The sequence below is a fragment of the Trematomus bernacchii genome, unplaced genomic scaffold (assembly GCF_902827165.1).
Source record: "Trematomus bernacchii unplaced genomic scaffold, fTreBer1.1, whole genome shotgun sequence".
Lineage (NCBI taxonomy): Eukaryota > Metazoa > Chordata > Actinopteri > Perciformes > Nototheniidae > Trematomus > Trematomus bernacchii.
Genome location: NW_022988097.1, coordinates 8165521 through 8300832, shown reverse-complemented (window position 1 = coordinate 8300832; position 135312 = coordinate 8165521). Strand labels below are relative to the sequence as shown.

General features: G+C 40.3%; 5 protein-coding genes across 6 annotated transcripts; 1 reads left to right on the top strand and 4 right to left on the bottom strand.

Annotated features, from left to right (window-relative positions):
- Positions 1–7857: 7857 nt before the first annotated feature.
- mtnr1c (melatonin receptor 1C) lies at positions 7858–15844 on the bottom strand. The gene is made up of 2 exons (XM_034121344.1): positions 15649–15844; positions 7858–8723 (listed from the first exon to the last, which is right to left on the bottom strand). Exons 1-2 carry the CDS (start codon positions 15842–15844, stop codon positions 7858–7860), a joined length of 1062 nt encoding a protein of 353 aa, XP_033977235.1.
- A 6400-nt stretch (positions 15845–22244) lies between these two features.
- Positions 22245–32120, bottom strand: neurl1b (neuralized E3 ubiquitin protein ligase 1B). Its single transcript, XM_034121042.1, has 6 exons — positions 31867–32120; positions 27594–27838; positions 27178–27511; positions 24751–25491; positions 23827–23952; positions 22245–23124 (listed from the first exon to the last, which is right to left on the bottom strand). Exons 1-6 carry the CDS (start codon positions 31895–31897, stop codon positions 22877–22879), a joined length of 1725 nt encoding a protein of 574 aa, XP_033976933.1. The 5' UTR covers positions 31898–32120; the 3' UTR covers positions 22245–22876.
- A 30828-nt stretch (positions 32121–62948) lies between these two features.
- Positions 62949–66466, bottom strand: dusp1 (dual specificity phosphatase 1). The gene is made up of 4 exons (XM_034121366.1): positions 65830–66466; positions 65192–65337; positions 64854–65073; positions 62949–64163 (listed from the first exon to the last, which is right to left on the bottom strand). The coding sequence occupies exons 1-4, from the start codon at positions 66236–66238 to the stop codon at positions 63808–63810; spliced, it is 1131 nt and encodes a 376-aa protein (XP_033977257.1). The 5' UTR covers positions 66239–66466; the 3' UTR covers positions 62949–63807.
- A 3723-nt stretch (positions 66467–70189) lies between these two features.
- ergic1 (endoplasmic reticulum-golgi intermediate compartment 1) lies at positions 70190–87106 on the top strand. The gene is made up of 10 exons (XM_034121234.1): positions 70190–70349; positions 75701–75762; positions 79595–79667; positions 80109–80203; positions 82358–82482; positions 83022–83126; positions 83213–83273; positions 83491–83591; positions 84271–84393; positions 85818–87106. Exons 1-10 carry the CDS (start codon positions 70330–70332, stop codon positions 85923–85925), a joined length of 873 nt encoding a protein of 290 aa, XP_033977125.1. The 5' UTR covers positions 70190–70329; the 3' UTR covers positions 85926–87106.
- Positions 87107–88197: 1091 nt separating this feature from the next.
- flt4 (fms related receptor tyrosine kinase 4) lies at positions 88198–130463 on the bottom strand. 2 transcript variants are annotated; one of them, XM_034121232.1, is made up of 30 exons: positions 130138–130463; positions 116054–116150; positions 113898–114172; positions 111921–112051; positions 111672–111828; positions 110510–110649; positions 110266–110434; positions 106337–106454; positions 105998–106182; positions 105006–105171; positions 102716–102851; positions 102087–102195; positions 101159–101518; positions 100508–100654; positions 99672–99803; positions 99071–99177; positions 96997–97132; positions 96400–96501; positions 96139–96252; positions 95216–95304; positions 94875–95034; positions 93942–94036; positions 92441–92563; positions 92146–92257; positions 91798–91897; positions 91483–91588; positions 90744–90868; positions 89801–89924; positions 89552–89637; positions 88198–88780 (listed from the first exon to the last, which is right to left on the bottom strand). In XM_034121232.1, the coding sequence occupies exons 1-30, from the start codon at positions 130193–130195 to the stop codon at positions 88561–88563; spliced, it is 4179 nt and encodes a 1392-aa protein (XP_033977123.1). In that variant the 5' UTR covers positions 130196–130463; the 3' UTR covers positions 88198–88560. The 2 variants fall into 2 exon arrangements, with proteins under 2 accessions (XP_033977123.1, XP_033977124.1); XM_034121233.1 differs by having other exon boundaries at positions 89801–89921.
- Between the last annotated feature and the right edge of the window lie 4849 nt (positions 130464–135312).

Here is a 135312-nt window from a genome sequence, read left to right as displayed (position 1 = left end):
TTGCATGATAGGTCCCCTTTAAGATATTCATTGCTATCGGGATGTTAAGAGCATTCCATGGAATATAACAAAAAGTGTATCTCGAGCCGGTTTCTCAAACTTACCTACCCCACCTTTAATTGTCCTTCCTCTTAGCACTTGACCTCTGAACTTCTGGAAGTGTTTCCCATGCCTCCCTCTGTCTGGACTCCCCCTAGCTATGCTTTTTGCACCAGGCAGCGCACACTGCACACCTGTTGTTTTGACCAGGCAACAGTGTCTAGGTGTAAAGTGTAAACTATAACTGGAGTTTCCATTACAATTCAAAGTAAGAATACATTTTATTTTTTAAATAGTTCAATGCTATTCATGGCTCGTTTACTGTTTTTGCAACTGCTGCTTAGTGTTGGAGGATTGCTATCAGTAGTAATTAATGTTCAAGTATTTTCCATTTGTGTTTTTAGTGTTGAAAATTTGCCACGTACAATTCCCCAAGTACTGTACTTTATTTTCCAAATTGAATATTTCCCTTTTTAGCTACTTTTACTTCAACTGCACTCAGAGACAAATATAGCACAATTCATTCATTTATCCTTTGCATGTATTTAACAATTAGACGGCAACTACTTCAGATTATGATTTTCCAATTCCAATTTCATCTGTATTCCCCTGTGTTGGATACCACTCTCTTTAAATATAAAAGTCAAGAAATCTGACATAAATAAACCCCATCATCCCCATTTCCTGTTTTCATTGGCTACTTGGAACCACAATACCTAAAAGCTCCTGGTAGTTTTGTGACCCATTGCCCATCAGACATGTAGAGACGCATCATATGCATGAGAACACAAGCAGCGCTAAACCATGATGCACAAATCCATTAGGAGACTTGCTTTTGGGGCAACAGGCCTACTGTTGTGAGACCCCACCACTGTAAAATGCAATGATGTGCGAAGCTGTAGAAATTCTTCTGTGCAAAGATGGGAATTAGGGCTTCATCCAGCGGAGCGAAAAACCATCATGTCATGCAAGCCTCCGTCCACACATTGCCTCACTTCTCATCCATTGTGTGTTGGGGAATTAATCTATATCTCCCACAAATGATCACTTGTTTCTTCGAGGCCTCTCCTCACACATCACTGAGGACACGAGGAAAATAAGTAAGTAAAAAGACCCCTGTGGCGGATGTGAAGTATCATATTTACAGACACATTCAAGTTTATGCCTCATTGCTCCTTGTGTGCTTGGTCCCGTTTGGGCAATACATTCTTAGTGACACTCTGTGGACGCTGGAAAGAGCTCTAAAGATCTTTCATTTACTGTGGCCTACAAAATATATATGAAAAATAATAAAAGATATCAGTTTTTTGACAAAAGAGTATTTGATTATATGAAATTCTGACAAATCCCTTTATGACAGCAGATGGGGATTTATGATAGGAACAACCAAAGTAAAAGCAATCAGATCGGATGTTACAGAGAAACCAGCGAGACATGGTCACATACATTCTCGTATGTGAAATTTGTTGAATATTTTCACGAGTTATGATGGATCTTCTGGCATACGTCGGCATAGATAGATGATGCTGACCTTGAACATGAACATGAAAGGAAATTGGTCTCTGCAAGCTACTTCATATTGACTCGCAGGCAAAATGACAGACAGTGTTGGTGGTTAGCAGTCATGCCAGCTTTTCCTCCTGGACTTGAATGTTTGTATTTTTGATTTATCCACTAAGAGATATGTGTTGTTTGTCTTTCGTCATTCATCATTGACTAAAACCATCAATCTTATCTTAAGAAATCTCATCTCTTTGCAAATCAAAGAGATGAGACATCACAACATTTAATCTATTGATTCGTGTTCACCAACACGATTTTCCCCTTTTTTTCGTGTCACACACAGAACGATTTTAAAAGCAATGTATTTCTATTGGTAGTATGTTTCGTGCCTGCGCCACGTCTTTTTGTCCGGTTGGGTCTTGGAAGACCGGAAGCTGTGTGGTTCATAAAAACATGTTCTTACTCAATATCAAGCCACGATTACTGTTTTTATTTTAAATCGTATAATGTCGGACTTTCATTGACGTCCGCGAGGAAAATAAACGGGGCTCAGAGCCTCAGAATACTGAAATCTGTATTTTTTTAAATCTTTTTTTCCTTCTAATTTGTTATTCTTTTCTAAATAACACACTGTTATTTACTCAACAATAACACACAATTATCCTTGTTTTTATTTATTTGTTTAATTCTATAATCTCTGGCTTTTTTGGCGTCCGTCAGGAACTGAATAATCGTGGCTTGATATTGAGTAAGAACATGTTTTTATGAACCCCACAGCTTCCGGTCTTCCAAGACCCGACCGGACAAAAAGACGTGTTGCAGGCACGAAACATACTACCAATAGAAATGCATTGCTTTTTAAATCGTTCTGTGTGACACGAAAAAAAGAGGAAAATCGTGTTGGTGAACACGAATCAATAGATTAAATGTCGTGACTATACCACGAAATGCTGTGAGACTGGGTTGAACATTAGCATGATTATTACTTCCATCTCCTCTAATGCTCAGTGAGTACAACTATAAAGTGTTGAAACGAAAAACTGTGTTTTAGGTAGAATTAAAATGCTCCTGATGGCCAGCGGTGTGTGAATCTGTCTGAAAGTTAGCTTTCAATGGGGTGTATAGCCTATGGGTGAATGATAAATTGTAAATGCAAAGCACTTTCAGGAGTTGTAAACCAGGGGTTCCCAACCCCCGGTCCGCGGACCTGCACAGGAGGCAGCGGGACACACACACACCTCTACACACATCTCTACACACATCAAACTGCCAGATTACTCCCCCTTTTATTAGTTTTATGAAGGAGATGTCCAGTCAGTCACCAAGGCGCATGATGTGTGTGTGTATGTGCTCTGCTCAGCTCTGAGTGTTCGGTGTGTTTGTGTCTGTCCGACACCGGCATTTGTTTTCAAAACACACACACACACACACACACACACACACACACACACACACACACACACACACACACACACACACACACACACACACACACACACACACACAACACACACACCCTGGCGACCGGACATCTCCTTCATAATGCGCCTTCTCCTCGTTTTCCCAGCATTCACTGGATTATCCGTAAATCATACAAACAAAGCCAAAACGTTGATTTATCTGTTTTCCCGTTTTGGTTTAAAAACGGAATAACGTCGTTTTTTTGGTTTTCCGAAAAACCAAAAAACAACACCGGTTCTTTTTTAAACTTTGTTAATATGTTTTGGATGCATATTGTTCTAGTATTTGTTCAGGCTGTTACATACAATTATGGCGCATTTCCACTACACGGTCGGCCTCGGCCACACTCGGTACGGCTCGGTACGGCTTGGCCGCGTTGGGCCTTAACAGGGCCGACTCACTTCAAGCTGCGCTTCCATTACAGTTTAGGAACTGGGGTAGTTACTATAGTAACGCAGTGTAGGCGGAGCCGTGACGTCATCTTCAATGAGAACTCCAGAAACACAACACAGCCGTTAGCTGTTAGCACTCAGAGCTCACAGCTCCTTATATATGTTCAGAAACTCGACAAAAGTTAAACAAGTACAAACCACAGACTGCCTGTGTCATGGTGAATACAGTCGCTGCTTTATTTATGTCTGTATAGGCCGTTGTTGTGAGTGTGGACGGTCGGAGCATATACTGCGTTAGCTTAGCCAATCTCCATCTAGAAAAACACGCATTTTAAAAGGTTTTTCGCCTGCCGTCTGTCTGCAGACTTGACAAAGCATTAATTCATGGTTTTTACTAACCGGTATCAGTATGTTGTTACTTCGGCATCATTTTGAAACGTGTATTACAATTAAATCACGGTCAAATATGTCCATCTTGTTGTAGTTGTAGCCCCCATGCCAGCGCTCCTCTCTCTAGTTTAGCATACTCAGCCCGACTCAGCCCTGTTTGTTGGCCCCGATAGAACCACAATTTTGTCGGGCCAGAAAAGAGGTGAAAAAGTGGCCCCGGGCCGGGCCGGGCCGTAACTAGGCCTAGTGGAAGCGCAACCAAAAACGGGCACGGCACGACACGGCACGCTTAAAGCGAGCTCCGCGCTGTAGTGGAAATGCGCCATTAGCCTCTGTTGCTACCTGCTGGTGGTGAGTAAATATTAAAATCAGTTAAAATTGACAACCGGTCCGCGATTTTTTTTTAATGTATCTGCCGGTCCTTGGCACAATAAAGGTTGGGAACCCCTGTTGTAAACAATGGATAAAGCTCTAAATACAGTCCATTTACCATTCAAGAGAAAATGTAGCTGGTAGTTCAATCCTGCTCATAGCTGTGGCTAGTGTTGTGAGCTACAGTTAGCCTCATGGTTAAGTTACAGTTTTCTCAAGCAACATTTTCTCCACATTTCTTGCTGAAATTCCAGCAAGCCTTAAATCACAGTATTTCTTCTCAATTTCTTCTCAAGTATTTCTTCTCAATTTCTTCTCAAAATGCCCACAAGTTTGCCAAAAAACTTAGTTAAAAGAAGCAGTCTAGCTCTTTTCCCCTGCCTTCCGTCTTCAGCTAAATTAAAAGCTAAGCCCAGATAGCTGATTTCTGACAGTAGCTTCATATTTCACGGACAAAACAGCAATATATGGATCCTCACATGAAAGCGAAAAAGAAAAGGTTTAATATTGTCACACTTATCCTTACAGCAGGATCATTCAATAGGGCTACATCTAAAATGAGCAGGAAAGGACAGAATGAAGAGAGGTAGGTGAGAGGGGGAGGAAGATGGATGACCCTGCCATTAGTCTGTGACTCGTTGATGTAGAGCCGACTGTGTCATCTTCCCTCGAGCCCCTTTAGCCACTCATCTGTAGCTGACCTTGCACTGGCATGTGGGCCGCTTCTTTCTTCCACATCAGAGACGCTGTTTCGGGAGGTTGCAAACAGCACTGAACATTTTTGGGCCATTTTGCAGCTCTGCAACATGATATCACCTGAAACAAGATCCGTTAGGGTTTTCAATTCCTTTTCATATATCTATAATTAATTACTTAGGGTTTAATTTACATCAGGCAGCAAGTCTAAGCTTATTAAGTACAGAAAAAATTGAATTAGGCAATATGAATGCATGGTCTCTTTAACATTCCAGTAAGGATGCATCATTTCAAAAATGTGTCACATTGATTTCTCGGATTCTTCCTGTGAGGTGAACCGCTCACAGTTTGTGTGCTGGACTGGAGTTATGCTGGGAGGCTGTCAGAGCTCATATCTGCCAGGGTGACATGTGCCCAGGCACACTCGCACTAACACATAGTAACATCTCTGGCTCCTGATGTGTGTCATGTCCCCCATGCATTAAATAAACAAGGATGCTATCTTTGTCTATCATCTGCTCTTCCCCTTTTCAAAACAGATCTGATTCCTAAATCATACAGGGATCTTTTTGCCCGATAAATTGACCCATGCGATAGTTTAGAGTAGACAGTTCAAAGACTGTAATAATTACCAGAAAAATGTACTGAAACTTTGAGAGAATAAATCAAGGCACATCTTTCTCTATTAACACACACAGCCTGGTTATATATTTCTTCTCTTTTTTTATTAAAACCGGACCAAAATCTTCCACAATCTTTCCAATATGTTGTGTGAGGACATCGTTGCTCAGAAGACTGAGGGTGGATCAGCATCATGGTGAACTAATACAGGCTACATTCTAGAGAGAAAGAGCCTCGGTATTCATATGCATCCAGAAGGATATAAGTAATGCACACTTCACTATAACTTCTACACAAGCTAAAATATGTTTTTGCGTTAAAGGTGGGGTAGGTAAGTTTGAGAAACCGGCTCGAGATACACTTTTTGTTATATTCCATGGAATGCTCTTAACCAGAGTTGGGTGTAATAATATTACTTTTGTCGGTAACGGAGTAGTGTAACGCGTTACTTTTATAATTCAGTAATCACACTACAGTTACTAACATTGCCCCGACACGCGTTACTTCGTTACTTTTATAAAATCAGTCATAATCACACTGACAGACAAGAGGGGTTTCCGCCGCAGGTTTATATGTACGTAATCTGCGCGACTTGCACGTCCACATCTCCGTGTGCAGTTCAGCATAAACATGGCAGAGTCAGCGATAACTTTCGAGGGGTGGAGGTATGCCCATTATTTTGAGTTCGTCCGAAGAATAGACAGGAATGTGACGGTGAGGTGCAAACTGTGTCCAGGCCAGAAGCTGTTATCCACTGCTGTAAACACCACGTCAAACCTCAACAAACACCTGCAAAGAACACATGCTAAGGTGAAGCTAATAGCTAAGGACCCCCGAACCCAGAGTGAGGATGTTGTGAGTGCGCCGCCGCAAGAATTTGGAGGACCGGTAACCAAAGCAGAGATGGACAGGCTTGTAGCATCCTTCATAGTAGAGGTAATGTTGCCCATTTGCACAGTGGAATCACCATCGCATCGTTCAGAGATATACTGCGCAAAATACAGATAGCAGGAGACAGAGGACAGCCATGGTCAGAGCTATCTGAATCAGTCTTATGCGACAATGGAAACTGAACTAAAGAGAACATTTGAAACTTTAGCAGTCTGCGTGATCTGCCTGCAGGGAGGGGCTGGCCGGCCCTGTGAGTAAAGTAATGAGTAAAGTAACGAGTAAAGTAACGAGTTACTTTATGTAGAGAGTAACGAAGTAGTGTAATATATTACTTTTTTTTAAAGTAATATGTAATATGTAATATATTACTTTTTTTTAGTAACGACCCCATCTCTGCTCTTAACATCCCGATAGCAATGAATATCTTAAGTGCTTTGACAAAAAATCCATAAAAAAATGTCATCTGTGGAAGCTGTAGTACTGTAAAAAGTACGACCAATCATTTTAGCCGGCCCGGCTAAAATGATTGGATGGCCTACCTGCCTGTCAGCCTTCCATCTGTACACAAACTTATCTCGTGCCCTCATTGGTCATGTGCGCGTTCGTGTGTGTTGGAGGAGGGGCTCTGTAAGGAAGTGGCAGATTTTTTCCGGCTGTGTATTTTCAAATTCTAGCGATCTCGAGCTGGTTTCTCCAAAATTACCGACCCCACCTTTAATATTTTCGGCCACTAAAAAGCTTATAAATGATAGCGTCAAATCCTTTATAATTGAGCCTAGCTTTGAATAAAAAGGCTGCGGCCTAATATAAAAGTATATTAAAGGCATTTACATACTGGTGGCGCAACAAGCATATGACAAGTTGTATTATCCTCATCTACATTGTGTTTTTAATGTGTCCATTCTGCTCAAAAAGACTGGAAGATGCTTTTTCCAGCTCTGCAATAGCTTGGAAAAATCAATCTGTTCTGAAAAAAAAAATAGGTGGCGGTTTTGCTGCATAATATTACATTCTGCATGGAAGTATTTATGATGTAACAACCGTTCTTATAAATATATTCATATGTGAATTAATTGCACAGGTGTGTAAAGGCCTAGAGGAATTCATTTAAGGAAAAACAACCCATTTTCCCTCATAAATCCTCCTTTTCAGTGTGCAGAAACAGTGGAAAGTGAAAGCTCCCATCCATAAGATATACAGTGTCAGTATCGTAAAACTCACTGAATAAAAGATTACCCTATAGGGTCCAAATGTTTTTAGGTGGACACTGACACTGCTTGTTTACCAGTTGTTCTGTATTTAAAAGAGTAAAGGGGTCACAAAGGAATGCAACGTAACGGTGATACAATTGATTATTATGGACCAGTGGCAGTAGGAATACGATGGCAGTAGTGTTCTCTCCAAAACACATCTTGTGAGAAGGCACTGGGTGAGGTCACACATCCACAATGAGGCTCCACAGAAACTTCAACAAAGTTTCCCCCGGAAAACATTATACATTTAATTCTGCCACATTGTTGTTCGTTACAGCTGGCGAATGCTTACTCTTCATTCCCTCGGTGGCGCCCCTGGACGTCTCCATGAGGAGCAAACGTGGGATGCAAATAGCAAGAAGGATCGTCTTGTATTCTTTACGGAAGTTCTGGTTTAGCAGTCCATATATGACCGCGTTGAGGCAGCTGTTGAAGTACGCCATAAAGTAGCTTGTGACAAAGAGCCACTCGGGTATGTTGGGCGCAACTTTCACAGGATTTATAGCTACAGCCAGGCCAATGAGGTTCAGTGGAGCCCAGCAGAAGGCAAACAACACAAACACCATAAACATAGTCAGGAAGTTCCTCACATCACTAGGCTGCAGTTTGGCCCTTTGCTCCGGTTTAACTCGATGTTTCACTTGAATTACCAGCACCCATATCCTCATGTAGCAGTAGGACACAACCAGCAGCGGGATCAGAAAGTGAATAACGACCACAGAGATGGTGTAGTATGAGCTAACTGTCTGGGCGAAGGTGCAGGAGTAGATACGGGGGTCGTACTGCAGCGAGCCAACAAAGAAGTTTGGCACGGTGGCGAGTGCGGTGAGCAGCCAGGTGAGGCCCAGGTAGCAGCAGGTGTTCCTCAGGCTGTACAGGCGGTCGTAGTGCAGGCTGTGGCAGATGTAGCAGTACCGGTTGATGGCGATGGCCGTGATGTTGAAGATGGAGCCGATGACGCTGAGGCCCATGATGAAGCCGCTGGCCTGGCAGTGCAGGTCGCCCATGGTCCAGTCATCGTGGAAGATGGCTGTCAGGACCAGAGGGTACGGGTACAACGCCACCACCAGGTCTGCCACGGACAAGCTCACAACGAAGATGTTACCTGGGGAAACAGAAGATACGATAAGATAAGATAGTACTTTATTGATCCCAATTTTGGAAATGTTTGTGTTGCAGCAGCATAAAAAGACATGGCATAGAAGCTGTTTTAAGACTAAAAGAGGACCCAAACTTGTGTATGATTAAACTTACAGCACAACCTTTCCACTCCATGCTCCAGAGGAACATCAACTGGGTCAATAAAAGTACACTTACAGTTTATCATCACCATCAAAATCATAAAAGAGCAGCTTTATTGTGACCTCTCTGGATCCTCTGGCTTTTACCAAGACTTTTCCAGGACTCTAATTTCAGTACTGCAATTTCTATATTTACCCTCCTGTGGGGTTTGTTTCTCCACCCCCTAGTGTTCCAAGTAAAATGTGACCAGTCTGTTTAAGTTGCTCTTACATTAACACAAAAACTATTATTCCTCACCAAATTTGCATCTGCATTTCATGTGTTAGAATTGTGAGGAAGCCAGAGCAAATCAGTTGACTTCTTGTTTGTAAAAATGTGTTTCCCAAGACACAACCCACTAACACAATTAGTCACAGGAACAACAGAGTTGTTGTATTGACAGTGTTTTATGTGGCAGGTCTATTCCCACAAAATGTTCAAATGTGGCTGTGCTTGTTTTAACGGTTCCTTGCCCCCGGGACCTCCGAACACTGAGTTTAAGCACATCAAAAAAACAGGACATGGGAGGTTTGAGCTTCCAATTACATCCAAACAAGTTCCTGTCCTCCTGAGCTTAGTGCAACACTGGACCTCCTCAAAAGACACGAATCATAGAATATGACGTCTGATATTGATATGGGTGGAGGAGAATAGAATAATAAATCAAATTGTATTGTTGTGTCAGATAAGACGATAGATAACAGAAAACAGTTTAGTGGAGCCACAAAATTGAATTGCTGTTTCACAGAAGACGCATTAGCTTCCCATAAGTTCTGAGTAGATGTTGTGCAATAAAGGGTCTTTTGTGTGGCAGCTACACATTTTAGGAGTCAAAATGTGTAATGAAGTGAAGAAAGTGCCCAAATAAACTCATAATTTCCCTCCATTAACCAGCTTTTTAGATTGAAAACTCTTCATCATACTCTACGAGTAGAATAAAGCTGATGGAAATAAACCAGTCCAAAAACATGATTACATTCTGCTTGTCATCACCAACTTTTACCCAGCTTCTCATAAACCATTACATCACTGGTCAGAATATAAACATGTATGCTTTACGTAAATAATCTGTAAAGGATTATACATAATATGCCTCACTTCGTGTCAGATATTGGGGTAATTCCAGGGTTGATATAACATAGACTTCCTTCTGAAGTTGAAAAGTCAGGGCCGAGAGCCATCACACTTTCACCAAGCAGCTGAAACAACAGCAGTGATTGGCAGATGTGATGGGAGTGGATTCAAAACATATGTCGGCTATCAATCTCACCCAAAGCCCGTTCAATCCCTGCACTTTAGGGATAACACAGCTACAGTATGTCTATTTTAATTCCATTGCCTGAATTTGATTAATCTAAAAAGAGAGTAATGAGAAAAAAAAACATATATTATTATCATCATCATTTAATTCCAACCTAAGTAAAGGGTTGTATAAGAAAAACAAATGTCAGTCACAGACCTAGCACAGGTATAACATTTCTACGTTGCTAAAAAAGCACAATCCCTCTCTCAGGCCTACTGAGATACAAATATGAGCATTTGTTCTTCATCCTGGAGTCAGCTCAGTGGGCAAATCTGTCAGTTTGTATTTGTGACCCTCACAGTGCTAGCTGTGTGCATTTGTCATTGTGCAGCAGTTTGATTCCTCGCTGGCATCATGCGGCTCGGTGTTATCATATGGCTGGACAGGGCATGCTGCAGCATTAGAGCCCTCTCTGGCTGAACCCTCTCTCCCCCTTATCGTCAAGAGAATGAGGTAAGTGCTAAAACACCACTGAGAGGATTGCTGTGAAGCGGCCAGATGACTGTCTTTGTTTTGTTGGCATCCATTATTAAAACATTGGACGAAGCAGTACCTCTCGCTGTTTAATTAACCAACTTGGCCAGCTTGACGCTTATCACGCCCAAACTGATAGCAATCAAATGATTGTTTAAGTGTTTAACAGCCGACCAACAGAGATGTGTTCACGCCTGGATACCAGAATAGAGTCCGCTGACATCTTTGGGAGCTATTATTAACAATGAGTGTAACTTGAATAGAGCATAACCTGCATGCTGATTGGTTAAAGGCAGTCAGAGACAGCTGACTCGCAGACCTTAACTTCTGTGACACCGTTTGATCTTTAATTATCTGATCTTACGGTGCACTCACACAAAACCGTTATCCAAGTATAATGTGGCATCAAATCAACTGATTCTTTAGAGTGCCTTCCTCCCGGGAGTTAACCACCCCATGAATCCCCCCAGTGTCTCCTTCTTTTTGTCTGTGAAATACTACTTTTCAAGCCAATGAAACATAAATCAAATCCGTGCAGCAGGTAGATATTCAGCTCTGCGTGAGTGGAATAAGATATTTGTTTCCAGAATCATCCAGTGCACACGATGCTGCAGCACATTCAAAATCATATCAGATAGAAACTGCCTCCCACCCAGCATATAAATCGGTATATGTATCAAAATAGACTTGGCATATAACATATGTATGGCACTGCTGCATTGCAGCTTAATAGCTCTGAATAACAAAAGGAACATTATACATATAGAGCAAGAATAGTCACATAACAAACATGTTAGGGCAAGAGATAAACAAACCAAAACACAACTTGATGAATTGCATTGCTGCGGATCTGAAAATGTTCCTTTGTCAAACCCACCGTCACATCACTTTCACAGCTTGTACAAGAAAACAGATACACTGTTTTCTTCACATTTCTTTATACTGTTTACACCTGTACATCTTTAAAATGTGTAGGAGGCTCGGCATCTTTAGATATTTTATTTATTTTTATTTAACCTTTATTTAACCAGATAAAAAAGCATTGAGATAAAATCTAATTTACAATGCTGACCTGGCCAAGAAAGCTGCAACGTTACACATAACACATAACACATAACACATAACACAAACATATAAAATACAGAGGACATAACTAAGAAAACAAAAGACGAAAAAGCAGTCACTACATTGTGCACATTAGGACAGTAGGTACACTACTTATTACTGCAAGAGCAGCTGGTGGTAAGGACCTCAGACAACTTCAATTTAAAAGAGGCTATTGAGACAAGTGCCCTCAGTTTTAGGCATGATTACATTCGACTTAATCGGTCATGTTATCAAAAACAAGCAAACATAACCTCTCGGCAAGGGCAATAACAAGGCTGACAAATTATTAGTGACTACTTCAGTGCTCGTGTTCAAGGGGCCAGAGAATTTTTTGGGAGAAGTTTAACATTCAAGTGACACAAGCTGCCTTTAGGTGATGACGCCTGCTATGAGCCTGGCTAAAACCATCATCATCATCATCATTCTGAAAAGCGATCAACACATCAGATCTTTTAAGCCTGAGAAAAAAAGCCTCACTGGCCCTGAGAGAATTCAGACCATCAGGACACAGGCGGCCTCTGACAGTTTACAGCATTTACCTTATCTAGGTGTGCTTTAGTCAAATAATCAAAATACAATATCCCATCTCCACGCTAACCATACAGAGAGCTAACTAAATAAAACATGTTTAATGTAGTGTGCTAAATAATATTCCTTATGGATATGGGCTTTCAATTTATATTGTCCTCTGGTTTAAAGCAATAAGTCCACTGACTCAATTATCCTGCCTCTGGACGATCTGTTTTTAGGTTTTGGTCGTGACTTTAGAGCGACTGAGGGGATGCAGCACATGGTTGGACAGAATTGATTCTCCTATCTGCACACAGAACACACAGTTACTGCAAGCTGCAAACACACACACACAAACACACATAAACACACACACGGTCAAGCTAATTTGTTTGTAATTTCCTTCATCTGCTCCCCATCACCGTTTTATTTCTCTGTCCGTCTCCCTCCCTCTCTCATGAGTGCATATTCTGAGTATAACTCCAGTTTGAACACTGCAGTCGTACAGAGCCATTCCCTTCCCTATGAAGATTCACTGGATAGACCTTATGACATGTGTACAGAGAACCTTCAAACGTTGTGCATCAAACGTATGGTACCAGTTCTCCCCCAGAACATAAAGATATCGGGGATGAATATATATAATTTAAGTCAAGGTGACCCTGAATAGAAGAGGTGTCTCATCTCTATTTATCAACATCACCTGATGGATGTTTGAATGTAAAGAATAATTTAAGAAATGTTATGTAATGCAAAACTAATGTATTTTGTATCTAGGTTTTTTCCATGAACAGAAACCTTTGTTTGATTGTGTATCTTTTGTGAAAAACAAGTAAATTATCCTAATTGAACCATGATCAGTGAGTGAGGTCAACACCATTGCACTAAATATTGATTGAAATGATAGTAATAACAGGTACAATAAACAAAAAAATCTCGATTTTGGGGTTTCTGACCATTTTTGGATAATCAAATCCAGGAATATTTTGGCTGTTACAGAAACGAATATAACAGGAGGGTTAAAAGATGTACCGGTGTCTACTAAATGAGCACACATGCATGTGTTTTGGGGGGGTTGTGTGGTGGAGAGTGGAGGGATATATGGAGGCAATGCAAGTGTGTTGAAGTGTAGCAGAGCGGAAGGTCCTGCTGCTGTATGTGAGGGAGACAACCAGCTGTCTGAGTACTGTGCTATGGAGAGAGGTGGGAGGTTTTGAGAAATCTGCCTGACACACATTTCAAAAATAAATATGTATTTACCTGTAAATCCTACAGTATACACCTCAGTATATCACTCATGATGGCCGTTCTTCAGCATGCTTTCTCTCGGAAACTCTGTGTACAATTAAACATTCATACAAATTGAACCACACCTATGAATAGCATGTTAAGAACAGAGCAGAAATTGATGAACAGCAGTAACAGTTTCAGTCACTTAAGGACACACTTGGGAGAGAAAATAAATTCTGCTGCTTCAGGTTTTCTGCTCACACATGCAGATCAAAAGTCCACCATGACACTGGCGGGGTCTCTCGTGCAACTGGACCTGTATGTCAGTCCAATTAGAGTCGGGGGAACACTGACATGAGGTCACCACAGTGTGCATAATCCACCAGCATGAAGAAGACTTTTGAACGAGCCATTTACTCCTGCCCTCTTGTTTGAGACCGGTCGACTGTGACATTTTTGCAAACCAGATAATCTAAATATTCATCGGGCTACTTGCCAAACTGCTTCTGGCTGGTGGGATTCATTGGATGTGTTATGTAATGTATTTAAAATTGTAATTGAAAGCTCATTATTCTAAACATCGGTTAAGGGGTTCAGATGTCCAACATACAAGTTTTCGATCTCTCTGCTTGGTTTTCAAAACATTGATTTTTCTCGGTTATAATTGGAAAGCAAAATCATGAGGTTTCATTATTTAATTAAGATGTGTTCCTCACAGTTCTTGTGACTGCAGAATAACATTATGCATCATGGGTTTTACGACTGCTTCGTGTACCCTGCAGGGTGTAGATACATGTTTTTGGGGAGACTGCCCTGTGAATGTTGTCTTTGACCATTTTTAAGATATTAAGATATTATTATTTTCTAAAGGGGCACACAATTTGCAACCCAAGATTTTACTGATGATTACATTTGTATAGGAATTGGACAAAAGTTACGCTCTGCCCAGATGTCTCTAAAACCAATAAAAACATAAGTAAAATTCAAACTATGGAATTTTGCATTGCTGTCAGGGACGATTAGAGAACATATGAAATGTACTGAATTTGTATTTTAAGTGCAAATATTTGCCAACGTTAGTCAACAAAAGCCAATGATAACCCCATCAAAAAATAAGATTGTAGCAGAAAAAGATCTGAGTTCACTGAATTGAGCAAGGGAGCATTTCACTACTTGTGAATTAAGCTTTTTCTTTTGTGAAAGGAACCTTTTATAATTTCTTTCAATGTATTTGTCATACTTCAGTAATGGTCTTTTTTTCTTTTAGCCACTACAGTGTATGTAAAAGTAACAGCAAAATAAATAACACTTTTTATATAACTATTTTGATGTTCACTGTATCTGTAAAGGAAGGCTGGAATGAAATATACATCAAGAGTGAGAATAAAGAAAAAACGTCAAACCTATCTGACTCTGCACCCTTTATAATGTATATAGCATCCCGTAGTCCATGCAGTTCATAGAGCCAACAGACTAATTACTAGCGGGTATTATATAATAATATAGGGGCACATTTTCCAAGGAAGAGAAATGACAATCAAGTGACTACGATGAATACCTTCTTCAGCTTCACACTGCTGTCTGCTTGAAATCTAACAAATAGTACACAATAGTGCTTTTAACATTACAGCTAAGGCTTTGAAACACCAGCATGTCTCACCTAGCTGCTCATGGGCCACTACACTTCATGATATAAGGAGGCATGATGGGATTTGTCTGCAATGGAGAACCAAGGATAAAGCCAGATAAGGGGAAGAGGATATTAGTATTATTCATGAAGAAATATGAAGGCAGACTGCTGTGGAAAAATCCAGCACACTGACACTGTACACTAACTTTAAATAGAAGCCTTACTGTGAGGCACAGAGGTCACACACTTATATTACATAATTACAGATATGACTAAAGAGAGGAAACAAGCCATGCCACATACTGTCATTGAGAAGGGTTGTTTCCCTCTTTTGGCTTCAGAGTAGGTGTTAAACAGATGGGTTCTTCACATCATTTTGTTGTTCTTTTTTTGTTCAAATGTCTGGCTGATTGTCCCTAACTTGGACACATTGTGTATATACCAGCTGTTGGTCTACTCCCAAATCAACACGTTATTGGTTTGTTTATCTCTCACCTGCATTCCTGAGCTTTTTGTTCCTGTATACAGAGAGAATGACGAGGACATTGCCCAGTATGTCCACCACTATGGTGAAGATCAGCACGCTGGCCAGCGCAGTGGACACTCCGGCGGAGGAAGCGCTCAGTCCGCGGTCGCTCTCGTTCCGGGACAAACAGATAGATCCATTGTTGTCCATCACCTCTAAAACCATGTCCCCTCAGGGTGCATCGGTCACGGTGGGAATGCTCCAATGCTTAGCTGGAAACCCATAATATAGACCAAACATTAAAAACGACTTTACTGGAAGGAGTCTTTAACTTTTGGATACTCCTGCACCGCCTGTGGAGTAGTGGCAGGAAATACAGGAACCACATGATAATGAGAATATAAATAGACTTTGTGCACGCATGGACATCTATGCAGTCAATCTGAAGGGTGATAAAGATGCCATGAGCTCGTGTTTCACTGATGTGCTCAGTGTGGTCCTTTCTGCGCGCAGCTCCATTCTGACAGGACTCAGGAGTATAGTCCAGCAGGCATGAGAGCGCTTTCTTGTGCGGAATGGAAATGCTCCGGATGCGAGACTCAGATACAGAGAAACGGATAGTCTTGTGCTGGCTGGCCGTTAATAAAGATGATATGTGTGTTCCATTCTGTCTGAAGGGCTGGCTTGAAGCGCTTGTAAGATTGAGAGCTTTTTCCAAACTAAAAATGGTGAGCAATCTTTACATCGAAGACCTCTTGAAGGCAGCTTCTCTCATTCAATAACAACAATAGACTGAATGTGTTGTTAGGAAAAGTCGTGCAAAGGTTACTGAAGCTTATATGCAGTATATATATCAACAGCCATTAACAACGTGTCAGGTTTCCTACTGACCTTAATTTAAACAGAGCCTCTCTTGCATGGAAATGGCGCCTTCCAATGGAGACTCTTGCAAACACAAAAATAAATGTTTTACAATTTATGTTATTTTACTATATATTCTGTACCATTCGGTTATTTTATTACACATTCTGTATTTATGTAATACAGAAGGTTAATGTTAAAATATGGACAGTTTCGAACAATAACCCATATTGCTTTAAACTAACCTATACATTTATGTGGAACCTGTTGACATAACACATTTCATTAAAGGTCACTCACTGTTTTATTTATTCAGTGTTCCTGTATTGTTCAAAAATACTATATACCATAGAACAGAATATTTTCCTCTAATGGATAAGAACACCATTTGAAATTGTAATTAGATACTGTATTTCTGGGTGCCTTTAGCTGAAGGTGTGAATACATGTAGAACATTCAGAAGGTCATGGGTTCGATCCCGAGCATGAAAAGGAGGCCATTGATGTTTGAAAGGATTTTGGTTGCACTATGTACAAGAAAAGTTTTCCAAAATGATGCAAAAGGAACATTTTCCTAAGCTTTGGTGTATAACCACGAGGATACCCTGAATGTGTAAGGTAACTTTGGTTGCAATACACGGCACAACAGTGATTCAATATATCTCCAAACGTATTGGGATTTTACTCTTATACCATTAATATGTGCATTAATTTGTAGCACTACACTGTGATAACAGTGAGAATTGGCAAGAAAAATTCAGAACAAATATGCAAAAACAAATTGTCTAACCTTTTGGTGTAGCATGAGCTGCCCTGCGATGGGCCGGCCCAGCTGACCAGCGGAGTGCGAGGGCTCCATCACCATTTTAGCATTTGTGGTCTGAAATGTTCCTAAATAAATTGTGTATTGTGTTTTTCACAATGTACTGTGTTTTTAGCACTTCTTAACACATGGATTGTGTGGTCATTTAAATCTTTTATGATTCGTATGACGTTTTAATGCTTTGTCAAGCACTTTTTGACTATGTCTGGGAAAAGCACTTTATAAATAAATGTTACTTACTTACTTACTTAAAGCATGTTCATGAACCCCTTGGAAAGATGCTGTGCCATTTCCAATAGCTAAAGTTTTTTTAATGTTTCAGTTTGGCTTCTCATTTAATATACACGGCTACTTACTCAGAATTATAATGCAGTGCTATAACTTCAGTGCTCGTGTTCAAGAGGCCATAGAATTTTTTGGGAGAAGTTTAACATTCAAGTGACACAAGCTGCCTTTAGGTGATGACGCCTGCTATGAGCCTGGCTAAAACCATCATCATCATCATCATTCTGAAAAGCGATCAACACATCAGATCTTTTAAGCCTGAGAAAAAAAGCCTCACTGGCCCTGAGAGAATTCAGACCATCAGGACACAGGCGGCCTCTGACAGTTTACAGCATTTACCTTATCTAGGTGTGCTTTAGTCAAATAATCAAAATATAATATCCCATCTCCACGCTAACCATACAGAGAGCTAACTAAATAAAACATGTTTAATGTAGTGTGCTAAATAATATTCCTTATGGATATGGGCTTTCAATTTATATTGGCCTCTGGTTTGAAGCAATAAGTCCACTGACTCAATTATCCTGCCTCTGGACGATCTGTTTTTAGGTTTTGGTCGTGACTTTAGAGCGACTGAGGGGATGCAGCACATGGTTGGACAGAATTGATTTCCCTATCTGTACACAACACACAGTTACTGCAAGCTGCAAACACACACACACAAACACACATAAACACACACACGGTCAAGCTAATTTGTTTGTAATTTCCTTCATCTGCTCCCCATCACCGTTTTATTTCTCTGTCCGTCTCCCTCCCTCTCTCATGAGTGCATATTCTGAGTATAACTCCAGTTTGAACACTGCAGTCGTACAGAGCCATTCCCTTCCCTATGAAGATTCACTGGATAGACCTTATGACATGTGTACAGAGAACCTTCAAACGTTGTGCATCAAACGTATGGTACCAGTTCTCCCCCAGAACATAAAGATATCGGGGATGAATATATATAATTTAAGTCAATGTGACCCTGAATAGAAGAGGTGTCTCATCTCTATTTATCAACATCACCTGATGGAAAAAAAATGTTTGAAAATGTAAAGAATAATTTAAGAAATGTTATGTAATGCAAAACTAATGTATTTTTTATCTAGGTTTTTTCCATGAACAGAAACATTTGTTTGATTGTGTATTTTTTGTGAAAAACAAGTGAATGATCCTAATTGAACCATGATCAGTGAGTGGTGGTCAACACCATTGCACTAAATATTGATTGAAATCATAGTAATAACAGGTACAATAAACAAACAAATCTGGATTTTGGGGTTTGGTGCGCAGCTCCATTCTGACAGGACTCAGGAGTATAGTCCAGCAGGCATGAGAGCGCTTTCTTGTGCGGAATGGAAATGCTCCGGATGCGAGACTCAGATACAGAGAAACGGATAGTCTTGTGCTGGCTGGCCGTTAATAAAGATGATATGTGTGTTCCATTCTGTCTGAAGGGCTGGCTTGAAGCGCTTGTAAGATTGAGAGCTTTTTCCAAACTAAAAATGGTGAGCAATCTTTACATCGAAGACCTCTTGAAGGCAGCTTCTCTCATTCAATAACAACAATAGACTGAATGTGTTGTTAGGAAAAGTTGTGCAAAGGTTACTGAAGCTTATATGCAGTATATATATCAACAGCCATTAACAACGTGTCAGGTTTCCTACTGACCTTGCCTCTCTTGCATGGAAATAGTGCCTTCCAATGGAGACTCTTGCAAACACAAAAATAAATGTTTTACAATTTATGTTATTTTACTATATATTCTGTACCATTCGGTTATTTTATTACACATTCTGTATTTATGTAATACAGAAGGTTAATGTTAAAATATGGACAGTTTCTAACAATAACCCATATTGCTTTAAACTAACCTATACATTTATGTGGAACCTGTTGACATAACACATTTCATTAAAGGTCACTCACTGTTTTATTTATTCAGTGTTCCTGTATTGTTCAAAAATACTATATACCATAGAACAGAATATTTTCCTCTAATGGATAAGAACACCATTTGAAATTGTAATTAGATACTGTATTTCTGGGTGCCTTTAGCTGAAGGTGTGAATACATGTAGAACATTCAGAAGGTCATGGGTTCGATCCCGAGCATGAAAAGGAGGCCATTGATGTTTGAAAGGATTTTGGTTGCACTATGTACAAGAAAAGTTTTCCAAAATGATGCAAAAGGAACATTTTCCTAAGCTTTGGTGTATAACCACGAGGATACCCTGAATGTGTAAGGTAACTTTGGTTGCAATACACGGCACAACAGTGATTCAATATATCTCCAAACTTATTGGGATCTTACAAGCATACCATTAATATGTGCATTAATTTGTAGCACTACACTGTGATAACAGTGAGAATTGGCAAGAAAAATTCAGAACAAATATGCAAAAACAAATTGTCTAACCTTTTGGTGTAGCATGAGCTGCCCTGCGATGGGCCGGCCCAGCTGACCAGCGGAGTGCGAGGGCTCCATCACCATTTTAGCATTTGTGGTCTGAAATGTTCCTAAATAAATTGTGTATTGTGTTTTTCACAATGTACTGTGTTTTTAGCACTTCTTAACATGTGGATTGTGTGGTCATTTAAATCTTTTATGATTCGTATGACGTTTTAATGCTTTGTCAAGCACTTTTTGACTATGTCTGGGAAAAGCACTTTATAAATAATAAATGTTACTTACTTACTTACTTAAAGCATGTTCATGAACCCCTTGGAAAGATGCTGTGCCATTTCCAATAGCTAAAGTTTTTTTAATGTTTCAGTTTGGCTTCTCATTTAATATACACGGCTACTTACTCAGAATTATAATGCAGTCACTTCCCCACATTATGACATTTGAATTCACTCCTGACACAACACACTGTCTAATCACTTTAGCGTGGGGAAAATGTGCAAACCTGTCAGTCAGTGGGAATGAGTCTTCAATTAACTGTGGCGTTTTTCAGTTCACACAAGCACTGTGGCTGTGATAAGTAGCTGAACTCAACTTGTGTAAAAACTTTAGAGCCCTGGGGATAGATTTTTGCATCACTCAACAGAAAGTGACAGGCCTTTCAGAAACGTAGACATAAACACTCTCATGTTTACAACAGAGGCCCCTAAACTGTCAAAACAGTGGGGCCATGTTTGTAGTTCTGTTCCTGAAAAATATGGTCACACTGCAGATTTTAATGTTGCTGCAGGCTAACATGTTCTCATCCCATGGTGTCAGTGAACACAATGTGCAATCAGGAAAAAGTACCTGTGCTGATGGATTACATTTGTATTTAAGGTTTGCACTGAGAAGCCTGTGTGTCATTAAAAAGTGTTGAGATCACATTAATCAAGCTTGATTGATATTAATAACGAATCAAATGTATTGCACTTGGCATTCTCAACTTCTTTGTAAGTTGATAGCTTGTGGATTCAAGTTTAAAATTATGAGTGGATAAAAGGGAAAATTGCCTTACCTCCACTTGACTTGACTGTATGAAATGAAACACCCAATGATTATTTTTTCTGCCTATTCTGTACATGCCAGCTGAGTGTAATGCAGGAGGTAATAATAACAAATTGCCAATAAACTGGGAAGTTAGCTTCACTGCCAGCACAATAGTGTTAATAGGTCAAAATGGTCCACTCCCCCCTTTAAAATACACAGAGAAACTTCTGACGGTCAGCGTTACTGACTGAGACAGTATTGGTTAACCGCAAACATTTAAACCTCTCAGCACTTCAGCATAGTGTTACAAAACCTCAGAAATAGTGTTGGCTGTCTTTCACAATTGACCCTTCTTTATTATTATTTATGTTAGTAGAACTAGCAGTAAATTAACCTAGTTAACCTTAGTGCCCTTAACAGTTAACACAAGAGCAAACACATGCGGCTCTGTGGTTTTTTATGTAAATCAACTGTTAATTACAACATTTTAAGAAGAAACCTCCCCCTGATGTGGGAAGCTTATGGCTAACACCTTATTAAAAATTACTACTTACACAGCCACTAAACATTAGCACCCCATCTAGTCATCTGATACATGTTAAGTCCAATATGCACTTACCTTTTCATTTCCTAAATATGTTTTGCCTGTGCATTTCCTGCGATGAAAAGTCAAAATGGTTGCTATATGAAAAAGCTTTCAAGCCTAACTCAGTGTGTATATTGTTTATGCCGATAAGAAAAGTCTATAACTGTTGACTAACACAAATCAAATGGAGAATATCTATTAAAAACTCTCTCACCTCAAGGTCAATTTAGTATCTGTGCTAAAGCTTTTATCTTCTAATATGGAATTATGCCATGACTTCCATGACTCTTTTATCTTGACCGTGGAAACAACCAAGGTCAGTAAAGTTCCATCAGAGTTTGTCATCAGACTTGTTTTAGCAAGGATTATTGTTTCAGATATTCTATCAGAATGTAATCAAGAAAAATATATGATTCAAAATGTATTCAAAAAAAAAACTCAAGTAGTATCATTAATGCTTTCTTTTACCAAAAAGGTCACTGTACTAAAAGGAGCCCCTATACCCAGAGCTATAAAGATCTCACACAAAAAAAACCTTCAATTCACACACTGTTGACCTGTTTGATCAGCAGTGTATCTATAGGAACCACATAATAGTGATTGCGATGTAGAAAACTTTACATGAAAAAAAAAGTCTTATTATTGAAACTATTAATAATTGGAATCACACCAAGTCCACTTTATTGACTCTCAAAGTGCAAAACCAGATTCTTCATTTTGTATACCAAACATACCTTTCCGAAAGCACTGAACACACTTACCATCCAGTTCCATCTGTCCATTTACTTTTACACTGCTTATTGCATAAACCTTCTTTTACCACATCACTGAACATTAAAACTATGGCTACGATTGTTAGCGTATATACTCGGGCACAAAATGTGACAAACATCTAAGGCACTAGAAGTCCACATATTCTGCTGAAGCACGCTATTCTGAAAGTATGACGAGGGTAAGGACAAAATATTCACAGCAGGCTTTTCTGCTCAGCAAATAACGCAAGAGACATCACATTGAAAATACAAAACCAAAGCACATCTCTTGTTTCTGAGTCAAAACATAGGAGCTCACGAAGCAGTCTTTGTATTAAGATGAGCTCCATTACAGTTTTGAGAATGAAGATGAAAGTATATCTCCAAAAACGATTCACCCATATAAAATGGAAATATAGGCACGGTTATGTCCTGGCTTTTCTCCGATTGCGGTCAAGATTCATGTCCAACAAAGCCTGAGAACACAGGTGGCATCCATCAGTCACAGCCCCTGTTTACACATCTGGAACATCATGGCCGATATGTTTTGATTACGTCTTTGATGGGCCTCCTGCATATCGGGCAGCACGCATTGATCTGTCTCTTCAGCTTCATCCCACAGTCGCTGCACAGACACATGTGTCCGCAGGTGTAGATGACCGTGTCCACATCCTGGTCGAAGCAAACGGTGCACTCTCCGCTCTTCCCAGCAGGGGGCAGTTCAAAGGCGCTGAGAGTGGGAGAGACCGGAGGGCTGAGAGGAGAGCTGGGAGCAGTCACTAGATAAGAAGAAAGAAAACATGTGTGAGACCGGAAGAGGAGCAGACGAGGATGCATGCACACATTAGAGTATGCCAGGTTCTGATCTTTAATAGTGTTGCTTTTATACTGTGCTTTGGATTGTGTGTGTGTTTTGGAGAGTGTTTTTACAACCCATGACAAATACAAATGTTACAATCTAATCTTTGCTAAATTATTAACACATAAAAAGGAGTATGTAATAGGGTTGCAACTAAGAGATATTTCCATAATTGATTTATCTGTTATCTATTTCCAAGTTAATCTATGTAACATCAGGACATAATTCAAAATGCTCATCTAATTTCCGAGAACCAATGATAATACATGTTTTGTTGAACTCACAACAAATGCAACAAGAATACACATGTGTTATTCTATTCTATTTAAACTTATGAACACACTGATTGAACTAGTGGGATTTAATTTCACTGGAATGATTTCCTTCATGAATGAATGGTTGTCAGCTTTGCATGTAAATAACTGCCACGTGATTGTCTTATCAGTTACTTGACATAATGTTGCAGCTTTGTATGCACCATAACATTGAGGTTTATCTGTTACAAATGTTACATAGAATTCAATAAAACGTCTTTCTCATAACTCATGATGAATAAGAGCCTTCATGCGGTGACTTTCATACATTGTAGCATCAGGTATGCTGTCAACATGTGGTGACCTACCCAGAGAGGATTCAGAGGCGGAGGAGGATCTGTTGACGCTGAACGCCAAGTCTGAGTCACTGTCGTCTGGACTGCTGCTCTGAGAACTGCCGGTGGATGTGGAGGGAGGACTGGACTGCAGAGTTCCTGTGCCACAAAGATAAATACGCATGACCCAGATAATTAGACTCATGTAAGACCTTTAAAGGTGCCATTCAGACAAAGCGTATTTAAAACTATGGATGGCATTACAATACAGTGACCTTGAACAGTTTGAATGTCACTCTACACAAACCATCCCTAAGCAGCCATATTAGATTACTTGAAGTCTCAAAGAGAGATTTTCTTTTGCTTTCTGTTTGACGATAATATTGTTGGGTCTGTGCCGATGGGAGTTTATGTGGGAGTAGTGGGACTAGATCAGATAGGTCACCGCTCTAAACTGAACAGACACATGCAGACATAAACTGCTAAACTGCATTCCTTTAGTCTGGGAAAAATACATTACAAGGGCTGCCGAGTCTCAAAAATAGACTGATTGAAGAGCATGTCCTTTTCAGGGATGGTAACATTTAGACATATTTTGAAATTTGTTCACGTGCTTTCTTGCAGAGAGTTGGATTCCGAGTGTGTTATCGCTGCAGTTTCTGTTTATTAAATGTGAAGTTACAAACAGGAGTATTAAGCTTAGTTTAGCACAAAGACAGGAAACAGGGTGAAACAACTAGGCTGGCTCAGTCCATAGGGAACAAAACCAGCACCTTACTGGAAAACACATTACAGAACAGAAGACTGATGCAAAATGCCAAGTTTTTTATAACATTTGGTGTATGCTTTTAAAGATGGCATCTCGACAATTGCTTTTGACAATTCCACCAAAATTGTAAAACTACAGGAATATTTGAGGTTTTGGTTCACATCTCTGTGTTTCTGTAAGTAGCTTACCTAGTATCCTGAGTCTGTTGACGGCCCCATGCAAGGTGAAAAAGGCCCACAGGACCTGAGAGGAGTCCACACAGAGCAGCCTGCCACGTGCCACTCCATTTACCCCATGATGCACCTCTCCACTGGGCAGCAGACTGAAGCTGAGCACGTCTCCAGAGCAAGGCATGGGGAAGCCCCGGTGCACCACCCAATACTCTTTACGGTCCAGGAGAACCTCTGGGTCCGCTGGTAGGTCCCCTGCGTGCAGACTGGCGGGGTCACATGATGTTACGCCAAACAACAGCGCCCCAAAGTAGGGCAGGCCCAGGTGGCCCACTTCCACGAACAAAGTCTCCCCCATATGCAGCGGCCGGTCACTGAACACCAGAGTCCGACTGCTGTCCAGAAAGTGGATGCAGGCTGCCGAGCGGTCTGCGGAGAGAATCACATCGGGGCCACGGACTGGGTGAAAGTGCAAGTCATTGTCCAGCGGGGAGGGAAGGCCCCGGGCCAACCTCGGGGTGCTGAACCCAGTGGAGGCCGAGGAAGATGGTGTGGAGGAGGAAATGGTGGAGGAACAGCAGGGGATGAGCTGGTTGTAGTTATTGAGCTGGAGGGTGGCCATCTTGGCAGCAGCAGCCTGGTTGTTCTCCAGTTGGTTGTTGTTGTAATTTGCCGAGTCGTGGCTACTCTGGGGCAGATAGGCACTCAGACGGGCCGCACTCAGGCAGCTGGACGCCACACTCTCAGCAAACGCGCTTTCTGTGATGGAGAATATCAACAAACAAGTTTCGTGACTGATGTATGATACGATCTAGCCCAATTTAAGCACAGGTCATTTTTTTTCGCCTCTTTTTTTTGGGAGGACTTTTTTTATGATACCTGAGGAAAAGCTTGTTCCTAAGATTAAATCTGCATGAGTTACTGCAGCCTCCTTGATGTTGGTTTTTTGCTCTATGAGCGCTTTTGTTTATATAGGGCATATTAAAGTGCTGCAAATTCTAGTGATTTTACAGATTAATCTGCTGATTGTTTTCTGATTAATTTATTAATTCTCTATAAAGTATGCCTGCAAAACATATGACAAATGAGGAAAATGGAAGCTTAATGTCACACAAGACAAAAACATGCAGAAAATATTTACATAAAGATTGACATTCTTTCGTCTCATAGATTAATTGAGTAATCGTTGGGATACTATACGGATTTGTAACAGGACGTTTAAAAAAATGTATTATTAACACATATCATGTATTTCTAATACTGTTTCATCTTGTTTTCCACTGAGACTAACAGAAGGCAATGATTAATGCATGAGAAATGCAAGATTAAACACGTCTTTTAGGCAGTAATCCAAGGTAATGCATGTTAATGGCCACCAGTAAAAAGGTATTTAGCTCTTGTGTTCATTCCCTTTTCTATCCTAAAAGGGACATCATATGAATAAATGACTTTGTTTACTGCCTGTGTATGTACATACTTTTGGGTATATCTGGAGTGCCTACCAACCCACGCAAGTCAGTTTTTTGTGAACGGCCTCAGTCAGAAAACATGGCATGCACCCCGCCTCTCAGAGACTGGCCTTCCCTTCCTGTAGGTCTCATGCAGGCTCATTTGAATTTACAACACCCCATCTGAGTATCTACATCAACAGCTGGGTGAATGAGAGTACGCAGGAGTGTTCTTTTTAGACATTTAAGTATGTAAACATGCTCTAGTAGTAACCCAAATATACAAGTATGAACCTGAAAATGAGCAGGTTCCTTAAATATAAGCTCTCTAAACTGCAAATAGTTCATAGCTGAATCTCTCTATACACAGGGGGCTGATATAAAGAAGTTGTCCCCCTTTGACTTATGATACATTCCTCTATTACTATTTCTAGTGATGCTGGAGCAGTTGAGAGCCCTGGCCCCTCCAAAGCTCATCTGCCGCCTTGACCAAACATGGCCATAGCTCTTGTCAGACTGAAGATAAACACACCCAGTGAGCACGAGAGGGAACCACAGGGGTGATGGAAATGAAGGAAGAGAGAGAAAGTGACAATGCGCAGGAAACTGATAGTAAGACAGTAGAGAGCAAGAGTGGGAAGTTCAGCGTGGATGAGATTGGTCCACCTCCTGTTTATCTCAGAGAGATATGGTTTTGGTTCTCTTGACAAACATTTGTTGTCTCACAGATAGTGGATAATTGAGCCACTTTACTAGCTACTATATCGGCCTTCGCTGCTGCAGAGCTTCTTGGCACAGCTGCTTTCTGAACTCTGGAGAAGCTGCTTAAATTAGCTGTGAATGTGTTGACACTGTATAAATAAGTTCATGAGGTTTCGTGGTTGTCAAAGCCATGGTCAAAAAATACATCTAGCTTACTCTGACTTAGACTTGGCTGCAAAAACTATTTTACAGGAGTGATTTCTGGAGCAGGTAAATAACATAATGAAGTGCTTACCAAGCAGTGTGACCTCCTGGGTGAGGCCATAGATATCTATGATGGCCCAGAGGGGACAGCCGATGCTGAGCCCACAGTGGAAGAGGATGGGCTCTCCATCGTTGATGCTGTAGAAAACTCTCCCGTGGCGATCGGCCCAGAATGACAACACGTTGTCCTTCAGGGCCAGCCTCTCAGGCAGAGCTTTGGCCCAGTATCCGGGCCTAGTCACCAGATCTGGGCAAGCGTACTTGGGGATGTCTGTAGTGACCAATTCACTAGGGTCCAAACTGGTGAAACCAAAGCGTAAAGCCCCACTCCATCCGGTGTGCACGCCACTCAGGCGAAGACGCACCTGAATAAAGAGAATGAATTAAGATTCAACTCTATTTAAATCTTTATCTTTTAAAAGCACAATGATTGAGTTGAAAACAAACCTTCTCATAGAGGTGGACCGGCCTGTGGATGAAAGTGATGCCATTACAGAAGCTGTTCTTGCGTGTGGCGCGGCGAAGCTGCCCATCCAGCCTGATGTTCTTGCCCTTAGCGTGGGGGTGAAAGCGGGGGGACTCCACGCTGATGCTGACCGGAGCAGCGGACGTTCTCCTCTCCACACCTGCCCCATTGTTAGGCAGAGTGTAGTACTGCCTGTTGGCCACCGGGCGGGGTTGCAGAGTCGCATCTGTGGGTAGCAAAATAGTCAGGGGTACAGTGAGAACAGAGAATGATTGCACCTGATCACCCAAGTTAGAGAGCAACGTGATGATGTGAACAGCAGGTCTGCCTTTGTGTGACTCAGACAAGGTCAACACAGGAATGTTAGAGACACCAGCTGTTGGAAAAAGAGGCAAACATATCAGCACACAATAACTCGCTTGCAAGTGGTCCATGGCAGTCGGTTTAGAGGGCAGAGGCCAGTTATGTAAAGGAGCCCACAGTCTCATACACTTCCTTTCCCACACTGACACTAATAAATCTCTGTGCTATTCTCAACAAGTACATTAAACAGTCTCTTTTAGCATGTAATCCACATTTACAGTATATAAAAAGCTGTCCCAAATCAATCTTCTGACCACATCCGTATCGGAAATGTATATTGCAGAAATGAAACAGGGTAAATATAGACAAGGTCCATGTGCAAATATGACTGGGACATTTGGTTTATGTAAAATCAACATATTTTAGAGCAATGTAAATATTAATAGCATCAAAGTAGAGAAAATATAACAAAAGATTTCGACAAGAGACTTGATAAGTTTTCCTGTTATTTATGGGCTACACACAACCTTGGCCTCCAGCATAAACAAACCCTGAATAGCCCCTTTCATTCCTCTAGTTATCTTCAGAAGTGGAATGATTCACATAGTGCGCAGTCTGTGAAGAAATATCAAAATGAAAGGCTTAATCTTCGATCTCATCTTCACAGGAGTCAGTGTCCTACTTATGAGAAGATTTTGTGATGCTCATGAAAATGAGCATCACAAAATAAATTAACATGGATCGGAAATCAAACAAGAAAGCAAGACATTGGCTTAAAAGAGACTGAACGCTGTAGATGTGTGTTTATGGTATAGACTGGCTGAAATCCAAAATGTGAATGGAGGCTGCGTTAGTATTCGCCTGCAAGGCCACAGAGTGATTACATTTCTGTTTAAAATTCACTGTGATCTGGTGCAAAGACAATAACTCAGTGAAATGTTCCACAGTACATTTACTAAATTAGACATTATCACTGATTATATTCTAAACTATGAAGCAGCAGGAAGAACATCTGTAACATCTCAAATGATGTGCGGGTGCCCATTCCTTTTTAACTCCGGGGAATTCGGCTTTTGAGGAATTAAAATATACTTTGGATAAAGAGTATGGAGAAAAACATGTTGAGGATTGGCTTTATAAGCTCAACTGGCTCGCTAGCGGGGGGACGCCCTGGGATTCTGCAGTTAAAGGACCTACAGTGAAGGCAGATGCTCGCTTGACATTATTCGATGAAAGGCATCGCCCATCAGGTCATCCACTGACGCCTGAGTCTTTGCCTTTCGTCGTTTATGAACATTATATTCAAGGCAATATTTGAAAAGCAGGTTACTTTTTAACACAAATCACTGTTCTAACTTTATTTCCAATCCCCTTAATAAAATGTGATGATTTGTTTGGTATATTCAACGTCCCAGATGAGAAAAGTCAAGATCCCTGACTTTGTAATGTTATTAGCACGCAGGCTTTTTATCGTAAATTGAAACAACTCGCAAAATCCAGTTACACTTTATGGTTAAGACATATATATCTTTATAGCACGTTAACCAAAGAAAGCCAGGTTTATACTTAGTGGTTAAGATGAAAACAATTGAGAAGGTGTGGCGTACCTTTGTGGACTTGACAGACACTTTAAATCATTTCATACAGTCATTGCCATTCCTTTTAGAACAAAGAGCAAGGAAACTCTACATTTTAAATTAAAGGCAATTTAAAAAACCTTGAGAAGAAAATGGATGATAAAAACATTGTCTTTGCTGGTTGGTTCAATGTGAATCAAACTTAAAGATACTTTGCAGTGTTTCTCACCCCTAGGAGCACTAAAGGGCATTATTTTAAATAATTATGTTTGCCCTGTAAAAGAGTTTGTGATGCAATACACAGCTCAGCCAATGGTTTCTCAGCATAATGGCAGTAAGGCACTAGGAAATTCAGCAATGGGCCATAAAAGACTGGGAAGAAGAAAACAGCTGGCAAGTAAACCCAGATAATTGGCTACCAAATGTGGCTTAGCAAATGTTTCTTGAGGATAGAAATGAATTTTACCCTTTTATTAGGCTTCAATTATGCACCCAAAATGTTTTCCTGAATCAAACCGATTGTAAATGTTGCTCAAGCTTAAAACTCACTTGATGATTCATTTTTGGAAAATCCGTCCCTTTGCTCCATGACTTCAGTGTAATGGTGACATGAGCTGGGGCTGGGTCAATGTCAGCGTACTATAACTACTCAGTTCTTCTACTAGGATTCCTCATAATTATTCTTAATATGTGATATACGCATGATGGAGCATCAAAATCACGATAACAACAAAAGATACGAAAGAGTGGGAAATGTGTCTTTGAATTTAGAACTGGAAAGTGATAAGACACACTGAAATCACAGTGACAGAGATGTGTTCAGTATCCAAAATGTGATCAGCATGCAAAGCTCGGTTATTTCTGCTCCCACATAAGGTTCAATTGTGAGTATAGTGTCTTGACGTCTTTCTCCGGATGAAAGAAAATCACAAATAAATGCAATCATAAGACTGCACAAGACACACACTGCAGGCAAGGTTTTTTTAAATGTAAAAGTGATTATGCGCATTCGTCAGGGTTATGTTCGGCCACAAGATGATCAGGCTCTTTATTCCCTCATATCTCTAGGCTGCATGTGTTCATCAGTCATTCACTGCGAGCAGGGCATGAGCCTCTGTGGATTTGAGGGGCTGTTTTGTCACGTTTTGCCTCCAGAAGTTGTGAACATGAATTTCTTGGTAAAAACACCTCAATGGTATCAATTGATTCTGTTTCACAGCTGGTCCAATGACTTATTCATCACATAGGCGTGAAAAATGACTTTATACTGAGTAAGATAAATCTACTTTCAAAAATGTTTTGCACATATACAGTAAACACAGATATTCTTTGAATACAGTGTTAATGTAAACCACAAAGTGCAAGCAAGGATCCACGCTGCTGCTTCTCTGTGAACAACTGTTCTCAGTCAAAGCCCTACGTCTCTGGTGGCAGTAACCACATCATTCAGCCACAGTGTGCATGGGGGTGTGGGAGTGTGATGGACATTAAATCAAAGTGATTTGGAGAACAGATGATCAAATGTGCTGTAGGTATCATGTCAAAGCGATCTACTGAGAGCTAATGATGACAGCTTTTTGACAAAAACTGGGGGAATAATTCATGAGATTCTGCTTTATATAAAACAGCTTTGATACTTAAGATAAGAGCAGAGTATTACAGATATATTGTGTGCAGAGAATGGTCCTATTATGTATTGTTTGTTCAGATTGTAGTTAGTTATTGAGGTTATTATTGGACTCTATATGTGTCCTCGTATTGTTTGTTTTGTGAATCCTATGTGACTTAGCCACAGTGCTTGGATGTCCCATTGGGATTCATTAGTAGTTTATCTATTCATCTGTGAAAGAACGTATGGCAAAAAAAGAAAAAATCCTGACTGAGATTAAAGCCAGATAACAGAAACAAGGGAAAACAATCGGATTGTACACAAATCATGACCACAAGTGCTATTTAATGCACAGGCTGCAGGGTTTTCTAAATAATTTTTCTGTAGAAATCAGGGATGGATTTAGTTAATTCAAAAATAGTAAATATAAATTCCAAAAGGTACACTAATATGTTTATTGTGATAGGATATTTGCTAGTTTCAAATAACCTTTCTTGAAAATGTGTTGATGATAATCCTGCTGCTTATTATTCTCCAAGTGATGAGTAAAAAGTGAATTTTGGAAGCGCTTGTTTGTTGTCGCTCCCTGGGAATCACGCTCAGCTCCCCCGTGATGGGAAGCGCGTCTCCACGCAGAGCGAGCACAAGTAGAGAAATCAGAACTAACCATGTGTATCTCAACATATCAACCTCTAACACGTGAACAGCTTCGTGTAAGTGCATCGCAAGCCTCCTGTATGACACATTAATATGAACAAGTCTCACCTATTAAAGGCTTGGGTGTCGTATTCCCCATTATATCCAGAAATTCCTCGCACTGGCTGACAAGTTAATTCCGATTGCACTACTTCTCTGTCCATCCATGTATCCTCGGTGTGATGAGTATCTGCCTGGAACCAGTTCAATGTGAGTATCAGTGGCTTCAAATCGCGCCGTATCTCCGCGCTGAAGCATGGACGCGCTCTTCTTAATGTCAACCCCGAGCCGCAGCGACAGGCGGACACCTCCAACTGGCGCACAGCAGCCCCCTCCTTTCTGTAGTAGGCTCCCCTCTGCACGACTTTAAAGACACAGTGAGCAGAGACCCCCCCTCAAGAGCATCACAGAGCCTCTGAATAATATTGAATTATTCACTCAAAGGCTCTGATGAAGACTAATAACTGACAAACATCCTTCTTGTTGGGGATGCTAATCTCAAGGAAATGTGCTTTGTCAATACATTTGCATACAGAAGGGTATGCAGACATCATAGGGGAAATGTTGATGGCAATACAAAATGATAACACGATCATTGATCATGGGTGTTTCCAAAATCATTTGCTTTTGAGTATCCTGAAGATGTGAAACTGATAGAGTAAAGAGATTTACGAGATTAAAGGATTCACTCTAATCCCAGAGACATGAAAACATGTGTTTTTAAACTATTAATATGCTGGACACACAGATACGCATACTTTAATAAAAGTCCCAGCACCACATGAGGAAATCCCCCTGATTTCCCACCCTATCCTCTGCCCTCCCACAGCCTTGACTGCTGGGCCTCTCTCAAGCTGTTTCCTGTCTTCTGGACCACGCCACTCTCTGAGGAGCCATGGCCTGCAGGGTTTATAGACTGAGACCATCAGTGAGGGAGTGGAGGGAGTGCCGGGACAGCGTATCTAACCGTGGTGGACAATTAGAGAGGCCGGGGGCGCTACTGCAGCTGTGTGTCAAACATTCCTGCTGGTTGAGGAATTACATTGTGTGAAAATGTAGATATGCAAGTTAATATTCCTTAATGCCTATATATGCTCAAATCATGACTAATGGGGAAACAGCATAACCTTCTGCCCCATGTTTGCAGGATGACGATACAGACATCATCCATTTCACATAGAGAGAACAAATGCTTCCCCAGATGCCAACATGGTCAAATATGATCTAACTCTGTTTGAGGGCAAACAAATCTCGTGAGAGACGGCGTTTGGGTGAAGCCAGGCAGGAACTAAATATAACTCAAAGACAAAAGCATTTGTTTCTACCTCCTCAATGCTGTTTGTTTAAGCAGGATATGGTGGCTCTCTATAAGTGCCTTTGGTGAATAGTGTTTGGGGTGAAGCATAGCAGAAGTGAAATTCCCCTCACGCCCTGGCTGCTGCCTCAGAAAGAAAGATCTGCTCTGGCAAAGGATTAACACAGGAAGTGAATATGAGGCTGCAATGGAGTCTGCAATCAAGCTTTCCCTGTAAACACAGCAGAGTGCATTAACAAGTGCTGCTTCTCCTAATGCTCGCTGTGCTGCCTGAGTGCAGACTATGGGCTGCTTATGAATGCACAATGATTGCTGGGCTGAATATATTTAAAAGGAAAGGTGCTTTCTGGTTAATTTTTAGCACAATCATGCAAGACATTGCTGATTGTCTGCAGAAATAGCAGAGAGCTCAAGGTTTAGGGGAAATCATTATAGATACAATAACAGTTGGTAAATGGACAACAGATAATTTAATGATGACTTCAACACATTTAAAAAATAACATATTAATTGCTCAATTCCTTTCACAAGCCAACATTAACTAAAACCCTGGTGCACTTCAGCCCCTGGTGCAATTTGCTTGATCACTAGTGAACCAGCTATTGTTAAGCATTGAAAAACAAGAGAGAGAGGCCAGACCAGGACCAGGAGGATTCAAGCAGACCCGAGGTCAGCTTGATTGGAGTGAGAAACTAATCTGACCCAACAAACATCTAAACACAGGGATTTTGGCTGCCTTCACAGGCATTTGTTAAGATAGACAAAGGTTCAGTGGGAAAGGATTGAATTATTTAGAAGTCTGATATTGTTTGACATCTGGGCTGAAGAGAACATAAGGAATATGCTGAATAAAATCCAAAAAATAGTGATCTTCAAGTCAATAGAGACTAACTGCGGCGTTTTCCGCCATGATGCTCGGTTAGCATTTTGTTTGTTGATTTTCATGTTTACTTTTTCCAACACCAAATCTCTCCCCAATAGGAATGACTTCAGGGAGTATGTTTCTGGCCCTGTTCCTTCACACATGCCCTTAAGGAAATGCTTTTTTTTTTCAATTTGGTATGCTTTAAATGGTGCACTGTGGCACTGAACCCCATTTGAATTAAAACCAACAAAAAGCATACATTTCACTCTGATCGGACAAGCCAAACAGAATATGTCCAAAGTCACCTTTGGACAGAACCAGGCTAGCTGTTTCCCCCTGTTTCCAGTCATTGTGCTAAGCTAAGCTATCTGGCTGACAAACCTTTAAAGTTACATTACATGACGTTTGTTTTTGCATTTAGTTGTCCAATGTGTGGCATTTACCAGGATTAATTAGCAGAAATAGAAAATGTTTTTACATAAGATTTGATGGTGTATAATCGCCAGAAACTGAGAAACTTTGTCTTTTACAGGGTTCTTACACCTTTTCCAAAGTCAAATTCAAGCACTTTTCAAGCATTTTCAAGGTGCATTTTCAAGCTTTTCAAGCATCTTACAGCTGTTGTAAATTACATATTTATATACACATACTTATACTCAAATGATTATTTCCCTACCTCACATTAAATCAGATGTTCTTTATGCTATAAACAACCAAATGTGTGTTTCATAATAGCATTCTACATGAGGATGAAAAATTAAAAATGTTAGAAAAGAAAACTAAGTTTAATATTTCAAAATGTGTGACCCATCTGTACGTGGACTGGGCATCCCATATAACCTGGCTGAGCCAATATAAAACAATCAGCCAAATAACTTTTCAATATATTATTGATTACTATTTTTGAGGTACTTTTAGGTTGGCAGTAAACACAAGTCAGAGGTAAATGGTGTGACTCCACTACATGTATTTAATACCTTTAGTTACTTTACAGATGTGGATGAATGATGTGAAATATAATCAAGTGTTAAATCAGACTTTAGTTCCACCTGGAGTAAATTCACAAGCTACTCTGTAGTATACAAAGTCATTCAAACTAGCTGCAACTTTACCAGCTTTGAGAACACTTTCATGATCAATCATTATAAAACATATCATATACAATTATTAGGGATGCTCCGATCGCCAATTTTGGGGCCGATCGCCGGAATCAGTATCGGCCGATACCGATACTCTCCCCCTCTCTCTCTCTCTCCTGACAGCCCGTCAGTATCTCCTGCAGCTCACTGATCCAGTAATGAGCGACCCAACAGTGAAGAATAAATATATTTATAACTAGTTTAGCTTGTTACTTTATTTCTATAGGTAAATACACATCTGAGTTGACAAATATGACATGTGGGGTACCTCAAGGCTCCATCTTGGGGCCTCTTCTCTTTAACATCTACATGCTACCACTGGCTCAGATAATGAAAAACAACAAAATAAGTTACCATAGCTATGCGGATGACACACAAATTTACGTAACAATTTCACCAGGAGATTATGCTCCAATTCAAACACTGAGTAAGTGCATTGAACAAATCAATGACTGGATGTGTCAGAACTTTCTCCAATTAAACAAAGATAAAACTGAGGTAATGGTTTTTGGAGCCAAGGCAGAACGTATAAAAGTTAGCGCTGAGCTTCAGTCTGCAATGTTCAAAACAACAGATAAAGCCAGAAATCTAGGTGTAGTCATGGACTCTGACCTGAGTTTCAACAGTCACATTAAAACAGTTACTAAATCAGCCTACTATCACCTAAAGAACATATCTAGGATTAAAGGACTAATGTCACAGCAGGATTTGGAAAAACTTGTCCATGCTTTTATCTTCAGTAGACTCGACTACTGCAATGGTGTCTTTACAGGCCTCACTAAAAAATCTATTAGAAAGCTGCAGCTAATTCAGAACGCCGCTGCTCGAGTCCTCACTAACACTAAGAAAGTGGATCACATCACTCCTGTTCTGAAGTCTTTACACTGGCTTCCTGTGTGTCAAAGAATAGATTTCAAAATATTGTTGCTGGTTTATAAAGCTTTGAATGGTTTAGGCCCAAAATACATGTCTGACCTACTGCTAAATTATGAACCATCCAGAACCCTCAGGTCTTCAGGGACTGGTCAACTTTCTGTCCCCAGAGTCAGAACTAAACATGGTAAAGCAGCATTCAGTTATTATGCTCCGAATATCTGGAACAAACTCCCAGAAACCTGCAGGTCCGCTGCAACTCTTACTACTTTTAAATCCAGGCTGAAGACTTTTCTTTTTGCCGCTGCTTTTAATTGAACTATTCACATCTTAAACTGCACTGTAACTTTTAACTTTTATCCATGTATTTTTTCTTTTAATGTTTATTTTATTATCTTTCCTTTTTAATGACTGATTTTAAATGCCATTTTTAAAATGTCTTCCATTTTTGTAAAGCACTTTGAATTACCTTGTGTTGAAAAGTGCTATATAAATAAACTTGCCTTGCCTTGCCTTGCCTTGCCTTGCCTTGCCTTGTTCCAGAGGTAGATAAAATAGCTAAGTGTGTTAGGCAGGGGCGTCGCCTGGACCTGAAAACATTCGGGGCTTAGCCCACAGTGGCGGCGGCACTACAGTGGCATTTTTTACTGCAACACTCTCCACACACACACACACAATACACCCGCGACTGTTACAATGAAGGCTCGATAATCAGCTCACGGCATATAGGCAGGGGTAAAGTGGTATTTTTTATGAGTGGGGGGCTCACCTCCTCTAGCGGGGTCCGGGGGGATGCTCCCCCGGGAAGATTATTTTTTAAATATTGAAGTTAAATGCATCAATCTGGTGCACTTTGAGAGCAAAATGAAGAGATCTATGGATACCTCTCTCATCACCCATATGAAGCAGAACTGTAAACAGATGTACTTTTTCTTTATGGATATTTTACAAATCACTCCCCTTTTAAACTATATTCTTGTTTTACTGCCATATAGTATTTCATAACTGTTTTTCCTTTATTCTCTTATTTTTTTTATAACTATAATGATCATATGAAGGTGTGCCGCGGAAATAATCTTTTGAATAATTTGTGACCAAACCGTTTGAGACCCACTGAGATAACTTAGACTAAAGTTAAGTATCTAAACACTCAGAGAGTCCTTTAGCTCACCTGAGTCTCTCAGTCTGAGAGTAGAGGACTCTCCTCCAGCTTCTTGTGGAACAAACAGCTCCTTATGTCCGTTAGTGCAGCTAGCTAACCAGATGCTAACCACACGGTCCCTGCTGGCACTGGTCCCTCCCTCCCCCTCTCTCCCTCTCTCTCTCTCTATCACACTAAATAAATAAATGCACACGTTTATTTCCATGCAACTCTCTGATTGGTCTGGTGTCATGCCTCTGTTGCATTCACTGAACACGGGAAATTACAGTGCTGCCGTCCTCTCGTGTCATGGTGAGGTTCACGTAAAGCACGGTTAATGTATTATATTATTGAGGGAGAATTGTCCGGGGCTACAGAAAAAACATTCGGGGCTAAAGCCCCGGATGCCCAGGCCAGGCGACGCCACTGGTGTTAGGTCTAACTCTTAATGTGTGTTCTGCTCCGCTCACCGGTCCGTCACAGCGGGTGGAGCTGCAGGATTTCTGCTTCACACACACGTTGCATACCGCTATTTTATTGTCATTTTCGGACACTTAAAATACTGCCAGACTAGTGAAGCCATTTTGGCGAGCTTGTTTTGCCGCGCACAGAGAAAAGTGTCATGTATTTTACATGCAACGATAGCCTAATCTAAAATGCTCTCCTATGGCGTACCTTTTGTGTGGTGTGTGGCTCGTCAGCGCAGACTCTCGCATCGTTATTGTTGCACACTTTGCATGAGGCTACTCTTGGGCTTCGCTTGACCCTCGTCTTAGCCATGGCTTGTATTTGTCTTCTGCTAGCCAACGCTCGTTGAAACGGCAACCTCCTGGCATACTGTCATCTATCACTCTCATCAGAATGCCCAGGTCACACACGTAACAAAAACACTTGCCGGTCACACGCATTGCGCGGGAAGGCCGGAGCGGAGCTGTTTTATGTAAAAGCGAGGCAATTAAGCGCGCTCCGACTTCTTTATTTTCTTTTAATCTAAAAAGCGAAGTAAAGCATTTACAATTTCAAGCACTTTATCCCAAATTCAAGCACCATTCCCAAAATTCAAGCACTTTTCAAACCTTGAAAACACCTCGTACAATTTCAAGCATTTTCAAGGATTTCTAGCACGCGTACGCACCCTGCTTTTAGTTACACTTCAATACGCCCTTGATATAATGTATAGTATAGTCTATAAAGCTAACAAAAACACAGCAATCATTGGTTTCAGTTGATTATCCACAAATGTAAAACAAATTCAAAATATTATACTTCATTTCTCCCGATTAATCCAAACATACTGGACCATAAAAGTGTACTTGATATTAAAGGTCCCATGTCATGGCCATTTCTACTGATCATATTTCCATTGTTGAGGTCTACTAGAATAGATTTAAATTGTGCAATTTTCCAAAATCACATTGGTTTCTCATACAGCATCTCTGTATAGTATGTGTATTCACCAGGTACTGTCATTTCATTTCATTTCAAACCTTTATTTATTCAGGTTGTATCCCATTGAGGTCATTGACCTCTTTTTCAAGGGAGACCTGCTCAAGTAGGTTCCACATGAAACATTAAAAACATAAACAGAACAACAAAAGGACATCATACAGTAGCATTACAGGGATTACAAATTACATACTATCCACATGCACAGGTACCAACAGCTTCCGATTCAGTAGCATCCAACCGAGCTTTAAAAACATTTAGTGGCAACAGATTGCTCAGTTTCCATTTTAATTGCAGACTATTCCAGGACAGTGGAGCTGCGCATCTAAATGCTATTTTCCCTAAGACAGTCCTAGCAGTTGGCACATTTAATAAAACCACAGCATGCGATCTCAGGCAGTAGCCACTTACAATTCGCCGTGAGATCAGGGAGCAGATGTAGGATGGAAGTTTCCCTAACATGGCTTTATATATAAAAATGTACCAGTGACTGAGCCTCCGTACAGTTAGTGAAGGCAGACCAGCCCTTGCATACAGGGTACAGTGATGGGTTAATGCTTTACAGTTTGTCACAAATCTCAGTGCACTGTGATACGCAGCATCTAACTTGACCAGGCAATTGGCAGGTGCATTCATATAAATCAGATCACCATAGTCACAGCACAGGTAAAAAGGTCACAGTGACTAGCCTTTTTCTGGCCTCGAGCGAGAAACAGGACTTGTTCCTGTAGAAGAAACCTAGTCTAACCCTCAGTTTTTTAAGCAGGTTATTGACATGACGTTTAAAAGTGAGACAATCATCAAGCCAGATACCAAGGTATTTGTAACAGGCAACCACTTCAAGTTTTATTCCTTGCGTAGTTAAAATATCTAAAATAGGCTCTGGTGTCTTTTTGGCTTTTGAAAAGAGCATTACCTTGGTTTTATCCACATTTAAAAGAAGCTTTAGTTCAGAGAGCTGAGTCTGAATAATGTTAAAAGCAGTTTGCAATTCAACAACAGCCTCCTTAATGGAGGGACATGCACAGTACATCACGGTATCGTCCGCATAAAAATGTAAGGTTGCTCCATCGACATTTTCACCTAAACTATTGATGTAGATGGAGAATAAAAGTGGACCTAAAACAGAACCTTGAGGAACACCATTAGTAATGTTTAACCACTCAGAAGACAGCCCATCAAAGTGAACACATTGGGACCTTTCAGAGAGGTAGTTCACAAACCACCCCACTGCATGGCTGGATAAGCCAATACTGAGTAGCCTCTGCTTTAAGATGCGATGATCGACGGTATCAAACGCTTTGGAAAGGTCAATAAATAGAGCTGCACAGCTCTGCTTATTATCTAAAATACTCGCCACATCATTCACCACTTTCATTGTGGCAGTGATGGTGCTATGTTGTTTTCTGAAGCCTGACTGATGTTTAGACAGGATGTCATTTGTACATAAAAACACCTTTACCTGTTCACTCACTAGGCGTTCAAGAACCTTAGCCAGAACTGACAATTTAGAGATGGGCCTATAATTATTTAAAACAGTTGCCTCCCCTCCTTTCAGCAAAGGCAGGACATACGCTGACTTCCACAGTTTTGGAATTGTGTTTGTGCTGAGGGAAAGGTTAAAAAGAGTAGTGAGAGGTGGAGCAATAAAATCTGCAGCTATCTTTAAAAAGAAAGGTTCCACGTTGTCCGGGCCGGCCGGTTTCTTAGGATCTAACTTGGTTAAAGCTTCACGAACAACATCAACAGTAAAAGGAGTAAAACTGAAAGGGTTTTCCAGACCACATTGTTCAGAGTCACCGACTGTGGTGTTCACAGAAGCAGAGTTAGTCACAGAATCAAACATAGAACCGCAGGACACAAAATGCTCATTAAAACAATTTAACATAGTAGCCCTGTCCGATATAGGGCCAGATGCTGTGGTAATGCACGGAGGTAGCTCATTTCGGATCTCACCGGTGGATAGCGATTTTAGCAATTTTTACTGTATTCACTCTCTGTCCTAAACGGCTTGTTGGAGCTCCTGCCCCCCCCCCCCTCCCTGTGAGCCCAGTGTGCTCTGATTGGTCGGGACGTTGCGAGGCTCGCTGCTGCGAGGAGCGGACAGGTTTCCGGGTCGGCGATACAGCGAGACACAGCGAAACTCATCCTGAGCACACACAAACACTCACAGCTGAAGTAAAAACAATAAGTGTGGCTTGATATTGAGTAAGAAAAAGGTTTATAACGCTATGAGAATGGGTCTGCTGAGAGCATTTCTCCGCGATCCCAACTCGTTCAGGGAGCTCTATGCAAGTCAATGGGGACTCCCTGTTAGTTAGCCAAGGGATCCTGGTGTGTGAGGTGCTCCGCGGATTGGTCCATTTGGGCCAATCCGGTCATTTGTTGTTGATTTGGGTGTTCACACGTCACAGAACCCAGGAAGTAAACAATGGAAAATGAGAAATCTCCAACGAGGAGTTCTGGGGCAGCATAGACAGGTCTTTTCTGTGTTAGAGTTTTACTCGCTACAGGGTGTACTTTGAGGGTTTTTGACTCTGCAGACGGTTTACATGCATAAAAACATTCGTAACACACAAGGGGACGGGTAATAACTGGAAAAGCATGGCATAGGCCCTTTAAAGCAAAAAATAGAAGACACACCCAAAGAATACTGCAAAGATAAACTGAACCGTAATTCAATGCATATCATACCATTCTGATAAAAGCAGTCAGAATTCTCTCATTACATTGTTGTGCCGACAGTGGAATGCTGAATAAAACAAATGAGTTTAGTTAGCGTGTCTGTGGTCTGCTTCAAACTCAGCCACAGTCTAAATTACAACCCGGCACCCCCCGCAGCCCTGACCCCAGGACGCTGTTAACACAGATATGTCAGACTGATTGCTCCGACAGCATGACAGGAGCAAAGACGCCTCAGTTGGTATGAAGATCAACTGAGAAATAGCCCACACTGCTGGCTCTACCACCCATGTACAAGAAAGATATTAGGACATCTTCTCACTGCAGCATGAGCCTTACATTCGGGCAAGCGTGTGTGTGATGGGTTAGTCTGACAATGACTGACTGTGATGTACACCAGCAAACTAGGCAGAGAACAACCAGTACAACACACTGCAAGAAAGCTATACTTCTATTTAAAGGTCACCTATTATGCAAAATCCACTTTTTCATGTATTTTATACATAGATATGTGTAAAGAGATTCGGAAAGTTTCAGGAAAAAAGATTCGCTCTCTTTTTGTCCTGATCCATTTATTTAAAACCTGAAAATGAACTGATCCGATTTTGGCCACTTTGTGATGTCATAATGTTTTTTGGGGTTGTGTAACCATTAGCCAATAACCAACCAAGGTAACACCCCCCACCTTATCACCTGAATCTCCTCCTAGAGCACCATTGTTTTCTTTTAACCAAATATCTCTCAGAGGGGCGTGGGGAGTGGAAGCTCATTTGCATTTAAAACTATAAACACAGAATCAGCACTTTTGAAACAGGGCTGAAACAGAGGGGTTTATGGGATGCTACAATGCATGATCTGTTTGGTACTTCGAGCCAAACACTTCATAGACATGTTTTGTATATAACTGAGAACTATAATATATTGATGAAAAAGAGTATAATAGGGGACCTTTAAATCGATGGCAAGAGGAATGATTTGCTCTCAAATGAACCAAAATGCATACTGTCCCCCTTTGGGGGTATGAAGCGTCTCCAAATGGCTCCTACAGCGAGAAAAGTTATTTCCACAGAAGGAGGGCAGACATGCCTCGTTTGCTCAAGGAAACTTGGCACACAACAGGGTGACTGCTGCCATGCAGAGAGGCGCAGTGACTGGTCCTTGGACAATAAAGTGTTACATTTGCAGTATTTTAATTCTCTTTAAAGATTTACACAGTGTAGAAATCCTAAGCAGATGGCTGTTTGGGAGGGTTTGAGTGCGGTGGTCTCAGTATCAAGGAAGGGCTGCAGTCCAAACCCCAGCCACTGATCTAATGGATGATGTGAGTCATACCCACCTTCAATGTGAACACAACCGTCTCCATCAAACACACGTGGACCAGCACAATGAGCCACATTCATACTACACTGTTTTTTTGGGTCACCTCTTTGTTCCAGCCCTGTTTTCTGCTACAGTGCGCTCACATCTGTTTTGGATATACGCTTCTGTCTTTGCATTAGGCCGACTCTTAGCAGGCTATCAGAGTCAAGCACCTGCTTTTCAAAAACACAGTAAGAGTTCAACTATATTGCCTGTGCCGTTGTATCAGTAGAAAGACCCTCAGGGAGATGATGAAACATTGAGTTGAAAACGTTAACAGTGCAACAGTGCAGCATTTGCCTTTAATTGGAGCCATTTTAGGGGGAGTTCTTGCCATGTGGTGCCTCACAGATTGTTCTAATTTCCAAAATCCTCAGATCATGAGACTGAATGCTGTGGCAAGCCTGAGCTGACAAAATGCATGCATGCTTGGTTTCACTTCTGCAATTTCAGATTTCACTAAATTAAAAACACCACCATGAAGTGAACCTCTGAAGAGTGGGAAAACAAAGCCTAACACATTGACAATCTGTGTACTCATGTTCACTTAAAAATGTATTTAAGTGTTTACAGTGAAGAGAAACAACAATACTAACAATATTACTGATTAGGAAAAGCAAGCAGAAAATTGCCCAGAAGATCATGCAATACTACGCTAATGACAAAGAAACAACCTTGTGATTTTTCTAAATAGATAATATAATTTTAAATATAAAACTCAATGTCCCTTTTCTTGCTTTTATTTGACCTTTTAACTGCAAATCATGTTCTACCATGGTCAATGGATTTCTTTTAAGTACATCTGAAGTGGAAAATTAATTTAAAAAATATTAAAAATCACAAGTTAGGATCAAAGATGTTAATTCTTTATCTGATCATCCTTCAAAGATCAGTTTCCTTAATAAATCTCCAGTTTGACGATTTATCGCTACTCCTCCCTGACACTGATTCACCTCTTCCTGTTGGCAGGCAGGTTTTTATTCATGGTAAATGATAATGGACAGGATTTTGCCTGTGATGTGTGGAATTTCCTGATTCATTTTCCATTCAAGGAGTCTAAATCATGACATTACATAACATGTCAGCTCCTGACATTAAATGACCCCTGCTACGCTAACACAATGGAAACAGTCAGGGGGCGGCACTGAATTATTATTTTATTATCTGATTGCCTTTTAGCTGTCACTGAGCCTTCTAAGGGATAATAAAATGTCAGTAAATCAATGTTGAACTTTGCTATTAAGAACATCATTTTTGGTTTGCGCTTTTGGAAGATGAAATAGTGGCACGGCTCCACTAAAGTGTTGTTTTAGGCCTCTCTGTCAGTGGGAGAGATGCTAAAAATGGCCTTTGAATGCATTTAACCAGATGCACGGACGGTGCTCTTCCTCCATCTGTTCTATTGTCTCGGTGTTCTCTGGGATGAAGAGCGGATGCACCACCGAAGGAGATGCAGGAAATGCTCTTGGCCCAGAACAACATAGCCAACTTCTTCAGGCCTTTTACACAGTGCCTTCTGAAACAAGCATAAAATGAGGATATTCACTATCCCTAAAACACATAAAAAAATGTCTGGTCTTGTAGATAAAGCCACCAATCGTCATAATTGTGATCGAATCATGTGGCACATAATGGATTCCTCACTTCACCATTCAAATGCACAACGTTTCACTATGATATCTTGTTTCAACAGTTACTTTATCACTTTATTTTTGTATTGTTATTTTAATTTGTATTCTATTTTATCTTCATGTTTGACCTTGTGTGAATCCTGTTTTTCACTCTGACCCTGTTGCTGCTATAAACGACTGAATTTCCCCAAGGGGATAAATAAAGTTCCATCTTATCTTATCTTGTTCCTTTTTCTCTCATCTTTGTCAGCAGTGACTAGACAGTAGAATGCTTGATGCAGTGGAAAATTCATGTTCACAGTTGTCAGAGGGTTAAACTCAGCTCTGAGTGGTGTCCAGTCTCCAGCCAAAAGAGGAAGAGAAAGGTCTTACTGGTGTCAATGTCAAGGTCTTTGTCATTTTGAACACAACTTCACACAAACAGCAGCAGCCCTGCTCAGGACGGCCTGTCAGACACACTCCACATATAGACATTATGGTCGAGCATTAACATTGACCTGGTGAAGCTGTATATTTTTAAACACTCTTCAAAAACGGATACAAATAAAAGTGAGTCTTGTAAAGAGGAGAGGTTTACAGTTCTAAATAGAGAGAGGTCTGTGTACATGTGGAATGAGTTTAATGTGAGTGTGTGCATAACTATATAAATGTGTGTTTTTGTGGGATAATATTTTAGAAAGGGATGGATGTTGTTGACCCAAAGAGTTTCACTGCTGCACCGCAGTTGTAAAACAAAGTCTAGTGCCATATCGACATTAATTCTGTCAGGCGTTCGGGGGGAAAGCAGTGAATTCTTGTGGTATATATTAAACAACAACCTATAGTTAAGAATATCCAAATTAAACCTGTTAACATCATTAGAATTTATGACACAGTTCAAACGAAAATCGCTTCCCAGGCAATTTACGTCTTGTCAGAATTTGCCTTCAGGGTCCCAAATTCTAACCTCTAAATTGCTTCACTCTCAAATATTCGGAAGAAAGGAATCCAAAATCTCATTAGCAACCCGGGAGTGGTTTTGGGGAACTGCTGAGCCGCCCAGTTTGGCTCTTTTGAGCTCCAACCATTTTAACGTTTTAATCAGTTTCTTTTCATGTGTTGGTGTAATGTTATTTCTCACTGGAGCTAAGGCAGCAGTTTATTAAAGATAATAATACAGAAAATAGTAGAACGTTTTCAGTCCTTACTCAACTGTGGACTGTATTATAGTGTGAGGCTGAAAAGTCCTTTTTAAAAATACCCTCACCACGAGACACACAGAAGCAATTAAGAAGCAGTAAACACTCAACCAGCCTACACAATCATTTTAGTTAAGTATTTCCTCTGTTAACCTCAAATTACATAATTGAAAAACACAAACTAAAACATTTGAACAAGATGCAAAGCCTAATTTGACACTTTTCCAAAAATGAAATATTAACAAATGTAAGTATTTGCTTCATTCTGCTAGAGATAACAACATGTTTACACACAGCCCTGTGGATGAAGACCTTGACCGCAAAGGGGCTCAGTGACTCAATGGAGGCCCTGGGGTTGTGACACAAAATACTTCTGCTATTATTACCCCGTGGAGTCACTCAGTACGCTTAAAAAGACATCCAAGCCCACTTTCAACAACAAGCTTGGACAAACTCGACAGCAAAGATTTCAATGTTTCAATGAAGTGAATGAATTAAGCAGCTGTCATATTAAATACTGACCATTAGCGTGTGCCCGTTTTGTCTCACAGTCCCAGAGGAAAGGGCATAGGGATAACAGAGAGCTCCAGGTACTACATTACATAATAGCATTTCCCTTCCAAACCTCTTTCCAGCTAGTAGCCTAACACAGGGAGACAGACCTGCGCTGAATGGGGTAACATTCTGCTGCTCTAGCTTTCCTTGAATGTTTTTCTAAAAGTTGCCCCTTCTCTGCCCCTCTCTAGAGATTATGAGGCTGTCAAGCTACACATTTCCCATAAAAGGCAGAAAGATTAGACTGGACATGCATTGCTGGTCTTCACATGTCAAAGGTCCTGGAAGTTACGTTGTTTGTCCTCTCAAAACAGAATTTATTGGAGCCTGTGTTCAGAGTTATCAAAATAATGTATCTCCCTTTGGTTTCACCATATGGCTGTTGATGCTTATTATTTCCACGATAACATCTCAGTCTCTGCACTCCAACCATGGCTGGCCTCCAAAAACAGATCCCCAAATCAAAAACAAATGAACTTATGTGCAAACGAACTAGACTGTAACACAAAGCACGTTTTGTTCTCCACTGGACAGAGAACTGCTATGAAGGACATATAATTGACACTCTGGGGGACCTAAGTTAGAGCCTCTCCCTCCAGAGCTCTGGGTGCATGAGTCACGTCAACTGTCATAAAACATTCAATCCACTAGCAGCTGTATATCAGGTCCGGTATTAACGTGCTGCTCTTCTGGTGTCAAGGACGATTTCAGGGCCTTCAACTATCTTTGCATTGGCTTTAACGAAGAAGGACAGCATTCTGATTCTGATTTATGTAGCATGCCAATAGAGTGGTGCAGGAACGAGTCCTAAAACCCGGAAGTGAGTTAGCATTTTACCACTTCGGGTTCCCTCGTCTCAGAGTCGATGGGATTTTTCCATAGGATTTTGGAAAATAGCTGGAAATAAGGTCTGTGGTTGACACAAATTGAAGAGACAGATCACGTTTTGTTCTACGACATTAAATACATCAGCAGTGACCCCACTGGTGATTTCTGAAGAGTTTACGTGTCTGAAAAACGATGGTTGTTAACATGTGGCTGAATAGGACTACAGAAGTTGTCGAGGCCGTTGTACGTCATTACACCGAACACGTAAACACTCCCGCTAAATTTGTTTGCCCGTGTTCTGCTTGAAAACAAGTACCTGCCTCTTGCAAACTGTTCAAACAAACGCTTCAACTTGTACCATTTAGAATCTGTATTCTTGAATATCGATCTTAAGTTGGCGTGACGTTGAAGTCGCTGCTTTTTGCTTCTGGCGATTAGATTTATGATTCGAAAATGACAAAAGTAGGGTAGACATGTGGAGATTATCCGGCTGAACAAAACGTGCATTTATCTAACCGGTTCGTTTTCCACAGATCTTCTTTTTTACAACATTCCAAAATCCTCTGGAGAAATCCCGTTGCTTTTTTGTCGAGGGAACCCATGCGCAGCTTACTTCCGGGTCGGCCTACACAAATACGTCATCCCTGCACCACTCTATTATCATGTCCTTAGACTTGAAGCCACAGTAAGGTTTGATAAGCTGACATAAATCACATGTCCACTGCTTGCTAGCTTTTGATGCTAATTTGATGAATATCATGCAGGAAATAGGACATAGTCCTTCTACCACAGCAAAAGAGCAATTTCAGCCTTTGTTTTTGAACATTTGTCCTAAGTTTACCTGTCAGCATAGTTCTACAGTCATGCCAGCATTGTCTCAAAAGTGCCTGCGTTGTTTCCTTTCCAGCCTTCACATCCTTTGCCGCTGTCCTTTTGCATCTACGCATCTTTCTTCAACAACTATTAAAGAACAAAGGATCAGCATGAAGTTCAAGAGATATACATCATTTCTGTGCTAAGGGTCTTATACGGAGGCAAGCTCCCTGCCTCGCTGCCAACTCGGGTGGGCGTAGATAATTAGAGAGCAGGTCTTGTTGGTCCCAGGTCTCCAGGGAAACAGCTGCCATCCGCCTGTTCCCATGGAGCTGCTTGAAGCTGAGGTGTGTACCGACTCCTCTGCTAGCTACCACTCTGCTCTGGAGGGATGCTCTTCACTGAGCACATGGAGGCTTCCTTATTCCCTGCTATACTTGCAGGTATCACTTCAAGATAACATTACATTTATATATTCTAATATTTAATATTCCATCTGTCACATACTTATGTAAATATAATACCTTGTTTATATCTTGTTTTTGTTCATTTGTAAATTCAACATGTATATTTTCTACTCTCTTGTTTATTTCTTGTCTTTTAATTTGTAGTGTACAATGCCATGTCTTTTTATACATTGGGATCAATAAAGTTCTATTATCTTATCTTATCTAACACATTCTGACAATATGAGAGTGAGATGTACAGATCTGTGCCAGTCAATCACATTTCTTTCTCTCTATCTCAAGGATCAGGTCAAATAGAAATGGTCTGTAAATCTCTACTTTACTTCCTGATGTTTTGTATTACTGCCTTTGATTTAAAGATTGATGTACAAATAGAGGAGGTTTTTTAAGAGGATGACGTGACGTGGCGATGTTCTTGTTTTTTCATTACATTTCCAGACTATGAATAAGAACAATCACAGGAGTACAGAGAGGGCTGATCTTCTTTATGACAGACTTGCCGCCCCACAGCTGCAGCTCCAGCAGGAACCCTCTGTTTTCCTCTGATTCAGATCGGCTTGTTTTGGCTGACCCAGTTCAGTTGGAGTCCAAGTCCAAAATAAACAATATTGTATATATTATGAAAAGTAAAGGGACAGAAAAAGAGCGAGTACATGTTTGTTTTTCTTCTAAAATATGTGCAATCTCCTGATTATTTTAGGGACATGTTTAAGACATTAGAATGATCTGCCTGCAGTGATAATGATCCGTCTGATGTGGTCTCTCCACGAAAAAGTTCAACTACCTTGTTAAAAATTCTTAAAATGAGATCTACTCCCTCTTCACCCTCTCTATAAATGTGCATATATTTTCAGAAGTTGAAATACACAGGCACAAGATGTCTCCTACTTTACTAACAAGTCCATTTTCAGTAGATTCGCGTAAATGTCATATTCCAAGTAGTTGCGTTAAACTTGATGTGAAAGGCCTCTAGTGTCCACATCTTTGAATACACCATTGTTCACAGAGAAGGTCAAACATCTTAGTGAGGTAATAATCATCAAAATAAATGTTATACTTTAATTAAATACCTTTGAAGAGTTGGTTTGCCAGTAAGAGACATCAAATGTAACTGATAATTCCTGGGCTGTCAGAATCTAGCAATGTGTTGGATTGTACACTATTCACTATCTGGAGGCTCAGTCCTTAGACAGACTGCATACCAGACATCAAAGGCAACTGTCATGAACGAGCTTGAGCCAAAGGGAACTTTGTCATTTGATCTCATTGAACACTTTAGATGTTACAATGTACAGTATGCACTATGCAGCGAACTATGTTGAGACAGGTAAACAAGCCGGGACATGCAACAGGTAGGCATTACCATACCACTGTGAAATCCATCATCAGGGGGATGAAATACCAAGCTGCGAGGGCCGTTAACATCCCGTTGCATAACCCTTGTGTTTGATTTAAAAGTGGGGGAAACCTCAGGGTCAATTTCACAGACACTCGCTTCACCTATAGCACTTTTACACTGCTGAGTGCTTCCGCCCATCTGTGCCCCTTTTCCTGCAGTCCACGTCCCTCCACTTCCACGAGGTCAACCACCATCCACGCCCTTTGTCTTAACCCCCCTCCCCTTCTCACATGAGCTTTTATTTATCTTCCTCATTATTTTCTTTGCCACTCCTTAAAGCTAATCTTGCCTCTTCCCATTCCCTGGCCCTCTTCTTCTCTCCCTCACCCCCTTGTCGTGACATTGGCCTGTGACACATGTGGGAAACTTTTGCGGGGCCCCCGCTTCGGGTAGGACACTGATATACTGAGAGTGCTGGGTGACGGGGCTATTTTGGGAACTTGTAAATATGAGAACTTCCTTCCCTAAAGTGTATCTAATGTCCCAGAGGATTATTAACAACGAGAAGCAATACAGAGGCAAAAATGCAGCGTGTCAAGTATCACTTTATTACAGCTCTGCTTTGTTTTGGGGTTTAGTTTGAATCATTAAAACCGGTGACCACCACCTTGTTTTTTACGACTCGAACTTCCAGAAACACATTTACAGGTTCAAGAGACAACTTGTTTCTCATTTACAAGCTTCCTTTGCCAACAGTTGTTCTTTTGTCTTGGTAATAGCATTTTCAGGTGCTTCCACAAATTAAGCCAAGTTTTAGCGAAAGCATGCCACAGTTCTAGGCATGCATAACACTCTCCCTTACTTGGAAGTAAAGAGATAAGACAGCGAGCAAAACAGGGAGGAAACATTATTGAACTGGAACTTCAGGGGAGGAAGCTGAGATTGCGATAAGAGAGATCTGGGCTCCGCTGCCAGCCTTTAAGCTGCAAACAGATCAGGTTTGATGTGAAAAATATTGATTTTCTATCTCTGCATTAAAGGCAATACTGCAAGGCTGGAATTAGGTAAACTAAGCTGAGACTAATAATAATAATAAGGGTTGAAACCATTTGTCAGAAAATTAATTGGCGACAGTTTTTGATAGGCAGTTAATCTGTCATTCATCATTCAAGCATTCCAGCTTCTCTAAAATGAGAAGTTAAAAAGAATGGACGTTCGAAGGTGTCACCAGCATTATAAAAGTGGAATGGTGATCGGAGAGCATGGACCTCTGCCAAGGACAATAGTGCATCACACGCTCCTCGGAGGATCCCATTGCCTGTGTTGGGAAGTCTTTCTTCTGATTTCTGTGCGTTCATGAGCTTGAAGTCCTAATGTGGAAACCCTGAAAATGAATTATGCTGTATAGGTCCACATTATTTAAAAAGGATTTGAGTATTTGCATGACAATGAAGAGCAAAGGAAACATCAGGCAAAACTTGAAAATGTGTCCTAAAAGTTTCCAACTGCAGGCAAGCTTTTTTATTATTTATCCCATTAAAATAAATAATTTTTCCAATTACTGACACCAGATGTAGCACAGGTGCCCAATCTCGCATTGTTAACCAACCTGGAACTTCATTTGTGTATCGGCTGTGTTTCAGGTCAGCCCAAAAATGTAATGAGTTTTTCCTTGGACCATACTACACTCTTCCACCTAGTTTCATGAAAATCAGGACGGTAGTTTTTCTGTAATCCTGCTGACAGACAAACAGCCAAACGTAGCCATACACTTATCCTCCATGTTGGACTGAAATATGATGAATATATGAATTTGCCCTATATTCAAAAATATCCTCAGCTAAATGACCGCCATGACCTATTCATGAAATTTAAATCAACATTAATAATGTATGGCAACTGCTCTGACGCTTAAAGACATCAGTAAAGACGATTAATAGGAGATATTTGTCCTATGAATGTTACTTATTCAATGATGATCTGTTTCATTTTCTTTTAGTTTTAGCTCTTTGTCTATCACACACACACACACACACACACACACACACACACACACACACACACACACACACACACACACACACACACACACACACACACACACACACACACACACACACACACACACACACACACACAGTCTTGAATAATTAAGTCGGTGCTGAATGTTTAACTGCCTCCCCTTATGCCACCCAAGAGCTCTATCACATGTGAGAGAAATGGCCACGGTCGTACTTTCCACAGTATGAACCTTGAGATACAGAGAAACTAATCGTAGATGTGATCTGGAAAGAACAGAAAAAAGCGTTCATAAAGATGGATCCTTGTGACAGATAAAGTCTGACCTGAAACTCTATCCTCTGCTTCCTCTATGACTACTTCTTTTCTCCACTCCATCCTCCTTCCAGACACTCACTCTGTTTGATGGTATCAGGTCTTCTGCTCACATCATGGCTGAAGGGATGAGAGCTCCAAAGTTTACTTAAGGCATGAGTACTCTTCAAAGGAAGGCCCTGCCGGAGCTTCAAATATAACAACAGATCTAAGCGGACATTACACAACCACACCTGTTGCTCAAGGCTGCAAGACACAAGCAACCACTTCCACTGAACCACAGCGTAATCATGTCTTATAACACTGTTGCCTCTCAGACTGGGAGTTTACATTTGGACAATGGATGTTTAAATAGAAACATGTTTACTGTGTTATGTAGTGATCTAATACAGTGGAAAATAACGGTGAGATGTGTAGCTTAGCTTGACTACAATAATCCAATGAACTCATCCCTTTACTTGCCAAAGTCAGATCATGAAGTGCTGAGCTCTGTATTGGCCCTCCCCTCACTTTATGATGTCAAATCAATAGAGTGGCGCCACCTAGTGATACATATGGGTATGAACGAAAGGAATTACGTCCAACATGTCATTTAAAACGTTTAGAGGGGGACAGATTTTACACTAAAGCAATCAAGAATTATTTTAAATTATGTTGGAGTCATTTTAAGCAGGTGTTTCTGAATTGCCCATAAGCAATACATCTGATTTCTTATTAGAACCAAAGAGATATTTCCCCTAGAGGCTTTAAGGTATCATCAATTTTCTGTTTTGTTTGGTGTGGAACAAAGTCATAATGTTATCATAAATGGCTTACATTCAAAACATGCCATCCTTCATGCAGAAGAATGCCTCTTACTATTTGAAAGCTAGAAATCTGTTGTTTTTCTGAACACACTGTACAGTACCACTTTTTTTGTATTGATTTCTAAATGTCAGGTTGTTTTCTAAATTGTAGGTATATGTAGGTGAAATTCATTGCAGGTCTATTATCTTAACACAGATACATGTAATAGTTTGAATTGGTTTTATTTATTTTTTCGGTTGTTTTTTCTTACTTTTTATCTTCTTTAACTGTGTTTATGTATGCACCATGTACACAAATAAAATGCCATGTATGTGTTAACCTACTTGGCAATACAACCTATTTCTGATTCTGATTATAAAAGAAAAAGAATAGCTAAATGTATTTCTGAACATGGACAACAATGTGGTTGAACAGATACATGGAGCAAAAAGGAGGAAGCAGATAGTAAGGGGCCATCCAAAGGTTTGAAAACACTGAAATAGTTTGTTTTCTTTCCTTCTGGATCACGTTGGTTCTTGTCCAGTGGTGACTTCCCTTTCTATTCTCACAATCATTTTTGTCTTTTTTCCCATCACCCAGCAGGGGTCTGGGAAAATCTATGACATCACCAGAGGCCTCTGTAAACCTTTCTCAGCCACACAGGGCTCAGTACAGCAACAAATGAGTGACAGGCATTTCCTTTCGGCATAAAACAACAAATAAAATTGAATTAATTTGAGATGTGGTAAGATAGCTCTGGCACTGGTCTAGGATTCGATATTTGAGCTTAGTTGGTAACGAAAAACTACCCTTTAGATATTGAGTCTATGTACCAAACGTATAATAGCTCTATGAACTTATAAGAGCTCTGTAAACATTACATAATACGTTTTCAAGAACAGTTGAAAACCAATTCACTTCATTTTATTGTTTAAATCTCATTATGAAGTTAACTGATTATCTCTTCTCTTCTCTACTGTCTTTTTACTATCCAATTGTATTTTCCTTTGTCCTTGTTTAAATGTGTTGTAATTGCATTATTTAGTAATACCAGTAGAAGTGGTAGTAGTAGTAGAATCAACAACAGTGGGAAATTAAAACTAATCATTGTCTAGCTTTTACGCGAAGAAGAAGTAATACAATATACAGCAGCCTGAAAAGGAACATTCAATTATTATTGTTATAATGTTGTTTTTTATATTTGTATTCCAAACTTTTTCTCTATTAATTCAAAATATTTAACAGCCTTAAGTTAAACATTAGACAATGCATTCACAAAGAAAACAAGAGGTTTACAATAAAGAGTCTGGCTTACCCTCTGTGCTGCCGTTAAGTGTCCTTTCTTCATGGGGGAAAGATAACTCGCTCAAACCAAAGGCAAAGCAGATGTTTGAAGATTGGTTATTCCCCATGCTGTTTTTCATTCAAACCGTTTTGAATTGAAGAGTAAATTAGCCACCTAAAATGACGTTTGCTAAAATAAGACGTTTGAAGTGTGGTCTGTTCTAGCAGGTGGGTCTCGTGTGAGTCAGGAAACTGCGTTATAATAACAAGACCAAATCCCGCCTGAAGTTTGAAGATTTGTAAACAATAAGCACGTGGCTATTGCTATCACTTATTCTGTCCAATCAAGTCCAACCTAGCGTGTGTGTGCGTGTGTGTGTGTGTGTGTGTGTGTGTGTGTGTGTGTGTGTGTGTGTGTGTGTGTGTGTGTGTGTGTGTGTGTGTGTGTGTGTGTGTGTGTGTGTGTGTATTTGTTCAATAGTCTCCTTGTCATGGGAACCAGTGACTCCGAATGAATCTGTCATACACTGGACAAGTAGGCAACACCTGTTTTTGTAATTGTATTTTATTGCATTTTATATTTTATATGAACGTTCTTATGACAATTCAGCAGTTTTCCATTAATATCTTTCTATTGATACATGGTAGCCTACTTTATGATTCCAAATCAATATGCAATTGTATTACTAGACTAGAAAAGTAGGACACACCACTTTTTAAAAGCTTGTGCTGCTTTTTCTATTATATATCAATGGTCCTCAGCGAAAATTGTCTATTGTGCATTACACTACAACTTAATCGAGTTGTCAATAAAAAAAAAAAAGTTTTATTGTTATCAGCCTTCAAATTTGTATTTAATGATCTCTTATCTTGAACTTAACATATCAATGTTGCAGTTAGTTAATGATCAGTTAATATAGATGACTTATGTGGTCACAGAATGGCTCCTAGTGTTACTGATTAAAAATATCAAAAGTCAACAGTTTGAGTCCCTTGAGTCAGAGGTGGGAAAAAAACTAATATCTTGTACTTCAGTACCACGTTGTAGGAATACTCTGTTACAATTAAAAGTCCTGCAATTGAAATGTTACTCAAGTAAAAGTAGAAAAGTATTGGCATCAAAATATACTTACCAAAAGTAAAAGTACTCATTATGAGGATTGGCCCATTTCAGAATGATATGCTATGTTTTGATTATAATTATTGATGCATTAATGTGTTTATCAAAGCAGGTAAAGGTGCAGCTAGTTTTAATAACTTTGTATGCTGCAGGGAAGCTTGTGAATTTTACCCCAATGTTTAACTCATCAATTTCAGATCATTAATCAAAATCTGCAAATAACTAAACATATTAAATAAATGTAGTGGAGTAAAAGTACAAGATGTACCTCTGAATTGTAGTGGAGCAAAGGTACAAAGTAGCAACACATTGAAATACTTAACTAAAGTGCAAGTACTTGAGTAAATGAGTTACTTTACACCCCTGCGATGACCAATAGCAGTCCAGCCTGTCTCTCGATTGATCCAGCTCAGCCGTGTGATCTATTGAACCCAGGGTATTTGTTGGACTTTCGTTTAAATTGGAATAGCTGATGTAAAACACAGTATTAGCAGAGGGAGTTTAAGGTCAGGTTAATCTAACATCCTCTCTTGAAATCTCATCGTCTGTGTTTGCCTGTGGGATGTTGATTTTCCTACACACACACTGATCGTTTCACAACCTCTTTGCTGTCAACAGAGACTTTAGATAGCTGGACCACCTCAGCTCCCCGATCACGTCCATTGATTGAGGTAATATGAAAAATTGGTTGTGTAATTAAACCACCTTACTTTTGGAATCAGCCTTAATGTCGCTGAATGCTAAATACAGACATTTTTTGCAGACAGTAAGTCTACTTATTCCCATTAAAGATGTCTTTTTATTTTTGGTAACACAATTATACTCCATAAGATGGCGCTCACACCCCTGTCTTTCTGTGGATCAATCTACGTGTATGTGATGCTCTACTGAAAGGGTGTTCAACACTGAGACTGTTTTGACAACTGTAATAGACATCACTGCTTAATGCAGAAACACACAGAACAGAATATAATTACATTTCATAAACCAACAGATTTTGAAGATTTTGTTATCTTTTCTGTATTTTGCTTAACCAGTTCAGCAAAACAAAGGGGACCAAATCAGGTCTATGTATACTTTGGCTAATTAAATGGATGAGTCCAGTCTTACATGCTTCTGGAGTGAAAACATTTTTGGATGAGGTATCTCAAAGAAAAACACACACACAAATATGTGTTTTAACACAAGAACTCGTGTCATATGATTGAAATAAAAATCAGAGGTCAAAGCACAAATCTTAAAATTATGATTTAAAACTTGAAACATATAAAGGTTTATATGTAAATGTTAAACTCAACCTGTAGCTTGGTCATCACTAATATAAGAAGAAGATCCCCTTCCTTAGCAAAGATAGAAAAGTTATGATAGCACCATTTTGAAACCCATATCAGAAATTAAATAAATGTGATGTAGAAAAAGGTTGCCATTTTGTTTACGATGAAGGAGAAGAATGACCTCAGTAATGTTGCATGTACCACCAGTTAGACCGTATGCGTGGTGATCATTTCTCAGTCATGTGGGATGTCCCATGAAAGCTTTTGCCCAGGGCCCTCAAGTCGCTGAAGCCAGATTTATTCTCTTATTACTGCATTACTTAAGCAGTGAATCAGGAGTAAATTACTGATCATTTTCTCTACTTGTTTCCATATTGGGTTTGACCAGAGCCAAGTGGTATTTTGATTTTGGGATAGTTTAATAGTTTATTTAACAGGGCTTGTGCACAACACATCCATTGAGCCAGTTTATATAGCTAATTAGCATCTTTGGTCCCTGGGTAGGAATGTATTACAATATGCAATACTTTACAAAACAAATGAAACAAATAAAAGCAGAACATTTGGAAAAAATAACAAATAGTGAGTCATGTATGTAACAGGGAGGCTGTGGCGCAGTGGACTAGTGCGTTGGTGTTTGGATCAGGGGAGCACAGGTTCAAAACCCCACTGCAGTCAGCATATCGTTGTGTCCCTGGGCAAGACACTTCACTCCAAATTGGTCCTGTGGGGATTGTCCACAGTATTGAGTATGTATTCTTTGGATAAAAGCATCTAACAAGTGACATGAAATGTAATGTAATAACAAACATAAGTGTCATAGTCTCTGCTGGAAAACAGTTAGTTCCATACAAAGTTTATGTCAGTCATGATATGGTTTGTTTTGAGCCATGTTATTAAGTGTTGTTTAAGAAATACTGAAGCATGAAAGCACGTAATGGTACTTTAAGGTCAGATCTCTCTGATAAAAGCCAGACAAACATGTCTCGCCAGTCTTTAAATATGTCATTAGTGACAATCAGACCCTTTTTCTCAAGATTGCCAAAATGCTACTACAAATTTGTTTTTGTTCTAGCTGTCACATCAGTGATTTATGTCTGCTCATGTGTATGTTCTTTGGGTGTGACATCATCCACCCAGAGTGCAGTCAGTGTAGAAGACAGGATGCCAGACATTCCTCGAATACTGCACACAGGATCTCACTGCTGCTTGTGAACACAACCCTGCACCTCCAGTGAGTGGAAAACTACCGGCTCTGTTCAGACACAGCGTGTTGAACTAGGCTCTGGAGGGATTCATACAAGTCTTACTTCTGGCTTTCAATCAAACATATGATTACTTTTTATGATTAGGAGCAACTAAAAGTGACTTTATGCATTTTTATTTGTACTTGACTGAATATTGTTTTAGAATAAATGTCCTTTAATACTGCATTAATATAGGCGTAGGAGAACTGTTATCTGGACAGGTGGAACAACCACAAACACAATGGGAGATTAATATCATGCAACTTCAGTAGAGATACCCTAAAAGATAAACCAGTGCACTGCTTAAGAGCTGACATAGTTTCTCTTTCACCGTCGTCTTACATTCCAGATAGGGTTGTTAAAGGAAGGGGAGACCTGCTCGAAAGGTAAATCCACTCCACTGTGGCCATACGTAATATCCTGACTCCTGACATTCCTTAAACTAGACAAGTCTTTGGTTATCGTGCCTCAGATCGGGCCTTATCTGGGCTCCTTTGCAGGGTTTCTGTTAGAGCTTTGATCTGGAATCGCATGAATACAAAAGTCTGGTAGAGGTGAGGGCTTCGCAGTCACAGAAAAATAACGTAGCAGCTTTCATTCTCTATCATTTTAAGTTATCTGTATTACCTTTTAAACATCGTACCTGCAACATGGATGGTTATTGTAGTCTTTACACGTTTGTTAAAGCAGGTTGGGGCTTTCTTTTTGGGAAACATCAACGTAGACCTTGTTTATGAAGAAGCCAACAAAAGATTTTTCATCTGGCACAACAGACTTTATGTGTGTGTTTCTGCACTCTGCATTGATATAAAAGTGTGAACAAGACAGTGCAAATTCTAATGCCCACAAAATGTTATAATAGAGGCCCCGCGGTCCCAATCATAATCCTCTTACAGATTTACTGCAGGTAAGTATTCTGCCATGACATCAATGTGTGGACCTAATCTTCTCACTCAGGATATTGTGTGTGTTTGTGAGAATGGATGTGTGAGTGTGTGAGACTTAATCCAGTTTCAAGGTACGATGAAGTGTGAGAGGTGTAATTACCCAGCATCCTAGAGTTCCAGAGTGGCAATCATGTTAACACTTAAGCCCTTCTCACACAGGAAGTCAAGTTATATTTGGTGGGAAAGGTTATGGTCTTTGTTGCTTAGTCTTGTCCGTGTCATGTTCCTAAGTGCGTCTTCGAGTGAGGACAACTAAAATGACAAAGTTATTTGATACATTTTATTGCAAATTGAACACAGAAGTTATCAAGAGTTAGACTCCATAAAAACTCACTGCAATTAGTCTTGATGTACTGTATCGACCTATCAGATTAGCAAACTCTTTACTAATGCATTCAGTAGAGACAAAACAACACAGGCGTCCCAATACATTCCTCCTGCTTGTGATAAGAAAGTGTAATGTACCAATGAATTTTGTATGCTTAAGCTCCTCAGAGGTGTTGTTCTTATTTACTACGTAAGGATGTCCCACCATGGCTGCCAACTCTTTCTCAAAACTGCATATACATTTCATAGTTCCTTACTGTCAGGAGAATATGATCTGAGTTATAAAAAATACCAAAATTGAGCAACATTTTAGTGAGAGATGTCATATTCTCAAAATATGTCACTGCCATGGTCAGGGCCTTATTTGTTAGTGCTAATGGTTCTATTACATGTTGGGTATTTTTGTTAATGTTTTAAAACAACATGAACAATGGTGAAAAATACTTGTGTTTCCCATTTTTTTAATGTTAGACAATTGCTTTGTGATCAAACGCAGCCATCTGTGGTTCAAACTGTAAATCTACTGGCCACAATTATAACAATTGTTATCACAAAGTGAATTAAACGCAATAGAGAGGCGAAGTCCCTCCCCTTCCGGTTGAGCTCCATGGGACCTTATTTCGGAAAAGTTATGCATTGAAGTCAATGGAGAGAGAAAGATTATCTTTCGATCCCGTTTGAATTGTGCCACGAATTACACATATGATGTTTGTCAATTTAAAAGATAATTTTACAAGTAAAAAAATAAATAAAAATGTGTCATAAAAATGTGAAGTAACACTTTTTTTGTGTGAAACCGCTCAATGAACTACATCTCCCGTCTCACACCACACACCAAGACGGCCGTCACGTTGGCACATTTCACTTCTTTCTTTCAGAATGAGGCGAAAAGTATTAAAAGAGGTGAAAATCACTACAAGTCTGGGCATGTTGAGAGCTGTACATACACAAGGGGAGTTAGTCGGTCCGTAAGAGCCAGCATGCGGGACCGGGATTCTGGGATTTGTAGTCTTATATTTCAACAGTTTTACGACAAACTGTGACTTTTTTGACATGGAAATGATTTTTTAAGATTGACAAACATCATATGTGTAATTCGTGGCACAATTCAAACGGGATCGAAAGATAATCTTTCTCTCTCCATTGACTTCAATACAAACTTTTTCCGAAATAAGGTCCCATGAGTCCCACCGGAAGGGGAGGGACTTCGCCTCTCTATAACAAACTGAAATGTTGCTGAAAAATTTGGAAAAATACAAAAACCATTACCTCCTTTGCGGAGACAATAATTCTATTGCAAAAAGGAAGGTACAGAATTGCCTAATAGTGTGCATATGAACACATAATATAGTGTTGAGACACTGGTAAGAGAGGTAACATTCTACTACACCCAATACAACTTCCTTTATATCAGTGACAGCTATAATGTGAACATGTTAAAGTATCTTTTAAGGTCAAAGAACTTTAGACTGAGGTATCATATTGTTTTTACAAGACATGTCATATTGTTTTGTAATGGTTATGATGATGAGCTCATGTTCTCCTTTTTCTTCATTGTGAGCGAGCTCGGAGCAAACTTTCAAATGTCATTTGATTCCATTTAGTCAACGTTTCAAATAAACTTTTTTGGTACATGTTACGAAATTCAATGCTAATGCCATTGTTATTTGTTGAAGAAGTAGGTATGTGTCATACATTTGATGTTAAAAAAAGTCGTGAAACTTACATCAACTTCCACAAATTTGATCCAAACTGAGTAATGCAAAAGGGGAAGGGTGAGATCATGTTTCCTTGTGTCATGGCAGCAGTGTCTGACACATTATATCACCATTGTTTTAATTCAAATGACTTTGCAGTTGAGACAGAGCTCAGTTGCTAAATGGAACAGCCAATTGACAACAAAGTGACAATTACATTATGGTCAATTCTGTCTGACTGATATCGACTGAAATTGTGAGTTTACACCTTGACATTGTCTCACACCACATCAAGATTATCTCTCACACACACAATGCTTTAATGCCCCTGACCTGACAACTAACTGAGGGCCTTCTTCCTCCAAAGCTCCCTCATCGCACCATAAAAGATGCGTAACGACTTTCACACTCACACAGACACAAACACACACACTGCTGCCAACCTCCCTCCTGACAACAGGAAGTCTAAAGACACAAAGGCGGGGGGCTGGTAAGGGGGGCTGGTAAGGGGGGCTGTCGCACATATGTCACCAAAACCACAGCTTGTCTGGGGGCTGGTGAGGTCATGAATGAGCCTTTCATCACAGAGTCACTGGTGATGTTTCCCTGCTCAAAAACAAACATTTACAACAGTGAGATAAGAAGTTAAAAGTTTTAAGAATACATTTTGTCATTTGTCAGAACCCATGTATTTCAAGTTAAAGTTATATTAAGGTGTTCTTCTAAATCTTATATACATTAATTATGTCTGGCAGTGAATTACGGCAGGGTTGTCCAAACTTTTTTCACCGAGGGCCACATACATACAAATATACGAAGGGTTGGGCCACTCACTAGAGGTGAGGTATATTGCCTCATAAGTTCAGTTATAAGTCAGCAAAATCAATCAAATGTAGGTAAATTATGCTTGTAACTTGAATATGCTTTATGAAAACAAACAGGCTACATCCCATCTCTCTATAGGGTTTCATTAATTTTGTTAGCAGCTCATTCCTTACAACAGAAGCCTCAGATTGCTTATAATAAGAGGAAATATGAAGGGTATATTTCAAGCTTGTTATGTTAATAAGTTATTAGGCTTTTTTCTTATCAACTTAGATTTGTTAGAAATTGTTTTCAACTTTAATTGACTGAATGTATTTGAAACATTTGGCTTATTAACTCATGAATACTACTGTGTAATATATGTTTACATATATATTTGAGAAGTACAATATAAGACAAGCACAAGTTTCATTTGTGGGCCATATTTCATTATACTTTTAGAATTTCCTGAGGGCCGAATCAAAATGGCCCGTGGGCCGCATTTGGCCCCCGGGTCGTAGTTTGGACATCCCTGCCTTACGGGCATCATCATCATCACTTCTGGAGGACAGTTTTTCAACTTTTTCTCACACGCCACCAAGGGTCAAAGCCAATGTTTTGGCTAATTTGCAACCTAAACATATTCCTATCCCTTTCACTGGCGTCTCTGTCTCCACCTCCATTGGTGTGGGAGGCAGGGGACACCAGGCCGGTACTTGAATAATCCCTGAATGCTCTTTAGTTGTCACACTTTTCCCAAACGCCTTGCAGCTGCTCCTATTGTGGGCTCAGAGGGAGGGCTCCTCAGCTCATTCTTTAGGCCTCCTGCTGCTGGCCTGCTCTCAGATGGGTTCATAGAGAGGGAGTGTGGCTCAGACAATGGCCAACATCATGACATCATGCTTCTTATGTGGGCAAAAATAATTATACAAATATACGATTGGATTCCATTGCATGGAACAAAGCTGGGAAGGATGTGCACACAGATATCACATGCCATTAGATCCATCTTTTGCAATGGTGTTCCTCGTGTTGCTCTTTTGAGTGTTTACATTTTAAAACATAAATATATAAGTATTTTGGAAATCACAAGTCCATCAACAGAAAATGTTTCTTTTTTTAAAATAAATTAAAGGTGTTCTAAAAACACACTTTCAATTACTATGTGAATGTTTCTGGTTTTATTAATATCACAAATATTATTACAAATTAAAAGTCTTGGTTTTGGACTGAAAAAATAAGCAATATGAAAGTCAAGTTTAGCTTTAGGAAATGTTGATGGCCTTTTATTTTATTATTTTATCATTTCTGACCTCTTGGTTGTTGAGTAGTTTCCCTGAACTATTCCTCGTATTGGCCTTATAAATGAACACGTATTTTATATTTACGGATAGAGTTTAATATTTGTGTTGGGAGACAATGATTTTATGAATTTACTTTTGTATTTTTCACTAAATTTCAATAGTGTTTATAACCTAGACATGCCACTATGATAAATACGTTATATGCACTAGCTACCTCAATATACCTGGTAACCATTAACCAAAAGTGTTGGTTTATTGAAAGACAATCAGTTGTGAAATAAATCATAAAAAGCTGAGTGTGTGTCCTTGAATGATTTGCAAGTCATTGTAGATTATTTCCTGCTCATGAAAAATCTGTCTTCTTTCAAACATAAGATATTAAAGAAGGAGAAAATGTTTCACTTTGTAAAAAAGTAATGAGATTTATTAAACAGTATAAAAACAACATTTAAACAAACAGATGCAAAAATAGATACGATAAAGAAATATATTACTTTAGTTTAATAAATATGTCAGAATGCAGCCTCTGAGGACTACGTGTCTCCATCGTAGTAGCTTTAGGTTGAGTCCGTCTCAGCGCTGCAGTACACAGTACAGGAACTTGAGGTATTTAATGGTCCATTTCCCCATATGTGTCAGGATCGTCAAAGTTTCATGAAGTCTTGAAAGGCAGGTATTTGCATTTGGATTGGCAACCATTCCTCAAACTGAGCATGAAGATTCATGAGGGGGGGGGGGGGATACATTCATTGTTCGTCAAATGAAGGAGTAACTTCCATTGCCATGTTGGGCTTTGGGTTACATTACTTTCTTTAAGCAGTACAGAAAGTCAAATGGACATTTGAGAGATTTCCTGAGACAAATTGTAGCCCTCTCCATTTTGTTTGCTTACATTTTGATTATCAAAAGCAGTTTCCTTCATAAAAAAATAAAATCAGTCTTTTGAATAAAGAATATTCAGATACTTCCTCTTCAGGAATAATCTCAACCACCTTTTCACCCATTTCCAAAGTCATCTACATTAAACTTTGGATGTCTTTCACATTTAGGAGGTACAACATGAATACTGCCTGATGGTAGTTGTATCGTCCTTTGAAATGATGAGGCCATCACAGTCAGATGAACCGACCCCAAATACTATTCCGCCATTCTGTTCAGTGATACCAGTATCACCATAAAATGGTTTAGAATCATGATTGTTTGTGTGTTTCAAGAGTCACTAGCGTGTTGCAGTTCAAAACAAGTCTGTGCTTCCTCAGCAGCTGGGAGAGGTGGTGATGGGACTGTGGAGGAAGGAGAGCTGCCCAGCTGACTTGTGTACAGGGATGGAGACTGGGAAATTGAAGACTGTGCTGCTGTTGCCGATGGCTGGACTTGCCGCCTCTGAGGAGCAGGTGGACGAGGCCAGGACCTGCGACTCAAACTGGAGGAGCTGACCCATGAAGCTGAAGTTTGGGGAGATGATGCTGCGGCGCTGCTTGACAAACTCAAAGGCCTCGTCCAGCTTCACGCGGTTGGTCCGCATGAGATATGCAAGGCAAATGGTGGCAGAGCGGGAGATGCCTGCTTGACAGTGCACAAACACACGTCCTCCTTTATTCCTTACCGAGTCTGAAGGGGAGAGAGAGAGAAGAGAAAGCAACATTAGTTCACTGTAAACATCCATCAGGTGAGGAAATTCATTTGCAAAGAATGGAGGTAAAACTCTGGCTGTCACAGGAAGGTGAAAACACAAAGGTCTTTGCAACACTTTCAGTTGCCTTTTAAATTCAACAGTGCTCATTAAGACACAGGAACACAGCTAATAGGGGTGCAGAGTGTGAGCCTGTGGGGGTTATTCCCCAAGGAGGCAGTCTGAATGGACAAAAGAGGGGAACAGACCCCTGCTGGGGGTATTGATCTGGGAGGAAGGCCGACAGTGAGTGAGGGGAAAATGCCTTTTGTTTAGCCGGAACAAAGAGCAGCGTGGAGGGAGCCATTCAAGCCCAGCCAGCATACCCACTACAAAACTAGTTTGGGGGCGCTGCCTTGCGATTGAATAAAAGGGGGCATCCCTTTATCTACGCCTGGGAGGTTGTGATGATGTAACCACCATTGTGGAGGAGCAAACAGCCTGTGCCGAGCCAGCTGGTCGGTTTTGGAGGGAACTTTTAAAAATGTAAATCCAGGAGTGTTGTGAAGGGAGAGGGGGGTTGGGTGTTTGTGTTTCCTGCCATCAACGGGCTCAGGAGGTGACAGCTGTGATAGGCCCTCTGGCAGGGGGTGTGAAGGGGGTACTAAAAAAATGGTGGATGTACTCACCAATAAACTCGATAGCCTCGTTGAACCATGAGCTGATATCTGCTTTGTGGTTGTCCTCAACTGGGATGCTCTTGTAGACGAAGGAGTCCACAAAGTGGTTAGGGCAGTTAGCGGAGACATTGATCAGAGCGGTGATCCCCAGTACGTCCAGCATGTCTTTTCTTGAAGCATGGTAAGCACTGCCAAGGTACAGGAAAGGCAAGATCTCCACAGGACCACCCTAAACAAAAACAAATAAACAAAACCATTGAGTCAACTTCAAAACAGTACAATAGGAAAGGAAAACAAACAGAATTCAGTGGGAACTCTGAATCTGATTGTATAAGAAAGATACTAACCTGGTCATATAGAGGAGTATTGCATGGACTACAGCTCGGGTCTGCACTCCCAGGATGACTGGAGCTCAGGGGCAAACAGAGCCCTTGTGGGGGGGAGGGTTTGTTGCAAGCCTCTGGATACTCTGTAGAAAATCTCTCAAAACCGCCTGGAAAACAGAGAAAAACACATCTATGTTAGATGACAGACGGCACACAGACACATTCAGCTTTAAATATGGGTCTCCAAAAAGGTGACAACTGCTCAGGGGGCTATTTTTGAACGGTGTTTACTCCAACACCAGCTGGTATGGTGACAGCTGTAATCCGCATTTGTTGCCCCGTTGTTAGGATACAGTGAAACGATTGTGAATTTATTTTATTTAACCTTTATTTAACCAGATAAAAAAGCATTGAGATAAAATCTCATTTACAATGCTGACCTGGCCAAGAAGGCAGCAACGTTACACATAACACAAACATGTAAAATACAGAGGACACAATTAAGAAAACAAAAGACGAAAAAGCAGTCACTACATTGTGCACATTTAGGACAGTAAGAAAGGTGCACTACTTATTACTGCAAGAGCAGCTGGTGGTAAGGACCTCAGACAACTTCAATTTAAAAGAGTCTATTATAAACAGTTATACACTCTTCTTACCTTTGAGAATTAAAACCCTGGCTCCACAGGGGTCGCGGCGTAGGGCCGTGACAGCCAGCATCAACGTGCCGTCTTTCTTCGCCTGGCTTAAGTCCAAACTGCGGTCGTCCAGAAGAACAACACACTGGTACTCCCCGGACAGGAGCCGGTTCCTGGTGTCCTCATTGGGGACAATGTGCTCAAGTCCTAGACCCCCCCTGGCTCTCCTGCGCACTATGGTGCTGAAGCGCACGTTGGTGGAGCCCGATATGTGGGACGAGTTGAAGGACAGGAAGGAGCGGCAGTCCAGCACCAGGCAGCCCGGGCCGGCGCCCTCCAACAAACCACGCAGGGACGCACAGTCGATGGTGGGGACCTCCATAATGACCATAGTAGGGCGGCGGGATAGAAACGTTAAATCCAAATACATAAAGCTCGCTCGGCAGGAAGTGTAGGTTGTTGTGAAAAACGCGTTTCCCCTCAAAGCACTATTTGAATCGGCGAGTCCTTTGTTCCGGTTTGCTTGTTTAGAGAAAAGGGAAAAAAGTTTTAGGACTACCAAAGCTTGTCCTTTCCTCTTCTTAAGTGTATCCAGTAGTTGTGTCTCTTCTTTAAAAGTTTAATTTATTCAACTTTATCAGTCAGTTGCTTCTGTCTATGAGCGCTTCGAAGAGCGTTTATATACCGCTCGTGCTTGTGAATGAGAGGCACTAACGTCAGGATCCCGCCCACTTTGGCTTCCTGCCAGCCTCGCGGACGTCATCACCCCCCCCCCCCCCCCCCCCCTCCCTTATGAGTGCAGCAGGGCAGAAGGCTCGCGCACATGCGGCATGGATGTACATGCGGGACATTTCTGTACATGCGCACAGCACGTAGGCCTACCTGGGCACTCGCGGTGTCAGGAAAGTTTTCACGAGTAGACTGAGGTCTAACTCTTGTGTTTATTGTGTCTTTTATAATACTTGTATAATTCATCTCATGTTTCCAAATTATAACTGTTTGCATAATCTATGTCAGCAAATAAGGAATTTGCCAAATTTTCCATGATGTGAGTGTTTAATTAGATTTCTATTTTGCCTTTACTGAGAGTTGACAAATAACAAGATAATAAGTAAATATCTGCCATGGGGGCCATAAAAGTTTATTCTTTGTTTTTATTAGTCAGAGGTACATAGTGTGCAATGCCCCGAGAGCAAAGGCCAACCATAAAAGCTAATCACTGTATAGAAATCTGAAGTCCAGTAAATTTCCACATGCTGAGAAACAAAACACTGGTCTACCAGGAAGAAAACAGCAGATGGAGATCTCTTGGCTTCTCAGATTTTGTTTCATTTGTGATCTTATTGAAGCAGATGAATGACATGTTTTGTTTCCCCCAAGAACTTCTGAGAATATTAAAAAAAAAAGCAAACATGGTTACAGTCACTCTGGGATCTACTTTTCATTTGTCAGTGTGGTTTGCTGACTCACAGTGTGCAACACTGCTGTAAGGAGCAGGCTGATCATTATTGACAGACAACAGGCGCCACTGACAAGAGGGTGTGTTGAAACTGCACAGCAGAAACACGCTGAGGTTGTTTTGTTGTGAAAGAAATGTATACAAAGCAGACTTAGAAACAGGTAGTAGGCTACTCAAAGCACCATCTACAATGACAGTGAATTTCTACTCAAGTGTGTCTGAGATTATGTTATTGTCTTAAACATCGGATTAATTGTAATTAAGTCTTTAGATCTGAACATATCATGCTGTTTGTGGCAAAAGATGCTTTGGGTTTTATTCCTCCAAAAGCTCAGGCTGACACTCACTATGTAGGTCATGCCATCAATTCACACTTTACTGTAATCTGAACAATTGAGGACTTTCAGCCCAGTGAATCCACATCCATGCTGTTTTGACTCTCAGGCATAGGGAAATGGATGTGTTATGTGAGAAAGGAAGAGGGGGAAGGGTGGGGAAGTTCTAAGGGCAGAAACTTAACCAATCACAACAAAGTCTAAAAACTCTCTAGCCGGTTTAACTTCACACTCCTGTGAGATGAGTCAACTCTGATGCACATGCCACAAAGCAGGAATGTTACACACTTTAAGGGGGAGGAGGGTCGAATAAGGCTCTGAAAACAGTCTGTTCCTAAACACTTTGTCCTCAAATGCGTCTTCACTCCTGTCATGAAGTGATGGAATTACTCACTGAAGTTTAGAAAATAAATCAGACACTTGATGAAGGGAGGAGCAGCCTGGCGAAGCAATTGTACATTTCCATGAAGTAGAAAATGTTCGCTTCATTATACACAGCATTTTCTACTGTGATATGAAGGCTTTCCAAAATGTTATACAAACAGCGTACCTATATTTATTCATATATAATAGTATATTGGACTATACATATGTATTTCAAATTAAAAAAAAGTTTTATATTATTATTATGTTTTTATGTATTTAGATATTTCTTTTTCTGCCTGTTTATTATTCTATTTAGGTATCACTTTTGTGCCTACTACTTTATTTAATATCCTTATATTATATATATAATGACTCGGTATGCACATGAAAAGTAAAATTAAGCTTGAATGCACAAGTCAAACAGTATAATATAAGTATAAGGGCTCATCAAAGAAACACAGAGATATTTTTCGCTGTTTGGTCTTAATAATCAGCAAAAAGATCAAGAATGAAACCAAAACTTGCATTTCTAAAAACTCCTGTTCTCTGTATGACAACATTTATCTGTGCAAATCTGTCTCTGTGAGTGAGAATCAAAACCTGGTTTGGCTGTACTGTACGGGACAGAATATTGGAACACAGGTCTGAAAATAGAGCCTGAGTTGTTGCTCTGTTTTGAATTCCCATAATTATAGCCTGTAACCAACTGTAGTTCTCATCCAGAAAGGGAAGTGAAAGAGAGGACGGCAGAGAGGCATTTCCTGTGGTCCATTTTGCTGTCACTTGCTGTCATCCCTGCCTGCTTACTGTCATTGTCACTAGGGGCAACAGCTGAGAAATCACTGGGAAAACACAGGGCCTATCCTGTAGTATGTCTCAACAACAGACACGCTATATATGTGAGCCAAAAAACCTTTTGTTTAGTTAATACAAGAGTGTGGGGAGACCAATAAAAAAAGACATGGGAAAAACATAACTAACGGAGTGTCATTTGTGTTTCACCACAACTTAACATGACGTATAGCTCCAAGCTTCTGGGTTGTGATGGTACACACAGTCCAATATCTGATACAGGTCCAAATGGAAACCAATAATGTGAATCTTTTAATATTGCTGAAATTATACTATGCAGAAAATGAATTTGCCTGTCAATCAACCATTCTGATCTTACCCAATTTGACAAGCACTACAATATCTTGACTGGTACAAGTTGACCCTGTTGATGATCTATTAGCAGGCTTTTTCTGACATTCTAAGACTTGTTGTCTGTCTGCCAAACAGTGTAGTGGATGTGTTTGGGACCAACATGGGCATTAGATCAACATAGTAATTTAAACAAAGATTTTCTCAAAAAGGATATGGTTTATGGCTTGCTGTTTAAGGCCATATAAAAATTGACTCACTCAGCGAAGGTTGAAATGTTAGCTGACATCATGTGTATGTTATGTAAACAGTATGACCAAAAAATCATGAAGAAAGATCTGTTCTATATAATTTCTCTTTTATATTGTTCTTGTAATGTTATTTCATCTGTTCCCTCAAGCCTACAAAAATCTAATTTTAAATGACAATTTAGTTGGTAAGTCTTTACTTCAAACTAAGTGAAAAATATATACGTAATTCAACTATAGAATATATAATATTATTTGCGTAATTTAATTATTATAATGTATGTCCGTGAATTATTTGTTACTATGTCTATATGCTTAAACTGTGTAGGCTATGTGTATTTATTTATGTACACATGTACAGTAAATAAATACTATATTGTTGAACCAAATGTTTCACTGGAAGAAAAACAGTAACAAATACATTAATACACACTTATACATGACCCAATATGTACCCTATAATTGTTCAGGCACTAGATAGAAATAAACTAGATATATTTGATTAAAAATCACTCATTCTCTGTGTAACATTGTTATTTTTTGCACACATTCCATGAAAAAAAATGCATTCATACTGTTGAGGAAAACACTATTGCTCAGAAACTCACAGAATATTAATGATTATTTTATGCAATTCAAGTAATTTAGTAGGTAAAATATTATGTGAAATGTATTTTTTAAATAATAAAACAATGTAAAATGATTGAATTTCAATATAATTTGTTACTTCCATGATTATTTATAAAAGCAAACTTTGTTCAACGAACGTAAAGCCATACAAACGATACAGCGCTCTCACAGGAAAGAGAATCATTGCGAACAGGAAGTAGCTCGCAGCCAATCAGATTTTGCAAAGCGTCCTAAGCTGACGTCAGCCCGGTACCGATAAACCACCGGTAGAAGAGAGCTGTGTGTTAGCCTGTTGTTTGTAGCTTTGTCTGCTAATCCCCCTGTCAAACGTGCAAACATCATGCCTTTCGATGTTAGGAGGTGAGTACGGAGCTTCCGGTTGTTTTGTGAGAGGTGTGGAGAGACGTTGGCGGGTTTTTTACAGTCTGTGTGTGTGCTCTGGATGAATTAATGGTTGGCATAGCATCGCCTACTAATGAGCGAAGTTGTAACGGTGTTGATTCACATTTGGCATGAATGGGCTACATTGTCGCAGGGGGGGTATAGTTTGTGGACTCATGCTCAGATTTAGTTCAGTTTTTGTGTAGGTTTATGCCTGCGCATGTGCAGATTTCCTCATTCATCCTAACACTTGCAAGTCTTGAAACTGATAACGGTAGTGCATTAAGGAACAGTCCACTACAGTTTTGCCATTTGTTCAGTCTTATTCACAAATCAAACCTTGACAATTATCCCAGTACACAAAACAAAGCATTAAGATCCATTGGCCACCAATACACATTAAAACAGACAATGAACAGTCAGAAATACACCTGACTGACAGGACCATTAACCTATAGATACTTGGGCAGAAGGCACAGAGCTAATACTCTCACCTATTGAAACTCACTTGAAACTGTCAATAGAGCGCACCCTAATTAAAATGAAGAACAGGATGTTTGCACTAAGTGGTCACTTCATAATCAGGGCTGTTCCAGATACTGACTGCTCTCCTGTCAAACTCACAGTGTTGCAATCATATACACAATCCTTACATCGGAGTGCAACTTAAAGTTTTAGTGCTGCAATCAATGATTATTTTCATGATCAATAAATAAAATCAGATTACATTTTTTACATCAAATGTCAAAAAGTAGTAAAACACTGCCCTTCACAACTTTTGCAAGTGGGTGTTCTCAAATGTCTTGTTTTTTGTGACCCAAAGATATTCAATTCATAATGATATGATAAAGAAAAGCAGCAAAGCTTCATATTTGATTAACAAGAGACTGCGTGGGATTTGTTTAGAATTGTTGCTTGAACAACGAGTACAGCAATTAATCCACAATCAATATTGTTTTTTGTATCTTTGAATCGATAAATTGACTGAGTTTTACCACTATATATAAACTAAAAACAAGAAATGGCACAGGATTGTCATTCTTGGTAATTAGTGATAGTTGATTTAGACCATAACATGGACAAAATAGTGAATTCCCAGGGTGAGATACTAGTGCTGAACCTCTGTTAATTAATTTATAATTTTGGTAATTTATAAAGCAACAGATTCCAAACATTCCCTTATAGCTTCTCCAGTGTGAGGATTTTTCTGTTTTATATAACTGTAAATGTTATAATGTAAAACAAGCTGAACACGTCACCTTGGTAACTGCTTTTGAAAAGGATGATCATTTGCATAACACAGATGAGCTGCCTGTCAAAAATAATCGCATCTTTCCCACTTACCACAGCTGTGTTGTAATAACGAAATACATTTCAATACAGGCTGTGTGTGTGTGTGTGTGTGTGTGTGTGTGTGTGTGTGTGTGTGTGTGTGTGTGTGTGTGTGTGTGTGTGTGTGTGTGTGTGTGTGTGTGTGTGTGTGTGTGTGTGTGTGTGTGTGTGTGTGTGTGTGTGTGTGTGTGTGTGTGTGTGTGTGTGTGTGTGTGTGTGTGTGTGTGTGTGTGTGTGTGTGTGTGTGTGTGTGTGTGTGTGTGTGTGTGTGTGTGTGTGTGTGTGTGGTGTGTGTGTGTGTGTGTGTGTGTGTGTGTGTGTGTGTGTGTGTGTCTGCGTGTGTGCGTGTGTGTGTCAGCGTCAGCGTGTGTGTGTCAGCGTGTGTGCGTGTGTGTGTGTCAGCGGGTTATGAACAGGTCATGTCCCGTTCACATGCTTATGACTGGATGCCCTGAACATGCTCAACCTGCACTGCAACAATGGAAATGGTTTGATTGACCAAAAAATAGTTGTTTCGCCCACTCAGAAATAGGGTTAGTCATCAGTGTAGCAACATACATTACCGTAGATCTTGTCATTACTATATATGTATTTGGAATGTCTTTTTCCTTGAAACATTACCTAAAATGTCAATTACAGTGATTACTTACTTAAAAGTAGTATCATCAATAGATCAGCTTCTAATATGGGAAACGTCATTCAGAAAGACTGAACAGCAGCTTTGCTGAACCAATAAGTGAATAATTAAAGGGTTTGTATCAGATTATCTCATTGACACAAACAGGTATGTGTTTTCGGCTAACCTGATAATTTAGTGTGTTTGTTTTGGGGATAATCAGATCATGGAAACTTTAGAGCTTCAGTGAGGATGCTCACTGTCAATAGATGTCATATCATTTAATCTTGGGTGACTGTTTGCTGTTTGATACCTGACGTACACTTTGGTCAGATTAATGAATAGAACCTACGTAAATAAAGTCAGAGGTACATGTGTTGTTTATAGCTTGTGATGTGAGGTGAGCATATGTGAGAAAGAGAACGTTATTCATAAACATCCGCTATGTGGGTTTACTCAGCGAAACATAGAAAAGTCTGAACCACTGACTCGCTATGACTCATTCGTGAGATATGGTTTATTTAGCAAGGGCCCTTCATTGAAATGCGGCCGTGTGGTGTCAACAGAAAGATGCTGGTACAACATGTCCTTACTAAAAACAAAACATCTGAGCCCTTCTTACAGAAGACTGAGCAGTGGGAAGTGACGGAGGGACGTGTGTTGACTGTAATTCAGGAAATTACAAACATCGACGAGGGGTCGAGAGGTGAACTCTCAGCAGTCACAATTAGTATTCATGAAAACAACGTGTTCTTAGCAGAGGAAGTGAAACTGAGTATGCCCATTTAAATGATGCATCAAAAAATACACCTTACTGGATTCTTTATTTTGTGTTCACCTTACCTTTTTTCTATATTTCAAGTCATTCAGTTTCAGTGATATTTAATGATATACTTTAAATTCTATATATATGTTTAGGTAAACTAAAGTATATCGATGTCATAAATGAAGATATCTTTTCTTCTGCAATAATATAAATTATGATTCACTGTACTTTTAAAATCATTTTATTACATTTAATGTGACTGAAGTGCACAGTGTTAAATCTAGATAGAAGTCCTATGATTCACATATTTAAAGTATTCCATATATTGGAAAGTTTATATGTTACTTACTTACTTACTCTAATATCAATACAAAGATAGTGCGGTTATGCCATTTTGTTATTTTTGTCCTTATTTCCAGCCCTTAATTGAAAGTGTAATTCAGACCTTGTGTCTAGATATATCCAGACTGTTGGTGGACAGATGTACAGTAAGGTGCATTTGAGACTATTTAGAGTTCCCATGTAGCATCAGTTTCTGTCTCGCGTCTCGAGTGACCAGACGAGCTAGATTTTGTTTCCTTGCTCACATTCACCATTAGCGGAGGGAAACTTTGTCGCCTAAAAATAAGGGTTTGTGATCCTACAGCAAAATGTGAGGGTCTCTCTAACTATTAATAATCTCGTCTCTGAGATAGACTGCCAAAAATATGTCTCAAAGGTATATCAGCTGTTTGTGCTGTGTGCAAAACATTATATGATTTTAAACGTACAATTAAATATATCTTAATGGCTGATTGATACTTCCAAGATGTATTCATTTGAAAGCAATACACATCAAATCCATTTAAACTTACAATCTCTAATGCCGTTCTACGTGGCGTGTCTAAGGTGATAACCCGTAGTTGCAAGTGTGTTTTGGAATCTTAATTCAAAGCTTACGTGCTTTTACGGATATGTCTCTCAACAGACACGTCATTTGTAATACTGCAAACAAAGGGCTTTCATCAGTGGGCTTTAGGAGAGACCACTGATATTTGTAACCTTTTTAGGCAATCGATAGTGATTTAACAGATAATTATTTAGATTTCAATCTTCAACATCATTCCTCGAGTCACTTTTAATTTGAGAAAAACTCAATAAGAGATTATAAACATAAGAGAGGACATCCATGTAATTTGATTTAAATTGAAAATGTCTGAATAACTTAATACTAATTGATATAAAAATTGGTAATCAAAGTATACTCGCTTGATATCATATACATTATTTCAACATATTGTGTATAAAGCCGTATATTCGTAAACAGGCTCTAGGCTCTGTCTCTGAGATGCAGGAAAGCCCTAACGTATGTAGTGAATAATCCTTGAACTGAAGAGAGAAAGATGAAAGTCAACAAGACTTTCAGGGTTTTCACACGACAGGGGTCTGTATCGCGATGCTCCACCTGTCTGGTTCTTCCGGAGCTCAGTCCCGAGGCTGGGTGGAGGGGACGTGAAGAGGAAAGAGACCCTCCCTCTAATAAGCCTGACATTCAGGAAGTATGTCACTCTAGAAGTGTTTCTGATCCTCAAACAGAGCGAGTCCCATCTCTGAAGCTCTCTATGCATCCTGCCAGCTATAAGCACACAGTGACCTCACACCAGTGGGACAGGGACTCAGAAAGTCATCGATGGATGTGGATCAGAGACAGAGGAAGAGTCAGAGGTGTTTAGGATTGTTTAGCTGTAGATGAAAACAAAGGAGTGAAAGCTGAGGCCAAACACGAAAAGCAGCGGGGTCAGGGCTGGACAGGAAGCCCCCCCCCCCCTGTACTTCCTCCCCCGCCCATGACCACATCAGCTGTGGTTATTTCACCGCCCGGTGGAAGAAATGTGAGCAGATGTGAGTTCTGGAAGGACATGGGGATGGAGGAGTGGGTGGGTGGGGTTTGTGAGCGAAGGGGTTTGGGGTTTAAAATGTTTCACTGCCCCAAAAAGGACATGTGCAAGATCTCATGAACTGAAATAGTTTTGGTGTTGAGTCGCAGCTTTTTTCCCACCTTCTCAGCTCCGCCAAATAGGCAACAAGAGTATTTCATAAGAGAGTCGATTGGCGCAGGTTGCAATGATCCTCCTCCGCTTCTGATTCACTGATCTACGCACAGTCTCAAATGTAGACACGAAAATGTCAAGTTAAAGCTTTAGATGATTTAAAAAGAACAGCAGTCTTACACGTTCATCCTCCACCTCCACTGCTGGTGTTACTGCTCTATATTTGAAGCTGTGTTTATGATGTGTGTGTGTCTTTTTAGTGTTGTGTGTTAATGTTGGCGTTGTGTTATCGTTTGTATTTGTTGAGCGTCAGAGGCTTTTGTTAGGGTCAGGTCAGAATGACAGATTACACATTCAAAGGAAGAGGTGTAACCCTGTAAAGAGTGTGTGTGTGTGTTTTGCGGCTGGCTGTCTGGACCTGTGTGTGATGGCGCTGGTCCAGAGCTAACATTCTTCCACTCTTCCGTAATATCGCACTGCCTTATGGGTACAGCATGTGCCTTTTTTCTCAGCACGTAGTGTTTACATTCACTCTTCTTTTTTCTCACTCCCCCCCTCCCTTTTCTTTCTTCCTTTCTCTTCTCAGATTCGATATCTACAGGAAAGTGCCAAAAGATCTCACCCAGCCCACATACACAGGGGCTTTCAGTGAGTAGTCCTTCACCACAACATGATGAGCTTCTACGTTATCAAGTTAAAGATGTCCATCTGTCCACATCTATATGGTTAGATTCGGTGCTATAAGGATCTTTTTTTTATTCAATCACAAACTTAAAATCCCCTCATTGAAGATATTGATACCACACACCATGTTTCAGCAGCTTATAACATATTAACACCACACCAAATAACAGGTTGGGGTTTTATTGAGGTTCTTACACTTTGGTTTATGTGCATATTAAACTAACTAAATGTGATGTGTTAATTTGTAAGAATGAATGTGCTTTTTGCTAAGTGGCTATTGGCTCTAGCCTCATAAAAACATGTTTTTTTGTCCATGTCGTGTCTACACTTTTTAAATTCGGTAAACTCCTGTTTATTATTGGGCTTAAGAGGTGTTAATAAGATGATTTTGTTACATTTATACGGAGCTTGGCTAGCTGTCTCTTTATGCTAAGCTGGCTATAGCTTTGCATTTAGCTTTTAGACATGACAGTGATATACATTTTCTTACCTAGAAAATGAAAGTGTGTACCCAAAAGGTTTTCTTATTTCCTAATGGTTCATTATAATTAGTTTTGCAATCTAACTAGCCTTGAGTGGTAGCAAGCGTTTTGCTGTGATGTCACAATATTGTAAAGGTTGTTTTGGGGGGAAAGAACAGTGAAAAAAACAGGCTTTCATCCATATAATGATATTGATTCAATTGATAGGCGTGTGTTCTATCAAATATGATCCTATCTATACTGCCTATTCCTAAATGGCAATCACTAATAACCATTGCTGGACTGAAGACACACTATTTACTTACCTGTGATATATTATATGCACACTTATCAATGAAAGGTAAATGGAAAGAGGAACCATTCACTGCTTTGAGAGGTGGATGTATTGAGGAATAGTTCAGGCCAGGGCGGAGCTGTAGTTGAAGCGCCTGCCTATCCCAGCGCAGAGGTACATCCTGACGGAGTCCTTCAGCACAGGGACCAACCTGTTCCAGCACAAACTAGTATGGCAAGAATGTTAATGATCGTGCTCAGCCATCACCTCGGGCCCGAGAAGTTATCAGTGGAAATCTAAATGCTTTTCCTGTCAAGTCATGTGTTGTGTTTACTCGTCATCCATAAGTCATTGTGTAATCAGTGAGTTGTATTGATTATTCACTGCTTGAGGCAAGACAAAACTCCTGATGACACATTTTTGGCTCCAATCTGTCATTTACTAGCATTGGTTACTTATTTATAAGCCAATGACAAGGTAGTGTTAACATCAATTTAAACTGATGTCATGATGAATCAGCCGCAAAGATGTCAATCTTTTGGTTTCGTTTGATTTCATTAACCGTTTTTGTTCCTGTATCAAGGAGTGATCATTTTGGGTTCCAGTCCACTGTGTGTTGAAAAAAAAAAGCCCAAAAGGTTTGGCATTAAAGCAAAATATCTTATACACAAAAAACAGTATCTAAGATTATAGAGTTTTTGGGGAAAAAATGATATATTATTAGAAAAAGTTAGCTGATTGCAATATTGTAAATTCATAATCTTAAAAGATAAAAATCTTAATATATAATAATCGGTGCATAGTGAGCAGTTTTCGACACATTATAAACACTTTCCTGGATGACATGGAAGAGAATGGATTTGCCATCCACATCCGCAGAGTTTTGAACAATGAGGAAGTGGATGGAAGTACTTCCTGTGCACAATCAACACCCTTCCTGTCTCCATCCACTGTCTACAAGTGAGGGCACACGGTTGATTCGAATTTTAGACGACTGTTCTTACATAACCCACCGCAGGTCAGATAACCCACGGCACTCACATGTTCGGCTCCCCCTCTTCACAAAAGGCCAAATATTTGACCCCGTCTGCTTTTGTTATTTTCTCTTAGGGCCACATTCCTTTGAGTTCAATTATTACGGTATTTACTGTGAACAATAACTCTGTTTTGACCACAGTGGTTTCCGAACCTGCTTTGAACATAATGTATCAGTCTGTTGTTTGATGGATTTTCTGTCATAATTGGTTTGTCCTGCCTGTGTTGATAAAACAGTCGCAGCTCTGTGTGCGGTGTCGTGGGAAATAAGCCTTGGGGAGTTGGGAGTTATATGTTATATCTGATTACAGATATGCACATTTTGTATGTGCCAGACCAATTTGTGGTGTTAGCTGAGGTGGGAGAAGTACTCAGATCTTGTACTTAAGTAAAAGTAGAAGTACCAGAGTGTAGGAATACTCTGTTACAAGTAGAAGACCCGCATTCAGAATTGTAATCAAGATAAAGTATTAGCATCAACATTTACTAGTACCAAAAGTACTAATTTGACAGATTGGCCCATTTCATAATAAAATATGATATGTTTTGATTATAATTATTGATCATTAAAGTGTTCTCAAAGCTGGTAAAGATTCAGCTAGCTTTAATGACTTTGTATACTGCAGGGTAGCTTGTTAATTTACTCCAGGTGGAACTAAAGTCTGATTTAAGTGTGATGATGATTATATATTGATTATATTTCACATCAATAATCAAAATCTGTAAAGTAACTAAAGGTATTAAATAAATATAGTGGAGTAAAAGTACACTATTTACCTCTGAATTGTAGTGGAGTATACAAAGTAGCAAAACATATTTCAGTAAAGTATACAAGCACCTCAAAATTGTACTTAAGTACAGTACTTGAGTAAATCTACTTAGTTACTTTACACCACTAGGTGTAAGTGTATTTGATTGTTTCTGTCACAGATCTGAGAAATACAAATAAGCTACTTTATAATCTTCTTTCATCCCACATGTGAGCAATCGGAAGGATGAGCTCAAGTTTAAATTAAAACAACTCAATACTCTTTGTCAGTATTTCCATTACGTAGCTTTTGAAGTATAAACCATTATTACACTGATCTTTAGTAATCCCGTGCTAGTGTTTCGCCCTTTGAAGCCCGGGAATAATTACTGTACAAGTCTTTTCATCAGCCTGAATTGGTGACCTATGTGTCATAGCGACACTCCCTATTGTTTGTTGGTTAAACGTTACCTTATGTACAGCCTTCACAGGCCGCAGGTTTGGCCTGCCAACCACAAGGTCATGTGACTGTGAGAACCTAGGAGACAGTTGCCACATAAACACGCTACACCTGCCGGGTGAGAGCTTTCTGACAGGCTCTCACCACACCGGATAGACCAATGTTGCGCAGCACAGATCAGTTCCTTCCATATTTATCTTACTAAACACATGACGACGTTTTGCATGACCCTCTGGCTGATAGGTTAGACAGCCTTCTCTTTTTTAAGCTCAGGCTTTATTTAGGCTCAGACTGAACTAAAATACATATACGTAAAGGTCTATATTCCTAATTTGGTTTCTGTCTAGCTTCAAGTTAAATCCTTAAAACTTCTTTATCAGAGTTGTTCGGTATGAGTGACTAACAGTGTGTGAGTTAGTCTAAGGAAACCTAAAAGGAGCTGTTTGTAGGACTAGCATCAGCTCACCCCTTTAAAGCAGATATGCTGTAATGTCCGCCTGTTTAGCTTCTATTTAATGTGTAATGACTCAAGTAGTATTTCAAAACCTGCGTAATGGCAGGCTTTACACCGTCAGTGTAACGGCTATTTAGGGAATTTTATGGCCGCTGTGATTTCATTAATATCAATAACTTAGGTCAACCATCCCTAAAGGCGGGAACAGCCCGGCTCATTTGGTCTGCATCATCCTTTGAAGCGCCAGTGTGATTTTGGGATTAATGGGAAATAAATGCCGTCAGAGGATCAGCAGGGACTTAAGTTTAATATTCATTCTAACTTTCTTCCTCTCTGCCCACAGTTTCCATCCTCTGCTGTTTCTTCATCCTCTTCCTGTTCCTGTCTGAGCTGACGGGATTCATAGCCACAGAAATGTAGGTATCGATCATCACATCTCAGAATAAGGGCTGTATCTTGTAATATCCTGTGGCGAGAGGACAGTTCCTTTGTTGCCACACGGGCACAGAACGTGCTGTCTGACACATACAAGACGGGGATTTAATCATGAATGTCAATGCCCTCATTATGATGTATTCAGCTCCGCATGTGTTGTAACCAATGAACAGAGGCAGTTTTCTTCTCTCAGGAAATTGGCTTTGTGTGTGCGTCAGCCTCTTAGAAATGTGTAATAAGGGATGACTCCGGTAGGTGGTGTGTAGCAGGGAGGAAATGACATTAATTTGGCAGAAGATGTATCCTCCACTGTTAAAGCAGTGTGTATTGTAGGACGGAAAAAGCAGTTTATTTCTTCTTTCTCATTAAATGTTCAGTTTGAGCTCATCTAACCATTTGCTTTCCTTCTCTGTGCCTTACAGTGTGAATGAACTGTATGTGGATGATCCTGATAAAGAGAGTGGTGGGAAGATAGAAGTGAGTTTAAACGTCAGTTTGCCAAACTTACACTGTGATTGTGAGTATTTACGTAATATATACATATACACTACTTTACACACCTCTTCTCTGCATCACACTTTCTGTTTGTGTGTTTTTCTTTTCACATTGTTTATGGGCTCTCTTTATAGTTCTGTTTTTCCCTTTCATCAGACCTTATCATACCCACCATGCCCTATAATTTTACACAGCATATTGGCAAAAGATAAGTGATGCCCTAGATAAAGAAGTAGACTCATAATGGTTTGTTTTTATGTGTGTGTCAGTTAGATAACAGCAGATTTCAGGCCTGTGTCGCCCCTGTTTGATCTGTTTCTGCCACACAGGCGCAATCTGAGTGGCCTCCATTGGCTTCTCTGCTGCATCGGATGTCAGAGAAGTGGGCAGGATGGAGAGCAGTCACTGGTTATTTTTTACCCATGACTCCCGTCAGAAACTATGCCCAATGACACACTTTACAGAGGCTCAGGCAGCACAGAAAAAAACACACATTTGTTCGATTCAAGCGATATCCAAAAATGGCCACGCTAATAAATGCTTGTGTGAAAAACAAAGTCCAGATTTCCGCGATAGAGGTTTTGGCATGCTGACACACAGCTGTTGGCCATGTGTTTAGACCGTCTCACTCATGGCATGCCTAAACAAAGGCCTTCTCATGCCGTGTCCAATTAAAGCTCCCTGTGATTGTATGTATGGCGGTTTTGTTTATTTGCACAATTTAAACTTTTGGTTGCAGAAATGTGGGGCCCTCTTAAATCACAGCTTAAACATGTTGCTCTAACCACACTGCAGCTGCATGTAATGAGTAGAAATGTTACTCAGCCTGTGAGTTAATATTGTACATCAGGTTGTCATCCATTACAAATTTCCCTGACGCGAGAAATCTTTTCATCATGGAAAAGCTGGCATTTCCATCCCTTTTTTACTATTTATCAACTCTGCTGTGCTGTTCCGGATCTAGACATTTAAACTTCTCCCTCCACTGACCTTTACGGGTTGCCAGGTCTCGATTTGTGACCTCATGGAAAAGCAGAACCACTTGTAATAACCTTATAATAATTCCCCCCCCGCCCCCCCCGATCCGCTTTACATGAACACACTTCCAGTTCTAAATGTCTTAAAAAGGAGAAATAACCAGCTCACAGGGGCAGACTTATCTCATGTCCGCGCGCTGTATTTTGAGATCTTGATAGACGGAGTGGGGGGGGTCGAACATGTCTTGAATGTCAAAGGTCAGACGGGCGGCATGTGGAGCTTTTAGTACAGGTCCAGCACACGTCCCCCCCGTCCCCCGTCCCCCTGCACTGATGGCCAATTCACAGCACAGGCCGGATCTGAAAATAGGCCACTGCCAGGGTGCCAACACACGCCGGCCTGCAGGAGGGGGGGGGGCGGGGGGGGGGGAGGGGGGCCTGGATGGATGGAAAAACACAGACAGGCAGGATAGGTGGTCTGTTTGGACTCTGTGTGTTTACTCTGTGGGTCACCCTCTGCAGACTTTCTCTTATTATTCCTCCGGCAAATAAAAACTGTGTTTGTTTGGTTGTGATGCTGTAAAAGAAAAGCTACTGATAATTCTCATTGTGTATGATTTTGTTGATAACCTATTCATCATTTAGTTCATAAAGAGTCATAAAAAGATCTGTGAAGTTATGTATTTAATTAAGTTAATTTCTAGAAAAGCAACATTTTTAATTTTAATAGTGATTTTGTGTGTGTGAGATCTTGTGTAAGCTCATAATTTAAGTGTATATAATTATTTTCAATTTACATTGTTATATAAAGATCAGGATTCAAATACAAAACAGCTGCAGATGTTTGGTATAGAAGTTAAATGTTGTCTAATCAAAGTGAAAATATTGTATTGGTACTGAACAATTTTTTACCTGGATTTGGATTTATGCCTAATATTATATTTGTATTTTATATGTATTAGTTTATTCCACTCATGGCAATTATAAAACAAAACATGTACACTTTCTTAAATTAATCTTAAATTAATAAGTTGGTTAAGTAATTTTTGTAATGCATAGTTAATTGATTCATTTTAGACTCATTTTCTTATCAGTGAAAACAGTCAAAGTTTGAACTAGCAGAGGAAACTGTATTATATTATTTTAATTTTCTTTTGAGTTTATTATTATTTTTTTAATGATCTCCCATGGGTCTTCAGTGGTGGGTTTGGACATCCAGGATGAGATGGGCCGCCACGAGGTCGGTCACATAGACAACTCCATGAAGATTCCTCTCAACCAGGGGGACGGTTGTCGCTTTGAAGGAGAGTTCACCATCAACAAAGTAAGACCTCCTCATCACACAGTGGAGAGGAAGAATAACACACTCAGACTTAAGAGAAAATCAAGAGTCAGCTTTTTTCTGTGCCCATTTATTACATTATGATGGATTGGATAAGAGCCCCAGTATGTTGGTGGCTCTTGAAGTATCTGGTTGTTTATTTGTCTTGCACATGAGTTAAACATAGTCTTCCTCCTCCAGTCTAAAATTGAGTTATGCTAAATGGAAGAGCCCTAGGATCAGCTTAAGTTACGTCTGCAGTCTGGGCCCTGTGAAGCCCTGTTTGCCTCCACCGCCATCTTTGTGCGTCAGTCTTTCCAGGCTATTTAAGATGATTCGCCCTGCTGTTGTACATTGATCACTCCTGCTCGCTGAATATTTGGAAATACTTGTTAAAGTGGCTTTTTCCTTTCCGGAGGTAAAGGCCATTTAGTTTCCAACGAACTGTGTGTGTTCAGACTTGGTCATTAGTTAACCAAATGTGTTGCAGGTGCTCTCGTTAAGCTAAACCTAGCTGCCTGTGTGTGTACGTGTGTCTGCAGGTACCAGGAAACTTCCATGTGTCGACACACAGCGCCACAGCCCAGCCCCAGAGCCCAGACATGACCCACAACATCCACAAGCTGGTGTTTGGAGAAAAGCTCCAGGTCAGGACACGCACCACAAACACACCCCAGGAAACAGATAACATCTACTGTACCAAGGCTGAACACAGATTCCTTTTGTCACACAGGTAAAAAAAGTCCAAGGAGCCTTTAATGCATTGGGAGGGGCTAATCGGCTGTCATCCAATCGTACGTATCTGCATAGTCATCTAATCCAGTGTGTGACTTTTATGCAAGGATGATGCAATGAAATGAGACACCTCGTGGACGCGTATCAAATCCGAAGTGGAACCACAGCTGACGCTCCTTCTCAAATAAAAAAAGCTCCCAGCTAGTTGCGTCATGATCAACACTACATCCATTTTTGGAAACGTTTGACTGAAATGACTCTGCTTCTCTCCTGCAGCTCTGGCGTCACACGACTACATACTGAAGATCGTTCCAACGGTGTATGAAGACCTGACAGGCAAACACAGGTTCTCCTACCAGTACACAGTAGCCAACAAGGTGCCGTCTCTCTCATATTCTCCATCTTTCCCTTTCCCTCTGTGTCATGCATTGTTTTTGCGAGTGTCAAGGCAGCAGCTTGACCATCCCAGCATATGGCCGGAGCATATATCTCCGTGTTAACTTGTGCACTCACCCAGAAGTGAAAGCGCGCCCCTAGTGACTGGAAACGCTCCCCAGATGTCAACAAACCATAAACACACTTCCTAGAACTGACTGACAGCTGGGTTTGGAGTAATCACAGTGCAGATCAGCTGTGAAACGAGGAAGTGAGCAGAATATTCCTGAATCTCATCGTCAAAATGTCAATACAGGTCCAGCTGAGGGACATTTCAATGCTGTAAATGTTCCTTTGGGTGAATTTGGTTGTGTTGTTGCCGTGATTTTTACAACATCAATTGACTGTAGCCTCCTCTTGCCGACTTCATTACTTTAATTCATCCAAGATTCATTTACAACAAGGAAGCATTTATGACTTTATCTGAAACCAATTCTGTAACGACTCATAAACCCGCCACCACTGGAGATAAGGATGAAATAAAAGATTGAGCTTAATGGATTTCTAAACATAATGGGATTTACCCGTCTCGGTGTTAAATGAATCTATTTCTCTCCCCAGGCGCAGCTCGAACACTCATTAAATGTTTTGTAACACTTTCCTTTTTGTCATCTTGTCCAGGAATACGTTGCGTACAGCCACACGGGCAGGATCATCCCAGCCATCTGGTTCCGATACGACCTCAGTCCGATCACAGTGAAGTACACGGAGAGGAGACAGCCCTTCTACCGCTTCGTCACAACAGTGAGTGAAGTCTTCTCAGAGCCTTGACAGAATATAAAGATCTGTTGCCTCTAAATCCTCAAATAAACTCAGTTTAATTCAAGGTCTTTGAAAGCTCTTAAATAGAGTGAAACTGTGATTTGAGGCTTTAAACATATTGCTATTACAAACTTTGGGAATTGGGACATCCTCAAACAACTATGTTTAAAGTGGACCTATCATGCTATATTTGAATAATATAGTGTAGGACCATACCTATATAAGGCATATTTATACTTTTTTTTTTTTCAAAATACCAAACAGATCATGCATTTTAGCCATGCCTCATTTCGCTCAATTTGACATTTTTTAGATCTGTTTTAGCAAGGGTTGATTCAGTGAGAACAGCACCATCTAGAGGCCTGGCATATGTACTACAGCGTCTCCAGCGCTTTCGAACGGCAATGGCCGTGGCTGTCTCCTCCTGATTGGCGGAGTTGGCCCAATAGCCGTAGCGCCACTGTCCTGACGTCAGGACAGTGTTCAAATCTGGATCAGTTATCAGATCCGTTGCAGCCCCTTTTTTAGAGATTTGGGTATGGAGGAAAATAGAGAGGGTTGTGTTTTCTGACACTTGGTGAGTTCCCTGGAACACAGGGGACACATATTCATGTATAAAAGACGTACAAAAGTGCATTTTGCATGATAGGTCCCCTTTAAATCAAATCAAAATGTTTTATAGCCCCAAATCACAAAAACATCCTCAAAGGGCTGTACGTCATACAAACGTCATATCATAACAATTATAAACACATTATACAACATTATACTTTGTATAATGTACATTATACTTATTTAGACTTTTACTGTAGTTTCTCACATGAATAATTTCTATAGCTATATAGCTAGCTACAGCTATCCCATCTTAGCTTAGCTCAGACACTGGAAACAGGGACAACTCCAACCCTGGCTTTTTTTCAACAACTTTACAAAAGATAAAAACTGTGAAACTATTTCAGTCATTATATTTTGTTAAAAACTATTTCTATGACATCCTAAATTCCTTTCTCTGCCCCCCCCTCCATACCTGACTTCGTCATTTGAGGAATTTTGGCTGAGCCTGTAACCACCTCAGGATGTTTCCTGCTGGCTGATACTGCGTCAGCATTCAATTGGCTGCCTGGCTGATGAGCTAAACCGTTATTTGTCTTTTCAGTTATTTAGGTTTATCATGACTTCAGGCATGAGTTAGGACCTTAGGACCTGACGCTGCTCATAGTGTGATCATGAGTCATGGTTAAAGACTGTGAGTCAAGCTGCAGCAGGACTCTTTGCTGGATTCCAGCACATTCCAGTGTCAGTGTATTGTTATAATTACAATTAAATGAGAAGCAGCTGACATTGTAAAAACAGAAGAAAACCTCAAAGATTTGAAACAGCGAGACTGACAGACTTGTTTTCTGTAGATCTGTGCCATCGTGGGCGGGACGTTCACAGTGGCAGGAATCATCGACTCCTGTATATTCACCGCCTCAGAGGCCTGGAAGAAGATCCAGATTGGGAAAATGTCCTGAGGACCGCTCCCCACTCCTCCCTTCAACTTAAAGTGCAAAATAAGCCTGTTAGCTAAATCAAAGCCCACTTCCTTTTGAAGATTGTATCATCGTAACCAATGGCGTGGCTCCGGGCGCTCGATCTAACTACCAGGCTTCAAGACTGCGTCTCCGTTACTGAAGATCCTCTCAGGCTCCATCTGGTGACGCATGGATGCTGACTATCACATGACTGCTTCTACATCTTCAGTGTAAAGGGAGGAGAGGGAAGCTCTTTTGTTACTGGTAATATGAAGTACTGTGTGTCAAAGTTCAACCGATCTGGGTATTTGAAGGCTGCACTTAAAATGAAGTCAAACAAAACAAAAAGGCTGATATTACATTTTCTTTTTTTTATGTGTGTATGACACAAATCTCTAAATGTATTCAATTGTAGGGAAGTGTTCAGGTTATGGCTGTAAAATGTACAAACAAGACACACTTAAATGTTTTTTTAAAGGATCAGTTCAACCAGTATATCAGTCTGTTTACCCAGTCACTCTTAAGGAGAACAATCATTGTAGGGAAGTGTTTGGGTACATTAAGCCGGTATGTGAATAGGCTGAACTTTGAAGTGTTTCCATAACAACATTTTGCATCATCTGATGTCAGTTTGTTCCATCCAATACACTTTTTGATGGCCAGTTTCTAACCATGTGCCTTTAGGTCACCTCTTCCATGATTATCATCAGCTCTCATGTGTTGTTCTGTCTGTTTGCAGTGGCTGCCACTAAAACCAGTATCTTGCATGTTACAACTTTCTGTGTAGATTCACTTTCTAGAGTTTATTTTCAAACCAGTGATCATTGTTTACCTTTCAGTCAATTTAAACCAAATATATCATCAATGCTGTTAACCGTCCTTGCTTTTACTTTTTTCATTCCTTCTCAATTATCTCAGAAAATCTAGAGAATGTCTGTTTTTTTTTTACGATGGATTTATTGGACTTTTTTTGACCCGGTTCAGGAATTTGTTTACTTGTTGTAAAGAAGAATTGGTTTTGTAAGGAGAACATGTGTAGACCATGATGTTTGGTTGTAAAAAGATCAACGATGGTGATAATCAAACTGCTCTTTCTACTGTTGAGGTCATCCACTTCCTGTTCCCTCTCAAAGTTCTCTGTAATGCTATGTGTTCCTCGAGTAAAGGTACCATAGAAACCACTGGTGTCATTCTTTGTTCATGTTTCTATAAGCTTGTCACATTCATTCTTTTCCTAATTTTGTTTTTCAGTTTAACAATACGATTTCCAAATCATATTTTATGGTTTACAAAGAAAAAGACAAAAAGGGAAAGAAATGGATAAATAATTGGTTTAAAATCAGATAAAAACAAAAAATCAAGAGCATTCAAGCTGTTTTAGGGTTTAATATCCAAAGCTTCTTTGAGGTGGTGTGTCCAAAAACAATCTGGGTCTGCAAATTGAATAGGAGTTGATTTAAAACTTAGATTTAGTGTGTTCAAGAAGGGAAGGCATATTTATCTCAAGAACTTGTTCCTTGTTTTGGATACATTGTGCCAGCTTGTTGTAGGTTTTAGATTGTCCAACTCAAAAGGAAGTGTTCATCTTCTAGATTGTTGTCAACAAGGAATACTTTTTTATTTCTTTCCTGAAAAAGTGCACGATTATTTCCTAATAAAACTAAAGTAGTCAAGTCATGGAGTCAAACCCTGCAGGTTTGCAGACATGTTTCACCTCAAAGGTGCTGGAACCATTTACACGTGTCACAGCTGAATCTATCCAGTTACCCTTAACAACAATATTATTTATAGAAACTAAAAATGGAGCCTTTGCACCGATTGATTTCTAACTTGAAGCTCTATTGGCTGTACTTGTGTCTGAAGTGGACTTTGCACCCAATTGCTGCAGCTCATTTCCCTCCAGTGTCAACACGCTGAAGGTTGTCATGTGTTGTGGGCCTGTGAGGGGTGTGAGGCTGTCACAGCTGTCATCATGCTTACGTCTAGCTCTGATAATAGGTGCTTAGTCTGACTCACAGTACTTTTATTCGCCCCACATCCCTCTGTATACCTCCGTCACTTATCCCTTGTTCACCATGTCGCATATCCACGTGTCTCCACCTCCAGAGAATGACACAGATCCTTAAATATCTTGCTATTTTCCTTGATTGGTCCACCATGTGGATCATCATTTGTTGGCCTGTAATTCATCACAGCGTGACGATTGCAAATTAGCCCTTAAAACATGTATTTGACTGGAGTAATGACAACCTACTAATCAGAGAGAAGAGAGTGAGAAGACAATCATTTTTTTATTTCCTCCTATATGAGTCATAGTTTGTACAAAATGAAGGAAGAAAACTCTGTATATAAAAGGTACAAATATAAATGTGTAAATAGAAAAATACTTAGGGTTTGTTTTTGTCATAATGCTGCCACCCAGTGGCTGGTTAGAGGAACTTCAGGCACATAGAGCTCAGTCTGTGGAGGCAGCAGCCCGAGAGGAAGCGATGATCAGAGGTCTAGTCACACAGATCTACCATTCATAAATGACTTATTACATGTCACAACTGGGATTTTACTAAAGCCTCCCTTACCCTGAGCTTTCCTACTTTTTTTAAACTCTCCATTCTCTCGGGCTGCCTCTCTGGTAAGGTTACACGTTGGAGGAGGCCAGGCAGTGGGCGTCCGGCGCGGAGAAGAAGTCGCAGAAGCCCTCCTCAGACAGGTGTCCGTACTCGTTGTTGTAGAAGGTCTGTCCTGAGAGCTGGCTGAAGAAGGTGGGCCGGAGTCTGGAGCTGCCGGGGTCACTGCTGCGCCCCAAGGAACCATGGGAGGCCGTGAGGGGCTCTGTGCTGCTGCTGCTGCCCATACGGCTGGGGAGAGAACAACATACATCATCTACTGTGGGAGGGTTTAGGTTTAATAACTCACATGCTCCCATGTTTGAAAGTGTTAGACTTTAAACTATGCAATTCATGTATAAAGTAAAAACCCTTAACAAATAAACCACAGTGCCCAGCTGATACAGGAAGGTATTTAACCTTTTTCTTTTTAAACTACAACTATTTATTCTTGACTGATGTCTTCAGTTGGAACCAATTGGGCTGAGATCCACAGACAGGGTAGGAAAGTTAAATAGTATCAGTATATTATTAATAATAAACATAATATGACTCAGGATAGGATTGATTTTTGTCTTTCTGGTAGGGAAGTATTTTTGTTACAATGCAAACCCAGTTTTTTTTCTATTCTTGATTTCCCTTGTAGTGAGTTGAACGATTGGGAAGGCTTCGTGAAATCCATCCAAAGTTAACATGTGATAAATCACTAGAAGTGCTCTTAAAGGTTCCTTCTACATCTTGTTGCAAGTCTTATTCCTTACTTTTAGCAAAACACTTTTTAGTGCTCTTTCAAAAACTGTTGAGCCAAGATCTCAAAACTCTGACAAGCGTCCTGGGTTCAAATGACTCAGACTGCTGCTCACTCCTACTTACTTTGCAGATCTCATCACTTATAAAGCTATTAGGCTATGACTATTTTCTCCTTGTGTGTCTGCACTGTCTCTAAATCATTTGCTGTGTGTCTCTTGTGCGTCACTGTCGGTTTCAGACAAAAATATGGATAAAAGCTTTTGTTTGATTAACCTTTTAGAGACGGCGCCTTGGTGCTTGTTTTCAATTCTCTCAAATTCCTCCGAGGCCAGAACCATCCCGCTGTCTGTCTGGTTATCCTGGGAAGAGACACAGTTTGACATCATGTGAATTAAATGCCTTACGTTGACCCGGCTGGTATCTCTGCAACTATTTTTGGTAATTACCCAAGGAGACAATTCCCGAATGCCATTGACCAAATGTCACATTTCTCTAACAGCTGATAAAAGATCAAGAGCTTACTTGAGGAGCTTTCTGTCGATGCATCTCCAGGGGAAACTCTTCAAATGTCCTGACTCTGGGCTGGCATGCTTTGGAGGGTCCCACAAACACACAGCCGGTAAAGGGCACGCAGTTATAATACCTGCTGAAAAAAGGAGAGGATTATCAGATCAATACATGATGGAGCCTCCTGCTGACAGACAAATGCCACCAGACAGATAAGGAAAGGTAAAAGAGAGCAATAGATTATCTTGTTAGGAATAGGTTGTCAGCTCTTTGCTTTTCTCAGTCAGAGGTCTGATTTAATTTCATATCAATGAGTGTCTATATATGATGACACAATTCAATATGCAAAATAAAGTAAATACCAACTGAAAAATGCAATACGACATGTACGACTGGGTAATACAAAAAAATGTCTCATCCCATTAAATAAACGTAAGTTACCTTGTCTGTTTGTGACTGTTAGTTTAATAGGAACAGTCACTTGATTTACATTTCAAATCCTGTCTTATTTCTGTAGGTTGTTGTCAGGGTATTAACACAATGTGGAAAAAAGCTTTAAACATTATCTCAAAGGCATTTCAATGATGGGTTGGAGGGTCATATGTTTACTTTTCAAATTGTAATTTGCTGCTCATTCTAAGGTGGACAATTCATTTTGAAACTAATTTGAGGGTTCAGGTTGCCGTTAAAGATTCAGTTTTTGTGCACGTTTCAAGCTCCTGTGCGTTTGATCAGATTTGATTGCCTTGGCAACAGTAGCAAACCACCACACAGCTCTCAACTCATTTACATTCATTCAATGTTGCTAAACCCTGATTGGTGCATGACATCCTCATCATCATTACCCAACCAGATGAGCTCAGACAAAACCCAAAATCTCTTACATGAATTGTATGCATGGAAGAATCTTTACTTATACCTAAATATATTTTTCAGGGAATACAGGATGTAGATATACCTGGTGGGCAGAGTGTTGCAGGGCATCCTCAGTTCCTCCTCAGATTGAGGGCGAGACGAGGCCTGCGAGAAACCGTCATCCTCTGAGCTCTGTGAGTGGTTCAGAGGAATGTAGTCCTTCCCATCCTGAAGGGTAAACAGAGAAAATGTTTTCTAAAAGCTATTCACAAGAACTCACCAACACTTAAAGGTCCCCTATTATACAGTTTTTCATCAATATATTATAGGTCTCAGATATATACAAAACATGTCTCTGAAGTGTTTTGCTCCAAATACCCAACAGATCGTGCATTCTAGCATCCCATAAACCCCTCTGTTTCAGCCCTGTTTCAAAAGTGCTGATTATCTGTCTGTTACTTTAAATGAAAATAAGGAGCCACTCCCCACGCCCCTCTGAGAGATATTTGGTTAAAAAGAACACAATGGTGCTCTAGGAGGAGATTCAGGTGATAAGGTGGGGGGGGGGGTTACCTTGGTTGATTATTGGCTAATGGTTACACAAGCCAAATAAATCATTATGACATCATAAAGTGGCCAAAATCTGATCAGCTCATTTTCAGACAGGTTTTTATATAAATGGATCAGGACAAAAAGTGAGTGAATCTTTTCTCCTGAAACTTTCAGAATCTCTTTACACAGAGGGGACACATGTTGATGTATAAAAGACATGAAAAAGTGGATTTTGCATAATATGCGACCTTTATAAGCTATAATGAAGGATTCTCCAGCAGATAACTTACAGGTAGGCTGTTGTCCTGCAGCAGGTCTCCCAGGATCTGAACCAGGGCGGGGAAGGTGGGTCTTTCTTTGAGTTCCCCCTGCCAGCAGGCCAGCATGATGCCGTATCTACCAGCAGAGAGCAGCACGGTCACAACAACACAACACTGGGGTCTCCAGCTCCCCCTCACTCAATTACACCACTGCACATTTCATCTGGTATCCTCCTCTAAATGAGCAAGTCCTGGTTTGCCTTCAGGATTGGCTCGAGTTTGCCGATAAATATAATTTGACAGCAAAAGAGGAGAGAAAAAGAATAAATCAATGCCCACGCTTACATTTCGGGGGAGGCAGTCTCAGGTGACCTCATCCTCACGCCGTCTTTCAATCGTCGGCAAAAGTCTTCATCAATCTGTACTCCCGGGTAGGGAGACGCACCTGAAGGCAGACAATAGGAGGATAAGACATTAGTAAACATGTTAGATATATGAAAAACAAGTTATTTGTGATTGGATTACAGTGATAACAATTGACTCTTCCATCTAAAAGTTAACAAACAATAATTTCCTCATTAGTTTTGTCAGGATCTGAGATTGACAGGCACTTTTAGAAAGTATAAAACTTCTGGAGGAGATTTTATTGCATCCCATTGATTTTTACACAGATCATGAAACGTGTTTCTTTACCCAGAGAGAAGATTTCCCAGAGGAGAACTCCAAAAGACCACACGTCACTCTGGCTGGTGTACAATTTGTCAAAGATGCTCTCTGGAGCCATCCACTTTAACGGCAGACGAGCCTGAGGGCACATTAAAACACCGGAGCAATACTATGAGACAGACACATTAACACATTGGAAAGTCACCTTTGATTGTAACCCCTGTGCGAGTGGTTAAAAAACAAACAAAAAGAAAGTGTTGAATGTTTCCCCCCCAGTAAATGGAGATGGGTAATTAGCGGAGGGAGAGGGAGGATGCCTTACATTGCCTTTCCTGACGTAGTCGGGGTCTTTGTATATGTCTCTGGCCAGGCCGAAGTCACAGATCTTCACAATGTTGTTTTCTGACAGGAGAATGTTCCGGGCTGCCAGGTCTCTGTGGATACACTGTGGATACACGCATACATCAAAACCCTGGCAACAGATATGTATGTATGTGTGTGTGTGTGTGTGTGTGTGTGTGTGTGTGTGTGTGTGTGTGTGTGTGTGTGTGTGTGTGTGTGTGTGTGTGTGTGTGTGTGTGTGTGTGTGTGTGTGTGTGTGTGGGCGCAGGTGTGTGTGTGTGTGTGCACAGGTGTGTGTGTGTGCGCAGGTGTGTGTGTGGGCGCAGGTGTGGGTGTGGGCCTTAAAATCTGTCTGTGTGTGTGTCTGTGAGCGTATGTGTTTGTGTGTGTGTGTAACTGGGACTGGACTATGTCTGGAGCTCTGTGTCCTGGCTCTCCGTTGTGAGTCATTCAAACACAGACAGTCTGCTTAGAGTCCGCTCAGATTGTTGATATTTATTACAAACTAAAGCCGCTTTGGTAGACACCATTTTATTCCCATTATTCACCCGATTACCAGTGGATTCACATGTGAGGCTTGGGCTGTTAACAAGAATCAAACGAGTGCACCCACAATCCAACGGAAGCAACAGATTGGATTAATGAAGTCTCAGCTGTCTGAGACAAAAATCTAACCGAGAAACGCTCATGAGATCCATTTGTTTTACAGTTCATTAAGTGGAAACGATAATCACCTAAGTAAATAACATTTGGTGATGAATAATAAATAACACAGATTGCATTGCTACAGATTACTCAAAGAGTATGTGCTAATGAGTTCAACGTAATCAAATTAAAAAGATAATGTTTACTTTTTAAGATGATATTGTTCATCCTATTTTAAATTGGATGTTGTTGAATTCTTACACAATTTCTCATGTTAATTGTTATTTAAATGTTGTATTGTTAAATATTTAAGTTTTCATTAAATAGATGTGCCATTTGATATTTTCTTTTAAATATATTTAAATTTTAATTCAACAATCTTTTTTATTAATTCTTAATTTATTCGATTTGTATATACTTTGATTTATCATTTAATTAAATGCCACTATCAAGTATTCAACAAGGAAGCAACTTGTTTTTATGAAAAAGCATAAATATGTGTTTTTGTTTCCCCAAAAACTGCCACATTTATTTTAATGCTTTGCAGCTGTGAGTAGCTTCTAAATCGCCTTGGTGCCATGCACTGTCAACCAACAACTGATCCAAAAAACGTCCCTTGGATTTAGTATGGAATATATTTCATTATATTGGTATTATTTAATTATCCTGTGGGATTGTGGAACAGCTGTAGTTTATGGTGACTTGATAAATGGACAAGCACAAAGGACTGAGAAGCTGAATGATCCAGGCAACAACGTACTGCCTCTGTGACAACCCTCTGGTGACATTTCACCACAGCTTTTTCACTAAATGTCTCTGTAATGCTGAAAATTAACCTTTCTGGAGGCCAGGAACTCCATCCCACGAGCCACCTGGAAACTGTAGCAAATTAGATCTTCTATCGTCAGAGGGGTTTTCCACAAGTCCTCCACTGGAGAGAAAACATGAGGGAAAGGTTAAAGATGGAGAAACAAGGTACAATTAAACTACACTTGTGACAAGACAATGAGTTAAAGGTCACCTATTATGCAAAATCCACTTTTTCATGTTTTTTATACATAAATGTGTGTCCGCTGTATAAAGAGATTCTGAAAGTTTCAGGAAAAAAGACCCCCTCTCTTTTTGTCCTGACCCATTTATATAAAAACCTCTCTGAAAATGAGCTGATCAGATTTTGGCCACTTTATGATGTCATAACGATTTTTTGGCTTGTGTAACCATTAGCCAATCACCAACCAAGGTAACCCCCCCCACCTTATCACCTGAGTCTCCTCCTAGAGCACCATTGTGTTTTTTTATTAACCAAATATCTCTCAGAGGAGCGTGGGGAGTGGGCCCTTATTTTCATCTAAAGTAAAAGATCAGCACTTTTGAAACAGGGCTGAAACAGAGGGGATTATGGGATGCTACAATGATCTGTTTGGTATTTCGAGCCAAACACTTCAGAGACATGTTTTGTATATAACTGAGAACAGGAGCGGACTGGGACTAAAAATCAGCCCGGGACTCTCGACCGGCCCACTTCGGTACCGCCAGCCCACCTCGGTACCGCAAGTAAATACCGCTAGTAAATTGTCGACGGGGGGGGGGGGTGCTAGTGACTTATTCGACTGGCCCACATCGTCCGACCGGCCCACTTCAGTACCGGCCCATCGGGATTCGTCCCGATGGCCAGTCCGCCACTGACTGAGAACTATAATATATTGATGAAAAAGTGTATAATAGGGGACCTTTAAATAGTTGAATCTTGTGAATTTCAGCAGACTTACTTTTCTCCACTGCAGGACTGTCATTGGGCAGGACGGTTAATGGACCCTGAGGACTGTTGAGCGGTGAGGAGCGTGGAGAAGGCGGATGGCGAGCTTTTGGGTCTATTTGACCCGCCTCAATCATCCGTCTCACCTGACTCTGAGTTTTAGGAGAGCGGTCCTGAGTGCGGAAACAATTCAATGTGTTTAATATTTAAAAATAGACTTAGAAAATGTTGTTCAATAAAGGAAACACATATAAAAACGTAAGCTCTCTTCCAGTAAAGAGGATTCTCCCTGCAGTCAGATTATTGCAGCAGAATAAAGAAACATAAAAAGTGCATCAGTGTGGTGTTTTATACCCGGTACGGGAGGAAGAACTCTCTCTTGGCTCGTAGGAAGTTGGACAGATTTCCGTACTTGCAATATTCCACTATCACCATCAGAGGACCTGGGGATACAGACACTTTTATTGTAGGCTATTGTTCCACTAATATTTCAACACACATTGTTTTTCCTGTTTGCAAAATAGTATCTGTTTCTTGTTATGAAGCTATTTTTTTCACACCATATTTAAAATAGTGACGGTTGGCATTCTGTAAGCCGGTCCTGCCAGGGATTAGCTGCGAGGCTAACTTTTGTTTTATGTTTTAGGGTAAACAGGGTTAAACATTACCAGATGTGAACCCTCAAAAATGTGCTCTTAAGATCAAATGATGTATGGACAGAAAATGAGGGTGTCAAAGAAAAGAGAGGCAGCTGTTTGACTTTCTCCCTTTGTTTTTCCCACATGGAAATGTTGGGTGGAAGCTGCAGGGTGGACAAAATAATAGAGAAGGGATTTCAACAAAGCTGAAAACAGATAAACTATATTTAAGCCCGACCTATAATGGATTTGTGGGGCGGATAACGATTACTACACTAGGGAGTAAAATCCTTTTTATATTGGCTTATATTTCTATATATTTTCCTTTTTCATATTTATTATCATTATAATTATTATTAGTATTATTGTTGTTGTGTATCCAAACTGCAGGTGTATGTGAACAAACAGCAATATTCTACTTTCTACTTCTTCTCTCTAAAAGGAAATGGTCTCAAAAATCATGTAAACATATCTTCTAAAACAGAAAAAGTGCCATAAAAGAAAAATGATCACGTCTACACATTGCTTTTTAAGGAAATCCTGCTCATTGTGCATTCAACCTCTACCAACACTCATCATTATATGGCCATATGACATATTTAAGCACACAAAGTGAAGTGTAATACATGTCAAATTCACCATTTGGTTTGGTGCAGGCTCCCAGCAGGTTCACCACATTCAGATGGTTCCCAATGTGAATCAGTATCTTTAACTCTGACATCAAGGCCTTGTCCTCGCTGGCTGTGGCTCCATCTGAAACACACACGCACAATTCGAAACATTAGGTATGAAATAAATCTCATTGTTTATATCTGTATTGTTTATCTACCAGGCTGTAATGTGTGTGCATCAGAGACTTCCCAGAAAACCTCCTGTCCCAAACACAAAAACAAATCTCACCCTTCAGCATCTTGACAGCCACCGTGTCCAAACTGTTGCTCTTGCTGACACCGATTGATGCCTCAATTACTTTTCCAAAGGCACCGTGGCCTAAAACCTTGCCTGTGTCAGGAGAAAGGAGCAAACAACCACAGAATATTCATGATTCATCGATCAATGCAGGTGTTTGGGTCTCATAGGAATAAACAAACAGTCTAGGGTTCGGGAGGGGTTGCATGATGTAAATGCATCTGGCTTCCTTATAGACAAGGGGGAAGGAATTAAAATCTCGATTGCAGCATTTGGAAACAACATGTTCCCATGAGAAGGAAACTGTCGTGGAACAGATGCTTTTCCTCAGAGCGTTTTTTAAAAAGCTCTGCATGGAATGAGCACATATTTAACATTAGCACTTCACTTGGCAGCACTTTGCCCTGCTGGCTGCAATCCAAACTCGTGCCATTAAGGCTTCTGGAAATGGAAAACTAATTCAGTTTCATCCATCTATTCGCTCTCATCCTGGCCTGCATATTCCCCCACAAACCCCCCCGCTCCTATTTTTGCTTATGAATCGGAGCATCCATTGGTCCTTTTCTCCCAGCCTTCCCGCCTCCTCACCCAGTCGCAGTCTGTCTCTGGAGATCTCCCACTGAGAGGAGTCATAGGGCAGGTATTCACACTGCTCATCCAGAGGCACCTCCCCCGGGTCCATAATGATTGACAGGTAGCCCGTCTTTATGTCTGCCGGATTAACCTGAAATTCAGAGAGAAAGAGACAGCTATTGTCAACCACGATATATATTCTTCAACATGTATTGACTATCTGCCAGCTGGGATGTTATCTCTCCAGTTAAAGGGATACTTCCGAGATGTAAGGTCATATTTATGAGGATAAAAAAACAGTTTAAAACACATAACGATACAATATTACAAATGTGCTTTTTATAGCTCCTGAGAAGTAGACTTCCAGTGACAAATGAAAGCATATTGCAGCCACATAACCTATTATGGTATGGAAGGCTTTCAGAGCCAGCTGCTCACTGATCACAGTGTGCTTGAACACCTGTGGCCTTCAGCAGAGCATTACATCTGCAGTCCACAGCTCTCCATGTTCAATTCACGAGAGGTGGGAAGTAACTAAGTACTATACTTAGGTACAATTTGTAGGTACTTGTACTTTACTTGAGTATTTCCATGATATGCTACTTTGTTCTTTTACTCCACTACATTTATCTAGTCACTTGAGTTACTTTACAGATACAGTATATATTCATTATAAACAATATGACCCTTAAATTCACAAGCTACCCAGCTGTATTTCAAATGAGTTCCACCTGCTGTGATTAACACTTGAATGCATCAATATTATAATTAAAACATCTAATATATATTATTCTGAAATGGAACAATCTGCATTAAGTACTTTTACTTTTGGTACCTTAAGTATATTTTGATGCTAACACTTTTGAACTTTTACTTGAGTAACATTTGACTTGTAACAGAGTATTCCTACACTGGTACTCCTCCCACCTCTGAATTTCACACAAAGATTTCACAACTGCATCTCATGGTAACTGACTCTGTGTGCCTCGTGACTACATCTTTTTATAAGTCTTAATTATACTAAATCAAGACCTTTTTTGTTTGCCTCTGTCTTTTAAAGAAATGTTTGTTCACTGCACTGTAACTTTTATTCCTGTTCTTTATATCTGCCTTATCCTAATTTAGCGTGTTGTTTTCTATTCTCTTTAATGACTGTTGTATTTGAGAGTCTTTCTTATGTGTGTTTCCTTTGCACTTTGTCTCAATGCTTTTCATGTTTTCTGTAAAGCAATTTCAATTTGCATCAATTCTGAAGTTAGCCATATTAATAAATATGCCTTGCCCTGTCTTAATAATCAAAAATCTGTCATATCAGCAGGATTATCCCAGGAGTTTAATATTTTACTGGTGGTTTGCTTTTCTTATATTATTTACAGCAGTAACATATTGTCTCATATGACTCATTCAATCTTTTAAATTCAGTTTCAGTCGTTCCTATAATGTGAATTCAACACCATGTGCTTTTAATAGCATACTCGGGAAGCTGTGACATACTGCTAATATTCACTGGGCAATTAAACTGTCTGCTGATGACAGGAGCTGCTGTGATGGCCAGTAGGCTTATATTGAAAGTTTCCTCACGTCTCAATTATGCTTATTTTTAAAAATAATGATGTGTTTTTACATTTTATTATTTACATTTCAAGGCATCCTTAAGGCTCAAGTGAACAAGGGGTCAAGAGACGAACAGATAGAGTTAAGTTGAGAGAGAGGAGAGAAAAAAGAGCCATCTGTGCATAACAATCCATGTCTTGATTAATTTGACAACGACAGCACCGCACTGTGAATCTGCTGCAGAGCAACAGTGCGAGACGGTTTAATAAGTGACCAAGCGAGTAAAAATAAAAAGCAATTTGGCATCACTATAGACGACGAGGAGAAAGAACTTATTTGACTATTTCCTGGCAGCTATCAGTAACTCTCCCGAATGAATACCGTCTCAAAGATCAAACAGATTGTGCTCTAACGTCGACGGACATGCTTTGAGTCAGAGGTTGAAGAGTCTTCATCACAGCCTGTCACTTTCTCTCACAAACCCACGGACACACACACACACAGACATGCGGGGGAAATTGGCGCCCTCTCTGACCCGCTTGACATTGCAGAAGATAAGGATGAGCAGAGTCCAGAAGAAGATGGCGATGACTCCGGTCCCGATGAGGATTACAATCTCCACATTGGCCTTGTCGTTTGAACCTTGATAGAAAGAAAGAAAGAAAGTCACTTTTGAATGCAAATGTTGTATCTGAAACAACTTTATAGGGCTTTTCCCTCTCCCAGCTGTAGGGGGTGCTACAGTATATCCCAAACAATTGATCCTCATTGAAACCTGCATTGAACTCATCAGGTGGTGCTAAACAGTCTTTTAATCAATTCAGCCATTCATCATGAGTCCACTTCGAGCAAACACATTCAATTATGAATTCCGAGCACGAAATGTCCCAGCAGTCAATGACTTTGATTTTCACTGCGGAGAGCTCAACAAAAAGCAGACAAAATACAGCTGCAGTGAAAAGTGTGAGAGGTGAAAGACTAAAAATCCTGACGTGAACATTTTGTGTGTGAAGAGGTGAGCTCGAGGCCATCGGTGTTTTGAGGCCTGAGTGCACTTAAACAAGCATGTCAGTGGCGAGCGAGTGTGAGTGGATTCAGGTGTGTTGTGCGACTGTGTGTGTGAGTGTGTGTCTCACCGATGACCTGGACGGCAGCTGAGGAGTGGACGCAGCCCCGCTGGTTGCAGGCGGTGCAGGTGTAGAGCCCGGCGTCCTCCTCGGTAACCCGCTGGATACTTAGCGTGCGGTTTGAGTCCTGCAGCTGGATCCCTGAAGAGAGACACACACAGCACCGCAACTCAACACTCCACATCATAAATTCAGCAACTTTTTTCAACAACATTCCCCGAATACTTACCTCTGGACCTCGATCTGTAAGAGTTCATTTATAATTCTCGCCCCTGTGAGGCGAGACACATTTGCCCCAGCAGCCTCTCTGAGAGAACCCAGAGCCTCGGCTGTCACTCACACCCATGTTGACCCTCAATACCACCTCCTATTCTCCTTCAGATGTAAGGAGGAGATGCATGCTGGGAAAGCTAATGAGCCATGAATATCTGCCTGTGGGGTTTTATGCGTGGGTGTGCATATGTGCAGCAAACACATCTGCACACAACTTTTTGTCGCTGGTTGTCTTCGATACATTTGCTAAACAGTATGAGTGTGTGGGTGGGCTGGTGGGTGGTTGTGCATCTGTGTGTTGACTTTGAATCAGGATCAGGACAGAAAGTGTAACACCAACAAAAAGAACACCTGCCAAAGTCTGTCCGTTTTTTAATAAATATTAACAAAGCACATTATTTTTGATATTTTATCTAATGTCAGAAAAGCAGATATGATCTCTTGAGCTACGAGTCCTTCTAAATCAAGATCCAAGTTGCTGTGTTAGACTGTACAGTACGTGTGGGTTGGAGGGTGGGCGGCAGCACTGTTGTGTAAACGTGTGCATCACCTGTGTGGGTGTATTCACACACCTGACATGTGGTGGAGAGGCTGGTTGTCTTTAAACCAGGAGAGCAGGGGCAGAGGTCGGCCCTCCACGTCGCACTCCATCCGCAGAGACTCCGTCACGTTCACCGTCTGGTTCGTGAGGCTGAGCTTGTATCGAGGCGCCTCCGGGGCTACAGGGACAAAGAGAGGCCAAAAGGCGGAGAAATAGCAGGAGCAGAGAGAGAAGGGAAATCAGCACTTATGACTTGTCGGAAATGAACATGTTTCATGGTTTTGAACAAAGGTCAAAAGTCAACAAATCCCATTAAAATGTACATCTACCCTCCAGGGTATGATGCAAGGTTGCAGCACACGAAATGGGTGAATCAGGCATTTGTTTGTGCATTACAGCCCCTCAGCTCTGTTCTTTGCTGCTATGTGTGAACTGTGCAAATACCAGGTACTCTTTCCATTACGTGTGGATGAGGGTATTGGGCTGCGTGGGCTTAGAGAGAGTGTGTGTATTTTTAAGCCTCCAGCATCTCAGCACAGGCTCCACTGCGACCTGTGTGTGTTTCGCCTGCCAAGGGCTGAAATGTTCTCTGTAATCAGCTGTAGTTGAGAGTGACTATACTCTGTGCATCGGGCACGTGTGTGTATCTGTGTCTGGAGCTTTCTTCTCATTCATGTCTCACCTTTTACAGAAATGTATCTGAACAGGCACTGTTTCTCCCCGCTGCGCCTGCTCTGAGCCTCACACACATAATGACCCTCATCCTGCATCTGTATGGAGGGGATGGTGAAGTCCAGGACCCAGCTGTTGGAGGGCTCCTGGAAGGAGAGCTGGCCTTCGAGGGTGTGGGCGTAGAGGTGCACGCTCCTGCAGTCCAGCTCCCGAGCCTTGCCCTGCTCGTCCTGCAGGGCCTGGGGGTCCAGGCGGTACCACTGCAGCTGCTCGTAGGTGTAGTTGTCAGCGCTGCAGCACAGGGACACTCTCTCCTGTTCCAGGAGATCCTCCGAGGGGTGGACGTCCACACTGAACCCCTCAGGGATGGCTGTGAAGAAACAGAGAAGGGCAGGTGGGGCTGTTAACTTCCCTAACAACACAAAGCTCTTGTGTGGACATGAACATTGAGTCCTTGAATAAAATGTATTTTTGGCATGGTTTATTGGTGAAAGAAGAATAGAAAAACTGAGAAAATCCTGAATGATTTGAAGTAAGTTGTGGCCAAGTTAAACAACAGGAATAAAAAAAAAAGGCTGTGTCATTCCTCATTTATATTTCGTATGCTTTCTACTTCCCAAATATGCATAGTCGTAACAAAACGTAGCAATTTAACACACCTCCAGAAAAATGGTCTTAAGCTTGAGCGGACGAGCTGCTCGTCTATGTTAGTACAACGTTTTTTAAATAAAATAAAAATAAGGTTTCAGGCAAAATGCATGTGTTTGGGAAGTAGTGAGCATACAAATGGATACATAGAACTTGCATTATACTTCACAAGGGTTTGAAAACGACTTTTCCTAATTGTCTTCAAGAATTCACCAGTGAGTAATATACCAATGTGTATGTGCTCTTTGTTTTGGTCAAAAGCAGGGTCAAATCTAACCCGACATACTCACTGGTCACATAGAAGTAAATCAGCCGCTCGTCTTTGCCAACTTTGTTTTCAGCAGAGCACTTGTACATGACGGAAACACTGGCGTTGCCAATCTGGAGCCTGCTGACTGTCTGTGAGGTGAGAAAAGGTGATGAGCCTTGAATTTATCAGAAGGAAACACACATGTTCTAAAAGGAAATCCAGTCTGCCATCAATGTGTGGATGTGGATTCAATGTGAGCTGACATAAATCTGATTTTGAGGTTGAAAGGCCAGCATGAAGCCTCCTTAATTAGGTGTGGCTGAAAGACATCAAAATTCTGCAATGGCTGCGTGTGTTCATAAAATAAAATGCCCTCTTATTGTTGTGGATGTGCACATGAGGCCCCTGCAAGCAGTCCTTACAGGAAGTCGGCAGAGGAAGACTGTTCTAAATATTTTGTATGTGGAAATGGTCCATGATTGAGAAATGTTGTTATGGATTTCAGAATTTAGGAGACTTCCATAAAAGCCTCACAGATAAAGCCACTCTATATCAATGTGGTGTTTACTCAGCAACGACCAGACGATAATGTCATTCTTTTACGGAGAATTCTTAAAAAGGTTGGCTTTTGCATAAAACGGCAAGAACAATCAAACAGCTGTGATGCACCTTTTGTCGGCCATCCACCACCTCAACCGCCGTTTCAACCGCCTCGATTTCATTCATGCCGTTCTCCCAGTTAATGTCCTGCCAGTTCTGACAGTCTGCGATCCTGTCACTCCGGCCTTTCCTGTCTCGCCGGACCCTGGAGAGAAACACACACACACACACACGCATTCATGACACCTCGCTTCATTAAGATTCACATCACAGAGCTGGCAGTGGGGAAGAATTCAGAAGCAAATCAAACCAGACATCCTATGGTTTTATGAAAAAGAAAATGTGTATGTACTGGGTTGCATTTCAGATCAGAACATGAGCTCAATCCCAAAGCAAAAAAGGCAATTATAAGTGTCCTGGCAACTAATGTTAAAAGTATGGTATCAGTTTCCATTATGATGAACCGTGTGACTGTGAACATCTTAGCAGAACTAATGAAACATGAAATGGAAAAAGACACCGGCCAACTATTAGCAAAAGGCAATAAAGATTAGTTTCTTTTTACAATCTTCATATCGTATCAACTGTATACAAATTTCATAAATAAAACATAACTTATTTTAAATGATCACAAACCAATTATTTGTGAAATAAACTGGATGATAAAACCTGTTTTAATTCCCTCAAAGTGTTTTAACAAACTGCTGGTCATTACAATCAGTATAAGATGCTATTGCCACTATTAGAATATGGAAAAACATACACCATGTTTGTTTTTGTCACTAGGTAGAAAATGACATCGACTTACATTCATTTCCTGAGACTTTTCCTAACCTTAAATATGATTGGTGAATTCTGGTGGTTTTAATTACACAAAAAGTCAAACTAATCTTCCACTAAACACATATTACACATGTTGGGTTGTTAAATTCCGATACTGATATTGATATGGCCATGATTGCGGCGTGGCTAAAGGAATGGCAACGATGGTCAGAAGTTACAGACTCCCCGGTAAAGAAATAGTCCAGCACAGAACAGTGTGTTAATCATACTTTGATTTTCAGATGGATTAAACTATCAAGGTATGATGTGCTCATTAGTGAGCTTTAGAGGTGCTGAAAGATTTCCTCTAGTTAATCTTTATGCTCATCTTAGTTAACCTTGCTCGGCAGTAGCCTTACTGTATATCAAGTGTACAGACATAAAAGTGATAATGATCTACCCACAAGGGGCTGAGAAATGTAAAATATCAGGGGGGAAATCACCCAAAATATGTCCATGAATAACACATTTTATTTTATGTCATTTTGAAAAGACTCTTAGACTTTGCAGGGAATGGTGCTCGCAACAACTAATGTGAATTCAGTGTCTCGCTCGAAATGTTTTACGTTCAAAAATAAATAAATAAAGGAAATTAAATTCCTACAGCACACGCCAGAAAGGGTTGGCGCCCATGAAATGTCACATGAAGTGTACAGGAGACATAACATAAACTGGTCTTTTGGAGTTTACGTTACACCTAATCTTCCACTGTGTTGTATTTCTGAATGTGTATTTCTGAGCTCGTCATTTCCACACTAATGTTAAATGCCAAAAGAGAAAGGTCAAGAGAACAGTAATAACTTGAAAAGTTAAGGCTTGGAGGAAGATGGAGGCAGGGGAACAGTTGAGGGATATTCAGCAGAAGCGGTCGCATTACCGGGGTGGAAATAATTGAAATCTAATGTATAGGGCTGTGCAAAGAATCCATTACATCGCATTGGGGGACTGAGCACGTGTGTGTGTGTGTGTGTGTGTGTGTGTGTGTGTGTGTGTGTGTGTGTGTGTGTGTGTGTGTGTGTGTGTGTGTGTGTGTGTGTGTGTGTGTGTGTGTGTGTGTGTGTGTGTGTGTGTATGTGTGGTGTGTGTGTTTGTGCGTGCGTGCGTGCGTGCGTGCGTGCGTGCGTGCGTGCGTGCGTGTGTGTGTGTGGAGGATGATCCGCAGAGTAACATGATGACAGCGCGGAGGAGGAAGCAGGTTGGACATTGAACAGACACACTTGCCTTTTTTTCCTCTCTTTTGCCTTTTCACTTCTCCTCTGCCTTTCTATTCATCTCTGCTCTTTTCATCCACCTCCACAACTTTTTATTCACAACCTTTTCCTTTATCATCTCCTCCCTCTCTTCTTCACTCAGAGCCAGTGGACAATTTCAAACTGACCTCTTCCTCTTATTTGGTCTTCACATAACGCTTCATGCACTGCATTCCACTCCTCTCTTCTTTCCTGTCCTGTTCGATTGAACCTTATCTGCTCCCACACTGGTTACATATGTTGCAAAAATGTCAGTCCTGTGTGTGAGTGTGTGTTGCTTGACTTACACTCTGCTCCGGTTGCTGTTGAGGACACATGGGCCCCAGGCTCTCCACTGCCAGCTGAAGGTGGGAGCAGGGAGACCGTAGGCAGTGCATGTTAGAGTCTGGCTGCTGCCACTGGGGTAAGGACTGGAGGGGTCTGCCACTTCCTTCTCATGGATTTGTGGGGGAACTGGGGGAGAGGAGAGCAAATCAAACCATCCATCCAGCAACATAGTATAATATTTAGGGTGACAGACCTGGGTGCAGTGCTCCATTCATGTAAGACTGGACTGTTGAACCCATGTCCTGAACATGTCCTGAAGTAACCTGCTTAAAGTGTTTTAAAATTGAATATAGCATGAAGCTAGAACCCAATATTTACTTTTGTTTTTAAATAAACTACACGTTTATTTTTAGAATCTGAAAATTCTCTTTTCCTCTTCTATGATCAATTGTATTAGCAACATTATGCAAATACAGTTGCAAAATAGAAATCCACCTTTCCTTTCTTCTTCAAGTCTTACATAAAATTCTACCTCGACACACTAAAATAACGCACAAACACTAAAAGTGTGGAAACTAGGCTTATATATATATATATATATATATATATATATCTCATATGATCAAGTGTTTGTTTGCATTTTCATGCCTGACAGCTGTGCGATTTTTATATTTCTACGTGCATCTTTTATTTATCAATGCTACATCTTTATGCTGCCTATATTTTGAACATTCTTATCCTTTTTTCCCCAAAAACCAAACCACACATTGGGCTTCATGAAGGGAGCAATATACTAACAGATTTCTCTTAACAGAAAATTTAAATAATTTAAGAGAAAAATAATGTTTCTGCATGAGGCCTTGATTCCTATTACAAATGTTTATATAAAATACCATGATCCATGCTTGGTAAACTTGTAAATCTCTTGAGTTTTGTAGCATGAATGTGAACTGTTGCACATCCACTGTTTTGTACACATAGCATCTGGCGTGATCTCCAACAGAATAGTTACCGTTGACGACAAGCGTGATGTTGAGCCTACTCTCCAGCGTAGCGGCACTGTTTCTCAGCACCACAGTGTAGAGCCCAGAATCCTCCTGACAGACATCCTTAATCTCCAGAGCGTGGTTAAGGTGTATCCTCATCCTTTTCATCTTGAACTCTGGGCGTTGGTTTATCGGCTTTCCATCTTTATACCTGGACACAAGGCACAGCTGCTACACTGCAGGATACAACCCAGCTGAGGTGCTCTGCCTTTAGATACATCTGTAAACCTAAGCAGCATGAAGCCTGATTATGCTATTGGAAAAAGCCCATTACATTCAGTGAATACACCAGAGTGTCGTCTTACCATTGCGTTTCGGGTGGTGGGAAGGCAGACACATTTACTTGTAATTTAAACAACTTCTGGCCAGCTGTAACCTCCACCACTGCTCCATTTCTGTAATTGAGGCTGATGAATGGCTTTTCTGAAAGAAGAGACATTCACTCATATACAATCTGTGTCTAAAGCACAAAGAATTCTCCACTAATAATCTTTCTCAAGCTTTAGTTTAGAAAAGTCCACAAAAAAGATCTCAAATCTATCCATGCTGTTCAAACATTCAGAATCTTCACTTTATTGCTTTACCTATTGTTAAAAACATAAGGAGAGGTTTGAGAATTTTCTAGGAATATATTTTCACACACCTTGCTGTGCAACCCAGTCTCACGGCATTTCGTGTTATAGTCACAACATTTAAAGGTGGGGTAGGTAAGTTTAAGAAGCCGGCTCGAAATACACTTGTTGTTATATTCCATGGAATGCTCTTAACATCCCGATAGCAATGAATATTTTAAGTGCTTTGACAAAAAATCCATAAAAAAAATTCATCTGTGGAAGCCGTAGTATACTGTAAAAAGCACGACCAATCATTTTAGCCGGCCCGGCTAAAATAACTGGATGGCCTACCTGCCTGTCAGCCTTCCATCTGTGCACAAACTTATCTCGTGCCCTCATTGGTCATGTGCGCGTTCGTGTGTGTTGGAGGAGGGGCTCTATAAGGAAGTGGCAGATTTTTTCCGGCTGTGTATTTTCAAATTCTAGCGCACTCGAGCTGGTTTCTCCAAAATTACCTACCCCACCTTTCATCTATTGATTCGTGTTCACCAACACGATTTTCCCCTTTTTTTCGTGTCACACAGAACGATTTTAAAAGCAATGCATTTCTATTGGTAGTATGTTTCGTGCCTGCACCACGTCTTTTTGTCCGGTCGGGTCTTGGAAGACCGGAAGCTGTGTGGTTCATAAAAACATGTTCTTACTCAATATCAAGCCACGATTATTGTTTTTATTTTAAATCGTATAATGTCTGACTTTTTTTGCCGTCCGCGAGGAAAATAAACGGGGCTCAGAGCCTCAGAATACTGAAATCTGTATTTTTTTTAAATCTTTTTTTCCTTCTAATTTGTTATTATTTTCTAAAGAACACACTGTTATTTACTCAACAATAACACACAATTATCCTTGTTTTTATTTATTTGTTTAATTCTATAATCTCTGGCTTTTTTGGCATCCTTCAGGAACTGAATTTCAAAATAAAATAACCGGAAACAGACGTAGGCCTATATGGGACATTTCGAGCATCATTGCGATACACAGCCACTGAACTGATTGCCCAAGATCCTCAGCTATGGTTTAAGCTCGGTGATTGGATGTTTTAGCCGCAATGCACGTTGGGATATGGTGTTAATGCGATATGAAATCCGAAAAACATTTCGGAGTTTAGGATGGCCGAAGACATTATACCCATAATCCTCAGCTATCGTTTGGGACTACAGTCCCTTTGCTTGAAAAAAATATATAATTCATATGTATAATATCAGTTAAAATAAGTGCTTCAACATAGTTAACATTGCAGGAAAGCAATATATTAGACGTTAAGTACTTTGTCAGGCTTAATATTTATCTGTTGATACCCCCAAAGCTTTTTTCTTATTTAAAAGAAGACCTTAATCTAAAGTATTATTTAATGTTTAAATAAAGGTTAATTAGTTTGTCTGTTTTGCACATCCTCCTATTAATATCTTTGTACATCCGGCACTAAACTGTTTTATTGTAGAGATCACTTACAGTATCTTCTTGATTTTTTATATTCTATATTTCTATCATTGACCTTCTACTTTCCCCCTATGAAAGTACTCTTAATATTTTTTTCATCAAATATAACATATTAAAAAAATAATTAAATAACGTGCTTTAACCTTTAGGCGGTGCACACAAGGTACACACAGCATACAATACCATAATAACTTTTTATTATTAGTGTAGGACACTTATGTATGTATAACATCTGAAGATGTGTATTTTATTCATGTTTTCACATAATTCTACAGGATATTGCTATATTATTTCACATGTTTTACTTCTACACATTAATATCTGATTTGTAAAACATCACAGACAGAAAGGTATATCCGTCATTTAATGGTAAGCTATTGAAATTCTGATTCCATAGATGTGTCTCCCATCACCCAAAACCCCTGACTATTCTCTCAACTCAGTATTTACATTCTTATATTCAAAGAAAATCAGTAATATCTTTGGTGTAAATATAACCTATCTACGAATTGGATCAAATATAAAAGTCAGCCGAATTAGTGTTGATACTGCAAGGAAACGTATTGTGTGAAAAGAAATGTAAGATGTTGTTTAATTGCTGATATATTTATGATCCACGTCACGTATTCAGTTTTGGTCGTGCATTTGGGTTCATCAGTTTGTGTCGAGGTCCTGACAAAATTAGAAGGAAGAAAAGATTTAAAAAATACAGATTCCAGTATTCTGAGGCTCTGAGCCCCATTTCTTTTCCTCGCGGACGGCAAAAAAAGTCAGACATTATACGATTTAAAATTAAAAACAATAATCGTGGCTTGATATTGAGTAAGAACATGTTTTTATGAACCCCACAGCTTCCGGTCTTCCAAGACCCGACCGGACAAAAAGACGTGGTGCAGGCACGAAACATACTACCAATAGAAATACATTGCTTTTAAAATCGTTCTGTGTGACACGAAAAAAAGGGGAAAATCGTGTTGGTGAACACGAATCAATAGATTAAATGTCGTGACTATAACACGAAATGCCGTGAGACTGGGTTGTGCTGTGACCTAATTTAAATTAGAGCCACCCTTCATGTCTACATTACAACATATTTGTATTTGATGCAGGATTCCTGAAAGCAAGACTATATCATTTTTCAGGAAAGAAATGATTTGTTCTTCTGAAATTAGATTTATAAGCAATAAAACACCCCTGCTCTGTTTAACACCCTCAGGGATTTTTTTTTCATTAGAGCCTTTCTTGGAATGATATGGCCAGTAGCTTATGATGTTTAATGTAAGCTAGCAAAGTGAAAAATGTTTAATATTGCTCTGTAGTGGACATTGCTGAGTATCCTGCTTACTGTTACACTCTAGTATTGTTACACTGCAAATGTATCATTTACCAGCATCACAATCATTTCAAGTTACATAGACATGCTATGTATTTATCCATGCTAGCAGCAGGACTCTCTCTGCCCGGTCCGTGGGTCGGCCCATCACTTTGGTCCAGACTTAAATATCTCACTAACTATTGGATAGATTGCCAAGGATTTATGACGGACATTTACGGTCCTTAGAGAATTAATTTTCCCCCTGACACGAAATGCATAATTATTTGCTAACTAGCTAATGTTAGCATACACGCTACACTCAGATGTAGTAGTTAACATTGAGTCAGCTTAAAAGTCCAGTGTTTAAGATTCTAGGGGAATTCATGTGAGAAATTGAATATACTCATAACTTTGTTTGCAATAATTGTATATAATTACCTAAAACCAAATTTATTTGGGCTGTCATTATCTTGAAATAATGTCTTTATTTCTACAAAGAGGCCGACATGTTTCTATACTATGGAAAACTGTGGCTCTAGAGAGGGCCTTTCCTGCTTTAACCTTACCTTAAAGCCACCATAGCTTCTCCAAGAAATTTGGAAAGGGACGGCTGAGCGAAATGGTATTCACTTGGTTGCAATCTGCAACCTCACCACTAGGTGCTACTTCATCCTAAACACTGGTCCTAATGTCATTTAGTTAGCATGTTGAAGTTAGCATCCAGCCTCACATAGCTGCTAACACAGGTCTTTTTGTAATGTACAGATACTCATCACAAGTGTGATATTTAGGGTAGAAAACAACTGATCTTACAAACAAGAAAAAGGCAAAGTAGTGAACTGCACCATTCTGAGCTAGTGCTTACCATAAACTATGACCTGAGTTTGCTTGGTTATGGTTGTTCCCACGATGGTGACGTTGCAGATGTACGGGCCAGTGTCTCCGACGTTGACGCTGTGGATGGTGAGGAAGCTAACAGCCTCTGTGTTGTGAGACAGAGCTTTACGAGAGGGCTTAGTGTCTTCCCTGTTCGGCTGGTGAGAGGAAATTACATTTAAGTTTTTATTTACTGGTGCCATTCATCATGACCAACTCTCGCTGCCTCATACCTGTTTGCGGGGGTAAGACCACTTTATGTCCACTCCAGTGTTGAACTCCACCCACGCTGTGCAGTTGAGGGCCAGGGCCTCCCCCACTATCAGCTCCACTGGATCCTCAGGAAACAGCTTGACATCGTAAACCTGACTTCCTGTCCGGGAAAGAGAAAAAAGGGGGGAGATAGAAACAGAGGGACAGAGGGAGGGGAGACAGTGATAGAGGTCACGGTGACATCGTCAGCAGTTTTTCCTTCCTCGCAGGACCAGAGGAAATGACTTTCCTCTGGACCAGCGAGGCCATCACACTACAAAGAATATAAGTCTCACAAGCTCGCGTTATTTCCATTCCTCCTACAAGCTATATATCAGTGAAGAAAATTAATACATAGAAACTTTAATTCAAGATAAGACGGAAAAAAGCAAGAAAGCTCTGGACACTGGCCAGTGTCTCTGATATTCAAGCCACCTCTCCCTGCAGTCTCTGGAAATAACATGGGGTGTAAAAAAACAAGTATGCTGGTGATGTCTCTGCAGCAGACTGTGATTGCCTGATTGTTTAAACGCTCCATTAGCGTTCGAAGCGAAGACTCGCTCTCAGTTTCTCTTCTGACTGATGCTGATGTTACTTTTGGCCCAGCAGCGGTGGGTATGAGTTTCCTTTCGCCCTCTGCAGTGAGAGGTGAATGATCTCACACGACATAAAAAAGAGCCTCTGGGTCCCTCAGAGTTCATTCGCAATGAAAGTGATCCTCGTCATGAAATCTCTTCATCTTAGTTCCCTACAATTTAATTAAGCCTCCCATTCTCTTCCTCTTCATCTCTTTTAATTCTGCTGACATAATGGCACACGTCCTTGCATTAAAAAGGGATTTGTATTTTTTTTGGAGGAAACGATATAATGAAATTAAGTCCATCAAATTGTCAGCATTAAGGCTTAATTGGCTGCCATGTAAAAAAATGTTGACAGTGCAGTCAGCCTGGCACCACCTTTGATTTCCTTTCTAATTTCTGTTTCAACAAAAGTACAGCTTCAAATCTCATTAAAATATTTGTACTGGGTCAGGTTTGCTTTTGTAGCTGCCTAAGCTAAGGTGTGTGTGGTCGTTAATGTTTTTGCTGAAACACAAGAGGAGATGATCAATTTGAACCTTTGGAGACATTATGGTTTTTGTACCTGTTGTGTGGAAAATGTAGTTAGGAGATTGATAGTCTTTGCCTCCTAGTGTTGCCCAACACAAAACTCCGATGAGCATTGGCACACTGTCCATGGGAATGGACCAACCTCGCTTGTTGTCCCATGTCATCTTGTCGGTTTCCAGAGGCGTGGGATACTGAGATGACACACAATAAAGTACATAATTAAATCTTTGACAGCTTCAATTAGAGGAACACAGTGTGAGAAATCTGTGGTGAGTATACAAACCGCATGGAGAGTGACGTTCAGATCGGGCACCGTGACCAGGCATGGCACTATGACGTGGGTGGAGAAGTGGTTGATGAAAATTATCTCTATGTCTCTGTGGCTGCCTCTCTGGAGGAAGGGCTGCTCGGGGTCTGGGTGCAGATAGAAACAAGGAGGGAGCTGTTTAAGGGTAACCCTGATGCCAGCCGGGATAATGGCAGCTATTACTGAGATAACTTCATGAGCAGACAGCAATATATCTCACAGCGTCATAATGAACAAAATACACGCCATTTGTGAGAGACAGCTGAGAGGTTTTTCCTCCCCTAAACAGTGCTTCTATATCCCTTAAGCTGTGTGTTAGTGGAAAAATATCTCTCTTGTTTTTCTTCCTTAACACCTCGATGTCTCTATTTGTCTGTAAATCAAAGCTGATGTTGCAAGAGGGCTCTGAGAGACATCACAGCCAGTGTGATACCAATTTTCATTATGGTTATTATCACTACAACACCTTCTAGTCCCTAATCAGGAGTGCAAAATGCTTATCTCTTAGACTTTCCTGTCAATACTTTTGTACCGGAGACAGTGATGTTGTGGAACTACCTGCTCGGTTATTTTTCTTATTTCTCGTCTTCTCACGATAAGCCTTCTTATTATATTAATTTTTTTCTGCAGCAGTCAAAGCTATAACATCAATCATCTGCAAAGCCAAACAATGGGTCCGATCGAGAGGCTTATATTTCTGCCCTGCAGCGTCCTGAATACACACAGGTAACAGAAACAATACACAATTCCTCTCAGTTTAAGTTCTTCACAATAAATTACTGCAGGTATTAGAGTGCAATCGGTTTCGTAAGAGGAGATGTCGCACCCGGAGCAAGAAGAGGGATATGAGCCTGGGTATGAGTGTGAAAAAGTGTGTGTCAGATGAAGTGTTTGTTGGTTTTAAATGAGCCTGTGTGAAGCAGATACAGTGCATTCATGCATGCGGGTCATACTGTACGCTCATGTGTTTTTATATGATAGTGTGCAGCAGAGACCGGGTGAAGGGGCGACGTCTGCCTGTCTAACTCAATCCACATGCGTCTCTTCTCCTCCCGCCACACGCTGGGTCTAATTTATGGCTGTGATTTCATCTGCTTCTGATCAGCCCCCTGGTTAGATCTGTGGAAACTGTTTTGGCCCCTTGTCACAGGAGATAAACATGCGTTTCACTTGAGTGGACTGGTCAGCAGGATTCCCTTACATGACAATCATCTGTCTCTCTGCAAATCTCCCTATCCCCTCCTCTATCTGCGTTTCTCCCACAGCACACGGAGCGAGGCTAGGAAAAGGGAAGAGGCCTGAAATTTGTCTAAAAGAACGAAGGTAGGAGTGATGCTTGGAATAATAATAACATATGAGACACATTGAAACCAGGAGAGAAAACATAAGTAGCCAATCTTATTGTGCCGGTCCTATCAGATTTGACACATGAAAAGTCTCTCGCAAAGATAAATCCACAGAAAGCTGCTGCTATATTTCAATATTAATAAATCGAAAGCGTATTATTTCTCTAATTAGAAAAGGAAATGAGCTGCTAATTTCTACCACTATCAAACACTTTGCATCTCTCATTTCCGATAGACTAATCCTGCCCGCTTCCAGGTTGCTGCTGAGGCAAAGTCAACCATTTCCAGCTCTTATAACTTCAGTAATAAAGTTACAAGAGATCTGTTTCAGTAGGACACCTATGGATCTTTTAGGGTTGAAACACAGACACACAGACAAGCCAAAGAGCTGCCAAGGCAAGAGATCAAAAAGTATCTATTTAACCACAGAAAAAGTTCAGGCAGCAAAATATCCACACAAACTGCAGACTCACTACTATAGCAAATGGATTTCGAAAAAGGAAAGATAACTCATGGTCAGAAATACCAAGTTGACTTACAAGGATTTTCCATTTTATTTTTCTTGCGTCAGCATACAGTATGTGTGGATTGTTGGTGTGTGACTCACCCCTGACGAACACATAAACGCTGACGGCAGTGGTGCCGACGATGATGGCCTTGACATCCTTGTAGTAGCAGCGGTAGTAGCCCGTGTCTTTGGCCTGCGCCCCGTTCAGGATCAGCCTCTTGCAGTACGGCCTCCCGGGCTGCCCCGGACACTCGCTGACCAGGACCACCCTCGGCCCGGGGGTCCTGGGGGTCGGGAGCTGCGCGTGGCGGTCTGTTAGCTCCTGGCCCACCAGAGTCTGATCAGGCCAGGCCCAGGCCAGAGTGTGCTGCCCCCTGACAGCACATGGGACATTTTGATTTAGAATGAGGTTCAGAGTGATAAATCATCAGCTTCTGGTCCAATTTCAAATAAAAGGATAGGTTAAAAACACACTTCAATATAATTATGGGTACCGGATATCTGTTTGGCCTACTTGTTCTCCCGTGCTTTTTCAGAACACATATAAGACGTATCAGTCTGTGTTTTTGAAATTGGGGTTTTCTATTTTGTTGTGTTTTTAAAAAAAAATGACATTGTGTATGAGACTAGATAGATATAGATAGATAGATAGATAGATAGATAGATAGATAGATAGATAGATAGATAGATAGATAGATAGATAGATAGATAGATAGATAGATAGATAGATAGATAGATAGATAGATAGATAGATAGATAGATAGATAGATAGATAGATAGATAGATAGATAGATAGATAGATAGATAGATAGATAGATAGATAGATAGATAGATAGAAGATAGATGAAAAAAAAGAATATATATACATGTGGAAAATATACATGTGGAAATACAAATTTCCAGTAACAAATATAATGTAGGTCATTATTGTGCAAGAATGGATTATTCAATATTAAATAGAATATGAATGTAAAATGTCCAGTAGGATTTTAAGTAAGGTTTATGATGCCTTTGGAATGTCTTGAATAGTTGTTTGCATATAAATGCAAACAACTATGTGCATTAATGGCTCTCTTGTTGCGTGCTGTTGAGACATTTGTCTCGTGCTCTTACATTTTTTTCTTCTGTCCTATCGGTTTTGTCTAAATGTATTTATGCTGCTTTTTCTAATTTATTGATGTACAGCTCTTTGGTCAACTCGTTGTTTTCAAATGTGCTATATAAATTGGATTGGATTGGATTTTAAGCCGATTTGAAAAGTTATGAACATATTGAAAGTATATTGTTATCTGTATTAATCACATTCTAACACATAAGGCATCAGAATAATTTGAATCAGAATATTTCCTTAATCCAGAGGAAACTTGGGTTTTGTAACAGTTGCTCAATTTTAGAAAGAAACAAATAAAAAGGTAATTTAAAAACATTGAATAAAATATGTATATAAACATAGGAAGTTAAAGTAACTTTTTGCACACTGTAGAAGTGTTTGTGTGTGTGTGACCGGAAACCAGTGTGTTCATTTGTGTGGGTGTGAATTCCCTGTTTGCTCTATGCTTTGTCACATCAATTCAGTTATAGTTGGACGTGGTAACCCGGAGGCTTTATGAGTGAGATTGAGTGGAATCATAATGGCTGTCTGAGAACTGATAGCTTTGCTCTCAACACCTGCAATCCCCTCCCTAACATGTATCTATAGTTCTCTAGAAACATTTTACATTGCAGATTACTAGAGTCTCCAGCCATGTGAGGTTTATATGCAAACAACTATTCAAGACATTCCAAAGGCATCATCAGCTCTCCAAAGACATCATGCACCACGGAGGCGGAAACGCTTAACGGAGTGACAGCTTGGCAGCAGGCAGCACAGCAGAGATCTCATAAGGATAAAGGACGCTTATTATGGGGCGTTCATACCTCACTTAGACTCAGATGTAAATCAGTGTTGGCTGGGTTTTAGAACAAAAACGTCGCTGTTTCCAAAAGGACTCATCCATTTTATATATGGACTTCTGATGAACATTTATCAGCGTTGGAGGAACTGTTTAGTGTAAAATAGCAACAGCACCCTTACATAATCAAGTAAAAGCCCTGCACTGAAAGCGTTATTGAAGTCAAAGTGCCAAGGGGTTTATAGCTAAATTAACTTAAGGTATCAAACTTTGTTCTGAGTTTTGCTCTTTTATATTAAAAAATGTATCAGCCAATTGATCTCTCTCATACAAACCACAAATTAGAGTAGCACGGACACACACCTGCATGTAATGGTGAGTGTTTGGTGGACAGGAATCACTAGGTCGTCTTCGGAGCTGTCAAGGATGGGTGGAGTCATAGAAAAGCCAATCACCAGACCTGAGGGAGCAAACAAGGCATTAGATTCATGTTACACAGATTACAGCCAGGACCTACATGTCAGAGCTGCCGGTATGCTGTCAAATCTCCCAAACACATCTGAACCTGAAATATGACACGACAGCAGCTCAGATAGCACGTTGTTTATTACATTTACAAGCTGTAAGGCAAAGCACTAGGTTCCTGATACTGTGAAACACACAGAACAGAGAAATGATGGCCATAATGCTGCTCGGAGCCTGTTTCCACCTCTGGAAAAGCCCATTGGCCCCTTGATTCATTGCCATTCACCTCACCTACTCAAGCTGGGTTAATATGGCCGGCTCAGAATATCATTACTGTCCCAGATTTTCCTCAGGGTGCTATAAGCGTCAGACTCCAAACATACAGTTTATCATATAAAAAGTGTCATCATGACTTATGTCCCACCTGGATCTCATTAGAGCTGAAACGGCACACAGTGCAATACCTGAGAGGGTGAAGGAGAGGCTGTGTGGGCGTTTTCTATAGCATCGGAAACAAAGGAAGGAAAACAACCTCTAAATGCAATGTAATGTATTTTTTTAACATTGTAATCTTTATTCTCTTTTTCACAATACTTTGTTAAATTATTGACACACAAATGTCGAGCATGTGTAATTCAGACAAGAGGCTAAACGACAGACAGACCAAACAGAGGAGCAGCGAGAATGATTTCACAACAGTCAGTCGTGACCTTCTGCCAATCAAAACCCGGAGCGCCGGACAGCTGCGATTCTTGTAAACAAGCCTCATTCCTCCAACACATCCTGCTGCCCTGGGAGCACAATAGAGCAAGGTTTTCCTCATGTAAATATTTTGTTAATCCTGTTTACAGTAAAAGGCTGATCCCAATGGAAGGAGACTCATCAGCCATGGCTACCTCCAATACTGAAGGAGCTCCCAGATAGCACTAACTGTGAGACTGTCTTGAGTTCAGTAAAGTATTGACAGTAATAAGAAACTTTAACACAATGGAAACACATGTTTTTTCCACCTTTTCATGACCCGTTTTGTGTATTTCTTCTTCCTTGAGACTTTCCGAATGACTTGAACACAATGCTTTTATTGAAAATGATTTGCATGACAATAACCAAGGCCAGGTTTCTGCTGCACTGCTGACATTGTTTTCTTCTCTGAGCCAATTCAATGAAGAAACTGTATTCAAATATATAGAAAATGCAATATAACGAGACAAACTTTTAGACATTGGTGACTTGATAAGTTTCCTTTTTACATCAATATTTTATAAATGTATTTGTTAGAATAGTTATAGTTTTCCTGTTGAGATGAGAAGATGATAAGATCAACCACTCGTATAAATGTCTGTACTCCCATTTGATGTAGATGTATTGATAATATGTACAGTATAAATGTAAATGTTTAATCAGTTTAATGCAGACTAATGTACATGTCTTGTGCTGTCAGAGTGACTCTGCCGGTTGCCTGGCAACCTCACCGTATCGACAAAACTAGGGATTACGTTTTCTTTGTTGGGATTAGACAAACGAGATAAACAACGTGTTAATTAGAGAGCTTTAGGGGTGCTGTTAGTTCAATCCACAGATTTGACACATCAAAGTCTGTTTAAGCTCTGGCTTTCTAATTAGAGCGGAGCATGACTCCTGACTTTTCTGTGTGTTTTATTCTTATTTTGTTTTTTTTGTTTTTTTGTTTTTTTTTGTTTTTTTTAAGTTATATCTGTTGTAATTTATTGTCGTTTATTGTGTTTTGTAGTAATGTGTTTTTTATTACATGTACAGCACTTTGGCTCGACCAAAAATCGCTTTTAAATGTGCTTTATAAATAAAACCTGATTTGATTTGATTTGATTTATAGGTGTTAGGGAGAACTACTTCAGATGTGAAGAAAGTTTTATAAATCCTTTTGTGTCTCTAGTGGAGGCTGCGCAGAGTATAAAACACTCTCATCTCTGCTCAAGGGGTGATGTTCCCATCGTTAGCAGGAATGTTTGGAGAGATTTGGATAATTTAACAGTTTGTTTTGCCAATTAAGTTAAAGAAATGCGTATGACAATTTTACACAGAAACTATCCGTGCAATGAATTAGTTCCCAATTTGAGTTACCCTTTATGTTCCTTATGCATTAATGAGGTTCATTACATGTCAGCCAACATTGCCAGATGATGTCAGGATTTTAAGTGGTTTATATCTTTTTTGTGATTATGTTTGAAAGGTAAGAACAATGTGTGTAATAAAGAATTCTATGCTGCATCAACCTTTGTCATTTCTTCTTATTATTGGCTTTTTTCATCTCATCTGTGTCTGTCATATATTGAACTATAGTGCTTTATTGTCACAGGTGTTGAACGTCTTTCTTACAATATATTGATCACATTGCAAATATATGTTTTGATCTCCGCTGGGGATTACAACTGTATCAATGAAACCATATAGCATTATGTGTTTCTGTCTTTGCTCGGATAGTAAAAGTGATCATAATGCAAATATAGACCCATGAATGTGAACCAGGAGAGCTGATATCGTCACTCTGACAGAAAACAAACACACAACACTAAAGTGGTAAGTTTTGGTCAGTCCATGAATCATTCCTAGCTTGACTCCCAGCAGGGTATTCCTTCCTTACCCTCACAGAGATCTTTAACTCTAGAGGAGAAGCAAAGTTTTCCCAACATATTGTCTCAGCTCAGATGTGAACCCGCCACCAGCTTCAGTCGCATCCCCACAACACAGCTTCTTCCTCACACCTGAAATACAGTGAAGCTACACTAGGCTGTGTAACATAAACACACACAGAGGTCGACACAGAGCCCTCCAAGAGCTACGGACAAGGGGAAAGTGTGAAAGGAAATTCCTCTCAGAATAGCTTACATCTTCACTATTATTGGAACAGCACATTTCCTTCACACGCTCAAGGAGGAGAACGAGAGCGATCATACAGATAAGCGCCGGAACACAACTTCTATAAAGTTCTCTTCCTGTGCCCACTATAGACTGAAGACCCTGATGTTTTCCTCAGGGTAAAGAGTGAGGGCATTATGTCAACACTTGGGAGGTTTTTAATTTCTGCATAGCATTACAATTCCAGCCATAGCGACGCCTTGAACTACAGCGTACACTACACTTGTCCGTACAATTTACTAAGTGTTACGTACAGTATGCCACAGTTCTTTTTGCGTGCTGCCATTTTTTTTTTAAGTCTGTGTTGAACACTATTATATGACAGATTTGTTCTTATAATCAGTTTATTATCCACTCAGTTAAATGGAACTTTGATTGAGTTTGTACAAAAAAACATGCCGTATCATGCAGTGGAAATGCGTCATATGTGTACTGTGATAGGGGTCGACCATATGAAGTAACACTTGACTCCCTTTTGTCTCTATGGTGTTTTTTGGCTTTTTATCAGGTCATTTTATTGGTTTTGATTCACTTGGATGGAGGACTTCTTGCTTTAAAGCCATTCTGTGTAGAATTGAGACCAACCATGGCTCCCCCAATGATTATTATTATTATTACAAAACAATACACGCTGCCACCATCACAGTTAACCTTCTACTTTTTTCTACATGAAAAGACGAATGCCATCAGACTAATCTCCCAGGCAAGGCACTACACATTAACATAAAGTCTGTTCAACAGTTAACACATATTATTATGGGAAAATATCAGTGCAGAGATCTCACTCTGACAGACAGGATGCAAATTGTAAATGTTTTTAAAATGCCATGATTGACTGGCATGCCCTGAGAGACAACACATCAATATTCTGGAGGTGTATGGTGGGAGGGAAGCTGAAAAAATATGCAGTTGCTATTAAGGGAAGATTTCAGCTTCTGTTATTTGAAATGCTTAAGTATAACAAGATGGATCTATCACAGCACAGCAAGAGTGTCTCACAACGGAGGGCAGAAGAAAGACATTACACACACAGAGTCCAGCTAAAAGCTCTTTGTAGCCACAGATCATTCAAACTGATGCAATGCATGACAAATGTCCTCTGGGTTTGAAGCTAATGTGCGCCACATTACTTATCAGGACTTTAGATCTCCTATGTATATATATCGCTTGTCATTCTAAGTGACTCTCTCATAATTGCCGAAGGAGGTGCCGGAAAGTCATAAGTTAATATGCGCTGGGTTGCATATGGCTGCTGGCCAAAAGCTCTCTGCTGTTTGGACACTTCAGATTGATGAGAGGTTTGGGGCGTGGGCTTTTCTAAACCCTAATGTAGATGACTCTCACCCATGATGCTCCAGGAGCTGCTAGCTCCTTCCCCCCCCCCCCCCACGTTTCACAATAATGAAAAGCTGTTGTGCCAAATGTCAGAATCTTCCATTATGGATGTTCTGTATAATGTTTACACCAAGTTTTCAAACTGTGAGACACCAGATATGAAGGCATGTCGCCCTGTCAGCAGAATTTAGGGTTTGTGAAAATATATAATCCCATTAGCAATCGTTTGCACTCTGTCAAATATAATTAAAAGCACACGTTGCACCGATGTACAGCTATGTGAGGGAATGCCAAGGAAAACCAAACAAATCAATTCTTGCAAGTTCATGGCTGATAGCATATCTTGTCATGATAATAAACACATTTTCCTGCTATGACCTTTCATGCTGCGTTTCTTGACAGATTGTTATGACTGTTATCACTCAGTTCGCTCATTTATCTTAGTTTGCGTTCAACAGCTCTCCATGAATGGTGCAAGCCTTTTTAGCTGCAGGACTGTCAGCACAAACCAAATGTGGAGGTGGAGAGTGAGTAAGAGCTGCAGCTGTTACACTTCTGTACACAGACCTGCAGCGTTAAAAACAAAGTGAGTATACGGTAAGTGTAGTTAGCTCAGATAACATTTTACAGTTCATTGTCGTGATTAAACTGAACAGACTTTAATTCTTTCACTTACGGGTTATGTTTTCGGCTCATTTCATGATCATGTTTGTCTGTCAGCAGAATAACGGAAACCTCCTGAATCTTGGATCCTGCTTGAGTTGTGTAATAGATCACAGTGAACATGTTGCCTGCATTATCTTTGTCAGTGTTTTTGTTTTCCTTGCAAAATGAAGATTGATTTGAAAAGCGTGCACTGCACTAACTCATAATGACTGTTTATCTTTGACAAAAATAAATGTAGAGTCAATGTTTAATATAGCATAACATATTACGTATGGTAATGGCTGGTATAAAAAGTCTGATAATTGTTTTTTTAATAACAGACGGGCGGCAATGGATAAAGGGTCAGAAAACCAAGTGAATGTTATGCAAATTGGTTTGCAGTAATGTGATGTGTATTTGTTGAAAATGACTGTTATTCAAATCATTTTTCTGAGGCTAACAACATCTGACAGATCAACATGTATCCATTTGAAATGATTGCTTGGCTTGAAATACTGGACAATTGGCTTGTTGGCAACACCCGTACTAATGTGAACATGGGGCAGAGAGCCAAACAAATATTTGAGCTTGGTTCCCCTCTTTTTCCCATGCATTCCAGCTGGTGGTGCAGAGATAAGCGGCAGCTTTGGGTGATTAAGTCCATCCAACAAAAAGCAACATCACATTTGAACCTACAAAGATAAAACTCAATATTTCCAAAGTTAACTCTCTCGCTCTGTCATACTATGATTACACAGGGCATAAACACACACTTTAAGATGTTTAAAATCCTTCACACAGATACACTGTGCATTAAGGGCTCTCTTGTAGTTACAATTATGCAATCCCTATACACCTTGAGATTTAGCTCATTGTCAACGCAATGGCTGACACTTTCACCGATTGTAAAAGATAATTCAGTAATTATCAAGATATTTATTTTTTAAATGAACTTTTCGTTTGACAAAGTTATTTCTCAGAAAACACTCATCCTGTCCTTGTGAAAAATTGACATTGCTAACAGCAACTTCTCTGTTAATGTGAGAGGGAGTAATGTGTGTGTACCCTGCACTGGCTCCAGCCCGATCTGCCAGGCAAATATGAAGTTTGAGTGGACTAAAAAAACATTTCACACTGATCTTTCTTCATTATAGCATTACAATAAATACATGGAGTGGTTGTGTGCTTTGGTAGGTAAAATGTAGTTCATATAAGGATGAGGGGGTAAAGAGAGTTCAGCCATGCAAACCATGTGACAGCGATGATAAAGAGATGGCTACATTGGACACATGGGTTCACACAGATGTCTTTAAGACTTGTTCGCTGTTGCATGCCTCTATCATGATGGACGTGCCAGATGTATACGTGACATAAGTGCCAGAAGTTCTGTTCCCTATGTCTGACCACTCTGCATGTGCATCACGCTGCACTTTGATGTGTCGGCTCCACATGCCTGCTTGACAGGCAGAAAGGAGGTGTGACTCGCTACTTGTCAATTGAAGTGTTCAAACAGCATGCCAGAGGAACATCAGAAGTAGCTCTTTATATATTTTTTGGTCTGAATGTCCAGAATACAGAGAAGTGCAGACTGCAGCCTATTCTTTCTAAAATGCAGTAGAATCACAAAAATCAAACAAGTTTTCGATCAACATGTTCCCTTGCTTGGTGATGTCTAGACGAGTGTCTGGTTGAGCAGAGCGTGTATGAAATGTTTCAAACAACAACACACCAGTGTAGCTTCAAACAAGAAACAGCGATTTTCAAGTAAACGTATCTCTGCATTTACAGAGGCAATCATATTTGTGTTCATGAATGTAATACATGGTTGTTTTGACAGGGGTTGGGGTTGGGGTAAAATGAAAGGTCTAATTGCTCAAGTAAAGGGAAGTACATGTGTGTATGTACACTCATCTTATCCTTTGCTGACCTCTGTTCATGGCTCATACTGTCGGGAAGTAGTGAAGCTGAACTTACCAGCCTATGGAGGTCACCTGCTGACTAAAGATAAATCACACACACACACACACACACACACACACACACACACACACACACACACACACACACACACACACACACACACACACACACACACACACACACACACACACACACACACACACACACACACACACCACACACACACACACACACACACACACACACACACACACACACACACACACACACACACACACACACACACCCCAATGACGATACCAAGCTGTCACCAGGCACTTTAAGCCATTAAAACATTTACAGAACCTCTGAAAGCAGACAGATAGGAGGCAGGCAGGAGTTGAGAGCATGAAAGGCATGAAGACGAAGGCTCCTCTCTCCGCGCGTACGGCACACAGGACACATTAAAGCTTTGTGTGAAAAGGCAGCGCAATGTTTTTCATTTGGAGCAAATATCCTGTTTTCTTTATCATGTTCACGCTGCTCCCACTTCCTTTTTTCATGGACGGTGAAGGAGATGTTGCCGTTAGTGTTTCCTCGCTCCACTGTAGTTTTGTCTCTGATCAGTCATGTGACAGGAACAGGAAGGAGGAACCTTGCGCAAACAAATAACATTTCTCTCAGACTCATTTTGGCAGAAAGGATGCGACCTAGAAGACTTTAAAGAACAGATGTAGGTTTTCACAGAAGTAGAAATTGTAAGGTGCTTTTGCTATTGATTTATAAATGACTGAAAGAGCTGTTGAAATGTTTCCATGGACACAGCTTTGACTTCCCTTCCCTCAGGGATAAACACACTTAAACTAAACGAGAACTGAATTGTACTTTGATTTGAAGAGAAACATGTAGGTGACAGTAAGCTCCAGTCATTTCAGTGACACAGTATCTGGCAAGGGGCCAAGGCTTGGGAACTCTGAAATAGCCCTGAATGTCCGGTGACGGACGAGAGGCCATGCAGGCCATGGAGCAGACCTGCACTCTGGATGTGGAGTCAGCCGGCCTCAGGCTATAACACACTCCCTCTTTCTCTCTCCCCGAACGAAATAAAGTCCACTTCCTCTGTCATCTTGACACAAGGCCAGGCGACAGACTGACTGGCAGCACAGCTTTGATTTCATTGTTACTACGGAGGACGGTGACATCCACTGCGTCCCTGTCCTCTCCACTATAGTGGGAGTTAGGCCTTTCCAACATCCTGCCAGAGGAGGGTTGCAAAATTAAGGATGCAACGACAAGCCATCTGGTCCAGCTTCCTATGTTTTAAACCTCTGTCCCTGACAAAATCTTCCTGTACCTGCCTCACAGGCACACCGGACAACTAAAACTCTTCCTCTGTGGCAACCCAATTTTTCGCATGTCATCATTTTTATCTTTGAGAAATTGTTTCCCCTGCTGAGATGTGAACCAAGGAAATGTTAGCAATGTGGTAAATGGTTTGCCCTGGCTTTTAACAATGACGATGTTGTTGTGACACATCGATTACGTATGGCACTACTTCTATTCTTTGATTGTATTTACTTGCACTATTTTATCTGTTTTATTGTGTTGCATTGTTGGAGGACCTAAGATTTTCATCGACATAATTGCACTGTAGCTATGTACGAATGACAATAAAAGCCTTGAATCTTGAATTACGTCTCTTTTATTACAAGCAAATGCCATGGTTTTTAAGCTCCTGAAATTCATGCTGCGACTGTTCAGAGGTCAAGCTTTGAGGAGCCCCATTACTGCGCTTGTTACCTAATTCCTGGAGATTCAGGCCAGAAACAAGTCTCTGCTGCCGCGTCAGATGTCCCGGTGAGCTAAATCACGGTGGCCTCTTAAGTTGCAGAAAACAAGGTCAAAGTAAGGAGTGCCGGGTCAACACTTATGGTGCTGAATGCCTAAAGGGAGGGAAGCTGGCAATTTCCTCAGGCTTTGCCAAAGGACTCTTTCCCATGAACCTCAAGCAACCTTCAATAACAAGCCAAAAGGCATAAGTGACCATCGAAATGCTACAGAGACTTCTATGTCACAACCCTATAGACACACATCTGCCTGGGGCCGAGTGGCAATTTGAACGTAATTGCTGTGGCTCTCGTTAAACTGATAAGTGCTTTAAATTATGCTTGTTTCTAAGCAACGCAAGCACTTTGGAGTGTTGTAATATCAGTGCAACAAGATCAAGTTTCTACCTTCTTAGTGTGTGTAGAGTGATCACCCAACAAAGGCAAGAGATGCCACAACACACAGTCCCTCTAGAGTTACTTTCAATAAATATATTTTCACCACAGGTTTTGAATTCCCCATAACTGGCTTTTCAATAGCATGTCAAGAGAACTTTTTAAGTCAACACCAAGGAAATAATTTGAAGCTGTGAATACATAACTCCTAGTAATTTTGGACAGCCTAATTTGTAGATTAACCCACCTCCCTGTCTAATGAAATCCGACTAGTACTCATTACATTCATTTCTGAATGCCTTTGTGCTCTACAAGTTGCAGTATGAAACTCAGGCCTGTGTGAAAATAATAGAACTGACAGAGACAGAAAATCAATAGGTTACACCTCATCGGCATGGTAATTATTCCAAGTGTGGGCGAGAGTTCTAAGAATGCTAATAAACTTGTACTTTTTTGGAGGAGAGCGGCAGCTGCTGTCTGAAAAAGTGAGCCTTTATCTCATATTTAAATGATATCATGTCTCCCCCATGTCAATGATGGCCAACTTTCCAGCCCGCCTTTGAGTGTGGCCAACGATGCCAAACAAATCCTTTTCTTACTAGCATAACTCAGCCTTAAGTTTGGCATGATGTACTTTGGCACATCAGTAGTTTAAGATACATTAGCATGCTAAGATGCTCACAATGACAATGCTAACATGCAAGTGTTTTGCAGGGAGGATGTTAACAATTATTTACTTACATGTTGTGTGTAAGCATGGTTTGATTTGCTTTTTGCCAGTAAACATAACGTCCAGCTGCGGCTGTTGGGAATGTCATGTATTCATTCACAAACAAAGTACAGGACACATTTTGACCTGATAGATTAAAAGTTAGTGAATCAAGTTTTCATAATTCATCCCAAGAGAAACAGGAATGTCTGTGCCAATTCCATAGCATGTATCCAATAATTGGCAAGTCATTTAACCCTCCTGTTATCCTTGGGGTCAATTTGACCCCATTCAATGTTTAACGTATCTAAAAAAAATGGTTCACATTATATTTTTTGCTTAGTATTTCATGACTTTTCCTAATTTAGTGAGGACTAATGGGTAAACATAAACTGAACATGAAGATCTTTTTTAAATGTCCTGTACGCACTTTGTACGCATCGGTGTTCCTTGGGGTCAATTTGACCCCAGGCTGTTTTAGTAGTATAAAACATATTAAAATGTCAATATTTTACACATATTTGTGTTGATTGTGTAGGATGATATTGAGGTGACTATTACATGCAAATGTATCATTGTAAAACAAAACTACCCTCTGCTTGAGTTATTGGTCCTTTAACAACATCAAAAAGATCTTAATTTAACATTTTATTTCAAACAGTGAGATTTTATGGTGATTTATATATTTTTCGACAGTTACATAATAGGAATTCTGGATGTATAAAGGGCTCTGTGGGGGGGAAGGTTGGGGTAATGTTTTATTTAAATGGTTATTTAGGTAGTCAACTAAGATACCTAAAGCACCAGAGACATACATGTTGGTTACAATTTGGAATATGATCATTGTCTTGAGTTTTAAACTACTGGGGTCCAATTGACCCCAGAGGATAAAGGGTGTAAAGTAAATCTGAGGATAACAGGAGGGTTAAACACATGTCAATCTCGTGGATGGCTGTAGATGAAAAATTAGGGACTCACCCAAGTCCATAGGAGACATCCTCTGGGCACCATGGATATCCGTACCACATTTCATATTGTTATTCAACCAAAAGCCAACAATCTAAACCTTATGGTGGCACAAGAGAAAAGGATCAACAAAAGTAGTGGACTCAACCCCTGTGAGAACATGAAGGTAGGTACAACATTTCACGACAATCCACGCAGTAATAGACCAAAGTGAAGCGACTAACAGACACACTTTTCCACACATAGTGCCATGCAGCTAGCAGGCAGCTACTGTAGCATGGCTAATATCTGGGCACAGAAAACGTGTAGGGGTCAAAAATATGAAAACAAAAATACCACAGATGGTTTGAATCAACTATCTAACACCAACTGACACATATTTGGCTTTTGCTGCAGATTCCTGGTGTTGAAAGAGCTTATCTCTCAGCTCTAGTCAAGTTTAGGGTTTTGGTTCTTTGCATGATGAGAAAGTGAGTGACCAGGCATCCAAATAAATGCCCAAGGGGGGCCTCGCTACTTCATGGCAGTGATAAGTGAGGCACCGGACTCCTTATTTATTTGGATTTGACTGCAAAGAGCTTCCCACACGGGTCAGCAGCAGCATTCCTCTCATCCGAGCTGATATCCAGCTGATAGGACCGGGACAGGAACCGAGGTTCCGCTCTTCGGAGTCCTGAGGTTGAATCTTGAGATCAGCTATGAGGATAGGGGGATATTGTTGGCTATAATAACTCAACCTCTATAAGTGGACGACTAGAATAATACCCAGAGTTGAGACTCAGATTTCGGGGATGATCTGATCAAGCGGAGGTATGCGTACAGAAAACACTGTGCTAAAAGCAATATCAACACTATGCACCCAAGACACAGAGAAAGCCAAAGATCATCCAGCTCTAGAGCTCAGCTTTAGAAGAAGAGAAAATTATTCACTGCATTCATGTGTGACTGGGAAGATTTTCAATAGCCAATTATACTGCAACAAAAACAAGGAAATTAAAGAGGAGATGAATCAATCAGCGATTAACAATTCATTTCAAAAGTATCTTGTGCCAGCTGAGCTGCACCAAGATATCTTTCTTATTATGAGACAGAATTTCTGTGGCTGTGTAATAAATGTTTTGGAACCACCGTAATTCAAACCAGAGGCAGCGTGACAGGAAGATGGTAGCAAATTGCTCCGGGTGAAATCTTCAAGCTTCATAAATGCAGCTGCTGTGTAAATTATACCCCCACACACACTCCCTTTCCACCGACAATGACAATGAATTCTGGGTTCAGGTTTGCAATCCACTCTCCCTCAATCTCCCCCTCTGATCATAATGATGCTTGCATGAAATTCTGACTCAGTAGTCTCATTTTAATGTCACACATTAGTTTTTCGTTGAGCACAATTTGGGGGTTAAAGGGGTTAAGAACATCCTTCAGAGTAAAGACGTGAGATGTGATTTGAATTCCACAGGAGATCATTTTTTATGACGATAATTAATCCTTTTGAAACAAGATTTTAAAAGAGGGCCTTGTATATTTAATAAACCATTCTAAAAAGCAGAAGAGACACGAGGTCAATTGCTGCATTCAAGGTCCATCTTCTGAATCTTGGAGTTTGTTCATGCTCTGCAAATTAAACTGACTGAAAAGAAAAAAAAATTATTCAATTGAAATAGCCATTGTTTCAGCACTACATTCAACCCTCAAATAAGGCTGTTATGTGTGGTGCTGGGCAACATGCTGCAATATTTCATCAGGACATGCCTCTTTCTGTCACACCTCTGTCTTAATGGGGAACGCAATCTCACAGGTACATGTGAGATCTTAATTAAATGATGTGCGTCTCTGTTATGAAGCTGGAGGTCGTTTCTGTCTCCAGGATACTTCTGGGATATTGTGCTTCTCCTAAGTGTGTTCAACATTGACTGAGAAAGATTGGGGCCATTCATGGTTGAGCTACCAGGGCTGCCAATAAGTCTCTCAACAGATAACACTGCACAATCGCTAATAGGCACATCAGCTCTGTGTGACAACAGACATTTCAAACAGAGCTTTACTATTCCAAGATACACATTGTGGATTAATTAGAAACCATTATGTGAATGTTTAATGAGTTTAGACTTGGTGTTGAATACTGCAACAGTTTAAATACAGCCATAAAAGGTCATAAGGTGATAAATGATGAGAAACTTCAGAATATATTTGGTGCTCATTAATAAATATAACATTACTTTTCCTGAGGGAAGCAATTATTCCTCATTCACAGAGTTTATCTGTTCCTTCAAATGTACGTGACCCACCCAAGGAAGCTTGAGGAGAAAGAGAACATCCCTCCACCCCGGAGTCAAAATGTACCATATGGCGCCTCTCACAAAATATTCCCTGTTCTTTATGAACAGCTGTTCCCCAGCTATCAGTGATGAACAACTCAAACATACACATTCAGTCACTGGGAAAAACAGTGTCAGCCATACTCCCAGATTTATCAGAGGGCCCTGTTTCTACTATGAAATATTACAATAAAAACAATGTGCTTTGGTCTCAGCTGTGAATGTTCTAGCAACACAAGTGACTACAAAGCACATTTGGAGGTAGATCACGCTGAGAATAACCCCACATTTCTCCAAACGAGTTGGTTTGTACTGGATACAAGTGACTTTCTCTCACATAATACTGTCTTAACAAAAATAAGATTACATAAAGACACCACTCTGGGAGATTTGAAGGGACCTTCACATGTCAGTCCAGCCAGCTCTCCTCCCACTCTGCCTCTTACCTACTACTGTACAAAAAAAGCCCTTACTCATAAGTCAAGTCATTCAAAGTCATCATAACAGATATGATCTATTATTTGTTTCTCATTGTGAGTTTAGCATCAACAATTAACAGCTGCATCTGTATCCAACACAACAGCATGCCTCCCTCTAGTGCTTATCTGGATGTAGACTTGGAGACTCCCACTGGGCTCCTTATTAATTCAGTCCCATATGGAGAGGCAAACTTTCAATCATGTAGGAGTGATAAATGATAATGCAATGTGTGTGCACTGGGACTGAGGGGATTGAAAGCAGGCAAACGCGAATGCATTCCATGTTTCTGATTGAATATAATGCATGAGTTATAACATGTTGAAATGTCCCACTGCGTTTTAAATGTATAAAAGAAAAGTTCAGGATCTACATGCCTCAGATTGACACCGCAGCTTATAAAACGCTTAGGCTAGAAATAAAACTTAATTAAGCTCAGAAAGAACATTTATCGAAAGTCAGTGTCAACTCATAAAAGTTATGCGCTCAAAACTTTTAAGGTAAAAGTTTCCTCACCTGAGGCATATGCTATTCCAATCAAAGTCCGACAGAAAAGCGTAACATCTGTCTTCATCTCCAGATCTCCGGTCCAGGAGCGCAGAAGCTTGCGCGGTGTTTCTTAAAAAGTCGTTAGTTTGCCTGCTGGTGGACACAGTGGAGATGGGGTGTGAATGAATGTCCATGGATGGAGGGAAAACTCAGGTGAACCTCGGCCAACCGATGCCTGTCTGTACTGTGCACACAGAGCTCAGCCCAAATGCTGAGGGAAAAGAACAAACTATTCTAACCCCGTTTTGTCCAAAGAGGATGCACAAGGCACTGAATGGGATTTACAACGATTTCCCTTTCCCTTGCTCGTGACTGGAGCACATGCACACCCACCCATCCAGTTCATAAAACAAGGGGAATAGGAGGTGTGTGTGTGGGGGAGAGAGGGGGTGGGGGGGTCCCGAACATCCATGACAAATTTCCCTTCCTGCTGGATCCCATTCATTTCATCCACTGTGTTAAAGACCTTTAGGCAGTGGTGGAATGTGGAACTTCCATTGCAAGCTACTTCCATTGTATGCAACGTTATACTTTTACTAAACTACACCAAAGATAAACATATTTATACTCTCCAATTCATTACATGTATCTGACCTCTTAAAATAGCTTTTAGATTAAAAAAATATCATCCCCTCCCCGTCCAGTTACAACCATGGATCTACACATTTTCTGAGCTTTCCTGACAGGAAGGATGAAGTGTTCCATTTAAAATAAATCTCCTTCTTAAGTAAAAAAATACATTTTGAAGCCCCCTTGGATTAGCTTGAAAATGCATCGTCAGAAAGCTGTAAACAGGGCTGTTTTTTTCTCTGAGCTTAAGAAAAGTTTACTTTTTTCGAGATACTTGGTTTTAACAGGACGGTGGCACTGCAAACATAATGATAATCTCACAGAATGTGATCCTACTCAACAATATATAAAGGAGTTAAAATTAGCACAACCTTAAACAACTACAATGTAAAACATAGACATCAAGGCAGCAGTAATCATAATTCAAAGACATCATAAGTAAATATCTGATAGGGAATCTTTTCTGCATATTATGTTTGATTACTTAGGATATTTGCTGATCAAACATTACCTAGATAAGGTTTAAAATGCAGGGCTTTTACTTGTAGTGTCTCGTATTCCTACTAGTATTTACTCAAGTAAAGTATCTGAATACTAACAGTGAATAGATCATTACAGGATGCATTATACACTAACTTCCAAGTTTACATAATGCATGACTCTGTACAGGAGCTGTAATGTGTTGCTTATGTGCAGACTGTGTGCAAAACATTCATTTTTCATTTCATGGACCTTTCAAACCACTTAAATACCTCCTGACAGCCATTCAAAAGCTCAGCAGATAATCCTAATGCCATCAGAAATTCCCATAAAGCCACCACAGGAGTACAGCAGTGTCACCGAGGAAGTTAACAAAACACCAGCCTCTGCAGGAATATTAAAGACTCTGTCAGGATTCTTTCTCCTCTGGTCGCCGGTCTTTAATCCACACGATAATACTTCGAGTCTCTTAAAGCTTCTGACCCCATAATGTCAATACAATATTATCTGTTGGGGTCAAATGTCTGCCGTTAATTTGATGTAGAAAAAGTTATCTTTTATTTCTTTCAGACCTTAGTGAACCACAGCTGAGCAGAGGTGCCTTTGGAGCAGCTCACTATAAGAGTATGTAATTATTATTTAATGATGACTCCAATGAAACTAAACTGCGCAGAGTTCTTCAGGCCTTGTCCAAGTCCTGTTAACCCACACATTCATCCATCCTCCCCAGCAGTCCTTGGAGCATAAATGAAGATCATGTAGAGCAAAGCAAAAGTGAGCTGCTTTCAGCACTGTTTTATTTTACAAAGAGGGTTTTTGAAAATTGGAAACCTATGTACCAAGTACACTTAAAATGGAAATAAAAAGTCAAGGTGACACAAGAGGAGTGAACTTGACTGATCTAGCCCTCACACACAGTTAGAGTTTCGGATGCAGCTGTGTGATTAATTCATAACTTGTCGGATGCAGCAACAGCTTCAAGGTCCAATCGAACCTCTTGTGGAGCCACAGAGGAACCAGCATGCACATTCAAGCCAATATAATCAGTCAGCTCTGCTTTCAAACACCATGTGCTGTAAAATCAATAGTCTGCTGTTATCTCCTCTTGGAAATCCATTACAACGATAATAATGCTGACTCGAGACTCATTCCTAACTGTGTCTTAAGAACTGTTGAACACCAGTCCATCAATCAAACAGCAGCTGTCAATAAGTAAAAACATTTCTTTCCCAATATGATTATGTTGTTATTCTTAATGATTTCCAAGCCACGGAGACCCGGAGATCAGGCTTTTGTGGAATAACAGGGAGTCGAGGGATCGTTGGGTGTTATTGTGGGCATCAGTTTCCTCCCAGATCCCTTACGGCCATCCACCTCTCTGACCTTAAAACACAATGTTGTGATTGAATGGTTGTAATTAAAATGTTCTCCTGGTTTCAGCCCCGCAGCGCCCTCAGTTTCAGAGGAACATAAACACGCTAAATCGTGTTGATAGCCTAACAAAGCTATGTCCAGGGAGTTACCAAATCTCACCATGGATGTAGAACAGATAATGTCAGTAACCAATGAAAACACTTGAATGTAACAATACACTGCACACATAAGCATCCAGGCAAACCATTCAGACTAAAAAAAGGCCTCGTGCAGTTTTGTATGATTGCCCCTGCTGTGTCCGAAACAAAGTTTCAATATATAATACTGCTGGCTCCTGAGAGACAACTGTGGACCCAAAGACCCGTCCTTGAAGTGCCAGCACTCCATCCGGCCCATCCTCAGGTCAGGAAACACATTACAGATCCACATTTTACTATCATAGGAAGGAAGTGGAGCGCACATTCAACAGCTTGCTCTCTGACTGAAGTCCATGCCCATGGGCCTGTGCATGGCACTGCACTCTGCCAAGCTGTTGTGAGTTGGCTGATAGAGAGGGTTTTTGTTTTGTTTTTGTTTTACGAGTAAGACAGCGGAACAGCGGCTATGCAAAGTTGTTCGACTAAAAGAAGGAGCAGTGCTTGCATGTAAATAATTGATCAACTTATTAGCTATTAAAGGTCCCCTATTATACTGTTTTTCATCAATATATTATAGGTCTCAGATATATACAAAACATGTCTCTGAAGTGTTTGGCTTGAAATACCAAACGGATCATGCATTGCAGCATCCCATAATCCCCTCTGTTTCAGCCCTGTTTCAAAAGTGCTGATTCTCTGTCTGTTACTTTAAGGCCCTGACACACCAAACTGACACCAAAGAACACGTCCTGACGGACCCGATGGTTGTGTCGCCTCACAAAAAGTCGCACTGGAACACACCGCAAAGACTTCAGCCGACGGCCAAGTAGCATGTACACACTGCGCATGCGTGAGTGGCAATAACTCTCCTTACCAGCAAGCGGCAGTAGGGTGTATTCTTAATTCAAATAGCGTGCGTTCCATTTTCACTCTCGTCCATCACAGACTGTTTCACATAACGACTTATAATCAAAAACATGTTTAGTGCGGTACTGGAAAATGAAAAATAATAGCCGTCTGTGTGTGCCTTCTTCACTTCCGTTTCGCTTCTCATGCACTGATTCGCTAAGCTGAACAGCCAATCAGAGTGATTTATTTTGCCGACAGCCTTTTGCCGACAGCCTCCCGATTCAACATGTTGAATCGGGAGGCTGTCGGCAAAAGGCTGAAAAGACACGATGGTGCTGGACACACCAATCTGAGTAGGGCAACAGGACGCTCATCGACGGCCAGACATCTATCGACGGCCGAAATCGGCCCGGTGTGTCCAGGCCTTTAGATGAAAATAAGGAGCCACTCCCCACGCCCCTCTGAGAGATATTTGGTTAAAAATAACACATTGGTGCTCTAGGAGGAGATTCAGGTGATAAGGTGGGGGGTGTTACCTTGGTTGGTTATTGGCTAATGGTTTTTAATGGTAAAAACATGATGACATCATAACGTGGCCTAAATCTGATCAGCTCATTTTCAGACAGGTTTTTATATAAATGGATCAGGACAAAAAGAGAAAGGGTCTTTTTTCCTGAAACTTTCAGAATCTCTTAACGCAAAGGGAACACATATTTATGTATAAAAGACATGAAAAAGTGGATTTTACCTTACCTTTAAGCTAAAGCAATGAGTGAAAAGCAGCTTGTCCACATAAATCCTTCTATGCTGAACTCCTGGAGGTCAAAGCAAATGGTACCTGAAGTTTGCCTCATTACCAGCCATGACTAGGACGCTGGTTTTATTTTCATCTGGTTTGTTTTTGTGTCCTCATTGCCCAATGTGGCCAAGGGTACATCTATTTTAGCAGGAACTACCACAGAAGCAGTTTTGAGTATTTTGCCATGTATTAATATGTCTTGGGACAGATTTTGTCACAACTATGCAAAGTGAAATCACAATTTTGGTAAACTTGAGATCAAAATGAAGGCCAAGTCCGAAGATGGATGTGATCTGAGCAAGGGGGCAAGATTTAGGGGGCTAGGAAATGAGGAAGAGGCCATTTATTGGTCTGGTTTGATGTCGCAACTAGTGTTCTGTGATCCCATAGCAAGATGGTCGCTTGTTTCATTCAACTGGAAATTTATTTTTGAACAGCTCTGGTAGTTTTTTTGCCACTTGAGAGCAGAATAACAACCCAACATTATCTGGCCGTTTGGTTGCTAAATGCTACACAATGTTCAACAGCTAGTAGTATGTTGTTTTGGGCTGGACAAATAAGGTGGACAGTGGGTCTAATACATTTTGTTGGGCTAGAGACAACTGCTTGCTGTTTGAAAATGTTCACAATGCATTAAAAAAGCAACCACAATGAGCTAAAGGGTTAAGAGGAACTAACGAGTTGGGCAATGATAATCTTTGCATGACCACTTCCACATTAAACTTTGCCATTTTCCCACTGTTTATAGGAAAATAATGGAAAGTACAACTTTACATTTGTATGCCTCTAATGAAGCTACATACCACAATTTAAAACAACACAAATACTATGATACATTTTATACAGTCACTTTTTTAATCCAAGAGGCACCATGAGAGGACATGTGGTCCAAAAAGAGCCACAGAACCACTCATGCTCACTTCAGATTTAATA

Bases quoted from the DNA above. Each gene is read 5' to 3' on its own strand.
- neurl1b (XM_034121042.1), bottom strand. From the start codon at position 31,897: ATGGGGAATACGACACCCAAGCCTTTAATAG. The intron at 27,839-31,866 runs GTGAGACTTGTT...TGCTACCCACAG, and splicing joins GACACCCAAGCCTTTAATAG to ATGCGACTCTGCAACCCCGC. The intron at 25,492-27,177 runs GTAAGCACTTCA...TCTCCATCACAG, and splicing joins CCAGGAGGTCACACTGCTTG to AAAGCGCGTTTGCTGAGAGT.
- mtnr1c (XM_034121344.1), bottom strand. From the start codon at position 15,844: ATGGTTTTAGAGGTGATGGACAACAATGGATCTATCTGTTTGTCCCGG. The intron at 8,724-15,648 runs GTGAGAGATAAA...CTGTTTCCCCAG, and splicing joins CAAAAAGCTCAGGAATGCAG to GTAACATCTTCGTTGTGAGC.
- flt4 (XM_034121232.1), bottom strand. From the start codon at position 130,195: ATGAAGACAGATGTTACGCTTTTCTGTCGGACTTTGATTGGAATAGCA. The intron at 96,253-96,399 runs GTGAGATTTGTT...TGTGTGTTTCAG, and splicing joins GGCTGTCAAGATGCTGAAGG to ATGGAGCCACAGCCAGCGAG. The intron at 89,638-89,800 runs GTAAGCTCTTGA...GTCTCTTCCCAG, and splicing joins ATCGACAGAAAGCTCCTCAA to GATAACCAGACAGACAGCGG.
- dusp1 (XM_034121366.1), bottom strand. From the start codon at position 66,238: ATGTATTTGGATTTAACGTTTCTATCCCGCCGCCCTACTATGGTCATT. The intron at 65,338-65,829 runs GTAAGAAGAGTG...TCTGTTTTCCAG, and splicing joins CAGGGTTTTAATTCTCAAAG to GCGGTTTTGAGAGATTTTCT. The intron at 64,164-64,853 runs GTGAGTACATCC...TCTCCCCTTCAG, and splicing joins CGAGGCTATCGAGTTTATTG to ACTCGGTAAGGAATAAAGGA.
- ergic1 (XM_034121234.1), top strand. From the start codon at position 70,330: ATGCCTTTCGATGTTAGGAG. The intron at 82,483-83,021 runs GTAAGACCTCCT...GTGTGTCTGCAG, and splicing joins GAGAGTTCACCATCAACAAA to GTACCAGGAAACTTCCATGT. The intron at 83,274-83,490 runs GTACGTATCTGC...TCTCTCCTGCAG, and splicing joins TAATCGGCTGTCATCCAATC to CTCTGGCGTCACACGACTAC.